The sequence below is a fragment of the Trichosurus vulpecula genome, chromosome 1, assembly GCF_011100635.1.
Source record: "Trichosurus vulpecula isolate mTriVul1 chromosome 1, mTriVul1.pri, whole genome shotgun sequence".
Taxonomy (NCBI): domain Eukaryota; kingdom Metazoa; phylum Chordata; class Mammalia; order Diprotodontia; family Phalangeridae; genus Trichosurus; species Trichosurus vulpecula.
In genome coordinates this window covers 168,659,289-168,784,262 of record NC_050573.1, presented here as the reverse complement: position 1 = coordinate 168,784,262, position 124,974 = coordinate 168,659,289, and the positions used below count along the sequence as shown (strand labels likewise).

The 124,974-nt window shown below is 37.4% G+C and overlaps 2 protein-coding genes across 10 annotated transcripts; one reads left to right on the top strand and one right to left on the bottom strand.

Annotated features, from left to right (window-relative positions):
• The first annotated feature begins 45,835 nt into the window (after positions 1–45,835).
• FAM217A (family with sequence similarity 217 member A) lies at positions 45,836–66,720 on the top strand. The gene is made up of 8 exons (XM_036742463.1): positions 45,836–46,011; positions 46,066–46,237; positions 48,257–48,289; positions 50,159–50,243; positions 50,358–50,371; positions 51,049–51,120; positions 51,213–51,283; positions 65,175–66,720. Exons 1-8 carry the CDS (start codon positions 45,836–45,838, stop codon positions 66,403–66,405), a joined length of 1,854 nt encoding a protein of 617 aa, XP_036598358.1. The 3' UTR covers positions 66,406–66,720.
• A 3,834-nt stretch (positions 66,721–70,554) lies between these two features.
• Positions 70,555–118,515, bottom strand: PRPF4B (pre-mRNA processing factor 4B). Of its 9 annotated transcripts, none has more exons than XM_036753143.1 (18): positions 118,326–118,515; positions 108,006–109,208; positions 96,567–96,743; positions 95,128–95,283; positions 92,073–92,154; positions 90,227–90,437; positions 89,181–89,254; positions 87,608–87,698; positions 86,822–86,969; positions 85,452–85,589; positions 83,451–83,604; positions 79,918–80,032; positions 79,123–79,274; positions 77,389–77,475; positions 74,453–76,354; positions 74,137–74,209; positions 73,673–73,717; positions 70,555–72,144 (listed from the first exon to the last, which is right to left on the bottom strand). In XM_036753143.1, exons 1-15 carry the CDS (start codon positions 118,448–118,450, stop codon positions 76,151–76,153), a joined length of 3,117 nt encoding a protein of 1,038 aa, XP_036609038.1. In that variant the 5' UTR covers positions 118,451–118,515; the 3' UTR covers positions 70,555–72,144; positions 73,673–73,717; positions 74,137–74,209; positions 74,453–76,150. The 9 variants fall into 9 exon arrangements, with proteins under 9 accessions (XP_036609038.1, XP_036609043.1, XP_036609034.1 ...); XM_036753148.1 differs by having other exon boundaries at positions 73,673–74,540; positions 75,050–75,095; positions 75,606–76,354; XM_036753139.1 differs by having other exon boundaries at positions 74,137–76,354.
• Between the last annotated feature and the right edge of the window lie 6,459 nt (positions 118,516–124,974).

Genomic DNA, 124,974 nt, shown 5'->3' with positions numbered 1-124,974 from the left:
GGCCAGTGGGTAATCTTCTTACCGTAGAGGGGAAGCATGTATACGATTTTGCCTTATGCCATCTCGCTTCTCTGTGGCCTCCTAGTTACTCTTGTGAGGCAGACTTATTGGGCCTGGAAGCTTTTGATCAAAATATCAAAATGGGGATGCTGGTTTGTGGGCCTGTTACTGTGGAGTATAAATACATGCTTTAGTTTTCCTGCCTTCTGCCTAGAGAATTCCTTATATCCTGCGGTTCCGAACCTTTCAGGCACATATGAGATTCTCTTTGAAATCATAAATTCTGCCTTCCTAATATAGTACCACACTGAAATAACAAAACACTCAATATTCCAAGAAAGCAGAAGGACCAAGATTACAAAAGCCAAGTTCAGACATTCTTCTCCCCGAGCCCTTTCCTAAAATAAGCCCTAACATAGAGTCTGAAGTTAGGAAGTAGTCTGAAAGAATGAACAAACAAACCAAAAAAGTATTATTTTGATGGGGATGTTCTAGACACAAATCCAGAAGAAAAGAATGACTTCAAAGCATCTACAAGCAAAGTCTCAGAAAAACACAATTTGGTCACAAATCTAACAAGAATTCCTTGAAGAGGCAAAGCAAGAATTGTTTTGTTTTTTTTTATGAGCCTAAAATGATTTTTTTGAAGGAAATAAGGAAAATGAGGAGGAAAAAATTGAGAAAATAAATTAGAGCTATGGAAGAAGATTTGAAAAGAGAATCAACAGCTTGTAACAAGAGGTACAAAACTTTGCCCAAAATACAAACTCCCTGAAAATTAGAATGAATCCAATAGACGCCAATGACTCCATGAGACACCAAGAAATACTAAAAGAAAGTCAAAAAACTGAAAAAATAAAATAGAAGAAAATAGAAGGTATCTCAAAGCAAAAACAAGTGACCTAGAAAAGAGAGCAAGAAGAAATCATTTAAAAATCATTGGATTGTGTGAAAGCTGTGACCAAAAAAGGAGCTTAGACATCAAGAAAAAAAAGCATTTAGATTTCAAGAAATCATAAAGCTTCTCAGATCTCTTAGAACCCAAAGGTAAATTAGAAATAGAAAGAAATGACCAGTCCCCTCCTGAAAGAAATGCCAAAATGAAAACTTCTAGAAATATTAGAGGCAAAATTCAGAGCTTCCAGGTTAAAGGAAAAATACTTCAAGCAGTAAGAAAGAAAGAATTCATAGTCTGAGAAGCCACAGTGAGGATCACACAGGATTTAGCAGTCACCACTATAAAGCAGCAGAAGTCTCAGACAGGGATGGGAAACCTGCAGCCTCCAGGCCATATGTGGCCTTCTAGGTCCTTGGCTGCGTTTTGACTGAGTCCAAGTTTTACAGAACAAATTCTTCTGTTAAGGGGATTTGTTCTATGAAGTTTGAATTCAGTCAAAGAGCCACACTTGAAGACCTAGAGGGCCGCATGTGGCCTTGAGGCTGCAGATTCCCCACCCCTGGTCTTAAAACATCATATTCAGGGCAGCTAGGTGGCGCAGTGAGTAGAGCACCGGCCCTGGAGTCAGGAGGACCTGAGTTCAAATGCAGCTTCAGACAGTTGACGCATGTACCAGCTGTGTGACCTTGGGCAAGTCACTTATCCCCAATTGCCCTGCCCCCCCCAAAAAAAACCACATCATATTCTAGAAGGCAAAAAATATACGCTTATAGTCAAGAATAACTTACCCAGAGAAGCTAAGTACAATCCTCCAAGACATAGGGGGCTTCCTTCCAAACATTTCTGATGATAAAACCAGAAATGTATAGAAACTTTGAAATGCAAACACAGGAGTCAAAAGAAATATAGGAAGATAAACATGAACGAGCAATCATATGGGACTAAATAAGTGATGAACCGTTCACATTCTAATATGCAGAATTGTTATATGTAGCCCGTCAAGGAGATTATGATAGAGGATATCGGAGAGGAAGTTTAATTAGAGGGTCTGGGAGTGGTTGTTTAATAATGTTTTGATGATCTTAAGAGAAGAATGGAAAGGGAGGGAAGGAGGAAGATAATAGGGAGGGTAAAGGGAGAGAAAAGATGGCAAAAATTATCTCACATAATTGGATACACAAATAGAATTCTATATAAACAAAGAGTTAGGGATGGGATGGAGTGGGTGACACTTATACCTCACTTTCACTTGAATTCACCTGGGAAACAGAGAAAGGGCAGAGATCAAAGCAGAGAATAAGAAACAGGGTCTATCAAGGGAGGTGTGGGGGGAGGGTGTTAGAGATAAAGAGTGGAATAAAGCAGCCAGAAGAGGCAGCATGAAGGACCAGAAAGCTTTTTGACTTCATTCATTGGCCATGTCGATTCAGGTGACCAAAGATGACATCTGGCCAAATTCCTTAATGTATTACTCAGTGTCTAGGACAGACAATGAAAGAAGGGGAAGGAGATGGGAAAAGGAACGAGAAGGAAAAGGAGGAAGGAGACTTTAGAGGTCACGGAGGAAGAAGGAGAAAGGTGAAGATGAAGGAAAAGAAGAGCACAGACGGATTCCAAGCATCCTTTTATCTTTTAAACTTTCTTCAGTCCCTGGGAACAAATTGCAGAGTTGTTTGTTTTGTTCTTGTCGCTCTTGTTCTCTTGTTGCTCAGTTGCTCTGTTATCTTGGGGTCTTTCACTCCTTCTTCTGCCATGTATCAAGTCAACAAACATGCCTTTTATGTGTCAAGAGCTATATTAAGTGCTGGGCATTTAAAGAAAGACAATCTCTGGTCTCGAGGAGTTCACAACCCAAAAGGGAAGGCAATATGTGAACAACTATGCACAAACAAGATACAGCTGGGGAAGTTAGAGTTGATTTCAAAGAGAAGCACTAGAATTAAAGAGGGCTAAGAAAGGCTTCTGTAGAAGGTGGGATTTTATGCTGAGATATAAAAGAAGTCAGGGAAGCCAAGAGTTGGGGGAAAAGGAGATAAAGAACACCAGGCATGAAGAACAGTGAAAATGTTGAGTCAAGGGATGGAGTGTGCTGTCTGAGGAATGGCAATGAGACCTATGTCATTGAATAGAACAGTGTGTGAAGGGGAATTAGGTGGTAAGAAAGTTGAAAAGATAGGAAAGGGCCACACTGTGGAGGGCTTTAAAAGCCAAACACAGGATCTCATTTTTTATTCTGGAGGCAAAAAGGAGAGACCAGATGTTACTGAAGAGGGGGTGGGGTTGATACAGTCAGACCTGCAAAGTCAGACTTTGGCAGCTGAGTAGATAATGGGCTGGAGTAGAGGAAGACTTGAATCAGGGAGACCAGTCAGAAGTCTATTGTAATAGTCCCGGTGTGAGGTGATGAGTACCAGGATGGTGGCAGTGTTAGAAGAGAGAAAGGGTCATATGCAAAAGATGTAGTGAAGGTAGAATTGACAATACCAGCTACCTGATTGGATATGGGAGGTGACAGGGATTGAAGAGTCAAGGGTGACACCTAGGTTATAAACCTAAGTCAGGGCTGTCCAAAATGCGGCCCACCTACGAGCATAGAAATTGACATAAATGCTTTAGTAAATAAAGCCGAGCTACCACAGACCTCTCACTAAAATGGCAAACCCAAATATATTGTCTATTGTTTCAATAAAACCTAAGGTTACTAGGAAGATGGTGGTACACTTGATAGTAATTGGAAAGTTAGGAAAAGGAGAAAGTTTTGAGGTGAAGATAAGTTCAGTTTTGAACATGCGGAGCATAAAATTTCTATGGGATATACAGTTTGAGATGTTTGATGGGCAGCTGGGGATGAGAGAAAGGAGGTCAGGAGAGAGGTTAGGGCTGGATAAATAAATCTGAGAATAATCTGCATAGAGATAATTGAATATATGATAGTTGATGAGATCATCAAATGAAAGTATAGAAGAAGAAGAGAAGGGAGCCCAGATTACCATAGAAAGTGGGTATGACCTGGAGGAAGATGCAGCCAAGGAGATTAAGGAATGGTCAGATAGCTAGAAGAACCAAGAGAGAAGAATGTCCCAACAACCTAGAGAGAAGAGAGCATTAAGGAGAAGACAGTGATTGACAGTGTCAAGAGCTGCAGAGTCTCAAGTAAAGAAGAATGAAGATTGAGAAACGGTCATTAAATTAGGCAATTAAGAGATCACTGGCAAACTTGGAGAGAGCAGTTTCAGGTAAATGATAAGACTGGATGCCACACTGTAGTAGAGTTGAGAAGAGAGTGAGATGAAAGGAAATGGAAACTCCGATAGTAGACAGACTTCACAAGGAATTTTGCCATGAAAGGGAGGAGATAAATATAGGTTGATAGCTGGTTCAGACACACTGATCAAATGAGTGTTTTTTGAGAATAGAGAAGACATTAGAGTGTTTGTAGCCAATATGGGAGCAGCCAGTGGACAGGGAGAGATTGAAGATTAATGAGAGAGTGGAGATGATAGAGAGGGCAATCTGGTGGAGAAAAAAAAGGAGGGGATAGGATCAAGAGCACAAATCAAGGGGACTGGCCTCGGCAAGAAGAGCTACCTCCTCATATGAGACAAGAGTAAAGGAGGAAATAGTAGCAGAAGACATCTGAGTGATATAAGGTAAGAAGGTGAGGATAAATAAGAGGGAGCTCTTAGAGAATGGCCATGATTTTTTTTAGTGAAATATCAGGCAAGATTCTCATCAGAAAATGTAGGGGAGGAAGAGTCATGGAATGTTTAAGGAGGAATTAAAAGGTCTTGGAAAAACTGCTGTGGTGAATGGGATAGTGAAAAGGGTAAAAGGATTGCTGCAGTGAGAAGCCAGTTGAGATTATGTAACATAAATTTGTAGTGGACTTAGTATGGTTTTGTGATTTTTTTTTTCCATCTTCATTTGCAGCATGTGAATAGGAGCAGAAGCAGCAGATAGTGGCAATAATATAAGGCTGGGGCTTGACAGGGCACGATCAGTAGTAGGATAAGGAGTCAAGGAACTTGAGAGAACAGAATCGTTGAACTGGTTCACCAAGAAGTCAAGGTTAGGAAGGGAAGACAGTGTAGCCAAGGCAAATGTGATGACCTAGAAAAGAATTGAAAAATAAAGGAATGTGAGGATAAAGAACAGGTTAGAGCTTGCAAGGCAGAGGTAAAGGTGGAATGACAATAGATTATGATCAGATGAAGGAATTTCAGTTCATGAACATGGAAATAGAACATTAGTAGGTGGTCAAACAGGTTACAAGCTCAAGGATATGACTGTCTCTATGTGTAACTGCAGTGGAGAAGTAGATCTTGGGAAAAGAGTGAATTGAACTGAAAAGTTGGGCTATTGGTTATTAAGTCATTTTTCAGTTGTGTCCAACTCTCTGTGACCCCATTTAGGATTTTCTTGGAAGAGATACTGGAATGGTTTGCTATTTCCTTCTCTAGCTCATTTTACAGATGAGGACACTGAGGCAAACAGGGTTAAGTGACTTGCTTAGGGTCACATAGCTAGTAAGTGTCTGAGACCAGATTTGAAATCACAAAGAAGAGTCTTCCTGACTCCAGGCCTGGTGTTCCATCCACTGTTGCTCCTAAGCTATTTAAAGGAGTATTAAAATGTATGTTGAAATATCCTAGCATGATGGCAGGAATTGAGGAAAGAAAGACTGTGAGCCAGTCACTAAAATAACAATTGACAATTTTTTTTCACAAAAAAATTCATCCCTGTGGGGGGAAAAGGACAAGGAACACCTTACAAAGAAAACAATGGGAAAACAATTGCTTCCAGTTTCTGTTCCAAATTCATTTTTATTCCTTCCTTTTATAAACTGTTTATGGAATCGACACACATTATAGCCTATGAGAAAAAAGGAAAAACCAGAAGGTTTTTCTCACACTACTGGAAAATGAAGAGTGCTAGTCTCCTGCATAGATGTATGTATAGAATTCTAGCTCCCCCGCCCCCCTTCCTTCTCTACATATTGGGCAATGAGAGTATATTGAAACTCTGTGAATAGTATGGTATGGTTGGTGTTTACTAACACATATCTGTCTACTTTCTTGATGGGGTGACAATGGGGTTAGCAGATCAGCCAGAATGGGATAGACATGTTTGGATTGATTAAGTGGGCATTTCACAACATGGCTTCTCCTTTGGCATGTTTGTTTGTGATGTTTAACAAACACCCTTTCAATTTAAAATGACAAGTTTTAAAGTAAAATTCTCTCCTAATAATGCCTTTGAGTCCTGCCACTTAGTGGAGAATAAGCAGAACTTGCAGGATCCTATTTTGGAGATGGTATGTAGTATTGTCATTTTTTCCCTCATTTATTTTGAAATTTCTCTTTTGTTTCACTGGAAGGATGCTTGGTTTTAAGTGTTTTGTATAAAAGTTATTTTTGTCTACACTTTGTTAAAAAACAAGCAACTGTGTTCCCCTCCCCCAAAAGCATGTGGTAGCAGACAACCAGATTGCTGCACCGATAACCATGAAATATTAAAATGACAGAGAAGAGCTTTCAGAACTTTGAATACCTCCTCCTAGAAGATCTATGGAAGAACATAAATAAGATTTGCATAGGATAGGAAAATGTGAAAGAGTTGCGGTCTGCACCAATGGAAAAACTACCTAGATCCATGAAGTCACAGATCTCTTGAAATGTGCTTAGTGTAGGGTTGAAATCGCTGCCTTTGTTGGCTTCAGTCTATTATAATAATACTATACCTTATGCTCTATACAGCCCTTTATAGTTATCAAGGAGACTTCACTCCATTATCTCAGCTGATCCTTGAAAAAAAAATTCTGTGAGGCCAAAAAGGAGAGTTATTAAACTCATTTTACACATGTAGGAAGAACTCAGGTCTGGAGAGATTCAGTGTGACAAAGTAGAAAGATTATTGAACTAAATTTCCACCAAGACCCCTGTGTTCTAGTATCAGCTCTATCATGAAATAGTTCAGGGTCTTTAACCAGGTTCCTTCACCTCTCTAGAACTCAACTCTGTTATCTGTAAGATATGGGAACTAGTCTGGATGGATCTCAAGGGTCCTATTTCTAAAATCTATTATTTATATAAGGTCACAAATCAAGTTAGCAACCAAGCCTTGACTTTAACCTAGGGCTGCAACTTACTGTTGTAGATGGTGAGAATGCCAGGTCAGAGACGACTGAAAAAGGGGCTGACTAAGCAAGACATTAGTGAATTAGGAAGGCTGAACTGCTCCCATTTAAAGGGGAGTATAAATTCCTTGTGGTCTGTCAGAGTAAATACTACTACTAGCCCCCTGGGATACTACAGTAGCCTCTTGGCTTCAGTCCCTGTCCCAGACTTTAGGAAATCAGTATTGCCAGATAAGAGTCACACAGTCTCAAGATAACTGGTCCAGGTCACCATGGGCCAAGAATAATGAGATTGGGTAGATAGGGTCTAAGTCAGGTAAAAGAGCAAGAGAAATGAGACATATTTTTCATCTCAGCATCCAAGGGTCTAAGACAGCATCTAGGGTATGTACAAGGCTGGGGCAGGGACTGAAGCCAAGAGGCTACTGTAGTATCCCTGAAGGGCTAGTAGTAGTATTTGCTCTGACAGACTACAAGGAGTTTCTACTCCCTTTTAAATGGGAGCAGTTCAGGCTTACTAATTCAGTAATGTCTTCCTTAGCCCCTTTGAAGTAACAGGGATTTCAGTAGTATCTGACCAGGATAGAGTAGAAAGATTAGAGCTAATATATACAGGGCATATATTGGCCAGGATTTGGGTTATTGGTCTTGGGATTTTATCCTCTGGAGTCTAAATAAATGTTATATTTCCTCTGCCTTCTACCTAGAGTTTTTTTCTTGCTTTGCAATTCCGAACCGTATAGGCATGTTCATGGTCATCCTCAAGGTCATGAATCTTGCCTTACTGATACAAGCATCTACCTCAAAGGGTTGTTATAAAGATTAAATAAGATAATATTTGTAAAGCACTTAGCCCAGTACCTACACATAGTAGGTGTTATATAAATGTTTATTCACTTCCCTTCCCCCTCTTTCATTGTATCATCTATGATGCCCTTCATCCACATTTATTTACTCTCATCAATATTTTTCCCAGCATTCACACAGCAAGCCAGACCTATGCCCGCCATCCCCACACCTGCTGAGGAATTTCTGGTGAAAGAAAACCATTACTCTTATAGATGATGGCAGGCATCTCCAAAACTTGTTGGGGCAAGAATACAAGAAAGGGGATGACCTAGTAACCAACTCTCCACCTTTATATCCCTGAATTGACGAAGGCTTTTCACCAATGTCAACCCACTGCCTTGATTGTAGGGGCTAGAAAGACAGCCTGGACTAGTGTTTCCCCATAATTTACACGCTAAGATAAAGATGGCACAAAGAGCCCTCCAGCTGACAGAGGTGTGAACAAATCCACTACTCTGTAGTTTCCGTGGAAGATAAATGAGGACAGTGATAGCACACTAATGCAAGTTAGGAGGGGAGGGTGGGGTTGGGAGAATGGAGGCCAGCTGCTACACAGATGGGTTTAAAACTCACATATGCTCTGAAATTTATGAAAAAATACATTCACATTCTTTATCTAGCTCTGGACCAAAATCTTGACTGTTTCGTGGTATCAGATCTTGCAGTCTGAAAATCAAACCTTGTTAGCTCCTTTCTTGAATCTTGTTGAAAATCTTTAGTTATGGCTCTGCTTCTGTTTTTGATAACACTTCCTGCCTCTAGCTTTTTCCAATTAAACAACAAGTCCATCTGGATCCTGGCATTGGAAGATTGTTCTCCATTCCTGAACTTCACTTGACCTGGTCACTTCACTTGAACTTGGGACAGGCCAGGACTCAGATCATGAATCCTTCCCAGCTATGATCTTTGACTGGTCTAGGATCCACTTAGGGACCAAACTTGTATGAGACAGTCCAATCATGTTTGATATAAATTTGAAAACAACAGCTTTTGAAGATGACTTTTCTCCTTTGTTTAAAAAACGTTTTCTTAATGACTTTTATTTTATATGATAGTCATTTCTGTACATATTGCCCTGCCCCCACAAAATTAACCCTTCCCATAGCAAGAAAAAATTAAACAAAAACAATTAGTAGCTATTGAATCTGAAAATACATATAGCTAATTCCCACTATGGTTCCCCACCACTCTCCCAGGAGGAGAGATGTTTACTTCATTATTTGTTCTTTGAAATAAATATTGATTTTTTACAACTCTTAGAATTTTGCTTCCTTTCAATATTCTTTTCATTTGTCTGTGTATGTTGTTCTCTTGGTTCTGCTTTCTTCCCTCTGCATCACTTCCCATGTTTTTTTTCAGAATTCCTCAAATTCATTTCTTTATGGCCCAGTAATATTGCATTACCTTCACATACCACAGTTTGTTCATCCATTTCCCAATTGATGTTCACGCACTGTTTTCATTTATTAGTTACACAAAAAGTTCTGCTATGAATTATTTGGCATTTATTGGACCTTTCTATTTTTCACCTCCATTGGATATATCCTATGGAGGGGGAATATGAGTTCAAAGAATATGAAGTGTTCAGTAAGTTTTCTGGCACAATTATAAATTGTTTCATTTTTAAAATATTTTATCATTATATTTTCTTATTTTGATTTTTTAAATTAATTTTTAAAATGTTTATTGCAATTGCTTCCCAATGGCTTTCTCCCCAATGACAGAACTCTTCCTTATAACAAGAAAGTACAATTATGTAGAAAAAAAAACCACACTGACTAAATCTGACAAGTTATACTTCATTATGCACCTATAATCTATCACCTCTCTAAGAAGAGGAAGATGGCATTTTTCACTATCAGTCCTCTGACATCACAACTGGTCACTGCATTGATCAGTGTTCTAAAGTCTTTCAGAGTTGTTTTCTTTTGCTTTATTGTGGTCATCATATAAATTCTTCTCCTGTTTATTTTACTCTGCATTAGTTCATCCAAGCCTTTTTGCTTCTCTGAATTCTTCATATCCATCACTTTTACAGCACAATAATATTCCATTTACATCTATATACCACAACCGTTCATCCATTCCCCAATTGGTGAGCACCCATTTTTATGCCATTTCTCTGCTACTCCAAAAAGTGCTGCTACAAATAAATGTGTATATATAAGACCACTTTTGAACTCCTTGGAGTATATACCTAGTAGTAATATTGCTAAGTCAAAACGTGTACAGTTTAGTGATTTTTCTAGTATAAGTCCAACTTGTTTTTCAGAACAATCGAACTACTTCACAGCTATAACAAAGGTACATTCTTATGCCTGTCTTCCCACAGTTCCAACATTTCCCATATTTGTCTTTGCTAATTTGTTGGGTATGAAGTGAAACTTCAGAGTTATTTTAATTTTTATTCCTTTCATTATTAGTGTTTTGACATTGTTGTTGATGGTTTATATTTATTCTTTTGAAAACTGTTCTTATCCTTCAACCATTTTTTATTGAGGAATAGCTCTTGTTCCTGTTTGTGTCAAATGCCTATATATCTTAGATGTCAGAATCAGAGATATTTGCTATGAAGCTTTTTCTCCACAATCAACAACTTTTCTTCTTACTCTGGTTGCCTTGAGTTTTTTTTCTGCAAAAGCTTTTAATGTAATTGAAATTGCCAACTTTGTCTTCTATGAACACTGCTTGCTACGAATCCTCTTCCTAGTCATAGTTGTGCAAGGTATTTCCTTTTATTTCTCTCTAAATTTTTTATGATGTGATCTTTTCTTTTTAGATTGACTGTAATTGGAGATTGTTGTGGCATATAATATGCTGATCTAAAAATGTTAATTTCTGGCAACTGCTTCCTTGTTTTCCAGCGATTCATGTCAAATAGGGAATAACCTTCATTCATTTATTTTCATGGGTTTATCCAACATTGGATTATTATTGTTTTCAATTACTTCTGATTTTTGCTTATTTAGTCTGTTCTAATCATCTACTTTTCTATTTTTTTAACCAGCACCAAATAGCTTTCATGCTTACTATCTTATAATTTGAGTTCTAATAATGATATGCCCCTTCATTTCTATTTTATCATAATTTCCTTTGAGATTCTAGACCATTTTGTTCCTTTGAATGAATTGCTAATCTTTCATCCAGTTATGTAAAGTGTCCTTTTAGTATTTTGATTAGTATGAGTTGAATATATAAATTAATTTATGTAGTATCATAATTATTACATTGGCAGGGTCCATTAGCACTCAGTAGCTCTTAAAATAGTTTCTGTGAAGTGTTTTGCAGTCATATTTATATAAATCCTATATGTATCTTGGGTGGGGCAATTAGGTAGTGGAATGGATAGAGCATCTGGGCCTGGGGTCAGGAAAGACTCATTCTCACCAGTTCAAATCTGTCCTTAAACACTTATTAGCTGTGTGACCCTGGGCAAGTCACTCAACCCTGTTTGCCTCAGTTCCTCATCTGTAAAATGAGCTGGAGAAGAAAATAGCAAATCATTCCACTACCACTGCCAAGAAAACCCCAGATGGGGTCACAAAGAGTCAGACACAGCTGAAAATGGACTGAACAGCAAGATGTATCTTGGTGGGTGAATTTTCAATTATTTTTATCCATTTTACAGTCATTTTAATGGAATTTTTCTTGTATTTCCTTCTGGTTTTGTTATTACTATGTAAAAATGTAATGATTTTATGGATTTATTTTGTATTTCCACCTTACTCAAGCTACTAGTTATCTCTAATTTCTTCACTTTGGGATTTTGTAAGTAAACCATCATGTCCTCAGCGAATAGGGATAATCTTGTCTCCTCCTTGTCAAGTTTTGTCCCTTTACTCTCACTCTCTTTTCTTATTCATCTAGCATTTCTAAAACAAGTCAAATTATAGTGAGGAAAGACTGTATCTTTGCTTTGTCCCTACTTATACTGAGGAATCTTCTGGTTTTTTTTCCAGTACCAATAATGTTCTCATTTTATTTTTGCCTATGTTTTTATTATATTTAAAAGATAGATAAGAGCTAGAGAAACCTTTCCATGTCTATAATGTTTATGGTTTTTGACATGATATTTTTTTCAAAGTCTTTCATCAGTGATTTTCTATGGCAGGCTATAACTTGAGTCACTCAGTTAACTGAGAAGCATAGAGAATACTGGATCCTACCATATTTGTTAATTACAAAAACAAAACAAAACCTTTGACTCATCAGAGCAAAATACATCCTCAAGAGTTCTCTTCTAACAAGGGGTCTCCTGTGCATATGTTAAGATCATACAAATGTACTTGATAGGAGGAAAAAATGGAAACAACACTATTCAGTGACCCTTTGAGTATTAACACCAAGTAAAATAAAAATCAGGGAGAGACATCCTTGTTGAAGTTATTTGTCCTTAAAACAAAGGATGTCTTGCTCCAGGACCAAATGGAAAAGAGCTTCCATATGGATGGTGAGGTTCTCCAGATTCCTTTTCTTGGGTGATACTGTGTTGAATGCATTAGCCTCATAACACTGTGGATCTTCCTCAATGAGATTCATGGTCATGCAATAGAAATTGACAGAGCGATTCACGAAAACAAGATGAAGAATGCACAGTACCCAAATTATGATATGCAGTTAGATAGATGGCCCATTAAGTTAGTCCCTTAGTACATTTATCTTGAGGACAGATGCTGTGTAGAGATGACAAGCTTGGACCAGAAATGAAAATAAGAACAGGTTAGAGAGCATTTGGTAAATTATGGAGCACATTTCAATGATTCCAGGCTGCTCCCTACCACAAAACAAAAACAAAAAAACCTAACCAATGACTTTTAAACACCCACTCCTCTCGTTGTGACTATGAATCACAGGATATCATGTTGTAAGAAAAATCAAAATTGCATATGACTCAAAGGACAGTGGAAAGACATATTACCATTGTAGACAGGCTGTAGCTCATTACCAAAAATTCTCCATGGAAGATTTGTGAAAAAATGGTCAAGAACAGCACAAAGAAGAAAGCATGAATGAATTACAATCTGAACTGATAGAAAGAGTTCCTACATTGATGAGATCATGGGTAAGATCAGGTGTTCCTCTCCTTTCTGCCATTCATCTTCCTTGCCTTTCAAACATTCTTATATCTCTGTCAAATACAAAGCCCTTTATTCTTGATCCTTCTAGAATGAGCATTTCATAAACTCCTAAACTTCCACTTAATCTCTTTTTTCTACATCTACAGAAGCAAGTTATTCATTCTCCCATGACTAAAACATCATGTGGTGAGCTGAAGAATTGTCACATATAATTTCTCTGCCTGAGTGAAGTGAGAGTGGTGGTACCCTAACCACACTTCCTTCCTTTGCTCAAAATGATCTTAAGAGGTTAGAACATTGGGTCAGATTTGAAATAAAAGCTGATAGGGATAAATGTAAAGTCTTACATGGGTTCAAATAATTAATTTCACAAGTACAATATGGGAACAGCACAGCTAGAAACATGTTTGGCTAAAAAATATCCAAGGGCTTTAGAGATTTCACCCCATGATGTCATTGGTCCTCTTTGAAAATGAAGGACAAATAATATCCAAAGGTTTTGGTGAACTACAGTCTCTCTATGAATTAACAGAGCAACATGGTAACCAAAAGAGCTAACGTCAACTTAAGCTGTCCAAGACTAGGAAGTGACAAGTAGGACCCATGTGAAGTACTGTGCTCAATTCTGGACACACATTTTTGGAAGAATAGGGAATAGTTCTTTCCTCTATTTGGTAAGCTAGAAAGCAACCAGGATGGTAAAGGAACATTTGGAGAAGAGATGTCTCTGAATTCGTGCATCCCACATTTCTTTTGAGCTATTGCAATTCAGCTTTGCTAATAGAGGATAGGACCTTCTTTGTTGTGGACATGCCATGCTGTGCAGTCCTGTGCCAGCATCTCCCACGTCATGCAATTGATTCCAAAGTTCTTCAGAGAGATCTAGAGAGTGTCCTTGTATCACTTCTTCTGATTCCTATGTGAGCACCTGCCTTGAGTGAGTTCTCTGTAAAATAGTCTTGTAGGCAAGTGTATGTTTGGCATTCAAACAACATGGCCAGCCCATTAGAATTGTACTCTCTGCAATAGGGTTTGAATGCTTGGCAGTTTAGCTCAAGAAAGGATCTCAGTGTCTGGTACCTTATCTTGTCATGTGATCTTCAGAATCTTCCTAAGACAATTCAAATGGAACAGATTCAGTTTTCTGGCATAGCACTGGTAAGACTGTCCAGGTTTCATAGGCTTAGAATAATGAGATCAGCAAAATGGCTCTGTAGACCTTCAGTTTGGTGGGCAGTCTAATACCTCTTCTTTTCCACACTTTCTTTTGGAGCCTCCCAAACACTGAACTAGCTCTGGCAATGCATGTGTCAACCTCATTATCTATAGAAAGTATACTACCAAGGTAAGTGAACTTATCCACAGCAATCAAAACTTCTCTACTTGCTGTAACCAATGGTTTCATGTATGGATGGCGCGGTGCTGTCAGAGCAGCTGTGTGTTCTCAGTGTTAATTGTTAGGCCAAATTAGGATAAGCAGCAGAGAATCCACACTTTGTTTCATCTCAGCTTCAGGGGTTCCATTGACTGCACAATCATTTGCAAACAAAAAATCATGCACCAACTCTCTCCACTTCAGTCTTGGCTTATATATTTCTCAAGTTAAATAATTTACTATCAGTGCAGTAGCTGACCTTGATGTCATGTTCAACCTCATTGAAGGTATCTGACAACATTGATGAAAATGTCATGCTAAAAAAATGGGAGCAAGTATACAGCCTTGTTTCATTCCATTGGTGCCTGGGAAAGCACAAGAGCATCCTCCATTATCCAGAACCTGGGCAAACATGCCATCATGAAGTTGACATACAATACTGATGAATTTCTCTGGGCAACCAAATTTTGACATAATTTTCCATAAGCCCTCATGACTGATACTATCAAAGACCTTGGTCAGATCGACAAACCTTGTGTACAGATCTCTGTTCTGTCCCTAGCATTTCTTCTGGCATTGTTGGGCAGCAAACACCATACCAACCATTCCTTGGCCCTTCTGGAAGCCATGGTGGCTCTCAGATAGATGACCATTTTCCAGGCCTATTAAGGAGGACCCTGGCAAGAATCTTGCCAGCAATGACTTAAGAGAGGGACATGACCCTACCCCCACCTCATCCCATGATTGTTGTGGGACAATCTATTTCCTTTATATGACAGTGAAGATTTTTTTCAGGTATGGCTTGAACCAGATGGCCAAAGATGACCCTTTCCAACTCTCAGATTCTGCCTCTGTAACCTATGAGCCTCTGACGTCCCCTCGAATTTGGAGATTCTGTAATTTTGTTCTTGATGTTGCATACAGGTTGCCACAAATTATGGATGAGTAGGATCTGAATTATTAAAATGCTATTATACCATTTCAAAGTCTCCTTCTTATTTCTAACTACTGAGCTTCTGATAACAAAAGGATGTAGAATGGTAGCTTTGTATCTTTTGGCATATATGTTTTGCAAAATCAATATATGGAAAAATACCATATTAACTACAATGATGTCAAAATGCATTTGTGTGCTTTAAATATGTTATGTACGCAATGAGCAATTCCAAATATGATGAGTCAAAAGTTCTTGTGTACCTTCTATCAATATGATAGTACGTAGAAATAAAACACATCAACTATACTTACATAGTAATTCACATTTACCTAGTACTGTGAGGTTTATACAGCAATTTCTTCACAACCCCTTGAAGTAGGTACTATAGTAGTAGCAGTATTATTACACGGTAAGTTAGTTATTATATAGTAGGTAGCATAGTGGTAGTATTGTTATTGTCCCCGTTTTAGAGATGAGGAGGCTGAGATCCAGTCAGCAAGTAACTTACCCATAGTCAAGTAAATATAAAAACCAAGACTCAAATCCAAGTCTTGTGAAGGGAAGGATTGGGGGGGGGAGGGGGAGGCTGGAGAGGAAACAAGAATTTATTAAGTGCTGTTAAGCACTACACAAATACTATCCCATTTGATCCTCACAACAACCCTGTGAGGTAGGTGCTATTTTTACAGTCAAGTAAACTAAAGTCACACAGAGGTTAAGCAACTTGCCCAGGTTCATACGGCTAGTAGATGTTGAGGCTGAGGCTGGATTTGAACTTGGGTGATCCTAACACCAAGCCCAAGGCTCTATACACAGCTGCTTCCTGACTTGAAGTCTAGTGCTCTCTCTAGTACACTACATAGTCTTTCATGGTTCCTACCTGCTTCTAGACAAGTCGGTTCAATGCAGTTCAACAAATATTTATTAAGCTCTTACTATGCACTAGGTAGGCACTGTGTCAAGTGCTGAGGATACAAAGACAAAACTAGCCCTGCCCTCAAGGAGCGTACACTCTATTAGAGAAAACAACGTATACGGAGATAAGTAAAAATGAAGTATGTACAAAGTAATACACAATAAGTGGAGCTATTTGGAGATGAGGTGCACAGGGAATTTTATATATAATTATATTATATATAATTTATTTGTACAAATATTTAGAGTTTATCTCTAAATAGCATTTTGGTAATGAAAAAATTTTGAGGTAATGTGGCATAGTGGCCAGAGAGCAGCCCTCAGTTTCAGGAAGATATGGTTTCAAGTTCTGGCTCTGACACAGACTGGCTATGTGACCTCAGGCAAGTCACCTAATTTCTCAGTGTTCTAGTCAACTCTCTAAGTCAGTAAATTGCTGGTCAAGTGCTGACCTGCACTGGTAGGAGTTTTTTCATGTGGGAGTTCCTTACAGCGAATGAAATCACAGGTCCAGTCCAAAAAAAAAATTGAAAAATGAGGCAAGCTATACCTTGTAATTACAGCTGACATTAAAATCCCCTTAAGGTGTTTCTTCCCAAAGCTGTGTTCTCTACTGACTTCACACATTGTGTTGGAAATGGTTCTTTTCCAGAGGGCCACATGATTTGGTGCTGTTGCTGTATAGATCTCACTTGGCAGCTTCTTTACTTTTAAAATCTTTTCAAGTTTGGGGAATTCATAATCTATACTCAAAAACAGAAGAAGTATTAGTTCCACTCAAAGTCTCACTTTATCAATTCAATTTAGCAAACATTTAATAATCTCCTACTTTTAACAGTAGTCTCCTTCTATGAATGCTCCTACAAGGTAAGGTACTGTTAGTTGCTGTGGATACAAAATGAAACAGTTCCTGCCCTTGAAAAACTTACATTTTGCTATTTTAAGTCTACTAAGGAGCAAATGCCTCAGGCTACTTACCAGTCTGAGAAACATTGATAAATGATAATGGCACTAAATAATATTTGTGCTACTTAATAATTAATAATTTAATTACTTAATAATAATGAATAATTTGTCCATTTATTCAACAAGTATTATTGAGCATCAATTAGTATTTAGCCTGGTGTTTTACAAGTAGCTGATGGTGAGAAAATACTTTGGAATGTGTGGAAGCATGTTCAAACCTTAGTTCAACTTAAAATATTTGTGAATACTTCTCCAGTTTACAATTCTCTCCAGATTCACCTGAAAGAAGGAAATTTGATTGGTACCTAGTCAAACTTCCCAAGAAACACTGCCCACCCACCACTGAAATCCTTTCCCCCTTAAGTAATAAGTAATCATGGATCTCACTGAAGAAATCTGACAATGTTCAGAGGGGCTTTAAATAATCTGCAAAAGATTATTCCCCCCCCCAAAAAAGGAGCATCTGAATAACCTAATAATCATCTATAGGAATTTGTCTTCTATTTGACCTCTCTGTAGAGCATCTTACATGGCAGTAATGAACACCTTTGGTAAGCATTTCATGCTTTCATCAATATTAATAAACAGACAGTTATAATAACATGAGAGGGTTCTCTGGTTTCGTTTATCAAGGAATCTTGTGTGGTCTTAACACATGCATGAAACATTCCTAATTGAAATTAAAGTTTGTTCTAGCAAGTCAAATGTTTTAGGTTTTGGGGTTTTTTTGGTGATCGATAAATAATAAGTCCAATAGAAACTTTAAGTTATTCTCATCACTTTTCAATCAATTATGATATTTTCAATCAAATATGACAATAAAGCTGTGTTCCATCAGCAAACACAATTTACATTATTCCCTTCTCAAATTTTCATCAATGATATCCTCAAGGTAGGTGTAGATCCATGATTACTTAAAAGAGATTGACCAAACAATCCTTGCAGAAAAAAGCTAAATGGTTGAAAATTATCTATTATCTAGACCAGGGGTGGGGAACCTGTAGGCTTGAGGCTACATGTGGCCTTCTAGGTCCTTGGGTACAGCTTTTTGAATGAGTCCAAGTTTTATAGAACAAATCCTTTTATTAAGAGGATTTGTTCTGTGAAGTTTGGATTCAGTCAAAGGGACACACCTGAGGACCCAGAGAGCCACATGTGGCATTGAGGCAGCAAGGTCCCCACCCCTTGATCTAGACTAAGTCACATAATTGGGAAGCTAGCACCCTAGGTCAGTATATCAGTACACATATTTAGTATTGACATTACAGGGGAGGAATGAGTCAGGACCAGAGTAAAATAGAAGAGAATAGACTAGATTGAATTTGGGAAATTACTCTGTGCTTTTAACATTCCTTCCAAAAGTCCATCTTTTTTAACTCAAATGTTCTCCCAGGGATGCTGTCTGGATGTAAATCTTGTGATACCTCAATCTTCACCCATTCTAAGCTGCAGAGAACTCAAAGGTAACTAGAGACATAGATGCATGGTGGGCACAACTAAGCTGCAGGACATTTCCAGAAATGTATAACATTTCCAACGATATATAACATACCTGAATGATAACAACAGCCTGAACACTATGTTGGCACTCACAAAATGTAAAAATAGACCTAGAGGAAGCCCTCCAACAAATGAGTTAGATCTTCCAGAGGATCTCTGAAAGAATATAACAAGAATCCCATAAGATGAGGGGGCCTGGAGAGAAGTTATGTATTGTACCTTCAGGTTCACAAGCCATTTTCCTTACAAAAACCCTGTCACTAAGATAGTACAAGTATGCCAGTTTTAAGGAGAAGTAAAGTCATGTTCGGTGACACAGTCATGACAATACAGCTAGAAATGATCAGGTTTAGGATTTTAATTCTAGGCTCCTGACTTCAAGTCCACCATTTGTTTCACAATATCATGTGAAAATTAGGTTCATTACAAAAAGAATGAACATGCATGTAGAACCCAAAGAGTTCACAATTCATGTAGAAGATTGCATATTTATAACAGTGCAACAAAGGAAGAAGGAAACACAAAACTTCACCCAAAGTGTTGTGGCATGGGAAGGAGAAAGGTGGAAAAGGACAAAACTCCTCCCAAAAAGGAACAAAGTGATGGCAAAAGTGGCATTCTTTTCCCTTGCTAGACCAGGAGTAGGGAATCTGCAGCCTCAAAGCCACATGTGGCCCTCCAGGTCCTGAAGTGTGGTCCTTTGACTGAATCCAAACCTTATTGGACAAAGTTTGGATTCTAAGGACCATACTTGAGGACCTAAAGGGCCACATGTGGCCGAGAGGCTGCAGGTTCCCCTAGACCGTGAAGATATGATGGTCTGCTTATATACAAGGGTCCCAGCTGCCTAAGCAGTTTCTCAGCCTAATACAGACTGACTGGTGCCTGTCTTGAGTCCGAAGGACACATGGGGAGTCCAGCTTGGGATACAAACAACAAATTACATCAGTTCAGCGGGGCTTCATCCTTGATACATTCAGGGCCTCCTGTGTACTCTGGATCCTGTGTTTCTGGAAAATATAGCAACTCAAAAAGTCAAGCTCAGGGCACCCCTTAAAATTCCTGAACACGTGCTACTGTTTGTCATATCCATATCTGAGAAGCCCAAATTCCTCTATATTTACATATGCACAGTTGTCTCTAACCCAGTCCTTTATCAGAGGCACACAACCATATTGTTGATTCAAGATTAATCCATATCAGACTCAGGGTAGCATTGGTGCAAAGAATCATTTTTGCTCAGAAAGATCCTCTGAAATCCAGCTACAAAACAATCTAATAGCCAGAAACCCAAAATCTTGTACATGATCCCAATAAATTTCAGAGATTTGAAAGAATCCTCAGAGGCCATCTAGTTCAACCCATACTTACATAAGAATCTCCTCCTAACTGACAAGTGATCCTTCAACCTTTGCTTGAAGACCTGCAGTGAAGAGGAACTCATTATCTCCCCAGTCTGGTCATTACACTTTTGGCATAGCTGTAATCATTGGGACATATTCTGATGGATCAGACTTAAATTTGCCTCTTTGCAACACAACAACACATTTCTTTCGGCTCTGCCCTTCTCAGGCCAAGCAGAACAAGCCTTCATTTTTCTTCCTCCTAATAATAGCCTTCCAAATCTCACTTTCCTCCCTTCACATTCTTGGCCCCAGGCCAAGAGCTAACCAGTTCAATGACAACTTGACCTTTGAATCACTTGTCTGCTTGTCCCATTACCATTCATGCCTTCCTGAACCCTAATCTTGGATTATTCCCACTTTCTGCTTTTTCCGATACTACTTTCCAATACTACCTTGATGAAAGCCATTGAGGAAAGTTGCAACATCATACCAACTGGGATCCCTACAAATTTCTGTTATTCAATCATAAATAGTCCATCTCTGCTGTACTATGAACTTTTATTCCTCCCTAATAATCTATCCTATTCCATAAAATGTTATTCCAGACTTTCTCTTCTCTCTATATATTGATACAGATATATAGATATAGATATAAATAGATCTATAGATAGACATACCTGTAGATAGATAGATAGATAGATAGATAGATAGATAGATAGATAGATAGATAGATAGATCTCTAACTCTCTTCACTACTCCATTCCCCCCTCCCTCTAGCAGAGGGCCTTTCCTTAGTTGGTATCACTCACAACATTGCCTTAATGAACCATGTCTCATCGATTCAAGTAAAAGATAATTCTATAAATCTGCAACTTTACTTGTCGGTCCACTCTAAGTCATTTTGCCCAACATTTAAGTGAGTCTTGGGAATAGACCCTAGGTATTCTTATACTCAGCCCATGGATCTTTCAATGCTAGCTTATATATCTAGGCCTTCTAATTAGGTTACCATACATTTCACTAAACTCAGTGGTTGCCTAGAATGGGAAATGAATAAATGGATGAATTAGTAAAATAGTAAATTTTCTGCACAAATGCAATGACTATAAGCTTATTTAAAAGTATGCAATCCAACTACATATGCCAAGACTAAATCCTTAGAGTGTGCGTTGTATATTTAATTGGCCCTCAATAATTAGCCCAGCATGGAATATTTGTGAAGTAGAAAAGGAATTCTAGGTCTATGTTCTTAGTTTTAAAAAAAAAAAGTACTAGATGCTGAGGAATGCCTCAAGCAGTTTTTCTCATTTAAATTGTATTTGTTATAGATACATAGAAATTTTTAAATGTGCATTAAGCACCTGCTATACTCAAAAAGATTTAACACAAAAGCAGTCAAATCTAATGAGATGACACATGTCACATTACAAACCTTAAAGCAGTATTAAAATACTAGGTATCATTATTATTTTTACTATTTTTATTTTAAGAATCTGTCTTGGCGAATATAAACCTACTTAAATAGCTCTTCAAAATCTGGTTCCAACCTACCTTTCCATGCCGAATACATCTTATTACTCCCAACCTCCAAAATTTACTCTTTGTTCTAGCTTTCCTGACAAACTGACTTGCATGCTGTTCCCTACCAATGACATTTCACTCTTCTACACTGTCTTCACCCAGGCTTGCCCTCCATTCCTGGAATGCATTCCCTTCTCATCTCCACCTTCTGTTCTTAGCTCCTTTCCAAGGCTATGTTTATGTGCCTTCTAACAAGAGGCCTTTCCTGATTTCCCCAGTTCTTAGTGACCTCCAGCCCCCAACTACTTTATTTACTTTACTTGTACTTATGTTCATATTGCTTCCTTCCAGTATAATATAAAATCTTGGAAGGCATAGACTATACCTTTTGTTGTCTTTGCTATCCTAGCACCTAATACCGTACAGGATACAAGCTTGACTGATACGTATTGAGCTATATTAAATTGAAGAAAAAAAAGTCCTTTCAGAAATTATAAATGAGCAAACTCATATATGTGTAAAACCTAAATGGGCCATAAAGTTCTGAGAACATAGGCCTATAATAACATCATAGGTTGTGTTGACAGAATTCCAGGAGTGTCAAGAGTTGCCCGTACCGTGCCAAGGAAACAAAGATTGTTCACACAAAAAAATCTATAACCCACCCTAAGCTTACGTACTTTCTCGAAAGTCCTCTTCACTAATGAAGGAGCACAGCAAGTCCCTCAGAGGATCAGGGAGAAGCCGGTGAAGTTTAGAGAGTCTGTTAAAGGTGCTATAGATATCTTGAGTTTCATGAAAGGTTTTCCCCTTCTGATATACAGTCAAGGGTGGCAATTTCAGAGAGCCTCGGACATCCTCTGGTATTGACATGATGGCACATTTAGACACGGAATAAGGAAAGGGGAATTTGGATTCTATATAGAATAGTTCCTTTCCTGACCTTTCCTTTCTTCCTGTCTCTGGTAAAGCCAAAATGCAGCACTGGAACTCTCTCCTTTTATTTCCCTATGCTCTATGGATAATGGGCATTCTAAGAGTCATAAATGGCCTGGATATGGGATCAGAATTCTGAGCTCTCAGGCTATTTCTTCAAGGACTGGAGAAAGCAAGGAATTCTAAATAGCCTTCTCAAAAATTCTCAGTGACTCTGGACAGAGAAAGAAAACTCCAACTTGTGTATTTTCCTGAGGAAAAGAGTACATGCAGAGAGCTAACACACTGATTTTCTTCTCCATCCCTCAGAAAATACCTTGTACACTACACTGTAAATAATTAAAACTCCAAAGGCCTACCAGAGTCCCTAGGGAGCCATTGTTACATCAGCACTACCCTCTAGCAGGACTGAGGAAAGTGGATCATTACAAGTTGAAGAAATTACCAGACTAATACAGGTAAGAAACCAGGCAAATTATTTCTTGATCTCTTGTCTAAACCAATACTGAAAAATAATAAAGCTTTACCTGTAGAAGCAGCTAATTGCATGGCCTTGGACACATTAATTCACTTCTCTGGGTCTCAATTTCCCTCGCTATAAAATTGTTTTGGTAGTTTGGCTGATTATAGTTCATGCACTGGAAGTAGGGAATGGGGTGAGATGAGGGCTAAGTGGGAGAGTGGTTAGTAAAAAGAACAGTGTTGTGATAAGCGCATAGACATTTTTTTTACCCTAATAGTCCTATTCAGGCAAATACATATATTATAAACAAATAATTGAGTCAATACAGTGGATGACCATAAGAGGGAATATAAAATCTGATTCCTGTTTTTAATAGCAAATTTCTGCTCCTCTGTCCCCTGCCCTACCCTAACCAAAGAAACCAAACCCCGCCCCCAATATTTCTAAAACCACCTGAACAAAATACGGCTGTCATATTAAATATGCATCAGTTTCTTCCTCCATAGAAATATATTCAGGAAGTTTGTTTCACTCAATCTGCCATATAAATAGGAAAACATTTCCTACTATTCATGGTACTATACAGTATGACCAAATACTGGCTGTAAGCCATGCTGCTTTTTCCTACCCATTATAATAGTAAGTCATTTATATTCCAGGGATTTGTTGTATTTCAGGATTTTTCAGAATTTGTGTGAAATTGACATATATATCTTCAATCATTACTCTGAACAGCAAATAGTAGAATATTTAAGGTCACTATTTATTTATTGACAAATGTTGAAATCATATGCAGGCCACAAAAGAAATGTTTCATAAGTGATGAAATGTACATGATAGACATATCATTTTCAGTGATGGAAGGCTTCTGTGAAATTTATCTCATAAATTTTCCTCAAAACATGTTATAATGGAAACAAGCATTGAACTGAGAATCAGGAGGAATGGACCCTAGCCTATCTCTGCCTTAAATAGGTTATGTTGCTTTGGGCAAGTCATTTAACCTCTGTGGGTCTATATTTCCTAAGTTGTAAAATGAAAAAAGTTCCTTCTCAGCTCTAAAATTTCATGAATTCAATTGTCCCAACAAAGTTCTCAGATTGTGCCACTGTTTGCTTTTTCAAATTAAAAAATACAAGATAAAAATACTTTCACACAAAAACATATCAAACTGGGATTCTCGTATCTAAGAAAATTAAGAAGAAAATATTTGTTTATGTAACTATCAAAAATGTAAATGAAAATAGAGAAATTCAACCATTCAACCTGATAGTTCCACATAGCTGATATATAGGCAGTGCAGCATAGTGGACAGAGTCTTGTACTGGGACCTAGGAAGACCTGACTTTGTATCTTGTCTCAAATCATTTATTAGCCATGACAGTGAACAAATCATTGAACCTGAGCCTCAGTTTATTCATCTGTGAAGTGGGAATAATAACTAAAGTGTTGCTATAAGGATCAAGTGAAATAAAATTTGTGAAGTGCTCTGTGTGTGTGTGTGTGTGTGAGAGAGAGAGAGAGAGAGAGAGAGAGAGAGAGAAAGAGGGAGAGAGAGAGAGAGAGAGAGAGAGAGAGAGAGAGAGAGAGAGAGAGAGAGATACAGGGGAAAAGAGACAGAGGGAGAGGGGAAAGACAGGGAGGGAGGGGGGGAGGGAGAGAGAGAGAGAGAGAGAGAGAGAGAGAGAGAGAGAGAGAGAGAGAGAGAGCTGTAATTGTTTTGGTTGAATATTTGGTCTAGGAATAGGAAAACATCCAAAGGTTTAACTGAACACAGCATGTTTTCAGCATTATTTTAATATATCATAAGAGATTAAGGCTTTCCACAGTAATAACAATATTATTTTAAGAACAACTTTGAGCAAATAAGTCATTTTGACTATTATAAATACCCAAATTAACTACAAGAACATATGAAGACACTAACTGCATCTAGAGAAAGAACTGATAAATAGAAGTATATATAGAATGATTTTACATACAAACACCTACACATATTTGTGTCTAACGTTAACCATGGGGGAGGGGAAGGGGAAGAAATAAAGGGAAAAAAAGAAATTTACATGATAACTTTATTATATATTTAAAATAAATGGTGGGTTGTACATAATAGATTTACAGTTTCATATGCAATCATCTTTTTATTATACTATGTTATGGAAATGCTTGTTTTATTCTATAAATTAAAAATAAAATAAATAAAAATTTTTTAAAGATTGCTTAGCTGATATTATTATTATCAGTTAAAGAACTAATTGTATTTAATTAGCACAAGCAAACTAAAATTTTACAGTTGCTGGTGGGAATACTCATATCAAAGAGATCACAGATTCATCAAAATATTTCAGCTAGAATTTTAAAAAAAAACCCTTTCATGTTTTTGAAGAAGCAACATATGTAAATCATTAATGAAGAATAACTTAAAATTAATCACAAGGACAAAAGAGACAAGACCTGGACAGAAGTTTTTAAAGGGAAACTTTAAAAATGTAGATATTTTACATTAGTGGCATATTGAAACCTAGCCCCTCTTTTTTCAATGTCTTCTGTAGAAAAGCCATTTTCCAGACCTACAGACTTCCAGTAATTAAGAAAAAAACAGTAATATGTTCCTGAAGGCCTTATTTAAATACGAAATGTCATAAGAACGTCAGCAGTGCCCACAGCTTCTAACTTAGACTCTAAATAAGCAAGTCTGATTCTGTATTCTAAGTTTTAGAGCATAGAATCTCTCTTGCTCTCTCCTCCCTTCCTCCTTCCTCTAGGAGAATGGGTATGAAAAAAATCACTTCTGAACGTCGAGTATCCGTAATAGCTAGTTTTCATGGCAGTATTTGGAGGGATAATCATCACGGCTTAAAAGATTGATGATTCAATAAAGCCATGAAAAGCAGAGAGCAGGAAATTTCAATGAATCGGCTACCTCAAAACCATTGTTAAGCTCACAGGTCATGCTTCCAGTAGCATACTTTGATGATGCCAAGACTTCAGTTTGGGGGTCTCACTACTTATTTAACCAGTCCGATCCCTCAACAGCCAGTAGGCTGATTTTTTTTTTCTTTTCTTTTCTTCTCGACACTCATTAGCTTTACCTTGGGGTTAACTTCTCATAGACCTCTTATAAATAAGTAAACCTTCCTTTTCTTCTCTGCTTCCCAGATAAGTGCAGTAAGTGTTGCAAAGGAGCACCCTTACTGTTTTCCTGTGACGAGAAGCTGCTGTGTAACTCCAACCACCGCGCGGCAGCTACTCGCTGTTTCTCATTAACTAAATTGATCCCACAGCAATAGCTGCAAGCGGTGTTCCTTTTTTTTTTTTTTTTTTAATTTGGGACATGACTTTTAAGTGGACACCAATTCCTCATTTGATTTCAAGAACCGCTGTGACTCCGGCAGATTTAATCCTGACCACTTCTTACGGTGATCCATTCAAGCACAGCTGGGAATCAGAGGATAATTTATTTACTTGTATCCAAAGAGAGAAGATTATTTCCAAGTTAGTAAAGGAAAGTGTTCTGAAGCGTACTCCCCTTTCCGAGCACTGGATGTTCAGGGTCTCTGAACTAAAGCGAGAGGATTCAAATTGCAGCCTTCCTGGATCTGAAAAGTGAGTTTCTCTGATACTAAAAATGGCTGTGCTGGGTGTTTGTTTCAGATGAGAGTGAATTTTAATAGCTTAAACATAGGAAAACATAGGCAGAGCCTGACGGGATAGAACAACCATCGGTACTGTAGTAATACTGTAGTAAGAACATCTCCATTGCGTGGCAGATTGAAACAGATAAACTCTCTGGCCCCTTCCAACTCTTGTGATTCAAAAGAAGGCTGTAAGGCTTGTAATAACACAGATGGATCATACTTTCAAATCTAGGGAAATTAATGCCGATAGTAATTCTCAAAGAAAAGGAAAACCATTGGAGCAAACATATAGTTAAGAACGTATTTTAAAGTACTGGCTGAACCAATTGTAGCAAAAATTTAGTGAACTACATAGGCTTATTCTGCCTTATTTATTTGCCTTACAGAAATATAACCATGCGATAGTTTAGTAGATGATTTATTATGCCCAATTATAACCAGGTTTGGTTAATGTTGTTTTCATTTTTAATGTTCACTTCTTTTTGTAAGAAAATGACTGACTACCAAATAGGCGATCCTTGAGAGAGAAGCCTGTAAAGCAAATTTTTCACATGCTTCTATGTAAAGAAGTACCAACACACAAATGTTATTTTATTTAGTGTAAATATTCATGAGAATGAAATATTAAATTTAATTCAGGTAAACCAGAAGCAATGTTTTATTCAGCGATTGGCCATTTTTCAAAGAGCAAGCAGAGAATGAAGCTTAATATATTTTTAAAAAAATAATATTTTTAACCAAATAATCACTCTACAAATTATATACAAAATATCCAAAATTAAATTAAGGTGCTTTAAACCTACACAGTATCTTCCAAATTGGGGTCCATAATACATTTTACAAACCAGAAAAATATTATTGATAGCTATACTTAGAATTAAAAAGAATTAAATTGAGCATGGGAATTTCTGGGCTGATACAACAAAAGTTTTCTTAATTCATCTCAAATCATTGAAACAGTCTGAGAGGATAGAATTTCTCATGCTCTCTTCCCTCCCTTCTTTCTCTAGGAGAACAAGTATGAAAATATACTCCTAAACATTAAGTATCCAAATAGTCTTCATGGCAACAAGAGCTTCCCTGGCTTCCTTGAAGTCTCAGTTGATGCCCTACCTTCTACAAAAAGGCATTCCCAGTCCTTAAAATGAGAGAACTCCTTTCAACTTCTTTCATCAGTCTGTGTAAATCACAGAGCCCAGTGAAAAAGAAAGAGGCTGGTGACCTTTGTCTTACTTCCTTTCCCTGAACTCTCTACCAGTATTTTCAAGAATCTCCTTCTGAGATTACCCTCAGTTTGTCATTTGTATGTCTAGTTTACATATTGTCTCCTCTCACCACCACCACCACCACAACCATTATGAGTTCCTAGAGGCCAAAGACTGATTTTTTTTTGCCCTTATTTGCATCTCTTCTGCTTAGCATAGTACCTGGTATATAATACTAACTTAATAAATGTTAGTTGACCAACTGGGCAAAACACCTGATGGATTTTGCTCCTGGATTCTGATATGTCTGTTCTCCATAAACTGGACAGAAAGTAGTTACCATAAGCATAAAGCAAAGCAATCCAATGTAGAAAATCTGGAGGTTATGTCACGATATAGTTTCAGAATATTTAACCAGTCACCTTTCAGGTGGTAGCAAATACATATTTAGTATGAAAGGTATTGAAAGGAGAAAAAGAACCTTTCCTTCCAGAGTAATCAGATCATAAATAGTGACTATGACCAGTCATTTATATTTATATGCTATGTCTTAGAATGTTTAATTGAAGAAAAGCAAAATACTTTACAGGTATTATCTAGAGATAAATATTGGTCACATTTAACAGTTGAAAAAAATGAGGCGCAAGGAGGACTGTGGATTGGCCTTAAGTGGCTAGCCCCAGGTCATATAGCCAGAAAAACTTTGGAATTGATTGTATGACATGAGAGATGTGGGCAAAGGACAGCTTAGCACAGCGTGCCCTCATCAAAGAAGGTGCTGTGTTCTATGAGCAAAGCAGAATTGAAATAGCTCAAAAGAAATGCATGATACACAAATTTAGAGAATCCACCCCAAATGTTCACATGGACTATTTGTGTTCAACCCATGGTAGAACATTCCGAGCTCATGTTGGTCTGGTTAGCCATAGTTGGACACACTGCAAGTTGACTCTAGCATAGTGATGTTATTTTGGTCCTCTTTGAGAATGAAGGACAATAACTAAGGATCAGTAAGAACTTCCTTGAGTGCTCCCCATGGAACTCTAACATGATGTGGACAAGAACTGTTGTTTTTTAAAATCTTCTTATCCCCTCAGTGCCTAGCACATTATCTAATATGTAGAAGGCACCCAATATTTGATGAATAAATGATGCCAATCACTAACGAGGTAACAAAGAGTTAGAGAATACCTCTCTCACCCATGGGGTTAAGTTTATTTCCGGCTCAGCCATGAGGAATGGGGTAGGTACTGAATAAGGCAAGCCTGGGGCTTTAGTTGGGATACCTAATCCGACAGTTGGCTCTGGAACTGATCTATTTCCCAAGAAGGTAATGAGAGTTTCTCTTTAGCGATGGATTACTCAGAGCTAAATTAGATACATGGGGTTACTTTTGACAAGAACAAACTGGCCACTTCAACTCTAGATGTTTATTCTTTCCTTTCTCGTACTCCAGTTCAGGAGTACTGAGAAAATTGCATTTACCCTGCCATCACCTTGCATTTGAACAGGTGGCTTCTATATATTTTTATAGAATATAGATATACATTAACTTCCTACCCCTGCCCACCCATCCTATGAACATGAACTCTACACTAGACCTCCTCAGCCTACAATATTGTGGCAGCAAATGAACCCAAGTAGAAAGTATGCCAAGGAACTTTGGCCTGGCAAGAAGCCCATGTCCTCTTTATTGATTTGAAATGTACCCTGAGATGCAGGGTCGTTATCCTGTGCCTAGGTAGGGGTATACTCTTCCACAGATTACTACAATAGTAGTGGGGTAGAGAGAGTACATACACAGGGGACATGCGTGAAGCTTACAGTCACCTTCTCTAAACCACATTCATGACCAGGACATCTCACACCTTTCATGATTCAGAACTGCCCTCAATGTCTGGTGATAATGATGTCACTCTCTGTTGCTCTTTACAAGACATCTCTGCTCTAAGCTAGGCATCATCTCTGAGCAGCTGCTGGTCTCTGCTGGTCTTCTGCTAGAATATGCAAGTTTACAAGAAAAGCCCTTAGGGATGTGCCTGCCTTTTAAACTCCTTTTTTTTCCTGAGGTCAATGGGGAGAGGGAAGGGTTGTCTCAATCCAAACTCTTCTTTAATTTTAAAATGAGAGAATTCCTTTCAACTTCTTTCATCAGTCTGTGTAAAGCATAGAGTCCAGTGAAAAAGAAAGAGGCTGGTGACTTTTCCCTTTCCCTGAACTCTCTATCAGTATTTTCAAGAATCCCTTCTAACTAGGGTGGGGACAGGGTTGAAGTACTCTTAGATTTGGTTATATATTAAATCTCTAAAAGAATTCCTTTAGGTACTAGAAAGCAGTTCATATCCTTCAACAAAAAGGAAAGACAAAGTTAAACCAGGGAGAAAGCAGGCACTTATGCCAAGTACAGTACAGTGCCTGGCATATAGTTAATACTTAATAAATGTTAATTGATTGGTATATGATAGCATTTTATTCTCTCCAAAGTTTCTTCTTTTTCTGTCCCCAAACCTGGAGAAGAATTATGACTAGAGAAAAACATCACTATCAAACAATGCTTATTAAATAACCCCATCTACAGCACATGCTAGGTACCATACAAATAAAAATTAAACCAGTAGAACTTTCCTACCTAAAATAGCAACATTATTGTAGATAGATAAGGAAAATTCACAACAGTGAAAGCTGGACAAATTAAGATTAATTAAGGTTGCTGGGAGAAATATCAACAATCTCAAATATGTAGATGGTACTACTTTGATGGCAGAAAGTGAAGAATTAAGAGGCCTCTTGATGAAGGTGAAACAGGTGAATGTAAAAGCTGACTTGAACCTTAATATAAAAAAACTAAGACCATGGCAACTGGTCCCATTACTTCCTGGCAAATAGAGGGAAGAGAAATAGAAGCAGTGTCAGATTTTATATTCTTGGGCTCAAAGATCACTGCAAATGGCGACTACAGCCATAAAATTAAAAGACATTTGCTTCTTAGAAGGAAAGCTTTGGTAAATCTGGACAGCCTACTACAAAGCAGAGACATCACCTTGCTAACAAAGGTCAATATGGTCAAAGCTGTGGTTTTTCTAGTAGCAATGTATGGCTCAGAGTTGGACTATAAAGAAAGCTGAGTGCTGCAGAATCGACGCTCGATTTGTGTTGCTGGAGAAGACTTTTGAGACTCCCTTGGACAGCAAGGTCAAAAGGACAGCAAAGGTCACTTAAAGAAATTAATTCAGACAATTCATTGGAAAGAAAAATACTGAAGCTGATGCTCAAATACTTTGGCCACATAATGAGGAGACAGGACTTGGTGGAGAAGACCCTGATGTTGAGAAAGATTGAAGGCAATCTAACAAGCAAGTTAATACTAGGTGCAAATCCACTGTGCTTGGCAATAGAGAGACAAAGACAAAAGGAAGAATACTCCCTGCTCTCAAGGAGTTTATATTCCACTGGCATATTTATACCAATATGTAAACAGAAGATAATCTGAGGAGGGAGACAGCACTAACAACTGTGGGTCCAGACCTGCTCTGTTAGGAGGAAGCCCTATGCTAGAAGCCATTATCCAGGGAAGAGACCTCTGTGGATAAAAGGTCAGTCATTCCCACCAGTTATCCATCACCCACAAAGAAGGCAAGTCGGCTCATCTAAAATAGAAAGGCACTCTGAGAGACAAGAGGTGATATGGTCTGGGTGAGTCAAACAACTACCACTAGTTTGGCCACCACCCTTCCTCAGACCTTTATGAAGACTCCCCAGGACCCAGAGCCCAAGAGAGTTAGAAATAGCTCTACCTCTACACCACCAGTCTTACCTCCAGGCTGGTACCTATAGTTGTCATCAAGAAAAGCAACTTCTATGAAGAATGGAACCACCTATATGATTGTGATGGAATACTATTGTGCTATAAGAAAGGACAAACAGGATGATTCCAGAAAAACCTGGAAAGACTTACATGAACTGATGAAAAGTGAAGTGAACAGAACCAGAAGAGCACTATACAACAGCAGCAATATTGTACAATGAAGAACTGTGAACAACTTGGTTATTCTCAGTAATGCAACGATCCAAAACAATCCCAAAGAACTCTTAATGAAAAATAATGTCCTCCTCCAGAGAAAGAACTGATGTTGTCTGAATACAGACGGAAGCATACTTTTTCACTTTCTTTTTTTGTTTGAGTCTTCTTGTACAAAATGAATAATATGGAAATGTTTTACAGGATTGCACATATATCAGATTGTTTACCATCTAAGGGAGAGGAAAGAGGAGAGGAGAGAGGTATAGAATTTGGAGCTCAAAACTAAAAAAATGTTAAAGAAAACATTTAAACATGTAATTGGGGGGGGAATAAATTATTTAAAAACAAAAACAATGGAACCACCATCCTAGCCATTACTACCTTCAAACTGCTGACCAATTACCATCAATAGACAGGTAAGACCAAGAGCAACCCCTCAGATCACTGGCCTTGCTTATAGCCTATTACCAGTAGCCATCATTCAGGAAATAAACTCTGTGGGAAAGGGGTGATTTATCCCTACCAACTGCAACCCACAGAGTAGGCAAAGCCAGCCTGGCTGAAGCAACAAGGTACCCTTGAGGGAGAGACAGGAGGTATGGCATATGACATCTGATCAAACCACTGCCACTATTTTCGACTACCACCTCCCCTCAAATCTCAATGGAAATAGCTCAAGAATCCTGGGTCTAAGAACTCCCAAAGTACCAAGTTCACTTCAGACTTCCAGGCTGCTTCTATCCCAGCCCCCACAGCCATCATCCAAAGAATCAAACCTTGTGGAGATAGGACTTGACAACTATTTCTACAGATGCTGTGGTCTTTCCTTTAGCAACCACAGATACTGAAGACCTGGAAAAGAAAGTCCTTACCACCACATCCTTGGCACCATCAAATGATCCAACAATGGAAAGGATACAGTTTTATTCATGTAAATAACTTTGAAGAAGATGCATTACTGTCCACTTTGCTGCTGATTTCTAAAGCCCATGAGGCCTTTCCACTTAACTAGCAGATGAAACCTCCCATATGTATTGTGTCCTCCACAGGGACTGTCCTACTCTTCTATTTCCACCTTCAGTGCTTTGCACATAGTAAGTGCTTAATAAATGCTTTTTCATTCATTCATTCAATCAGAAAAGGAAAGATTTCTAAGAGGCAGGTAAGGAGGAAGTATATTCTGGGCTTGCAGGAAAGCCTGCACAAAAACATGTAGATAGGAGATGTAATGATGAGTTCAGGAAATAGCAAGTTTGGCTGTAACACACAGTACTGGTATATAAACACCAGTCTGAGACATTTGAATTTGATCCTAGAGACATTCAGCAGCCACTAGATACTCTTTAGCAGTGAACTGACCTGGTCAGAACTATGCTTTAGGAAGCTTATTTTGATAGTTGTGTTGATAGAGAGAGGGGAAGAAGCAAGAAGACCATTTAGGAGGAAGGACTTACCATCATATTAATTGATTTCCTATTCATCTTTTTTTACTTAGGTCTATTTTTGCTTTTGCTTTGTCTGAGATCATAATTGCTACCTCTGCCTTTTTGGATTCAGCTGAAGCATAATAGAGTCTGATCTAGTCCCTTTTTTAAACTATATGTATTTCTGTTTCAAGTGTTTCCTATAAACATATTGTTGGGTTCTGGTTTCTAATCCATTCTGCTATCTTCTTTCATCTTATTCACAATTCACACTCACAATTATGTTAACTATGTATTTACCTCCACTTCATTCTCTTATTCTTTTTTTTCTCTTTTATTCTTGCCCTCCCCCTTAAGTAATGTCTCCCTTAATTTACCCTCCTTCCTCTTCCTTTTCCATTAATTCCTTTCCCTCCTATTTTCCCATTGGACAAGAGTATTTTTGTTACCAGCTGAGTGTGTTGCCTTCCTTCCTTTAACCAGTTTAGATGAGACTCACTCCCTCATCAAGTATCATTTGCTCTCTCTGACTGCCCCCTTCTTGTTTTATAAGCTACTTGTACACTCCATTTATCTGAGATAATTTTTCCCTTTCTTCCTCTCCTTCCCCTCTCTTCCAGCATATTCCTCTTCCCTACCTTTTCCATTCTTCTTTTGAGAACATCAAAATCCTTCTGTCTAATTAGACTCTTGATGGTGATAGGATGATAGACTCCTGATGATGATAAAGTTCTGAAGGGCTACATGTATCATCTCCTTGTATAAGAAGGTAAACCCTTTAACCTTATTTATTCCCTTACAAGTATAGATTCATAGTTACCTTTTTAATGGTTTCTCTTGACTCCTGTGTTTTATGTCAAATTTTCTACTCAGCTCTGATCTTTTCATAAGGAATGTTTGAAAGTCCTCTATTCTATTAAATATTCCATTAAATTCTATTAAAATTCCATTTTCTACCCCATAATATTATACTCAATTTTTCTGGATGTATTATTCTTGGTAGTAAGCCTAGATTCTCTGGTTTCTTAAATATAGTCCAAGTTCTCTGCTCCTTTATAGTGCTAAATCATATGCGATTCTGACTGTGGCTCCTCGGTATTTGAAAAAAGAAATTTGGCTGCTTTCAGTATTTTTTTCCTGAACTTAGAATATCTAGATTTGGGCTAAATATTCCTGGGAATTTTTATTTGGGGGTTTCTTTCAGGAAGTGACAGGTATATTCTTTTAATTTCTACTTTGCCCTCTGGTTCTAAGATACTTGGGCAGTTTTCTTTTACGATCTCTTGAAATACGATATCTAGGTTCTTTTTTTTTGTTCATGGCATTAAAATAGTTTAATGATTCTTAAATGATCCCTCCTTGATTTGTTTTCCAGGTCTGTTGTTTATCTTTTGAGATAGCTCACATTTTCTTCTATTTTTTTCAAACTTTTGACATTTTTATTGTTTCTTGTTGTCTCATAGGATCATTAGCTTTCATTTGACCTGCTTTAATTTCAAGGAGTTACTTTCTTTGGTAAGGTTTTGTATCTCTTTTTCCAGGCTGTTAATCCTCTTTTAATATCTTTCTTCCCTAGCTCTTGTTTCTTTTCTCATTTTTTCTCTGACTTTCTCATTTGGTTTTTAAAGTAATTCTTTTACCTATTTTTAACTCTTGCATTAATGTTTCTAGGAATCCTTATTGGTTTTGTGTTCAGGCTGCATCTTGTGGGGCTTTGCTTGTAGATGTTTTTGAGTCATTTTCTTCTGTGTTTGTGGTTTATGCTTTCCTGTCACCACAATAGCTCTTTATAGTGATGGATGATTCTTTTTCATTTGTTTGCTCATTCATCCAGTCCACTTCTTGACTTTGGATTTTATTAGTGCTAGGTTTTACATTGTTCTAGGAGGATGTTTGGCTTGAGCTTCTGATTTCTTGTATCTTTCTCCTGCTTTCACAGCTCAGGCTGTGGGGGCCTATAAGCTTCAGACACTTGAAGCTTACTAGCTGTGTGACCTTGGGCAAGTCACTTAACCTTGATTACCTCACCTCCCTCCCAAAAAAAAATGATGTATGCAATGAATACATAGAAGCATGACGAGATCTATACGAACTAATATAGAATGAAGTAAGCAGAGCCAAAAAAAACCCACAATATACACAGTAACTACAGCAATGTAGATGGAAAAAACAATATACAAAATATCAAAAGTAAATCTAACAAAATTATAAAGATCAATCAGGATTCAAATGGAGACATATATAGAGGTAGGAGGTCCACAGATGTACACATTGCACATGTTTCCTCTCTAAAAACTATTATTTATTATATGAGATGAAGGGGAAGGGGAGACATATTGGAGATAACTATGGTGATATAGGAAGCAGAAGATTTCAATAAAAACATTTTTAAAAAAGAATCAAATTTTTAAAAAAATTTTTTAAAAAGAAAGTGTGTGTGCATGTGTGTGTGTGTGTGTGTGTGTGTGTGTGTGTAGATTATGAAGTGCTTTGAATACCAAACACGATCTTTTTTTTTTTTTGATAACGGAGGAGACATAGTCATGTTTATAGGCAGAAGGGAAGGAGCCAGTAGACAGGGAGGTATTGACAATAAGTGATAGAGTGGGAATGACATAGAGGACAACCTACCACAGGAGACATTATGGAATGGGATGGCTTAGAGGGGTGGGCCTTGGTAAAGAATAAGGGCACCTCTTTATATGAGAAGGGGGTAAAAGAGAGTAACAGAAGACATCTGTGTGATAGATGAGATTGTTCTTGTTATGTCTGATTCTTTGTGATCCCATTTGGGGTTTTTTTGGCAGATACTGGAGTGGTTTGCATTTCATTCTCCAGCTCATTTTACAGATAAGGAAACAGAGGCAAACAGGGTTAAGTAACTTGCCCAGGGTCATGCAGATAGTAAGCGCCTGAGGCCAGATTTGAGCTGCTAGACAGCACCTGTCCCTGTACTCAATACTAGTTCAAGGATTCCCTGGAATCTCTATTTTTTTTCAAATTTATTTTATTGTTAATTTATAGAATAAAACAAGCATTTCCATAACATGGTATAATAAAAATATGATTGTACATAAACTGCAATCTATTATATAAAACTTGCTATTCCTTTTTAAATATATAATAAAATTACCATGTAAATTTCTTTTTTTCCTTCCCCCCCACTAAAGATGGCTACCGTTGCACACAAATAGGTATATAAGTGTATATATGTGTATATATACATATGTAAAATTATTCTGTACAAACTTCAAACTTTTATTTATCAGTTCTTTCTCCATATGCCGACAATGTCTTTTTCTTATGTCCATTATAGTTAATTTGGATATTAATGACTTATTCACTCAAAGTCATCCTTAAAACAATGTTACTATAACTGTATACAACGTTCTCTTGGTTCTGCTCCTTTCACTCTTCAATATTTTGTCCAAGTCTTTCCATGTTTTTCTAAGATCATCGAGTTCATCATTTCTTATAGTACAGTAGTATTCTGTCACAATCATATGCCACAACTTGTTCACCCATTCTCCAATTGATAGGCATCCTTGCAATTTCTAGTTCTTTGCCACTACAAAGACAGTTGCTGTAAACATTTTAGAACACATAGGTTCTTTTCCTTTTTCCCTAATCATCTCTGGAAATAGACCTAGTAGTGGTATTGCTAGGTCAAGGGATATAGGTATCTTAGTAATAGTTTGGGCATAATTCCAGATTGCTCTCCAAAATGATTAGATCAGTTCACAATTCCGCTAACAATGAATTAGTGTCCCAATTTTTCCAAATCCCCTCCAATATTTGTTACTTTCTCCTTCACTTATTTCAGCCAATCTGGTATGTGTAAAATGATATCTCAGGATTGTTTTTTGCATTTCTCTTATTGATAATGATTTAGAGCATTTTTTTCATATGACCATAAATTGTTTTGATTTCTTTATCAGAAAACTCCCTATTCATATCCTTTGACCATTTACCAATTGGGGAATGACTCATATGTTTATAGACTTGACAAAGTTCTATATATATTTTAGATATGAGACTTTTATCTGAGAAACTGTCTACAATTTTTTCCTGATTTTCTGTTTTCCTTCTGATCTTGTGACATTTATTTGTATGAAACCTTTTTAATTTAATTGAAATTATCCATTTTACACCTAACTTTGCTTTCTTTTTCTTGTTTATTCATAAATTGTTCACCTATCCATAAGTCTGATAAGTAACATGTCCCATGTTCTTCTAATTTTCTTTTAAAATCTCTTTTTATATCTGGGTCATGTATCCTTTTTGACCTTATCTTGGTAAATGGTATAAGATATTAGTCTATGCCCAGTTTCTACCATACTGCTTCCCAGTTTTCCCAACAATTTTTGCCGAATAATGAATTCTTATCCCCAAAACTTAAGTCTTTACACTTGTCAAATACCTTATTTATTTGTTGCTGTAAATTGTATGTCTATTCTGTTGCACTGATCTACCTTTCTATTTCTTAGCTAATACCAAATAGTTTTGATAATTATTGCCTTATGATATAGTTTAAGATCTGGTACTGCTACACCTCCTTCCTTTATATTTTTTTGCATTAGTTCCTTTGATATTGACTTTTTGTTCTTCCAAATGAATTTTATCATTTTTTCTAATTCAGTAAAATAATTTTTGGATAATTTAATTGGGATGGCATTGAATATATAAAATAGTTAAGGTAAAATTGTTGTTTTTATTATGTTGCCCCTGTGTACCCATGAATGACTAATATTTCTCCAGTTATTTAAATATGATTGTATTTGTATAAAATATTTTTTGTTTATATAGTTCCTGGCATGTTTTGGAAGGTGTACTCCCAGGTATTTTTATTCTGTCTAGAGTTATTTTAAATAGGGTATCTTTTACTCTCTGTTCTTGCAGGTTTTTGTTAGTGATCTATAGGAGTGCTGAAAATTTATGTGAACTTACTTTATATCCTACTGCTTTACTAAAAATTGTTGTTTCAATTAACTTTTTAGTTGAATCTTTGGGATTTTCCAAGTATATTACCATATTGTCTGCAAAAAGAGATAGTTTTATTACCTCAATCCCTATTTTGATTCCTTCTATTTCTTTTTCTTCTCTAATTGCTATTGCTAGGATTTCCAATACAATATTGAATAATATTGGTGACAATGCACATCCTTGTTTCACACCTAACCTTCCTGGGAAGGTTTCTAGCTCATCCCCATTACAAATACTGCTTGCTGATGGTTTCAGATAAATGCTTTTTATCACTTTAAGGAAAAATCCATTTATACCTATACTTTCAAAAAAAATTTAATAGAAAGGAGTGCTGTACTTTATCAAAAATTCTCTTTCTGCCCCAGTGCTTCCTGCCTTGGTGCCTTCTTTCAGTCCCTAGGCACTGAAAATGCTCCATGTGCTCCATGCTCCATACTCCTAGAAAGACCCTAATCTCTCTCTCTAAGCTTCCCTGGGCTGCAAATGAGTCATTGTGACGTGTTTTGTTGTTGTTTGCGTGTGTGTGTGTGTGTGTGTCTGTGTGTCTGTGTGTCTGTGTGTGTGGCTTTCCAGTATTTGGTCTGGCATTTTCTAGATCTTTCTGAAGGAGGTGTAGTAAGAAGGTAGGCTTCACTGCTTCCTCTTACTATACTATCTTGATTCTGCCGTCTAACATAGATTTTTAAGGGATGAAAAAGCAATTTGGCTTTTAACAAAATTTTACCACCTTTTGACCATATCTGGCTATATATGCATTGTTTCAAACCAATAGCTTTTCCCCTCTACATAAAGGAGAGGGAATTGCATCTTGTGAGGTTTTCTCTGGAACCAAGGAGGATGATAACAATTATACAACATTCCGTTTCAAGTTTTGGTTTGATTGGTTCTTTCCATTTACATTGTTATCATTATGCATATTATTTTCCTTGTGCTGCTTACTTAACTCATGCTGCATTAACTCATAAAAACCTTCCCTTTCTTCTCTGAATTTTTCATATTAATCATTTTTTATAGTTCGGTAATATTGTTACATACATGTTCTGTTATAATTGGTTTAGCCATTTCCCAGTAGAAGGGTAAAGACTCAAAGAATGGCACAGATCTGACACAAGGTCTGCTGGAACTCCTGGAGAAAAAAATAGAGCAAGACTTAAAAAACAATATTACAAATAAAATACACACTCTAGTGGAAAATATGGAAAAGGAAAAAGAGCTCCTGAGGAAAGGATGGGAAGGAAAACAAACAGTTTAGCATAAGAGATGCGAAACTTGTTCAAACAACTTCTTAAAAGTAGTTCGGACTACACAACTCTATTTCTTTGATGCTCTAAAAAGTGCTGGTGAAGGTGCTGGTGCATATGAGGCCTTTAGACTTTCTTGGGTCATATCACTACCAGTAGAATCTCTGGCTCAGATAGATGGACATTTTAATTACCTTAAAAGAAAACATTCTTGAAATTACCATTCTTCAAACTTGTTTGCGGTTGTTGAATTCTCTATTGTGAACTGAATTTTGGGAGAAACCTAAATTTGTAGTACAATCTTTATATATGTGTGTGTGTGTGTATACATATACATACATATGTGTGTGTATCTGCATATACATATATATGTATTTTAATTTCCATGTTTAACAACACCAGCTCATACAAAGCCAAAAACTATTTTATTTATTCCAAATCTAATATGCAAGTAATTCACTTAGTAAAAAGAATGCTATCAATCAATAGGTGTTTTCTAATTGAGAACCACACAGGGGGATGGGAGAACTGGGTATTTAAGTGTGTAGACAGGCGCTGTGCTAAGTGTTTTACACATATCTCATTGACTCTGCATGCTATAATACCAGATGCTATGATTCTCCTTGAAAAAAAAAAACTGCATGATGATTTTTGGTTTGTCTTCTATTATATGTCAACATTTTGGAGTGGATGGTGTCAGTTCATATTTTTCCTGTAAAAAATTAGAGTTTTGTTTCAGAAAATGAGAAAAGGGAGTGGGAAAGAATAGCTAACAACACTGAGTGAAATAAACTTGTGCAGAAGCTTACCATAAAGAGGGAACAAAAGACCACCCCCCAAAAAAAACCTTAGCAAATACATGATATCTTTTCAATCGGAGAGTGGAAGAAATCATTGTTTTAGAAGGTAAACTTTGGTTTACCTATTTACCTATGGTAAATGGTAAAAGTGAATGGAATTAGAGCAATATAGTTCCATCACAACTCATCCAACAAGCATTGAAAGAGAGAAAACACTAGTCTGATTAGTGATCAAGAAACCTAAGGAGAACCTAAAAGTAGGGGCAGATTTTTCCAGCCCAGGTCCACATAAAAGAAGCTTTCAGTGTTTAGGAAGGGAGTCTAGCCAGAAAAGTCTGGACCAGAAATACAGCTCACAAAAGCCTAGCTCAGGGACCAGCAACAATAGTGAGTCTAAAGCCTGCAGCTATGTGCTAAGAGTGGGGAGATACAAGCCTGGGCCAGGGTCTACTCAGGGACCAGAACCTCCAGCTGTGTCATTATGACCCTGAACTTGAGCTTGGGAATCTCACTACAGGCCTTTGAGCAGGAGGGAATATCAGGGAATAGCTTAGAATAGCACAGCTCCGGAGGCAAGACCTTGAAATGTATAGAGGTCATTACTCAGACTCCAGATAGTACAAATTGTGACCAGATAAGGTCCTCCTATTCCTTCCAGAAGTAAAAAAAGGTTGTTCCTGACACAAAGTCCCAATTCAGGAAGTGAATTTCCAGGGTAGGGGAAGAGGGGAGAGAGTAAGCAAAAATAAAAAAAATTGAGGATAAAGAAATATTATGAAGCCAGGATGACCAAGACACAAACCCATGGGGCAGCTAGGTGGCACAGTGAGTAGACCACCAGCCCTGAAGTCAGGAGGACCTGAGTTCAAATCCGGCCTCAGACACTTGACACATTCACTAGCTGTGTAACCTTGGGCAAGTTACTTAACCCCAATTGCCCTGCCAAAACTAAAAAAAAAAAAAGACACAAACCCAGAAGAGAATAATTCTACATCATCTAGAAGCAAAGACTCAAAGAACAGCACAAATTTAACAGAAGAATCTGGCAAGAGTTAAACAACAATATTATAAATAAAATAAAAACTTTACTGGAAGATACGGGAAAGCAAAGAGAGCTGCTCAGAAAAGAATTGGAAGGAGAATAAGCAGCCTAGCACAGGAGATGCAGAACCTTATTCGAGCAACAGACTCTCTGAAATGTGTTTGGACTAGACATAGATCAATGATTCCCTGAGACAACAAGAAATAGTAGAACAACATAAATTAAAATCCTAAAGGAATATTAGAAGAATATACGTTATCTCCTATTAAAAACAACTGAGAATCTAAGAATCATTAGACTACCTCAACAATTAAAACAACAAATAAACCCCAGATGCCATATTTCAGGAAATCAGGAATGAAAACTGCCCAGACCTATTAGAAGGTAAAAATGGAATCTAGTGATTAATCACCTCATGAAAGAAACACCAAAATGAAAAGTCCACGAATGTCATAGCTTAAATACAGAATTTTCAGGTCAAAGAAAAAGGATTTTAAGCATTCAACAAGAAAGAATTCATGCACCAAGGAACCACAGTTAGGATCACAGAAGACTTAATATTGTAAAGGGGAGGGGACATTACTCCAGAAGATAAAGACTTAAGAGTAAGAATAATTTACACAGTAAAACTGAGTATAATCTTACAAAAGGGGAAAAAAATAGAGTTTTAGTGAAAAAGAAGACTTCTAAGCTTTCAGCTTGAAGAATACAGAGCTGAATGTATGCATTGGAATGTAAACACAGGAATCAAGAACATAAAAAAGTAAACACATTTGAGCAATTAACTATATGATGATGATGTTTGTATTCTAATGAGGGAAGAACAAGTGTCTTGTTAAAACTATTATATTTTCAAGGATCATAGAGGAAGTAAATAAAACAAAGCCTGGGAGCAATTTTATTATATTTTGATGATCTTAAGAGAAAAAAGAAAAGAGAAGGAAAAAGTAGTATGGGGGGGGGGGGAATAAGGGAAGAGCAGTAGAACTAATTATCTCCCATAAGCATAGAGCCACACATCAAAAACACTGCATATTATGACCAAATAATAATTTATGCCAAGAATGCAAAATTGTTTCAATTATTAGGAAAATGTTAAATATGATAGATCATGTTAATAACAAAAAAATAATCAGAATTGAATTACTAATAAATGCAATATTTTTTTACAAAATACAACACTCATTTCTGTTTAAAAAACAAACAACACCAGAAAGCATAGGAATAAGTGGATCTTTAATACAGTACACAGTACTGTTACCTAAAACCAAGAGCCAGACTTGTATCTAAGATAGATCTACTACCAAGGCCTTTCCAACAAGACTATTAGAACCAACTGTCCATTATTACCACCATATTTGACATAGTACTATGTGCTAACCACAGCAATGAGACAAGATCTCAAAATTGAGGGAATAAGTATAGGAAAAAGAAAACTAAATTATTTCCTTTTGCAGGTGATATTATTGTTAAAGAACCAAAGAGATTTAATTTAAAATTAATTGAAATAATAGCTTCAGCAAAATATCAGGTTATAAAATGAGCACACAAATCATCAGCCTTTCTATATATTACCAACAAAACCCAATAGGAGGAGAAAGAAAAATGACATTTGAAATCACTAGAGAATGTATAACATTTAGGAATCCATTTACTGAGACTGGTGGAGGTATGGACTGGTTAAGCCATCCTAAAAAGTAGTTTGGAAGTTAGTTACCAAAGTGTGTTTTTCCTTTAACCCTGCGATATCATTATTAGACCCACAGCCGAAGGGATCAAAGAAAGGGAAAGGGTCCGTATGTACAAGAATATTTATAGCAATTCTTTTCGAGGTTGCAAAGAACTGGAGACTAAGAGAAATGGTTGTTATTGTTGCTGTTTGCCTGTTTTCAAAGAGGACCGATGACATCATGGGGCGATGTCTTGACTCGTGCATGAATTGAATCTAAGTGAGGCAGTGTTACACAAAGTTGTCAGCCTCCCTTTCTCTTCTAGAGTCATCAAAGTCCAGTGGCAAGACCAAAGTCCAGATGGCCCAGGTGGTGGCCCAGGATGCAATGGATGAATTTAGCATCTTTGATGTCTGACCAAGCTCTGAGTGCTCCACAGCGCATGCTTCAGCCACCTTCATGGCCACTGGAACAAATTGTTCTCAGTTTCCCATTCTGCCAGGGGAAGTCTTTACATGCTTGGGGCAGATACTGCCCCCCCCATCTCATTGATCGGTTTGAGGCCTATCAGATACCTTTAACCTGGTTTGGCCTGACTACCAAGAAGATTTACTGGGGTGTGGTCACTGTACACACTATAGCCTTCTTAGAGCCACAGGTGAGAGTTGTGCCAGCTAGGCACCAAAGATGGATGAGGAGCCCTGAAAAGGGCTCGGCAAGCCCTCATGCCAAAGGTGTTAGTCCTCCTTGAGCACCCCATGAAATATTATTGTTTGATTAATAGTTTAAAACGATCAAAGGACCCTTTCAGAGAAACCTAGGAAGATTTATATGAACTGATACAGAGTGAATTGAGCAGAAGCAGGAGAATAATTTGTATAATAACAACATTGTAAAGAAGAAAAATTTTGAAAGACTTCAGAACTATGATGAGTACAATGACCGACCATGACTCAAGAAGACAAAAGATGAAGCATGCTACACATTTCTGACATATGATGGACTCAAAGTATAGAATGAAACATCTTTGGACATGTCAATCATGTGGATTTGTTTTGCTTGACTATGTTTATTTGTTACAAAGACCGTGTTTTATTTGTTTGGGGGTGGGAGATGGCTTTGGATGGGAGAGGGCATATAGAAATACTGTTGCCAAAATAAAAGAAGAAAGAAAACAGGGTCATTGAAGGTATTTAAAAATGGACAGAATAGAAAGAAGTCCAAAGAAACATAGGCAAACACGAGAGCTTCGAAAGTAACACGTTGAATTTATCATATACTTTTTAAAGCAAGCTGTATGTAATAGATTTGCAATTTCACATATAAAATCCTCTTTTTCTATTATACTTTGTATATAAAAATGTTCATTGTAGGGGCACTTGTTACGTTCAGAATAAAATATAAATAACATTCATTTACAAGCCTTTAAGTAATATAGATTCACACTGTCATATAACCCCTTTTCCTGTTCGTTTTTTTTTTTGAGGACATACTTTTTGTTGATGTTTTAAAAAGAATATAAAATTGTTTGATGCTAGAGGATGACGGGCAATTATTATCTCATAAAACATCAAGAAGCAGTGAAAGGAAAAGACAAGCTTAAAGAAAGCTTGGCAGAAAACTCAACTGGAGTAAAATCATCCTAAAACTTTTAGCAGTTAATGATGAAAGCAGAGGAAGTCCCTGGAAATACAAGCACTGAGAGGAGATGAGCTAGGAGCATTAGTACCTGGGGATTAGTCACTGGAAGGGTAGCAGTGCGGGCACACAGTGCTAGGGAGTACAATCTCTGAGAGCAGGGAGCATGGTATGAGAGGGAGATGCCATTAAGCTTAACGCCTAAGACTATTATTAGTGGGAGAAGTGGAAGCAGAGTGCTTATATTATACCGGCCGCTAGGGGGCGCAGTGGCTAGAGGGAGATGGTACTATGGGCTCCATTTAGAGTTGAGGAAACTGAGGCAGACAAGGTAAAGTCTTGCCAGGGGGAACAAGGCTAGCGGGTCTCTGCGCTGGATTTGAACTCGGTTCTGCCGAACCCCAGGCCCAGCCCCAGCCCCACAATAATGACAGCATCATACAGTTGGTTCACTGGGAGCTGGGAGCATCCAGTCGCTGAGGCTGCGTTATTGGAAGCAGGGAGTCCATAGTCTGGAGGTTGCTGTGAGCTGAGGGATAGGGGGCAGGCGGTGACTGGGGGAGCACGTGATAGGGGAGCAGTCAGTGACCCAGTAGAGGAAGGGGACCCCAGACCCGGGTCCGAAGTCACTGGGAGCTGGTCCTCGGGCCTTGGCAGCAGGGAGTAAAACCGGGAGCCCAAAGTGACGAGGAGCACGTGGTGCAGGGGCCCTCAGGGAATGGGAGCACGTGGTGATGGGGCACCCCGGGGCTTGACTGGGCATCCACAGACCGGTGGGACAGCCGGGGGACAGGCCGCTGGGGCTCAGCGCGGGGCCCTCGTTCACGCGGAACTGGCTCGGGCAGGGATCCCGGTGCCCATCCGCCTCCCTTAGAGGTGTGGGGCCTCGGCCGCCCCCGAGAGCCGGCGAGGCCGCTCTCCGGCCATGGCCCCACAGACTTGTACCAGGGATGGGAACCCGAGGCTCCTCCGGGCCCCAAGCCCGCCTCTGCCTCCTCGAGGCTTCGCCCGGCGCCCGAGGCAGTAGTGACGGCCCCGCGGGTCTTGAGGACCTGGAGCGGGCCCAGCGAATGCTCCCCGTGCCGGCGGAACGGGGCCCCTGAGGAGGAGGCCGTGGGCAATTGGGTTGCCTAGCAACCTGGGCCCAGGAAACCCCTCGGGAGCCGCCGCCGCCGCGTCACCGGCCAGGGGTCACCTCCCCAGGCCCGAGGTCCAGCCCGGCGCCTTCGACCGCGCCGGGCTGCGGGGCCCACATGTCCATCTATGGCGACGCGGCCCCGTGCACCTCCCCGCCGTGCCCCCTCAGGATGGCCGAGCCGGGCGTTTGTTCCCAGGCCTTCCTAGTGCACCTGGAGGGGGCCGGCGTCCAGGCTGGCGGAGGAGCAGCCGAGGACATCGGGGACGGCGCATGGGCCCAGGGCGCCGTGGGGTAAGAGGGGCTCGGGCCCCTGGGAAACCCCTTCTCCCCCCCCCCCCCGCCAAGCCATCCCCTTCCGGCCTTCGTGCCCCGCGGGGGCCTAGAGGGGCCTCCATTATTCCTGTCTCTGAGGCAGCCTCCTGCCCAAGGGCACCCACTTAGCCAGCCCCGGGAGTCACTGTCCACAAGGCCCGAACCAGGGACGAAGCTAGGCGGCGGGATGACCGTCTTTGGTGCTGTATCCTTGACCATGCCAAACCAATGTGGGTTCTCTGTCTCCCCCAGGACTGAACCCGGTTCTTGCCAGGGCCTTTTCCTATGGGCCTTTATCTTCTAACCCCACTGCCACTCCCTTCCCCACCCCCACCCGCAAGCCCTTGAGACTCAGAAGCTGCCGCACCCACCTTCCTCATCTTTGGTTTCCAGCTGTAGAAACCTGTCCCGTGGTCCACCCCAATGCACTGGGCCCTTCTGCTAGATGACATTAGTCACATACCTAATAGTTAATACAAAACTCCACATTTATCTTGTACCAGAATCCACTTATTTCGTGATTTCTGAAGGCCGTAGTTTAGCTTTTAGAAGTATGGCACTTAGAGTGTTTTAAAAGTAATTCTAAATCTATCCTAAACCCCAAATCTATCTAAATCTAAATATCTAAATCTATCTCAATTTGTAGGTGTGTTTATGAAAGAACCATTAAGGAAGGCTAGGAATTTTTGGCATGATGACAGGAGTTGGGGCAGGGAATTCTTTCATCCACAAACATTTATCCAGTGCCTCAGGTGTTCAGTCATTGTGCTAGGCACTGTACTAGGTGTGTTTGGAGGAATACAGTTAAGGAGGGCATGATTCCTTCCTGAGGGGTAGAGTAAAAAGTTGGGTCCTATAATACTGTGTGGGACAACAGACCACTGACTCAAATAAAAAAAACAGAGGTGTGTCGGCTTTCTCAAGGTAGAAACAAAACAGAAGCTTTATTTGATCAAGTCGAGTGAGAATTGGGCATCTCCCACTACTAGGGCGGAGATAGTAGTGAAGAGAGGCAAGGGGGAGAAGGCAAGCAAGGGGATATATGTATCCTTGTACAAACAATTCTAAGAAATCCCACCCCAGAGGCTGGACCTCTGTCCCCATTTGCGGGGACAGGTGGCCTCACAATCTAACCAAGAATAAGTTTTACCCAATACCAGCACAGAAACTACAGAATTACCTTATAGGGAAACTTTAATGTTAAGATGGCGGTTTGTGAGTAGGCTAGGGGAGGGGGAGAGGGGAGTATCACCTGATTTCCCCGAAATCATATGATTTACAGGAAAACGAAACTTAGGCCTAGTGAGGTCCACATCCTAACTAAATTTGTACTATTTGAGTATCACCTTGCCTGAGTTATTCATAGGGAAGCTTTCACAATCTTGTATTCCATTCACAGCTGAGGTGACATCTACAAATCTAAAGAAGAAGGGGGAGAAAGACATTCCTAAAGGCTAAATAATCAGATTCCCACAGACTCAAATTTATCCTATTTCCCTTTTCTCTAAATATTGATTCTCAAACATTAATAATACATATATACATATATATATATATATATATATATACACACACACACATATACCCTGTGAAGTCTTCACACTTTATTCTCTCACTACCTCACACAATACCAAAGTTGGATTCAGGAAACTTGAGTTAGTTCTTCCCCACTTACAAGCTATGTATACTTTGAACACTTACTTTCCCTCCTTGATCCTCAGCTTCCTTATCTATAAGATGAGCATAACAATGCTTTTATCAACTACCTCAAAGATAGGGAGTTTACAACCTGGAAGGTAACAAATTACCATAGTACAAAATAGATTATGATAATTGCATGAGAGGTATGAACAAAATTGCTTATTAGAATTCTGAAAGGGGAGAGATCTTTGTGTAAATGGGCCTTTAGTACCCCTCTTATTGCATTGAGTAGCTGGTGCCTGCCCTGTTTCTAATTCTATGACCTATGTAGATCGTAATGGACTTGAGGAAAACAAAGCCCTTGACTTATTCCAAATAATTCACCCTGTTGTTCCTCTTTCCAGAATTTATCTTCTCTCCCTTTCTCTTTTGATCTTTTGTCAGCCTGCCCTTTCCTATCTGCTTCTACCTGTCTTCAAAGTGTCTCCTTACTACTATTAATCTTTCACTGGCTGATTCCTTATGGTCTCAACTTGGCATCCTATCTGTTTTGCCTTCTTAATACTTCCTTATCCTCTTTTAGGCACAGAGTGAAGCCTATACTTTACTTTTATGGGTAAGACAACACTTACATAAATGTACCTGTCCTACGTTTGTATAGGAGGATTTTGGGAAAACAGAGAGGCAACTTCAGCCTAATGGGGAAAAGAAATTCGTTTGGTGGGATCTATGGCAGTCATCTTCCTATCTCAAACATCCCTCATGAGGTATGACATCATTTGTAACTTTGTAAGAATAACAACTCCTATTGCCAAGTGGAATTGAGTCATACTGTTAAGAATCCTTTTTTTATTTCATTCCTAGGTATAATCAAATTTCCATTTGGTGGATTTGTAAATCAAGTGAAATCAGTTTTTTCTTGTGATCTAAATATATTTCTAATTGTAATAAGACTTCACTAAAATGGTCAGGCAATGTTCTTTTTCTCGTTTTGCTCGTCACAACAAAGGACTTCAGTCAGCAAAAACAAAACAAAACAATTTTGAGCACCTATTGTCTGCAAGGTACCATGAGGGATACAAAAAAAAGTATAAGGCAATTCCTACCCTTAAGATCAAATTACCATAATACAATCTGGTTGATGTGATACACTATAGTACTATAGGATGTGATGGTTGCTTGATGAGTCAACCCTTCTGGCTGTTAGTAGAAGTCAAAACTGGGTTTTGTTGAAAAGGTTCCCATCTGATGTCAACAGCACAGTTCACAAACTTCCCTTTATATAAAAATTGCTGCACATGTTGGTAGTGTGTTAGAGTAGTAATAAAATCCCTAAGTTGAAAGTTACTTTGAAAAGTCATAGTCACAATCACATATCATCCCAAACAGAAACAAAGGTCCTAAGTCAGTCAAAGAGGAAGAGATTCTGTAGTCCTTTTAATATTCCATTCCATTTTTGAACAATTAACTCTTCTACCAGGACATTTTTTTCTTGTAATTAACCTGCTAAGTGTTTTAAAGCTGTTTTCATCCTTTCATATTCAGTGGAGGTAAAGGACAGTTGGTTCCAATTCTTAATAAAATAATTTGCGTGTTTTTTAAAATTATATTTCACTTCTCATTTCACTAGAATGAATCGTTCCACTTGTTTTTACTCTTTATCAAGGATTTTATTCTTTAATTTTCTAATCAATTTTATAATTCCTTTTTGAACTTTTCCTAAGTTTTCCTCAAGTTATGGAGCCCAATACTAGTAAGGGTGTGACCAGTGCTTCATATATTGGGAATAATGGGCTTAAATATGGTAAGGATTTTTTGGCATCTTAGTGGTCCTCAGATGCAGAGGATTTAGTGAACATGCAATTAAGTGCCAGGGTATTGAGGGAGATGAAACTGTTTGTGATACAGCTGTGATGATTAAAACATAAGCCCTTTAAAAACCTGTTTTCCTTTGGCTTAAAAGGAAGTGTGGCATAGTGGAGAAAGAGAGAGCTGGCTTCTGAACCAGGAAGACCTGGGTTCAAGTTCCACCTTTGACCTATTCTGGCTGTGTGACCCTGGGCAAGTAATTTACCCTCTCAGTGCTAGGCAACTATTTAAGACTATAAATTGCAGAGAAGGGACCAACTTGCGTTGTTAGAAAGAGTTTCTTCATCTGGAAGTTCTCTACATCAGTGAAATCACAGGTCCAGTCCTATCTCTTTCCTTTGAATTAAAAGCTTGCATCAAGTGTTTCAGGTTTGTATTGGGTCGATAACAATATTTGTCTGCTCCCCAGCCATAGTATACAGTATATAGTATTACATATATAACAATATATGTAATAACCGCAGGGCAAAGGAAGTATTGAAGCATTATTGCTTACTAGAGTATATAGTTTCTAAATTAGCATATTTAGTAAATAATAAAAATTGCATTAGGAAAATGTAGCGAAGCTTCTTTAGTACTTAGCATTAAGTCTATTCTAAAACAAATATTGTTATAGAATTTACCTCACTGGAATTTGGAATCAGATGTCTTCACTCCTGAAAGTAAAAACCTCCCACCTGGAAGGGAGAGTGCAGCAGGTGGTAAGCAATCCTAGATGTGCATACTTCTCTTGGAAAATAAAGGGGGTTTATTTTTAGTGTATCACCAAACTTATATAAAGACTAACTGTCATTTTCTCATACATGTTCTTTCAGGTAAGCTGAAAAAGGTAAGGATAAATAAGTTTGATTTTTAAATAACATACAAATTGTATTTTAATAAATAATATATTGTCTCTTAAGACATCTGTTTACCTGAATATATTAAGTTTTTAATTTCAGTTCTTCAGAATTCTTACATGTTAGAACCATTGGTAGACTTAATGAGACTGCAAAATAGTCATTGTAACTAATGTTTGATTGATATGTTAAAATTTTCTTAGGCACAACAATCCCATAAGAGGAAGTTTAGCATTAATAATAAAACGAGTACATTTTCTAGTTATTTTCAAAAGAGTAAATAGGGTTGTAAATTCTGTGAAAATTTGAGATTATTGTCAATAATTCATTATGAGGTTGTAAAAATACTTTATCCTTTTAATTTTGATTAGAATATTAAAAGCTAAAATGTTATTAAAATGAGGGCAAACTTTAGATCTGTTTATTAGAGCTCATCAGTTAATATTTCATTGATGCTTTTATGCAAAAGTTTAAAGACAACAAACAGATCTAATTCTCTTTTCAGCATATATTGATTATTTCTGCTAGAATTAGCAGGAATTTTTCTGTGTATGTAAGAAAGTCCTTTTCTTAGGGTTTTACTGTGTATTCCTTGAAATAGAACATGAGTAGGGATCTGAGATGCGATTTATTATTCTTTTTTTAAAAATGTCCTTCTGCTTTATAGAGTCATTTGGAAATTCCAGTAGAACAACTAATAGAACTTAGTTTGTCAGAGAACTCACAGAAAAAATCACTGGTGAGATATATTCAACATAAACTAAAGAACATGATTTAATATTGTTTTGTATTTTAGCTCTTTGTAAAATACTAATTTTTCTTGGTTATCAGAACAATAGCAAACCAGGGATGTTTCAATTCTGGAGCTACCCTCATAATGATGCAATAACTGTGGAGAATAGGTAAGAAAATTTTTATTATTCAAAGCTAAATCAAATGAAGCAACATTACTTTTTAGATGAACTAGCTAATTAAATATGAAATCTTCAAGATCAGTAATGTTTCGGTGCTTTCTAGTGATTACTAAGTTTTGAACTGGAGGAGGAAAGCATATTGGCATGGATAAAAATAATAGCTCATATTTATAAGGCATTTTAAGGTACACAGAGAATATTTTCCAAAATAATACTGTGAAGTAGATGCCGTCCCCATTTTACAGATGAGAAAACTGAGGCTCAGAGAGGTTGTGACTTTCTGGGACTGAAACTCAGATCTCCTGACTCAAGTCCAATGGGAAAGTCATGTAAATACTGCATGTCTGGATAATTAAGAATTGACAAGTATGTTTTCATGTGTGCTTGACTGGATTTGATTTACTGCACAGTTGTGCTCTGGTTCTTCTCTCTTTCACATTCTGACTAATCCATCTAGATAGGTCAGGTTATTCTTCTGACTGTGTCACTGACTAGTTGTGCTATTTCAGGATCCCTGTCTTACATTTTTCACCTTTTTGCCTCTTTTTGAATCTCAGCATTGCTGGATGAATTGTGTTCGCCTGATGTTTTGTTTATCTTTCTACTGTCAAAGCTAAGTGTAATGAAAGCTAAGAGAAATGAAAGACCTGTGAAATTCAAACCCTTTAAGAGCCCTGTCAAGACAGAAGTACTGTTTAAATGATGCCAAAATGAAAGTAATATTTAAATTTCTATTTCTAGAAATAGAAAACTTAACACAACTCATGAGTTGGCTTCTTCATGGTGGATACTAATCTTGTCTTCTTTCACTTATACACATATAAGCATACATACATACATATATATATACACATACATATGTGTTTGTAGAGAGGAGAAGATACTATCATTTTAAGAGGAATATTTTAGGTGAAAAGGGTTTATTTCAGAATTTTCATTGGCTTTGAAAAAGTGACATCTCTGTAGTTAACAGCTGTCTAATTTATCTTCCTTTGTGGCCAACGGATGGCATTGGAACTACCAGAAAAAAAGGTAATCTGTAGTTAAGTATTCTATTGTTGTCACCTCAGAACTTGTGGTGACAATTAAAAGTAGTTTGGTGGTATGTGTGCTCAAGAAGTAGAGATCTTGTTAGGGGACAGGAAGGACTACTTCTAAGGCAGTGGGGCATATCGATGGATGAGAATTTTCATTGTCAAGAGGTTTAAGTGCCCTATGATGAAATGTTCCAAAATTTTCACTTTATTCTGGGAATAGAGAAGTGTCATTTATTATCTTTGGTGGTAGAAAGGAGGAGATGTGATATTACAGAAAGGCAAGTTTCATTGCAAGGATCAGTATTTAAGAAATTTTTCCTCTTCCTACCACTCCCCACCTAATAGCAGTGGACAAACTTAATAGAATATTTAAAATGACTCTTCAGTACTTGTTTTTCTGTAACTAGACCAAGATAGCAACTGACCTATGTGTCCAAAGAAATACTTTTTTTCCCTTTTTAATAGAAAAATGGTATTTTAAAAAATTTCAGACAGGTCTGCTGTAGATGTGTTATGTTAGGTTTGGAGAAGCTGGATTGATAAGCAGCAAAAAAAATGCTATCCTTGCATACTGATAGATGAAGAATATATCTAATATCAGTATTTCTAACTAGCTTGGTAAATAGAAAAGCCAAAGTGACCATACTCATTCCCCACATTAATCTCAAGATTCTGTCACACAGTCTTTGTTGCTTTCATTTTATTATTATCCCTAGCAATGTTACTTTAAAAATGAAATTACAGAAACTAGCTAGTAGGTGGTTGATTATTCCTGAAAACATTTTTGATGGGTAGAGGCTGTGTATTTTGTTTTGAATTTTTCTATAAACTTTTGACTTCTTTTTAAACTTCCTAATGTTTGTCAGAATAATTTTTAAAATCTCATATTGGCGTAACTGGAAACATGATTAAATGATCTCAACTACTTCTTATAAGAGCTTCTTTGTCTTTGATTCTGGACAAATAAGGTAAAATTTTCAGTGTGGCTTCAATTTGAACTAGTTCTTTTCAGATATAATAGTTGAAATATTGTGTTTATATATGGTGATGGGGGAGGGAAGTGAGTATAATTAGCTGCTTTTGTTCTAATGGCAAATTATTCCTGTAATTACCTACATTAAGGCACTTTGAGTTTGCACCAATTAACATTTTGTTCATAAATCGTTTATTTGCAGATAAGACAATATTGAGTATCATTAGAAGCTTTTAATATCAAACAATTCATAAGAGTATATTTTAGTTCTGGAAGGACATACAAGAGAGCCTTTATCATTAAGTTGTGATAATCAGCTTGTAATAATTCTTGTTGTTATGTGTCAGTAGTGATTTTCAAATATTTGCTTTAGAGAAAGAATTAAAATAATAAAGGTTTATACCATTAGAAAGATAAGTAAAACCTAGGCTTTCCACTACTGTTGTCTTTAATCGTTTGTAAAAGATGCATTCTTAGCTGTAAAGTAAATCCTTCCTGTACATTGACTTCCATTTTAAAATAAAGGCATGCTCCCATAGAATTAATCTCCCAATAAATTGAGGTGAAAAGTTTTGGCAAAAAAAAAGTTAAGATGTTATCCACCTTCATAGCATGTTGATTCTACTTTCAAAACAACTTAAGGAATGTTTTATCACCACCCTTTATTTAGACTCTTGCCCTTCATTTTAGACCCTGTGATTTCCTTCCATGGCTAAGAATCTCTTTACTTTTGGAATGTAACATCCTTTCTGTTTGACTAGACTGATATATCTCATCAGAAGAGATTTCTCATATAATAGGAATTTTACCAACCCCCAAATTTATTAATAATAACTCATATTTATAGAGTTCTTTACTACTTGCAGAGTGTTTTCTGCATGACAACCTCATATAGCAGCATGTGTTATTTTTACAGATGAGGAAAAACTTGAGGTGTGAGAAATTAAGTGACTTGACTATTTGTCACATAACTTATAAATATCTGAGGCAAGATTTGAATTTTTGTCTCTTTCTAGTCTAGCATTCTTTCTGTTATGCCATGTTAGTTAATTAGGTTTTGAGTTTTGTAAAATAAATTCCCTACTTCACATGCTTGTTAACTCAAAAATTCTATAAAGCAGACTTATTTAAAACAAATAATACCAGTACCAAACTCTTGGCTACTTGGTTATTTTGTGGAATGTTCATTTTGTAGCAAAGTCAGGCTGTTTGAATTAAGACTTAGCCATTTTGGGTTTTTTTTTCCAAAGACCAAGTAGAAGTGAAGATTTGATCTAGTGATTAGAAGTTATTTCTGTGGTTGCTGCTGCACTTTTTAGCCGAGGAATTAGCCTGCTCTGGGAAGGTAACTTTAGTCATTTAAGTTTGAGTAACTAGATTCTAGATTGTTCATATTGATGTTCCCTAAAATATTCTGACCTTCACGTTCATCAACCCCTAACCATCTTTCCACCTCATTCATGCACAGGAATAGTCTACTTCCGTGATTAAGAACTCTGAATTTTCTCTATCTGACCATACCCTCCTAACCTTCTATCTGTCCCATTGCTTTACTCTTAAACTTATTCTTCATCCTCAATGTGACTTAGTCCCCTCATCTCTTATTACTCTTCCAGATTATCACTCTGTTCTGGTTTTAATTTCTTTCCTCTCTAATTTCCTCTTTTATTAATTAGCTTAATGTAACATTGTCCTCTACTCTTGAATCCCTTGTTCCCTCTATCATTTGTTCATGCTTTGCCAGATCCAAACCCTTGACTCCTCTCACCACTTGTGTGTCTCCCCTCACCCCCACCTCCCCTACCTTATACCCTTTTTCCTCCCTCTGCTTCTATTCATGTGATATTTGGTTGGAAAATGTCATACAATAATCCTTTCTGGGCCCGTTGTAAATTTACATTACTTAACCTCAGATGGGGCGTCATTCCCGTAATTTGGGGGTGGGGCCACATGTGGTACTCTAGATCCTCAAGTGCAGCCCTGTGACTGATTCCATACTTCACAGAACAATTTGTTCAGGTTCCCCACCCTTGCAGCCTAACTGAATCTATCCCACGCTGCACAGTAGTTGTTCCAAACTTCCTTGTGTCTCCTGAAGACACCTATACTACTTGCTATCTCCTTCAGCTGAGCTGAGGACCTTGCTGCATACTTTACTGAGAAAACACAGGGCATTCGCTATAAGCTCACTCTTCCCTATTCTCCATCTCAGTACCCTTTAATATTAACCTCTATCCTCTCTTTACTCAAGTCTCTGAGCAAGAGGTGACTCTTCTTCCCAACAAAGTCATCCAATATACTTGCTCTCTTGTCTCTACCCACTTTGGCAGTCATTCCATTCCCTTTCTCTAATTTCTCCTTGGAAAGATCCTTCCCTGTTGCCTACAAACATACCAATGTCTCTCCTGAAAAAAATCTTTACTTGAATCTACTTTCCCCTCAAGCTGTTGTCTCCTCTCTTTCTAAATTTGTAGTCAAAGTTATCTTACTGTAACAACAACGCTACTTGCCACTACTGTGGCTAAGACCAATAACACTCGCACACAGGAGGGCTGCTAGCACAGATTCTTTGATATGCTTTTCTAAGGAAAGCAACTTTAAGGGGTTTACAATCTTACTTTAATTAAACATACATATATCATTCACTTAGTTCAGGGAGGAAAAGTCAGCACCCTGAACTTCAGAGAAAACACAAACAGAAATTACAAGCAGAAATTATATAAACAGAGCAAAATAACACAAATCAGACAGGCTTCTAGACTCTGTCCAAGACATTACATACATAATTTCCAGAGAGAGAAGCACCAATATCTGGGTTTTTCAAAGCCAGAGTGCTCCTTAATGGCTACCCAGAGTCTCGTCTGTTCAATTTACACGACCCTTCCAGTAAGTGAGGCCCAAGCAAAATGCTAACCTCAGAGTATATATATACTTCTTCAAGGTCAGAGGGTGTCACAGCCATGCTACTCAAACTCATGTGACCTAAGCCTTCTCCTGACTTAAGCAGGTCATCAAAGACTCCTGGTTCAATCAAAGACTCTTGATTGAAACAAAGGCAAGACTCAAAGGCATTTGATTGCCTTAGTGCTGAGAAGCACTCCAAAAGAAAAGACAACAAAAAGTCCCACTTTACTTGCCATTACACTTACACTTGTTACTCCCATTTCCTTTCTTTACATTCATTTCTCAACCTCTTACAATCTGACATATGACCTCATCACTTGACTGAAACGACTTTCTTCGAAATTACCCGATGACTTTTTTTCATCTGCCTTTGAAAAGTAGCAGGGATCCCAGAAATCCCTTGGGGCATGTTCTCAGACTGGTAGAAAACCTACTTGGGGATGATCCCAGATAGGGATCATCTTTTGCTAGGGTACTATCTGCTGAAATCCAAAACTGAAAACTGCTGGCTGCCTATCAGATTGTCCAGGCATCTTGGATTGGCATGACATGCAAATTCACTTTTCTCTTATTCAAAGTTTAGTAGTTCACAAAAAAAAAAAAATCAATCTTCTACATGCTGCCACCATGGGTGATAGTGATTGCAGGACTTCATGAGTGTGGCTGACTTTAGTTGGTTCCTGGGGTCTTCTGTCATCTCAGAAGATCAGTTTTACAAGTCCACTCTTGGAAAGGTTGGGAATCATTGATGTAGATTGTGCACATTGCTCCATGGACATATCCCATATTTCATTAATATGGTGAAAACATAACAGCACTCATACTCAGTTTCTTCCTCAGATCTTCTTTTCTTTAGCCACTGGAGAATTCCCCAGAACAGATTTTTCTGGATCCATAATGGGGCTGAAGGGTTCAGTGTTTCTTTGATGGTCTTATCTAATACCATATTCTAGCACAAGAGCCATGAACTGTCAGGTTGCTCATATGCTGAGCTTCTTTCATCACCTCAAGTTCTTGGCTAGGACTTGGAAATAGACTGGAGCTGGTTCCAGTTAACACTGAGACTCCTGGGATGTTTTATGGGTCTAGGCCAGAGTCATGGTATCCATGTCCTAACTGAAACCTAGGATTTCTTTAGGGATTTTTAAGTTTGCTGTGTCCTTAACATAAGTAGTCCTTTTCACTCTGTCTGCAGAGGTCTAGTCACTATATAGGCTGTTATAAAGTATCCTTCATAAAATTAAATTGATACTTGTAATAGCAAGCACCCTAGCATACCCAGGATGGCTTGCTAGCACAGATTCTTTGATCTGCTTTTAAAAGAAAACTAGCTTTTAAAGGGGTCAGCAGTCTTACTTTAATTACATTCACTAGTTCAGGAAAAAGATCAGTACCCTGAATGTGGTGAAAATACAAGAAGAGAAATTAGCACAAAAGACCAACAGACAGGGCTCTAACTGCCTGATCAAAGCAATATTGCTGTACACTTTACATACATCACTAGATTGAGAGAGCCTTTACATCTGAGTACTTGGGGAGCTCTGAACACACGGCTACTCAGAGGCTCGACCAGGAAATCAAAAGATTGTTCTCATAAGTGAACCCCCAAAGCAAAATACCAACTCAGAGTATACATACACTTCTCAGAGCCAGAAAGCATCACAGTCCTTGTGACTCAGTGCCTCATCAACTTAGTACCAAGAAGTGTGAAAGCCTTCCTACAAGCAAGCCTCCCCTAAGCAAACTTCCCCTTTAAGCAAGGTCCTGCTTAGGCAAGTTCCTCCCCCAATGGGCTCTGTGTGACTCAGGATATATCACAGCTGTGAGCTGGGCTAGAGCTCAAAGTGGGTCACATAGGCCTATTAATGGATGAGGAAGATCTTCCTATTCCACTAACATTATAACACTTAAGATCTGCTAGATACTCAGTATCTTCAACCTTTCACCAGCATTACTCTACAGGTCCTATAACTCTAGTGGGAAGAACCTAGGAAAAGTTTCTAAGATTGAGGTTATTTGTCTTTAGGGCCTAGTGTCTAGGGCCTTGTCTGTTTCCCAGTGTAGACCAGTAGAATTCAGCTTCTGATAAACTAGTTGCATTTTCCTCTTTCACTTGTATCCATGCTGCATGTACTCACAGTTAAACCAGAAGGCAGTTTAGCTTCTTTGGCTGTGTTCTGTTGGTTCACCTTGACCTCTAGCTCAAAGCCCCTAGGAGGGGTGGCTTTGCTCGGGGTGGGGGGGGGTCGTCTTCTTACAGCAATCTTGGCCTGAGCTCCTTCAGTAACTAATAGAACACAAGTGGCCTCTTTTTTGTAGCATACACTTGCAGCCATTTTCCGGTTGCATATGGGGGCACTTTTTTCTTCATTTCTGCCACTTTCTGTGACCACATCCTTGCCTCTGTACTCCTGATGAGGTTTATCAGCTCTAAATAACTCACTGGCATTCATCAATAGGTGCAACCAAAATGGGATTCATCGTATACCAATCCCCTGGTCTTTTCAATCAATCTAACATTGTTTATCAGTTTTGTAGGCAGTGCCCCAATAATTATCACGCCCCAGAGCAGTTTCTTTCCAACTATAACGGAGCTAAAGGTCTTTTCTTCCTTCTATTGCATGGTAATTAGAACTTGATATAGTTTCCCAGTACTCACTCTAAGCATGCATTCCAGCATCACAACCTCCGAGCTATGCATTTTGAAGGAATACACAGTATGCAGTCAAAAGCAGGTCCCCTAAATACATTAGTCTCCTCTATTTCTTTTATCAGCCTCCTGATACTCCTGCACTATTCCTAGCCTAGTGTAACTTTCTATATTGAATTCCTTGTAACAGTACCAGTAGATGGTGTCATTCAGTACCAAGTCTACTAATGCCTGCTATGCCACTATGTTATTAGCTACCAAAAAAGTATGGGTCTCTGCGGAGTCAGTATTGCCTCCACCTCAGCAGGACTTTAAAGTCATCCTCACTCCGCACTTTTTTTCAGCTTTTAACTTGTTCATCAGCTCTCATTCATTAGTAAGGCGGTTAGTAACTGGTTAGCGATGGTTGTCCTTTGTTCTCGAAGAGGACCAAAATGACATCACTGTGCTAGAGTCAAGTTGCAGTGTGTCTGACTATGGCCATTCAGACCAATACAAACTTGGAATGCTTTACCACAGATCAGACACAAATAGTCTGTGTGAACATTTGGGGTGTTTAAATTTGTGCATCTTGTGTTTCCTTTGAGCTGTTTCAATTCTGCTTTGATCTTAGAGCACAGCACCATCTCTGATGTGGGCATGTCATGCTAGGCAGTCCTGTGCCAGTGTCTCCCATGTCACACAATCAATTCCAGAGTTCTTGAGAGAGACCTTGAGAGTGTCCTTGTATCGCTTCTTCTGACCACCATGTGAACGCTTGCCCTATGTGAGTTCTCCATGTCTTTTTGGCAAGTGTACATTTTGACCAGCCCATCAGAGTTGCTCTCTCAGAAACAGAGTTTGAATGCTTGGCGGTTCAGTTTGAGAAGGTATCTTATCTTGCCGCCAGCGGCTGTGGTGCCGAAATGGCCGGAGATGGCCGAATGCCGTGGAGAGTGAAAAGAACAACACGGGCCAGGCGTTTATTAAACTGAGGGACAGGGCTTAGGTACCTTTTAGGCAAGCAGAATCAACAAATCCATGTGGGAGGCGTTTGCATAATGCATGACTTCTTCCTTCTTTTGTTCCCCTTTTGCCGTAAACAATATTGTGTTACTAGCCCACAGTTGGTGTTTAGCAGTGTGTGCCATGGGGGTATTGGAGAGAGCACGTGTATGCTGAGGAGACTTGAAGAGCTTTCATCTTGAGCAGCACATGTGTGTATGCCGAGGGAGGGATGGAGAGCCCACATGTGGAGTTACCAGCTCAAGGGAAAGAACAGGCCTCTGGCCTGTATCTTATCCCAGAATGGACTTTCTCAGAGCTGGCCCTCTACATTATCCTGCCATGTAATCTTCAGAATCTTCCTAAGACAATTCAAATGGAAGTGATTCAGTTTCCTGGCATGGCGCTAATATACTGTCCAGGTTTCCCAGGTATACGACAATGAGGTCAGCATAAGGGTGAACTCCTTGATAGTATTTCTTTAGTTGTCCCACAGTTTCAGACAGCTCACACAACTCAGTTGCCAGTTTGTCTTCCTTCCTTTATACCCTAGTCAGTACTTGGGATTTCCTCAAAGTGTACACAGGATAGTATAAAGTTGTTTCAGTATCATTATCTTAGTCAATAGTCTTAGATGAGGGTCAAGTCCTGCTCCAAAATAAGAATTTGGGGTTATCTCTTGTTTTTATATCACGTATTTTGTATATTCTTCTCTACATTATATATTCTACTCTCTGCTCCTCTACCCAATGGGCAATCCCTTATTTTTAAAAAGCAATTCAGCAAAACTAGTCAATGCGTCAGTTATTTTTCTTCCATTAAAATATGTTGATGTTCATAAATCATGCTTCTTAGTGATGGCTAACAACTTAAAATTTTAGGTGCAACATCACTACTTGACTGGGACAACTCATTCATTGAAGAACCATGTGAATGGTTCTTATTCCTGGATATCATAGAGTCAAGCTTGACAAAGAAGGACATCTCAGTACTTCATTGTTCTATTTTCATCAGTTGTTCAATCAATAAACATTCATTTAACGCTGCTTGCTATGTGTCAAGCATTCTTCTAAGAGCTGGATTTTAGCAAAATTGAATTTCGATGGGCTCTTATAGGTTGATTCTTTCAGCTCACATGTTTAAAAAGCAAGACTTCCATGATTTTTCAAGCTAGGAAACAATACATAGGGACTGATTATCAAACAATGCTAAATAAATTCTACATGAAGACTGCTTCTTTTTTGTTTTAATCATTCTGAATTGTGAATTTCAAAATGGTGAGAAAACATAGACTGTGATTTCTGACAGTATTTTCAGTATTCCACACCAGTAGTACTCCACCTCTGCAAAGTAGTTTTCACAGTCTTTCAAAGGTCATTGCTAGAAAGCACAGGCTGTGTGGTATGGCATAGAGAATGCTGGATTTTGAGTCAACAGACTTGGGTTCAAATCCTGCTTTTTCCATTCTGTGACCATGAGCAAATCACTTAACCTCTCTGTACTTCAGTTCTTTATCTATAAAGTGAGAGGACTAGACTAGATGGACTTTGAGATGTCTTCCAGTTTTAAATCTGTGATATGCTATAAAGCCACAGTGGAAACAAGGAACGCTGACAGTGACTCAGCAAACACATTTGCCAGGTCTTTCAACATATATTTTAGTTCATTGGGGCCTGGTGACTTGAACTCATTGAAGATTGCTAGGTCACTCTTATCATCTCACTTATCATGGGGTTTCAACTTTCTGGAAACCATTTTTATTCTTTTTCTTTGGCAGTAAAAATAAGAGTCTTCTCTCACCACTGTCTGTCATTGACCTACCCACTCATTTGTAGTCCTAGCTTTTCTTTGATCTTCTGTTAGTCTCCAATATAACTTTTAAAACCCTTTTATTGATCTTAGTCTTCCTCACTAGCCTCAATTTATTCTGCGACTTAGTACTCCAGATACTATTTTTATGGGGCCTTGCCATATTTTTGTACTCAGTTCCTTTACCTGCCCCTGCTACTGTTTTCTATATGTCTTTTTTAAAATATAAGTTGATTGATGAACTTTTTATACATGCACATTTATCTCTTTAGATAGCTGTCCCTTCTTCCCCTCAGAATCATTTGTTGCATAAACATTTAATTCTTGAGTTTCTCATCCTTGGACTGATGTGATATTAGACTGTGGGATCTTACCTATCTTTTCTCTGAACTCTTTTAGATCTGCTGTTCCATAAATCTGTAGTGCATGTAGGACTATGTCTAGCTGTCCTCTTCTTCATCACTGTTTCTAAGATGGAGTGGTCAACTTCCTTTGAAAGTTACCATAATTTTAATATCAGTAATCAGTTCTTCTCAGATTCAGCATTGTAACTTCTCTTATTCCTTCCTCTACATTTTGAAGAATTAAATTACCATTAAGTTTCTGCTTTTTGTGAAGTGATTGCTCTAGCAGATGTATAATTAAGGTTTTCCTTCACTAAGATATGCCAGCTCACTACAGGTTTGTGATGTTTCCTGAATTCCTAGTCTGTTTCTTTTTTCCCAAGGAATCTATAATATACTCCTACAACAGTATTATTTCTGTTCCTTTCTCTATTGATCTTTCCCACCTTATCTCTTTTTTCTAGTTCCTGGATTTCCTCACTTGCATTTGTTTCCTCATTATGCAGTGCTACTTTATGGTTCCTTTTGTTTTATTCCTTTTGAATTAGATATTCAATTCATTAGTGCCCACAATGTGCAAAGCACTGTGGTAGGGTCTGGATATATGGCTACAGAAGAATTTATCTTCCATAGTCACATTACAGTAATAAATCTAATTCCATACAGTAATAAGTCTAATTAAGGATAGCCTGTGTATGTTTGAATTTGTCTCCATCATGGTTTCCAGTTCACACCCTGTTAATTACCTGTATTTTTTGCATTCACTTATAAATAGCTGAGGCTATGGGTTTCATTGTCAATTCTTTTCTTGGATATAAATTCCTTTGAATATTGGGCCTCTCTAATATTCTTATTCCAGTATTGTATATGCTGCTTTCTGGCTCCCTACTGCTTTTTCAGTTTAATGCCATTCAAATAAGGGAAAATATGTAATTTATTGGTGTTTATTGACCCATTTTAAGTATTTTAAGTCATGTTCCAGAACTCTGTATCCTGTTCTCAGACAGTTTTCTCAAGAAGCTTTTCATTTCCTGCATCTGCCTTTCTTCTGAAGCCTCTACTTTTAGTTGGCAGTAGTGATGTAATACCATTTTTACCAAGAAATTTTTTAATGCAGTATCCTACTTCTTTAAGTTGTGGTTGTATAATACATTACTTTTGTTCCTCTCTTCTTGATGTTTTATAAAACCTACCCTTATACTTTTTCTGGAATTAGTAAAGCAGCTGCATCCATAAATATAGGATAGTATATTTTTAAAATCCGTGATCTGAGTTGTAGTTTTGGCTCTGGGACTAACATGCTGTATAACTTTGGGCAGGTCACCCATGTCTTCCTTTCCTCATCTGTGTGTGAGAGGGTTGGACTAATAATAATTCATGCTTGTCTACTGCTTTATGGTTTGCAAAACACTTTACTCATAACAGCTCTATGGAGTAGATAGTATAGGAATTATCCCCATTTCACAGATGAGGGAATTGAGGCTTCAGTTGAGGGAAAGTTGAGTGAGTTTCTCATGATCATGTAGCTAGTAGATGTCAGTTAGGACTTGAATGAATCTGTTATTATTCCAAGTCCAATACTGTTTCTTTACTAGATGCTGCTTAGGCTTACTAAAGTGCTTTCCAGCTCTAAATTATGTGATTTACATATTAAAGCTGAAGTGGAAATTAAGTACATGGGGAGGTGTGTGTGTGTATGCATAAATACATAAAAGTGCATGCACAGAGGAAAGACTTAAAAATACTTTAAAAGCATCATATTCTACTTTGATTTGGTGAGGTATATTTAATAAATTGTACTTTAGTGGTGAGCATATGCAGCACACATGAGTGATTGAAATAAGACAAGATTAGTTAGGAAATACCTTCTAGAAAACTAGTTGATCTAGATTTTGGAAGATGGAGACAGAGAAGTAATAGCTTGTGCAGAGGACCAGATGTGAGACTCTGCTGTGTTCCAGAGAGGGTTATAGCCCTGATGAGACCACACCTATAGGAGTTTCATTCTGGTTGTCACATTTTGGCAGGACTTTCCCAAAGACATTAAAGAAGAGTGAGCAGGATGAGGATATATTCAAAACCATGTCATATGGATGTCATTTGAAAGAACTGGGAATGTTAAGCCTAGTGGAAAGATTCAGGTATTAGAAAGACTTGCAGAAGAATTAGACTTGTGTTATGCAGCCCCAGAATGCAGAACAAGAATCAGTAGGTGAAAGTTAGACAAGTTCCTGCTCAATACATGGAAAATCTTCAGAACAACCAGAGCTATCTAAAAGTGGAATGACCTGCTTTGGAAGGAAATCTTTAAGCCCAAGTTACTTGACCGGGTTATTGTATGGAGATTCCTGTATTAGTTATTAGGGAATGTACTACATGACCTCTGATATACCTTCCAAGCTCATATAACATTCTGTGATTCTAGGGCAGCTGCAAATGTGAATGAGTGTAATGGACACCCCTTCTAATAAATAATAGCTGACATTTATGTAGCAATTTATAAAGGCAGCTTTGGTGTTGTGAAAAAGATACTAGTTTTGGAATCAGAAGACCTGGGATTTTTAGTTCCAGTTATGACACTTACTAGCGATGTGAAGCTGGGCAAGCCACTTCTCTGAGGTTTAGTGTACTCATTTGGAAAATGGGGATAATAATAGTTATATCCCCTACCTCATGGGATTTGTAGATCTTAGAGCACTATATAAATGTGAGCTATTGTTACTATGTGCAAACATTATCAATAGATAGGATGCTATGTCTGGTTATGGTGCTTCCAGGGTATATAGACTTTGGGTATCTCTAATCTGTTCTAATCTAGGATGTACTTAAATTTATTAATTTAAAAATAATTTATGGTGCCTTGAATTAGTTATAATTGAAAATAATAATTTTACTTTACATATTTATGCAAAATAATAGAATCCTGGCCTTTAAATAAAAAATATGGCTGTAATACTGCTTGGTTGGCAAGATCAACCAGAATACTTGGTTATTTAGTTCACAGACAATTATTAAGGATTCTGAAAGTTGACATTTCTCTATAGTTCTGTGTCTATGCAACATTCAGAATTGATATTTGTCAGTCTTTAACTTTGGTTATCTACCCATATTACTGTGTTCATTTCTAAAACATTCTAACTCTAGTAAATAAATCTAACATTAATTAATTTTTTTAAAGGGATTTCCAAAAATCTTCATTGGAAACTGGCTTTAATGTAAATAATAATCCTTTAAGGCTCTTCACTCTGAACCACTCACTAACGAGTGCTTCATTTGATAAACAAGCTGGTTCTTACCCTGGATTGCAACAACAGATGCCATTAAGTCTCTGCTGGCCATATGCTGATGGAGACTTTTGTAAAGATAGAAGTGAGCCTCAGAGTAACTCATATTCAGCTATAGAAAGCAACAATGGTGAAACTTTATCTCCTTCAAGTTGGAATATGAAATGTGGGAACAGCAGTATTGAAGAAAATCTTACTGATGAAAGTGATTTATCAGAAAATGAAAAAGTAAATGATACATTACTCACTTACTTTAAAAAAATGGACTTGAACTTAAAGCCAGAAGTAATAGAAGACTTTGAAGAATCTTTCTTGGAACAGCCAAGCGAAGTATTTTCATATCCTGATTTTCTCCCTCCACCTTTTAATACTCTTGACTTGCACAAACTGGCCTTCTCAAAATCTGAAAATTGGAAAGTGGCATTAGATCCTATAGAAAGCTCCATTGAGCAGTTGATAGGTCGGTTATTGGAGATGGAAAGAATACAACATCTGACTATACAAAAGGAAAGGCCAAAGATACCAATCAACTGCTCGACTCAAGTCATTACTGAACGGCCCAGTTCGTCCAAAGGCTCATCCAAACAGAAGCCATCAAGATATCCTGAATCTCTGCTCCTTCAGACAACGTGTGTAGATAAAAGTAGAGAAAAAAGAAAAAACAACTCTAATTCTTGCAAACTTGAGCAGAATACTTCAAAATGCAGTTGGGATAATGCTGGTAAATATAAGTGGAATTCCAGACCACCATCTATCAGAAGCTCTTCTACCACAAAACAAATCATTGCTACTTATGACGACTTTAAAATGTCCAAAGGTTCCTCTTTAAGTCCATGCCAAGAAGTTTTATCCAGACCTACTTCAAGCCATTCCATTGCTCAAACAACTCATCCATTGGTTAAAATGGTTTCAACAAGATGCCTACAGCCAAAGGCTCCAATATCTGTATCATCTCTATCTCTTTGTTTGCCTGAGGCACAAGAAAGCAAACCATCAAGAAGTAAAAAGAAACTTTATCGGAAAAATATAGCTGTAAATAGACCACTCCACGTTCAGAAGAGGCATTGTTTATCTCCTTCATTCACAGCTAAATGTGAGAAGTGCTCACACATAGACCAAAAATAACTTTTTTTCCCTGTCTTAATTCTCATTGGGAATAAACCTAGCCCACCAAACCAGTTGAAATCTGATTTATCACTCCCAGTTACAGATATTTCAAAACAAAACAACCCAAAGATTACTTGAAGTAAATCTTGTGAAAATTCCCACTTTGTACTAAATATAAGTCTGGGAGTTTTTATGATGATGACAGATTTGATAAATCTTTTGTGTCTTGTCACCAAGAAACGTTTTCACTGAGTAAACCAAATTCTAAAGACTGTCCTCTTGTTGTGACTGTTTTCCAACGTAATTACATCAAACATCAATAAATTGGATAATTGACTTTAATTTTGTAGTTTTTAATTTCATTGAGATATTCATTTGCTTTATAATTGAGAAAGAATATTATATGCAATATATAGAGGTTATAATTGCAGTTTTTGGTGGCACTCTGCCATTACCCTTGACTGCATCTTCTATTTTTTTTTGCCTCCTTCCTTATTCCAGTTATCTTTTTTTCACTTAACCCTTTTTATCCTCCCTTCTCCCATACCTTTGTTTTGTCTATGCATTAATGGAGTTCAAGTGGTTACTAACTCATGGGCTAAATTAATAAAATCTCTACTTCTTAGGCCCTTTTGAAAACTATTTCCTTGTGCCTTGTCAGGTGTTTTAAAAAAGGATGCTAGATAATGAATCAAAAAGATCTGAGATTAGGTCCACTTGTTTCATAGAGACATTAGGAATAAGAAACTTTCTGTGACTTAGTCATTATAGGAAACTATCCCTTTCATTCCTTCACCAGTGCTATTCAGTAACTTTGTAGTAAGTCCTGAGAGTTGACTAAAGCACAAAGAGGTTGAGTGATTTGCCTAGTGTCACCAGCTAGTAATTCTCAGAGGCAGGATTTCCACTACCCTTGGTTGCCTCTTAAAGAAGATTGAAGTATGAAATAATAATGTGACACTGGCCATTTTCCCACACAAGTGAAACTCAAGTATATGCAGCCACTACTTGCTTTACATGGCAATGTAATGGTTTGTAAATGTCAAGTGTAGAGCAAGATGTACTAAGTAAAATTCCACTTTGCCAAATTAAATAGAACAACCAGTCCTCCTTTCTCCACAACTTTGCACCCTCTATAGTAGGATTGTTCAGGTGAATACTTTACTTTATACATTGCTAGAAATATATTTCCATTCTATAGAAGCCAAGAGTGGAACATCTAAAGCTCTTCTCTGTAATAAATTAGTGATTAATGGGTGCAAAAAAGAAAGAGCCTAAATGGGGAAAATTTGAGTCATCATGCATTTATCCATGCTTTTTGGACATCTTTTTGTCTTCTATATGCTTTGGTTTCTAGGGACAGCTGGAGAATTCAAATAGTTGTAATATTTGAGAAGAGGGTGACGGGTGCTGACTACTGCATGATGTCAGAAAAAAAATGCAGAAAGTCTAGCTATAACATAGCACCCCTTTTTCTCTCTCCCTTCAGTGCAAAAAGCACTCAGTTCTTTGTTGTGGACAAGGGATCTAATGTGTCACTGAGATACAACATAAGGGACATTGTATTCCTTCACGGTTTCTGCTCTTAACCTGGCCATCCATCTCTGCCTTCCTGTTCTCCTCCCAGGCAAACTTCATTTAGTTCATCATCCAGTAATCTCCATTTCCATACTTCCTTCATCCTTATTCTGACCACCCTATCCTATTTTTCCTTGATAATATGCTTGCACTTGGCATAGTGTCTTGCACATAGGTGGTGCTCAAGCAATACTGTTCTCCCTACCCCAAACTATAGCCTGGTTATTTCTGATGTTCCTCCCATTTATCTTGCTGCACGTACAACTCTTATATCTACCAGATCACTTGTGAATTTACATGTTAAACCTCAGCAAATTAGATTTTAGTTTTTTCAGTACTTGAAACTATCACATTGAAACAGAGAACAAATTTGTGCTAGGTTGTTCCAAACTATAGAACTAAGACCCAAAGGGTACAAAGTATAAGGAGACAGATTTTGAAACAATGTAATATAGAATGATATTCAGAATTATACAACAGTGCCTCCAAAGGGGATGCCTTCAAAGGGTATTGTTTTTATCAAAATAAGTATATGAGATTGAATGGCCATCTTTGATGCAGAGGAGGGATGATGTAGCTGGCCTTCTTGCCATATGGCCTCAAAGGCCTTTTCCAGTCTTAAAATGCTATGATCCAGCAAAAGTGACGAGTCCTTATTCTTGTATGAAGTGATGACAGTTATTAGCTTTTATAGCTCCTTCATTTGGAATATCATACCAACCTTAAAAAATTATTAAAACAATTTGTAAAATATTTTAGCAATTGACATTCAAAATTGCCTTAAGCAATTTTAATTTGAAAAACTATACTGTCTTGACTATAAGGAGTATAGATACCATTAGGCAATGCAATACAAGAGACTCCACTGAGTAAGATTTTGTAATTAAAAGAATAAAATCTTTCTGAAATTTTCTTGGTGAAGCTGATTTCCTAAAGTAAATTGTGGTAACTTTGGATAAAAACTGCAAACATGGGAATTTCTCTTTCATACATGGGGAGAGAAGGGAAAAGTTTTCTAACAAAACATCATTTTGTAATTAAACATTTTCACCTATCATTTTCAAAAGCCAAACGTATAAAATGATTTGTACTATAGAGGCAAAGTTACGATTTTCATAACCTATCTGCATTCTAAAATGTGACTTGTGATGTGATAATAATCTTCCCCAATAGCATACGTCATAGCCCCTCTGTATACCTAATTGGACTGTTAAAGTTGCTCTGGCCAACACACTGATGTGAACCTCAAGGTCTAGGCACTGTCAGTTTATCTAGGTCCCGTTTAGCCTTTCCAACTAGGCTAAGACCTGTTGGAGCCTTCAAGAAACCAGGGTTACTTTTCACGCAACAATGAGACTTTGGATTAGGATTTTAGGTGATCTTGTCTTGACCTATAATTTCATGGCTTCGAACTCCCCAAGTGGAATCCCTCAGCTAAAGTACATTAGCAATTCACTTAAGTCTTAGTTGCCTGGGGCTGGCTGATAAGTTAGGACTGCTGTCACAGGCAGTACCAGCTGGGACTAGCAACCTGATCTTCTAGGCTGCACTACTTCATGCCACCCTCTCTTTTATTTACATGTGAAAATCAAATGGGGCCTGATGGCATATGCCTTTAATCCCTACTATCAAGGAGTCTGAGGCTAGCAGATCTCAAGGTCTGAGATTCTACAGGGCTTAATCTAATCGATTGCTTGGGTGTCCACACCAATGGAGGTATTAGTAATGGCAAGTCCCCAGAAGTGGATTCACTAGGTTGCCTGGGGTGGGACAAACTGGCCCAGGTGAAAGGAATAAGTGAGAACTCCTGTGGCAATCAGAATGGGAATGGGCCCTGTTAGCAATATTTATGTAGCCCTTTAATGTTTGCGAAGCCTTTCGTAAATATTCAGTTGTTTGAGGATAGAATATAACAAATCTTGACTCCCCAGGTATGGCACTACTTAGTTGCTACCTAGCTGCTTAATAAATGCTTGCTGACTGTGTGTTGTTGGTCAAGTCATATCCTTATATTCTGACATTATTATTCCTCTGAAAGTAACTTTCTTAGATGATAATAGTTTAGATTCATGTAAACAATATAAACATTAAGTAGTGCTCATAATGTCCCAGATGTCTGTTGAACCCTCTTCAGTTTTCCATCAAGGCCTAATTTAAAAGTCTTCTCAGACATCCTGCCCCCCCACCCCCCCTTGCAGTGTGGATGTCACTTCTTTTTCCAAGTATAAGCTTTTTGTATGTCCAGTACTTAACACAAATAAGCACTTGATGTCTAATTGATACTCTCCTCATAAATGGATGCCTGCTATCCTGTGCTTCAGGACTTCTCTCTATGGAAAGCAAACTTCAAACAGCTGCATAGGTGGATCAGTCTAATTATTTAAAATTCTGAAATCATTTTACATTCGGCTCCCTTCCCTACACATTCTTCCAACCCCACTCTGCATAATTAGAAGTCGGCAACAGAAAAGGGTAAAAAAGATAGTAAAATTTAAGACCAATAACTTCACAGCCCATTTGGTTCAACCTCAAGAAACAAACCCCAGCCATCATCAACCCCACCCCTTATAAAAACAAACAAGCCACATATTCAGGGAGAAGAATATTTATTTAGAGTTGGATTCAGAAACTCTTACCATGTTACACAATTCAAACTGATATAAGCAAAAATCTCAAATTTGTACTGTCTGGTACCAAAGAACTTACATTTCATATCCTTCAAATTTTAAAAAGTTCAGTTATGTTTTTTTGTTGACACCCTTCCTTGTAAATATAAAATTTTGCTAAATGACTCAAAAATTAAAATTATCTTTGCATGAAAGCTAATTCCTTCCAATACAAGTACAGTATATATAATGCTTTTACACTGTGAGCTCTCCATAGGCCCTTCACCTGATTAGCTATACAGCAGCAAATAAGCATAATGACCCTAGAAAATAAAGACTGGATATCTCTCTTTCAAAAAATCAAGACTAAATAGAAAGAACCTTGAGAGGCTCCAATTAGTGGGTCTTCATAAGTGTCCTGTCTCCTTTCCCATCTGATATTCTACATTATCTGCCTCACATCTTACTGTATATAAGCAGTTGCTTTTTTCCATTCATTTCAGTGGCATACAAACAACTAGAAATATATCCTTCTGAAGTAGACATCTTAGGACCTTAACTTTAAAACGTACAGGCTATGAAATATACAAGACTAAATGCTCTAAACATATGGCAAATTTGACACAACCATAATGCAGTTTTACAGTAGCCCAGTATATTTAAGTATTTGGAAAACAGAACAAATAATTCTAAATTAAGAGGTGGTAGGTGAATTCTAACTCGATTGAGGGTGTATATAAAAGTCTCAAACATTTATGAGAAATTTGTTCTTTCTAGTTTTGGAGTGGAAGGCAGGAAATTGTGGATTAAGTTCCCTTTCCAATCCCCAAACTTTTGTGTAACGGGCCTTTTTTGTGCAAGCATTGCAGTAAGCAGCCCATTTCTAATTTCTAAAGGAACAATTATTACCATTTTCTCTGGCACTCCTAGTATTTAAGATTAGTCAGGAAAAGAATTAACACATCAACCTCAAGAAAAGTTAGTGTAAAAGCAAAAGCATGCTGAAATCAGTCTCCTTTCTCTTGCCAAATTAGTGTCCTTTAATGGAAGAAATGTACATTACTTTTGTATTTGATATTTATACTGTATTTTCCTCCATGCTAAAAGAATTTTAATGATCTGATTTAGGTCTGTTAAAGGAATAGTAAAAGCTAAACAGTAATATTTTAACACCTAAATATTTTTATTAATAATTTTAAGGTTACAGCATGTGTTTTTGCTACTGTGGGAAACAAGTATTTTAACAGCATATCTAAAGGAATAAAAAACATACAACAAATACTTAAAATGATGTCTTGCCACTTTGGAAATGTTTTTGAAGATCATTGTTCTAAAAGTGAAGGCATACAAAATACCAAACTTAAATGAAGGAGAAAAAAAGACTACAGAGTAAAAGAGGCACATTTCATTAAGTGATCAATAAGTAAGCCAAGAAAATGTGCTCCTTAATGCTTATTCCAGTTCAACATGTCATTGAAATAGTTAAGGATGTATCTTCAACACTGCAGAGAACAGGCTCCCATATCTTGACCATTTAAATGCAAAAGGTTCTTCTGAAGAATAGTCACTTACCCTATACACGGAGGGAAAAGAGAGATTAAGAAAGGGATAGCATGCTGTTTTACCTACAAAAATGACTGCAGAGTACTCATAAATCAACTTAAGAATACATTATGACACAGTAAACACAAATGAACTTGGTGACTATTCCAATAAAATAGTACATTCCATCCGGGAGAAGTAAAAGTTTAAAAATCATGCCTTTGGCATGAGGAGAGTATGGTTAGGCACTTGGTATGATGTAGTAGTGTACATATCTCTAATTTCATATGATACGCCTCAAAAAAGGAAGCAGCTATACTTCTTCACCAACAACGAAAAGGACAGTATATTTCTTGTCCTAAATTTGTATTATGCAAAGGATTGTTTTTATGACAGAAATTTCACTGTTAGCCTACACAGCCACAGTGCTTCTGATCAAGTACTCTGAAAATAAAGCACAGGTAAAGCAGAGTATGGGGAAAGCAAATGTTGGAATGAAATAGAACAAAATTTCCTCTATGTGACATTTCAACAGGTTAATTTATCAGTACTACAATATGGTCCCAGGTTCAAAGACTATTTACTAAAATCACCAAGAACCTGAACTCTACTTAATTGTAAGGAACATGTAATATCTATTACATCATTTTCTAAAATCTGGGATTTTAAAAATTAGCCTGAATAAATGGGTCATTAGGATACTTGGAAGTCAGCATAGCCATAATTGAAGATATAAATTAAAGATAACTACAGGGATTGGCAGGAGCTTGAACTGGACAAGATCTTCATAAATAGAGGCTTCAATATTTTTATTAGTTTAAATCCCTCTGTCAACACTAAATTTGGGACCTGAGGGAAATAAAAAAAGCTTAAGATGCCCATCATCCCGAGCTCTTCACACCTAGTATTACTTATCATCACTTAGAATTTATAGTTGTGAAGAAACAGAACAATAACCCTTAAAAATCTTGTCTGTGTGAAAATTTCAAGACCATTAATAAGAGTACTTTTTTAAAATAAAAGTACTAAAGTATTACTAGGAGGTAAAGTTGTCTCCTGGTCTGCTAATCTTCCTTGCACCTAAAGCTTAACTATTCAACAAAAGTTAAGACTGAAGAAAAGACTAGTTGAAGAAATGATAGATTCTGGTAACTTGATTCTCCCTTCCCTCTCCCCCAATAATTCTTAGAAAATAATTTTTAAGTTACTACTATTTTAAAATATATAATTTACACAAGTAATTTCATTACTGGTTGCCTTTTAAAAGCAAAAAAAAAAATACATGACTTTAAATGAAAAAATTCAAATGACAGTATTATATATTTTGAACTGGACCTTAGGGGTCACAATTCTGCTCCATTTTATGCTCTTCCTTCATTCCAAACAAAAAGCACAACCATCAAACAAGAACACCTTACAGATGAATGTCACAATAGTAGTACTATTCTAGGAATCATCAAGAATACAAAAACATGAAACCTAAATCGGAATGCTGAAAACTAAAAAATTAGACAAAACTAAATGGAGAGTATTTTTTTTATCTTTTATAGGACAGAAACCTTAGCTCATGTCTTCTGGTTGTCATCATCTTCCTTGAGCTGCACCTACAACACAAAGAACAAGTAAACAAGCAACTTTGTTTTTAAGGAATAGTTAATATGCTTTGAAGGTATAAGGTGAAGTGTTTCTAGTGGATGTTAACACATTTTATTACTAAATAATGATGTAAAATGGTGCTATGAAATCAGCAGAAGCATCAAATTATATCTGAAGGGAATTGTTATGAAAGATTCAAACGTGCAGCACGTTATTACCTATGTAAAATAAAGGACACACTACAGCTAGTAGTCCATGATATTTTAAAAAGCTGCATTTTTGGTCTTAAAAAGACATAATATAAAAAAATTGATATTGTTTTTAAGGACTATACTATGAAGAGACAGGTTGTAGGTTCAAATAGCTATGTTACATCACCCATCACCTGCCTGTTGTAGTTTCATGTCCTTAATGGGGCACAACCCACCAGCAGAATGCCTGCTATTCTGATTTTCCATCCTTGAATGCACCAAATGTGCATGTTTGTTGTAATTACGTGCCTAGGTGAACAAAAAAAAAAAAACCCATTTACTATTTCTTAAACTATTTTCAACTCTAAAAAAGTTGATTTTTCCATACTTGTTAGGTAAACAAGTAATTATTTTTATTGCTCAACAAATACAAGAGACTATACTTGAGTTTTACTAAGTTCTTGTTTCTTGGTATTGTAAAGCCAAACTGATTTAAATGATTTTCTTTTAACTTTTTGCTAATGTTTATCTACACATGCTGTCAGAAATAACCTTGTTAAGAAGGTGAAGTTGGAGTCTCAGCAAATCAGGCCCCCTGGAGAAGGCGTTGAATGGCCTGTGCCCCGCTTTCTTTTTTTCTCTTTCAGCACCATCAAAAGGAAAAGTGAGAAAACAGCAGAAACATTAGTTATATCCTGAATTAAACCCCAGAACCTACAGGAAAAAATGCACTACAACGAAAGCTCACAGTATTGGTAGGATTTTATGAAAATAATTAGGATTCTAATTATTTGCCTCACATGAATTTGGCAAGATTCACATCTTTACTAATCCCTTTAGATAAAGGATTCTATATAGAAAAATGGAAGGTTGCTTTCAACTTTTACAGATTATCTGACTTACCAGCAGTGAAGACAAAAACTTTTAAAAATGGCTACAAATGCCTTGTTCACAAAAGACTTTATTATCTAATGATGCATACTGAAAACATACAGAAATCTGCATGGTCCACTTTACATGCAGCAGAACAATCTTCACTTTACAATAAGTGAGTGTCAACTGTTTTATGTAATAGACAACACTTTAAAGTCACATTTCTTAAAGAAAAGCTTCATTTACAAAAGAAATAAAAGGTAAAGAAGCAATTACCGCTTTTAAAAAGCAGCTGCTTTGTTCAAGAGTGGAAGGTTTATGCCTGTATTGAAAGACAACATGATCACAAATAATGAAAACAATGAACAAATGAAACACTTTTACCATAAAGCAGTACACTTTCAAAATGACATACAAATAGTTAAAAATTTCATTATGTTGTCTATCTAACTTTTAAATGAGGACTTTCAGAATTAGACCCCAACATTTATAATTAGTAAATGAAAACTGTAAGTATTGGTACTCTATGTCATTGGGAACTGTATTTAACAAAATGTATACAAAGTCTATAGCAAGTTGATTTAGAAAATTAAAGCAATAAGAAACAGTACACTGAAGGCGCTTTACCCATCAAGCGCGTACTCTCCAAATTTTAAATGTGATGAACAGAACAGAAGTTGTAACTATGCCACAGTTGCGATGCCAAAAAATAAAACAAGATCAATTATTGAACATGCAGGGAATTCTGCCACAAAGCTACTGTCCCTCATTTGCCAGTTTTTCCAGTAAAATAACATCTTAAAACACCAGTGATGTTGATGGTTTAGCTTACCTTCAGTGTACTGAAAGTTGTACACAACCTGCTTTAAAAGAGGAGACCATCCCTGCAGGCAGGCTCAAGAAGGAACAGACCCCTTTCGGCACTGACTACACCAAGGGCATGCTGCTGTGGCCTGCACACACACACCTAGGAAAACGTGAATATAAACAGCATTTATGCTGGCCTTTTTTTTTTTTTAAGACAAAAATGAAGCCAAGTCTGCTAAAAAACCAATCATCCACCCAGTATTACTGTTCATTTTATAACAGATTTTTTTCTTTTTGATGTGAACTGCAACCATTTACATTAGCACTGTACTTGTGTGCAGTCTCAGCAATTAAAACAGTTCTACAGTGAAAATTTTCACATAAGACACAAACAGATTTACTCTAACATTTCTAAAAGAAATATCAGCCTTGGTGTTAATTCAAATATATCATGCTTCCTCAATTTGCGGGGGAAATATTTATAAGTTTATATACATTAATAAACTGCTGTGAAATTTCTTCAGTCTTTGTATTTTAATTACTCAAACCCTTTGAGCTTCTTCATCTCATTTAAATTTTTTCCTGGATGAAGGCATGCTGTAGAGCCTGGTTGATGCTAATTCGTTTAGCTGGGTCCAACATTAAGATCTGGTCCAACAAGTCCTTTAGCTGGTGTACTTTTTTGCGTTGGTCTTCAGGAAGTCGCTGGCACCCAATCAAATCAGCCAAGAGGTCCTTGGTAGGATTAATGGTGCTCATGACAGTAACTTTCTCCTAAAAATAGTTAAATTTACAATTATATCAAACTTATTGAAAAAATTCTGTACTGAAATGCAGACTATTTCACAGTCAAAATATTAAAAAAAAAACCTATACTGTCCTTCAGCTTACCCCTTCTCATTAATTACTCTTTTAAAAAGGCAATATGAAGAACTAAAACTATTTAAATGGGAAAGTTCAAGTGAGTAGAGTTAATATTCTAAATGTACAACAGTAAGAATTCCTTTAAAAAAGGAAATATTCCCTTAAAAAAGTTTATTTTATAACCACTAGATTTATACGGTGTTTAAGAGGAGTTACCATGTTACTCATCTTTACATGTAACCCTAAACACCTGGTTCCACTCACTATATGTTTATTCAATTATTATTTCAAATATTAGAACATCAAAGGAATATTCTATAATATCCACTGACTAGAAAGAGGTAAAAAACCAATAAATATTACTTACTGTTGAATTATGCTATCAAAAAGCAGGTATGTTGGTAATAGCCAATCTAATAAAAGTCCTCACTCTTAGCTTCAAACTGACTTAGAATATACCTATAACACTTAGAATATACCTATGATCATGGACAAATCACTTAAAACTCTCTGAGCCTCAACTTTCTCATCTGCAAAATGAGGACAATATACATAATGATCACTTCCATATGGCTATTTGTTGTGAAACAAATGAACAAGGTATGTCAAGTAATCTGTAAATCTTAAAGCACTATATGTCAGCAATGATATCAGATATATAAGAAAGGTTGAATGTATATAGCCTGTGGTTAAAAAGAAAATTATTCTAGAAAGCCACAGACAGCTTCCTAGTGTTTCAGCACTATGTGGGGGTGGGTGGGTGGGGGTGTGTGTGTGTGATGACTGATGTGGAATCAAGCCCAACTGCAAATATAATTACTGTATGTGGCAAAAATGGAATTTTTCAGTTGCTTTTAGTCATAATTCCTGCAATTCAGTTTCACATACAAGTAATAATATTTAGAAATGATTATTGCTTAGCATAGTACATTTAAAATACTTACCCTTTCTGTTACTTTATCTACTTCTATATACATGAAGTTGAGATTTTGATCAAAGTGTTGATCTTTGAACACACCTTTTCTTATCATCTGAAAGAAAAAATTACATTTAGACTATTATGAGATAAAGATCTACTACTTTAACCTTTTACAAGTCATTGATCGCCATTACTTTAATGCTGAGCTTATTCACTCATCTGTAAAACGAGTAGGGTTGGATTATCAGTGCCTCTTAAACTGTAGATTTAAGCCCACAGTTTAAGAAGCACTGAAGGGGTCATGAGTGGAAAAAAGTTTAAGCCTTGGATTACATAATCTTTAGGTTCTAAATTCTAATCTCTAGTTCTAAGATATTTAATGTGACGTCTGAAAAACTAATTATAAACTCTATAATCTAAACCAAATGGACACAAAAAAATTCCATTAACTTGACGTGTATTTTCTTAGTTTCCCAAGATCAAGTTGGTTCCTACTAATATATTTTTAATCATCCAATTGTTTAAAGAAAATATTATTTAATTTATTCACATATCATAGCTTTGAATCTTTCTAAATTATTCTCTAACATCTTTCATGATATATGCCAAGTCTCACTGCAGCAAACACCACTAAAGTTACTTTTGGGATTAAAAATACCAGGTCTATTCAGAGGCCCATTTATTTCAAGCAATCCCTGCTAAAACAGAAAAATAAGTATAGTCTCTTAGAGCTTGTTATAGTTCAGAGGATGAAGGAATGGGAAGGAGCCATTTTAAAATCTTTTTGAATCAAGTTGTTTTCATAACAATTTCACCCTTATTCACAGAACCTTAGAACTGGATGAAAATGGGCATCACCTAGCTAAGTTTCACCTACACATGAATGTGAGGACTCCCTGCTACACCACCACTGGCAACTAAGTAGCTTTCAACCAGATGCTGCGTGAAGACCTCTAGTGATAGTGAACCATTACCTCCCAAGTCAGCCACCTCCAGTTTTGAAGTTTTTCCTTCTATCAAGGCAAAATCTGCCTCTCAGCATCCTCTGCCCATTCCTCCTTAACCAAAAATTTTTTGGTGTTACCTTTCAAAATTAAATAATTTCCATCTCTTGAATAAATTCAATTATGTTCTTTCTAGACACATCCACCAATTCCTTCTTACATTTCCACTGTATTATTAATACAGATCACCAAGGAACAATTTAAAGGAAAAGGGAGAGACAAACAGGAAACAAATTTTGAAATATTTTACCATTAGTAGTAACCATATTCAGCTCCAAATACAATTGATGCTACCCTTTCTCCCCAATGCCCAAATCATTCCAAACCCTGGGTCAAAGTCCTTTCACTTCTTACTGCTCGTGATCCCAGCCTATCACATGTTTTGCCAGTTCTTTTTTTCAGCTGAAATCCAGAGGAAGGGGACATACATGCCAATTAAAAAGTAGAGAGACAGAAAAGGGAGGTGTGGGGATAATTAGAAATAAACTTGTTGACTGTATATAGCTACACTAACATTAATAGCCATCTCATCCTTGCTCATTAGACTAAAATTACTACTTAAAAATAAAAAAGGAAAAAGAGAGGAGGGGAAAGGGAACAGCAGAAAAGAAATATGATTTATCTCTTAACTTGTTCAACCTAAATTTTGCTATAGCTATGGTAGGTCTTTCTCCATGAGCAAGCTAAAGTTATTATTACTAAGGACCATTTAAGGAAGTAGGGGAGAAGAAAGAATACATCTGCTAACTTCTTACCTTATTTGGCATTTTTCCTTTGAGGTCCATAGCAAGTTTCAACATATGATTATTGGTTTTACCAGGAAATAATATTTTTCCAGTATAAAGTTCATATAATGTGCAGCCTACAGACCACATATCTATACCATAGTCATAACTTTTTCCTATAACTGAAACAGAAAGAAATTTTAATAAAATTAAGTTTAAAAATCAATGAGGTAGTGGTTGTAATAGTAATTATAATGAAATACAACTCAATCATTCATATCAATCAGGGGTTGAGGTTAGCCTGGGAAAATAAGACATAACTCCCAAAACTCATTTTAATAATTTGATTGAACTTCTCTCCCACCAAATCTTTTTAAGAGAACCTAAAAAAAAACCAAAAAAACAAACAAACAAAAAAAACAAAACCCAGCAAAAATATGTTTTCACCTCCTTTTCCATTCCCACCTCTGGCAGAGGTGCTAATGAACAGTAAAGTCAGAATACAGGCCAACAGGAGGGAGGAGAAAAAGCAAAGGTCCCAGATAATCCACAAATTTGATAATCAGACCTTGAATAATCAAGAGCAGTCTTCTAAAGTCGAGGATTTTCCACAATTGTTTTGCTACTCTTGCCCGACATGATCAAGACTCCTGTCACAACTACCATCATTCCAACTGAGGAGGTTGAACTTGCTACGGTTCCCTTCCTCATGAATGAGCTCGAGCAGCTGCTGAAGTACGATGGAAAACAGTACTTAGAAATTAAATATGCTGTTTCCACAGCATGTGATGGCCCCAGAGCAAAAGGATATTATGAGAAACTTACTAATTTCAGGAGCCCGATAAAATCTACTGACGAGATAGGGTGTAATATCATTATCTGCAACATGTGAAGCCGATCCAAAATCACAAAGCTTTAGAATGGTTTTTGATTCATTAACCTGCAAAACATTATCAAAATATGTTGCTAGATCCATGGATAACCAAAACAAAACAAGACACATGAGCACTGGGAAGTTAGAATGACACATTCATAGAGTTTCATTTTAAACTAAGTTTGTATTTGCTGCTATAGGATAATCTAAAAAGAAACAAACATTTATCACTTGATTACATTTTAGTAAGAGAGGTTTTTTTCAGTGATGATATGCTGGGCAAAGTTATTTAATTCCATTTTTCTAAATACTGTAAAATACAAGAAAGAAGGAACCCAGAGACTAATGTCTTTAAATTTTCCCTGAATTAGCAGCTGCTACATATTAAATGGATAAGAAATTAATTATTGATGTAACTTCAATGAAAGTAAAGGCAGAATCATTACACCATGTCAAAATGTATTCTTCATCCAAAGGTGCTGGAATATTCAAATTAGAGAAATTACTTGGGAAAAGATGGAAAAAATTTGAAAAAACATCCTCCCCCCATATATTAGTCAAGAAGATAGCAAACATTTAGGAATATAAATATGAATTTTATATTAGTCATTTGTTTTCTTCCCTTTTCAAATATTTCAACATACACAGTAACAGTGACATCTGCTGAGAAAGGCTGGAAGTTGCTCCCATGACTGCTGCCACTCATGAGTCAGAAGCATGATCAGGATTAACAAGTGAAGATAATTCACATTCCAGAGTCCCTTCCCCCCTTTAAAAAAGACACACACAAATTCTGAGTTGGGACTTGAACTCAGGCTACTTTCCCCACCCCAAAGACATACAAATATAATGCCCAATTATTCACCAGCATATAGTTGTTCAAGAAATGATGCCAGAGCAAACTCACTTAAGAGACTACCAATTTGATTACTGGCAAAGTATAAATAACCCTTCCAAAATGGGAAGCCACTGAAAGCCAAGGGGTATTTTTGAGCATCAATTTTATTTGACTTCTAGGAGATGATATAATATGGCAATGTCAGTGGCTTAAAATGAATTTCTAAAAAGAATTTTCAAATCAATCTGTCATCAGTGAATTGCTTGGAATCACTAAGACTTCTTGAAATAAATGCATACGATGTATATATTAGATAGTACCACATGGCATTTGATACCATTAAAGTCAAGGTATATGCTATAATTTCCCTTTCTGTATATATTACTCATTCCCCAAAACGACAAACCTTTTGCTGAACTCACTGCCTTACTATAATCCTCATTTACTAAGGCCCAGATTTCTTTCTTGGGAGTAGTGAAGGGAAAATAAACAAAGGGGACCACCCCAAATGAAGTCCATATTTGACATTATCCCATTATGAAAGCTTGAAAGGTAGGACTCATGCTGATCTCCCAAAACAGATGATCACAAAAAACAATCTGCAGAACAGGACTGAAGTTGACTAAGCAAATCTTTTTAATCTTAAAAAAAAAAGCCTAGTACTGCAGCACTTTATTTTACTTTTCATTGTTAATATTCATCACAGTAAAAAGATTTTGTAGAAAAAAAGAAATCTTGTCTTCACTATACGTTTTCCCAAGTATCTTAATATTTAAGGAAGAAGCTTTTCCTTTATTAAACTGATAGCAACTAACATTTGTATGGAATTACATTTAATTATAAATGAGTTTATTTTATTACTTTGATCTAAGTAAGATATAAGCAATGTCTTTTGATTTCAATTCTAAATAAATATTAGGGTGCCTACCAGCTTACTTTATCACAGTCAAAACTGGTCACAAAATAGCTTTAAAATACTGCTTCCCTTAGGGATCATGAAAATGGAATGGTAGGCATAGTAAGGTACGTATTTAAAGACAAAGATATAGGACACAGAATTTGTACTGCGGACACAAAGGCAACCTTTTAAACAAAGTAGGGAAGACATCTCCAAATTGTGGGAATTGTCCCCACAGCATTAGAAATTAGGAAGCTACTACCCCAGGCCCTTGAGGAACAGGATTCTTTGAGAAACAAATCTGTAGGGCAAGTAGTAATGTAAGGCTACTAAATCAATTCTGACACTGAAATAAAAGAAAAAGAAAATCAGCAAGACAAATCTTCGCAGGCTAACAGATTTAATGAGTTGCAAGAGGTCTTGTAGTCCAAATCCCTCACTTTACAGATGAGGTAACTAAAGCCTAAATAATTGAAAACATTTGCTCATAGGTCCAAAGGAACTGATTCCTTTCAAATGCAATGTTTAATTTAAAAACGAAAAGTTTACCAGCAACAGTGGAGCTGCTAAGGAATATTCCTGGGAAACACTAACTTTCTAACATAACAAAAAATGGTTTCTAAGTTCCTCTTGCTCATCAGGTTATTCTGAATTAAATTAACACAAAGCAACTATGGTGTGGGACAGAGCTCATGGATAAGGATTTTGATGTTACTTGTTCTACCTATGAGTCACGTCAGTTGAAATTTATCTATTATTACCTTAAAAAAAGTCACAAATTGTATTTTGGGAAGCCAGATGTACACAACAGCTATAATGTAGCCTAAGTAGAGGTAGTTAGGTGGGGCAGTGGATAGAATACTGAGCCTGGAGTCAAGAAGATCTGAGTTCAAACCCATCTTTAGAAACTCACCAGCTGTGACTCTGGGCAAATCACCTATTTGCCTCAGTTTTCTGAACTGTGAAATAGGAGAATAACCTACCTCCCAGGGTTGCTGTGAAAATCATGTAAGAATTTTCTAAAAGACTAAGCACAGTGCCTGGCACATAGCAGGCACTATTTAAATGGTAGCTATTGTTATATATGCTTGAGGTCTGTGGCTAATTCCAGATACTTCATTACATCATTATGACTACTCCCTTCTACTGACAACCCACATTTACACATCTGCAGAAAGCCATCATGGCTGCTTTTACTGATGAATCTCTCTGCATTTAGCTATGATGATAGTCTCTGGATCTGTATGAAGCTTTCCCAGTAAAACCTGCTAGGTGGATGTATTACACAAGCATAGATTTTCTGAACTCATGATCACCCCCATGCCAAGATGAGGCATAATAGATGCCACTTTAAATTCATATACGGGAAAAAGGGAAGGAATAACGTCGTCATGTTCTTTTATCTAATTATGCAAATAGGATAGAATATCTGTTCATTATAATTTAAAAGTTAATTTTGAATTTCTACTCCTCTGAAAAATCCATTCTTACTGAGCGAGATTTTATTTTTACTCTTTCACATAACGTACTTTTTGAGAATATTTGCATTGGTCAGAAAATATATGCCTAAAATCCAAATGCAGCTTATAATGAGTATTACTTTTCAGTATTTATCTATACTTTTTTCTTTCAAAAAGGGATTATTTTAGATATTTTGCTCAATACAAAAAAGAATTATATGTTCAAGAATAAGTTGTATTATGAAAACAGTAAATCCATTTAAATGAAATATAAGTCATTTCACTTACCAAGATATTGTCTGGCTTGATATCAGCATGTAGGATGTTACACCTTTTAAGAAGTTTCAATGCCAAGAACAACTGCTGACTATAGGATCTTACAGCCTTAATATGGAGACCAACATCCTTTCCATACTTTTTCAATACCTCTCGTAAATTCATACTTTTTACAACAAAAGGGGAGAAAAAGCAGGTTATAAAGTGTGATGAAAAGAAAAACCTAAAGTAAACATTTTCAAAATTACAATGGCAATATTGGATTAAAATGAAAATACTTCTATTCAATGAACAGAAGGGGATAATTGAACCATTTGTTTACAAAAAATATAGCTTTTGTCCATTCCGAAAAATATGCATTGGCTTCCTCTCCCCTATGTTTACCAAGTCCTTTCATAGTCAAAAGTATTACCCAACATCACAAAGGTTTTTTTTTTTTTAAATCATTTCAGGTACAGGAGATTGCTTACATAAATATACTAAGGCATGAGAGGGCAGGTTAAGATGGAGGAATATTTTGGTCAGAACACAGAAATAAGGCTGGAAAAGTGGACTCAAGTCTGACTGAGAAAGGTGTTTGCATTTTAAAAGTAATAGCTACTGAAAAGTTTTCATCAGGGGAGTGGCCTGGTCAGACCTGGGCAAAAGACAGATGGATTTTAGTAGCTTGTAAGAAGGACAGACTGGAGAGGGAGAGAGAAGTCAGGCGTACCCATTGGATTGCTGCTATATGACAGCACAAGCAGGCAGTGTTAACAACCCTCCACAAGGCAGGGCTAAGCAGAGAAAAGAGTCATATGAGAAAATTGTGAAGAACTAACAAATATTTGGAAGTGACAACACAGGAAAGTGAAGGATGAGGGGAGAATTCCAAGCCTGAGCAACTGAGAAGATGGTGGGGTCAACAAAAGTAGGAGTGACTATGGGAAGAGAAGCAGGTTTAGAAGATGACTTGGATTTGGTCTGACATCTAGGTGGAGGTAGGCAAAAATTAGTGGGTGATATAGACTGAAACTAAAGTAGAAAGAGTAGGGCTCCACTTAAAATATATCTGGCAGGCATACGCACAAAGTGAAAACTGAGATTTTAACAGAAGAGACTGTCGAGGAAGGGTTTAGAGAATAAACCAGGGCAATAACAAGGTAGGAAAAGTAGGCAAACCATTGGGGATGTAAAATGAGAGTAAGCCAAGGGATTTAGCAGCATTAAGGAGAAAGAGTGGGCAGTATGAAAGGTGAAGACTGGCCCCTTTTCTGCAGCTCTAAGGCTTAACAAAGGGCAGACAGGACAGAAACCCAGGGTTTGAGAAGCCAAGTAGTAGGTGATGGTGATAGAGTCAAGAGAAGGTTATATTGACATAAGCTCTACAGTACACTGAGGCCACTTAAATGGCTGCAATCATGGGAATTAATACCCATTTTATTGAATTTTTTTTAAATGGTGACAGTGGAATAGAGATACTATTAAACCAGGAAGTAAATTACCCTGGCTCTCTTGTGTGACTAGGGGCAAATGACATTTGTTTTTGAATTTCACCTCTCCTGAAAATGACCATTTAGGGTACCCTAAAATTCTTAGTAAAGCTTTAAGCTAAAGTTTTTGGGACATCCTATATAAAGATATAACAAGCAGAGACAGTCTAAGTACCCCTGCCAGGTATATCACAAATCCTTTGAAAAAGTATATGAACTTCAGAATAACAAAATCACATTTTAAAGACCTGACTCAGAAGAAAACGTTTTCCTATCTTGTTCCTAGCTCTTATTCTTTCTGGCTTAAATATTTTCTAGAAGTTAGTTAAATATTTTGGTTTCAAAGGATCACTTAACCAGACTGTGGGCTCTTAATTAAGGAAAATTAAGAGCTGACCATAAATGTAAACCGCTTAGATTAAGGAAGGAAATTTCACTACTGTGTTAAGTATGCTAAAAAACAAAACAAAAAGTCTTGCCCAATAAAAGACGCTAACAAACATATAAATTTCTATCTAATTTACACATTTTGACATTTTACCTTAGAGGCTCAAATACAAGGCAGAGATGTTGTTTGTGGTAAAAGTGTCGGAAGAGCCGTAAACAATGAAATTTATCATCAGGATCAGCATCATTAAGCTTTTTTAAAAATTCCAGTTCTTTTAAACCTGTTTTTTGCCTAAAAACAAAATATGAAGTAGCATGTTTAGTGGAACATATTTAGTAAACAAAAAAACTCCTGTTTCAACTGTGTTATGTCTTACAGATGTTATTTTTATGTATGTGAAGAAATTACTGAGGGTGTCTATCAGACTTGACAGGAAAAACAATGCATTATTCACTTTATAATTTTTTTAGAAGTTGGATTAGAAGATGAAAAGGCACCAAAAAACTTATTAGAAGAGAAAAACGTATTTCTGCCATCTTTTTAGAATCAGACTTCTTCCATAATAACAATTAAAACCACTCTTATAACTATCCTACTCGGCTCTGATCTGTCACTGAATATAAGCTTTTTAATGTCAATGAGTATTCATGATTTATCTAACACTTTGCTATTTTTATACATGTTATATTATTACACATAGTTAACAACAATATTTTGTCCTTCGAAAAAGTTCACCTAAAATGCTCACTCAAAATGTTAGGTAAGAAGTTAGTTTTGTCTACTTACTTTCTCAATGAATTACAATTTTCTATCAAGTTACCTGTGTTTCCCTTACCTCACGTCTCTCCTGCTACCAGTTTTCTTTCTTTTCACTGTTGCTTGTACTATCTGTTAATAGCTCAGCTTGTTATTTGCAGGTAATATATTAAAAGAGAGTAGCTAATTCAATCATTTGCAATATTGGTGGAAAGGTTATGTATGTTAAAAAAAAATACAATGAATCCTCCAAACCTGATCATTCAACTTTAATGACTAACAGATAAAATCTTAGTTTCAATCAATGCCTTTTCTCAACACTACTGATTGTTAGGAATAGCAAAACAGGCAAAATATAGACAAAACCTGCAAGTAGTCATTATATAATCAAGGTGGGTGTTTCTCCATTCAGGATAGGACTAAAGTATCAGGTCCAACCTTAGAATTCAGTAAGATGTATCTTCTCTTACATTATATTATCATTATTTATTTTTTCTGCTCTAGTTTACCAGGCTAAGCTTTGAAATCCCAAACTATGTCTATACATCTTGTACACCCCAAAGTGCCTTGCACACAGTAGTTTCTTAATAAATAAAATGAACCAATTCCTTGAGCCAGAAAAGGAAAGTGGATTTAATTTTTCAGCCAAATCCTATAAGTTTAGCGGAATCTGAATCAAAAGCTAAAACTGATTAATGGAGGATAAGCAGTTTCCATGAGTATTTTTATTGTCACATGTCATAATGTAAATTTATAAAATAACTTACATAAGTTCATTGTTCCTGATGATTTTCACTGCCACTTCCTGGTTTGCTCTTGCCATATCTCTGGCTCTCACTACATTACTGAAGACACCCTGGCCAGTATAGCCATACACATTGTAACGTTTATCAAGGACTTCACCTATATTAACACCTGAAAGACAGAATATTCATAAACAAGTAAGCAGAAGAAAACAGTTCTGTCACTTAAAAATTGTGTCAAATCTCTGCTACACACTAGGAACAGTAAGAACTAAAACTGTGCTGCCACTGCTCACACACTCATGAGGTTAGATGTTGCATGCCCACATCAGTCCATTCCATGAAAATGTTCTAACAACTGTCGATGACTCTGTATACTGTGAGTAGTGAAGAAATGTGGTCACTGAAGTGGTTACAAGGGTAGTCTTGTATGGCAAACACTGCATGACTGGCACCCAACTTCCATACATGTTGCATTTCTTAGTTTCAGATCAAGACAAGCATGTGGCTATATCCTTTCCATCTGGAGGTAGATCTTATGGCTGAAAATATCTTTGGATAGATTTTAAATTTCATATTAAGTGTCTAAATTCATTTCAATTTGTGACACACCTCTGGGCAGCTTAATTGAATACATAGTTTGGGTTCAGGTAGCTGCTGGATATACTACACTTTTTAAGTGATGGCACTTTTTAAGTGATGGTACTCTTCATAGACTTCAAAAAATGCTTTTAGCATACAACAACACACATGCTTTCAAAAGTGGCAAAAATCTTACATACAACTCTAAAGTAAGAAATACACACTTACGATAATAGCCTTCTGCATCAGTCCAATTATCCCTGAGATTGGGATTCTCTTTGAAATCTTTTCCAATGCCAGCAGCCCTAAGACGAGCACTCTGAAAGAACAGGCAACAATGAGCTATCTAACTCATTTCTGAGTAAGTAAAGGAGTCATAGAAGTCTTCCTAAATAAAACCATTTTAGCATTTTCATTAAGAAAGCCATGAAATAAGATGGACCTTGATTTTTACTCAGTGACAGTTTTCAAAGTAATGCTAAAATTAACTTGGTATTTGTGGTAGGTATGGACCATGAACCATGAATTAATATTGTAGATATTTATAGGAAAAATTTCCCCTAGCAAAACACTACAGTTAAACTAAGGGACAATTTAAATATCTTCAAAAACAATTAACAGATGATGACAGTAAAGGGGACTGTACAGATAACTATACTGTGTGACTGATAGACTTCTTGATAGGCATACATGACAGGTTTATTAAAACTAAAAGCGACCTTAGTTATCTAATTAGCTTTTCTACACTATTAAGACTCTTCAATAAAAGAATAGGAAAAAAAAATCAATCAATATTTATTAAATGCCTACTGTGTGCCAGACATCATACTGGATAAAATAGTGCTGGTTAATATAAGTAAAGATTTGATATGAAGGATATTCTCTCGATTTCAAATTTCATACTTCTTGGGAAGCAAGCAAACAAGCACACAAGCACACACGCATGCACACGCACATACACACACACACGTGCCTCAACACCAGGATTCAAATCCTAGCCATTCCACTTGTGCTCATGGGAAAGTATGTCATTTAACCTCGAAGCACCTCAATTTCCTCATCTTAAAACAGAGCTAATGTTTATCCTTCCTCCCTTAAAGAGAAATTGTGAGAATTAAATGAGATTAATGTATGGAAAGTACTTTGTAAATTGTGGCATTATTTATTACCCTTTATTCCAACAATTCCCTTTCACATGTGTTATAAGCCACACTGATTATATCTGCCTTAGGGTAAAAAAAAAATGGAAGATGACAAGTTTTTACTCTTCAACCACAGTCACCCAGCAACAACAATCTAAATTAATAATAGGTGACAGGCATTTGTTACCTCTATCATTTAACCTTTATTCAACCTATTTTTATAATATGTAGGTACCACTTTCAAAAAAATTTTAAAGTGACAAATTATTTCAGCTATTTACTGTTTGATACTTTTGTAAGGTACTCTTATTTTACTGTTCCTGATTTTATAATATAGTTAAGCATTTTAAAGTTTCTTTAAATTGTCATGTCCTGCATCCAAGTATGAGAGGCAAAAATTGAACTCTTTTTAAAATAGAGGTCCAAGCCAAATGTTGACCACACTGCTTTACAAACCTCCACTACATTTTGAGATCCCAGACTTGTACTTTTTAATATTATTACTATTACACTACTAATTTTCATGTGGTGATAAAACTACCACAACTTTTTCTTGCAGACATATCAATCAATATTCATTAGTCTATATATCAACTATATAAACTGGATCAATCTCTCTATATAAGCTGGAAAACAAAATTAATTCTAAAATTACCTACATCAAAATATGCAGCAAACATATCATCTGATTCGGTGAACATATCAGGAGCCAACAGCTTCTTCTGAGATGAACCTTAAGGGAAATTCATATCAATCATTTGGACTATCATGAACAGATAATAAAAGGAAAACACCCACAGAACAATTCAATAGTAATTGTCCTAAAGGTAATAAAAAATGTATTCCACTTAATAAACTTTCCACTATAAGCAGTTCTGAAATCCTTTTAAATGCTTATACGGATATATCATGTATTTCACAAAACCCTAATGAATAGAGGCCCATTATGTTCATAACCCAGGTTTCCCCTAGTAATTTCCCTTGAAAGGTCTCTACTATCATCATTTTCTTGTTTAAAATAGCAAATATGCTAGATACTAAATAAGTAACATTTTTAATAGAACAAAGTTTCTTTTCTTAAAATTACATTGAATAAGAAGTGACTAAAATGTTCATACCCTTTGACCCAGAGATTCCACTGCTAGATATATGCCCTAAGGAGGTCAAAGACAAAAAGACAGTCCCATATATACCAAAATATCCATAGCAGTACTGTTTTGTGGGAGCAAAGATATCAATGACTGGGCAAAGGAATAAAAAAATGTGGCACATGATTATTATGCTTGAGATGAAGCTTGAGATGAATACGATACAATGTGAAGTAGAACCAGGACAGTTAAAGGAATGAGAAAATGCACCTCACTCTTTGCAGAGGTGAGGGACCTATGTGTGTGGAACATATACTGCCAGACTGGGTTGATATGTTGGTGAGTTCTGATAAACTTCTTTTTCTTTCTTTTTAAATCTTTGTTATAAGGGAGGGCTTGCACTAGACAGTACAGGGTGAAATGAAGGTGAATATAAATAAAACAAAACACTTTTTTAAAAAAATGTCCACAGTAATGCAATGTAACATTTTATTGAAAAAGAAATGTCAAAACTTGTTTTTGCACATCCATAAGCCCTACAATGAATCTTTTCTCATGACTAAATTATGGTACTTATATTCAATTATATGATAAAAAGCACCACTTTATTTACTTACCATTATTTTGTTCAACTGTCATAAGATTGTGTTTGGCTTTTACAGAAGCCTCAAATGTATCAACATTTTCCCTTTCGTATTCTTTAACATCAGCAGCAACTCGTTCTAAAATGTCATCAGGGGAGGGTGAACGTGTTCGAGTGCTACTCTGAGGGCTGCTTGGCTCAGATGGCATAGACATATTGCTATCCTCAGCAAGGTATTTATACTTCTGCAATAAGAATTCAATGTGTTATTTTCAGTAAAACGTATGCTTGCTATTGAACATATTAAGCTTTCTTTCTTACAACTCCAAACCTAAAAAATTAGTTAGGCCAGTAAGTCTTAAATGAAGTTAGAAAGGTCTCTGCTATTATTTGTAGAGCTACGACTATGGCTAATGCAGACAAAAGAAGATACCAGTTATCACAAACACTGTACCAGGTATTATGTTAGTAAAACAAGTTTCTTCCATGATTGTAATTCCTGCCCTATACAGACACACCAGATTCTTCCTTTGCCAGCGTGTCCCTCTAAGTCTTCCACCACAAATTCTCAGCATGACCCCCACCCCAACCCCAACTTTAAATCAATAACCCAACCCTAGCCTGGGTCAGGTGTGGGTGACCCTGTGATAGTTGAATTGCCATTACTACTCTGAACTTTCTTCTTTCAATTCTATTTTTTACTTTAGTGTATGTCTTCTTAAAAAGCCCACCCTTCATCCACATGCCCTCTGTCATGTCTGCTAGACACTACATACCAGGAAGCCTCAAGAAAAGGCATTTTCACATTTTATAAAGGACACTCCAGAAGTCAGCATCAACAGGGATTTTCTACAAGCCATGGCATTCTTGTGGGGATTACTATTTCATAACTAGCTATGATTAGGAATTTATTTCAATATAGTACTTGGCAAAGTGTGACTAATGAAGGCATCAAACCCTTGTAGGTCACAGCATAACTGTGAAATACAGAGACACACACAATTTTCTCAGTAATATAAGAAATTATAATGCTTTACTGGTCTGATTATAGTTTATATTCTAAAAGACTGGCTCTTTCAGAAAGGAAGAACAACTGCATACTAATAACTGTATTTAAATGTGGCTTTTAAAACTTGTTCAGTTTTCTTTTTCAATTCAAATAAGTAAGTTTTATTAACTGTTATCATGAAAACCTCTACCAATTTCATTCTTATTTTCTTCTCTACCTCTGGCTGTACTCAGCCTTTATACACTCTAGATTAAGTGTGGCCTATATTTGGACCAAAGTCCTAAGAGTTCTTGAGATATTCCACTTTGAGACAGCAAAGGTTATAAGACAACTTAAACTTTTCTAAAATATTTTTAATTTAACTAAACTGCAAACTTTTCATAACTTTCTCATTATAGTAGGTAGACATTTTCTTTGTTAAATTACCAGTTTTGAGTAAATAGCTTATTTTATTTTGTGAGACTCTTGGCGGGCAATTTAAAATACAATTAGAATAGCTCCTCCAGCTTATGTAATTTTCTAGAGAGAATCAGCTCTTTAAGTAATTCATTGGGGAGAAGATGGATTAGATTAGAATTGAATAAATCTGAAGGAAAAAAATCCCAACATTATAGAAAGACCTGGTGAAATCATTATAACTCTAATATATTTTAAAATGTCAGTTTCTCCACTCAAAGTCCTGCCCATACACTGCTCCTAGATTAGTGCTTTGTCAAAGTAAAGATTTTCAGTATCTTAGGGTAGTGATGATGTCAAATATGTTGAAGCTTATATCTAAAAGATACTAGGTACTTTAAAAAGGTTTATTTACTTGAATTTCTGAAAAGACCTGGGCTTCTTTATATATACCATTTTATTCATAAGCACATACCTGAACAATTGCCTGTCTTTGGATTCTTCTCTGCTCTATTAGGGCTTCTTCATCTTCTTCTTCAACATCAAAGTCTTCTAGGCTAAAAGAATAAATTTTATAATTTTGTGTCTCATTAACTATTTTTAAAGTGTAGTCTTCAAAAATCTTGGAAAAACTAAGAAAGCGTATTTCTTTGGGGGTAGGGGGCAGATATAGAAAGAAGAAATATATAACACAAACACAAATAAGTAAATATATGATAATTTGGAGAAATTTTCCCAAGTTGGCATCCTAGCTGAGCTTTGAAAGAAACCAAATATTCTAAGAGATGGCGGTTAGGAAGGGAGTACATGGGAAAGAACCAGGGCAAGGGCCTTGGCTTTGCATAGATGGGGGAGGAAAATATATGCAAGTGTGCCAGTTTAGCTTTGGTATAGAGTGAAAAATAAGTCTGGAAAGATCATCTAGAGACAGACTGTAGAAGGTTTTAAATGCCAATGATAAGGAGTTTTTATTTTGTCCTACAGGCAAGAGAAAGAATATTTCTTAGCAGAGAAATGACATGGTCAGACCTATATCTTAAGATTTATGAATAACAGACTGTAATGGAGAGAGACTAGAACAAGTAGGCCACTCAGGAAGCTATTTCAATAGTTCAAGAAAGAGGGGCAATGAGGGCCTAGACCAGGGTAGAGGATATGAACAGAAAGAGTGGAAGATCTTAGGAGATATTATGGAAAGAGAAGGCCAACTCTTCTTCAAAGGAAGCAAAGGATGAATGACTGGGGATGAGATGTAGAGTATAGAAGAGGAAACTCATGACAAATAGTTTACATTTTCTTATCACCAAAATGAGGTAATTACAAAACTAAGAGAGCTGAAAAAAGTTCCTATTCTTAGGGATCTCAGCTTTGTAGGACTTTTGTGGCCAGAGGGCTTCAGTGGCCTTTTGGTTTGGGCTGGCTACAAGACCCAGTATGAGGCCCAAGGAAAAAGAGGTAGGTGGCTTTTTAAATTTGTTTTAGACTTAAGGGAGAAGTAAAGAGAAACCTTTACATTTCCATCTTTGAATCCCTATCTCCTTTCCTATGCCATTGTCCTGGAATAAAGCTCTAGAGGTTTCTTACTCTCCTGTTCCCCACACAGAAATTATCATTCCTTATTTCTGGCCTTATATATATGCTCAATTAAATATATAGATAGGCTAATATTGGAAAAACAATGGAGTTAAAGTAACAAGGCTGGGTTCAAATTCTTGTTCTGCAAATTACTACCTGAGAGACCTAAGGGAAAGTCATTTAACTTCTCTGGGCCTCACTTCATTCACCTGTAAAAGTCAGGACTAGATGATCTTCCAGCTCTCAAGTCTATAATCCTATAAACATTTTAGGAAATGATTCTTAGGTATAACATTTTAATCTACAGCTTATATGCAAACATGCTGGTTTAAATAATTTTAACATATGTCAGTCAGTATTAATTTCACTTGGAAATAATTGGTTTTACTGTTAGCCAGATTTCTAGTCAGGATTTAGCAAGCTGTATCAAAGAAAACAGTTTTTCTACATGTTCATTTGATCACACATATTTTACTTAAAAACACCTCATATTTCCCACCTTTGCTGCATGATCATTTAAATCTTTCCCAATAAATTAAATAAAAGATGAAAAGTCAGAAGAAAAGTGTCCAAAAATAAAGGTTTAACACCTTTATATAGTAAGAATAACTTTAGGAACTATTTAGATAGCACATCATTACTTTACTATTCATGTAAGGGACAGAATATGTGCCCCTTGATCCAGCATGTCAAATTTAAATGAATTACTTTCTTAAGTAGTAATCATAGCAGATAGAATGCTAAAGAAAAGTGTCCCTAATAATATTTAAAAGAACAGAAGGAACATACTAATCTGCTTACCCTCAATTTATAGGCCAGTTTCTTGCTCTAAGCCCCTAAAAGTCAATGGAGGTGACCCACAGTCACACAATTTACAGGTTGTCTTGACTCTGAGGCCTTCTCTCTAGTAATTATATCAGAATGCCTCTGTGATAAAATGTCCATAGCACTAATAATTAGAGAAACACAAATTAAAGCACAGAGCTTCTACCTTACAGCCACCACACTGACAAATTTGGGAAGGAGAAGGGAAAATGACAAATGTTGCAGCACCTGTGGGAAAACAGGCACCTTAATGTACTGTTGTTGGAGATGTGAACTGATCCAGCCATTCTAGAAATCAATTTGGAACTATGCCCCCAAAGTTACTAAACTGTGCATACCTTTTGATCTAGTGATACCACTAAGAAGAACATAGATGTGCATACATCTATTTGCAGCAGTAGCAAAGAACAAGAACCAAGTGGGTGATCATCAATTGGGAAGTAGCTGAACAAATTACGGTATATGAATGTAATAGAACACAACTGTGCCGCAAAAAATCATCAGTGATTTTTTCACATAAACCAGGGAAGATTCGTATGAACTGTTATAAAGTTAAATGAGAAGAACCAGAAGAAGAACTTATACAACATTGTTTTAAAAAGACAAACATGGAAAGACTTAAGAATTATAATTAATGCAATGACCAATCTCTAGACAGCAGAGGACTGAAGATGAAGAATGCTAACCACTACCTGACAGAGGACTCAGGCTGCAGAAATGAGATGTATATTTTTGGGACATGATCAATAAAATGTTACAAGCGTTTTGTTTTTCTTCACAATGGGGGTGGGGGGGTGAGGGTGGAAGGGGAGGTAGGTGAAGAAACTTATTTTTTGTCAACTAAGAAAAAAAAAATTAATTAAAGGCAATCCCCCCCCCCACTATCACAATGACATTAACAGAAGGAAATAAAAAAGTCTATGTTTATTAAATGTTGAAAAGGCTAATTTTGAAGTTGAGCCAAAAAAAAGAACCCAACCCAAACAAACCCAAAAACCAAAACCTCACAGAACAAGATCATGACAGATGTTCAGCTAGCAAAAATAATTGCTAAGAAATTTGTGTGCCAAGCAGTATTTCCTTTAAACTCTGATTAAAAAAAGGTAATTCCAAAAGAGTTCTATTCTTACTTATCATCAGATGATGACTCCTGTTCAACTTTCATTCCTTCAGAAAGGCTTCCTTTAAATTTATCCTCCTTTACTTTGCTTCTGCTTCTGCGCCTACGACCACCCCGAGATCGAGACCTCCGTCGAAGTCGAGATCTACTCCGCCTACCTCTATCTCTGTTGAGGAAAAAAATAATTAAAGAAAATACAGGCAATTTATCATTTGAAATTAAGTACAATGTGGCACTTCATGATTCTGTTGTCTAGTTGTTTCAAATGTGTCTCAACTTGACAGTAAACTCTTTGTGTCCAACATTCTTCTATTACACCTAAATTGTATAACAGTATAGCTACTTAACAAATGCTGATTAATTCATCGTTGATTCTTTAATGACTGAAGATCTTGCAGAATCATAAGGTTTTCATTCTAAACATCATTACTATAGTACTGTAAATGCCAGTGATATTAAGAACTAATACTTAAATACTACTTTAAAAGTTCATAATGTTCTTTATATATATGTCATCTCATTTGAACCTCAGCATTGCAAGCAGGGCTATTCGTCCCCTCTGAGAGATGAGGAAACTAAGACTTAAAGAGGTAAAATGATTTGATTAGGGTGAGACAGACGTATTGCCTCAATGCCTGACTCAGTAACATATCTTAAAATATAGTGAAGGGGAAAAAACTGCTTGTTTAAAGTTTTTAATCAATCATGCTTTACTGCATAACTGAGTGATAGATTAATTTTAATTTTTTCAAGACGATCTCCCTGTCTTGCCCACAAAAGTTCAGGAGCTAGTAGTGAGTTTGATTCCATTAATGATGGGTACGGGAGCTTTGACCTGTTCTGCTTTGATCCTTTTAAGACAACCTGGTGGCTCCCTACTCCTGGGAACTCACCATATTAACAGTCAACATTTATAAAGTGTTTTACAAATTTCCTTTTTTATCTTCACAACAACCCCAAGAGGTAGGTGCTAATCCTTATTTTGCAGAAGAAAAAACTAAGAGAGGGGGAGGTTAAGTGATTTGCCCAGGGTCACACAGTTAATAAGTTTATGAAGTCAAATTTGGACTGAGGTTTTCCTAACTCCAGATGTAGCATTCTATCCACAGGGGAACTTAGCTGCCTATATTATTTCCAAACTTAGTGCACACCCAATCTGCATAGCCACTGCAACTCAGTACTCCCAAGCTCAAGAGATGCATCATCTTCAGCCTACCTAGTAGCTGGGATTGGATTTGTGCTATCATACCTAAGTACCCTGAAATAATTTTTAAAATTAAATTAACACAAAACAAGGAATACTCATGAAAAGAATGACAGTAACTGTTACAATCTTTCAATAGGAAACATCCCACAAAGATTATACTAAGTAAAAATTTATCCATTCCTATATATGGTTAGCATGCTACCATTTCCAGTGAAAGAAATGATTCTGAACTGAATTTTTACCTTCTTCTTGGAGACCTGCTTCTCCTCCTTGGAGTTCTGCTTCGCCTGAGTGGTGAACGAGATCTCCTACGGATAGGAGACCTACTTGATCTTCTTCTAGTTGGAGACCATCTGCTAATAGGACTGACATCTTTTGACCTCTCACGTCTGCTAAGGATATCATCTCTAGGACGTGTTCTTGAAAGGGCAAAAAAAGAAAAGTTGGTAGAAAATGAAATTACTTAAACTCCTTCAGTTATCTCAAATACTAGGAAAAGACCAAGAAAAAAAATCTTAAGCATTAAAAAAAACAGTCCACAACTCCCCCCCCCCCCACACACATTTGCCTAATGATATAAAGGGAATATTGAAATAGAGCCTCAAGCTTCCATATAGGGGTATTTCTCACACACCCACACCCACCCACCCACATACATGCACTTTAATGTTATGGTCCACTTGCAGAAGCCTAGACACCCCTCTGCCCTGGCTTCACAGATAAACATTTTTAAAATTTATTTTTAAAAAGTTACTTTATATTAGACTTGTTGGCTCTGACTTGATAAACAGGATTGAAGAAAAAAAAAAAAGCAATTCCCAAGTAAGAACCAGATTCTCTCCCTTTTCGTTTATAAGTATATGCATCTTTGGCATCCCCAGAGCCTAGCATAGTGGCCTGGCACATAGCAAGAGCTTAACAAATAAATGCTTGTGAATCAATTTATTATTTAAAGCCAAGATTTAATCATTTCTGGTGTTGATTTTTGTGCTTATTACTAGTAACAAGCACATGTGTACCACTAATAAAACTTTAAAGAATGTATTCAAATCGACAGGATTTTAGATAAAATTTTCACAAGATTACAATCATAATTCAGAAAATAAAAACAAAATAATTCATTATAATCAAGATGGAATCATACCAGCAATTCACAGATGATTCAACATCAGGAAAATAATTAGAATTAACTGATATTTAAAGTGCTAAAATACATAGGCAGGAAGAGCCCTTATTTAATATGATAAAAGGAATACATTTAAAACCAAGAACTAGCACCACTGTTTGCAGTTGAGAAACACTGGAGACTTTTCCAGTACAAACAGTAATAAAGCAAGGAAGCACCCTCCTCCCACTATTATTTGACATAGTTCCTGGAATGCTAACTACAGCAACAAGATAACAAAATTAAAAGTATAAGCAACAACAGAAAGACATAAATATCTTTTATTTGCAAATGGCATGATGGTGTACTTAGAAAATCAGCAAATAAACTAATTTAAAGAATGTTATAATAAAATAATAAAAATAAAGTAACTTAAGGTAATTGAATGAAAAACAGATCTGTAAAAATCACCAGCATTTCTGTATAAAACCTAGGAATAAGAGAAATTTCACTTAAAAAAAAACAAACCAAAAGTTATAAAACATGAAATGTGTAGGAAATAACCTTCTAAGAAAGATGTAAAATTTACATAAATAAAACAAAGAATACAATTTATAGAAATTCAGGAAGACTACATAATTTGAGAGATACTGACCCATTAGAACTGGGCCATACTACCATAGTGAAAATGAACTGGTTATCTAAATTGTCATATAGCATTAGTGTATTCAGTTACCAAAGGGAAACTTTTGAGAACTTGACAATGAACAAAAAATCTAGAATCTCAAAGGAAATAATGAGAAAATTATAAAGCAGTAAAAAAGTAACAATAACCTAAAATCTGATTTACCCCAAAACATGAATTATTGAGGGAACTATTCCCATTCTGACAGTAACTGGCAGAAAAAATTAGATAGCAATTCGGCAGAGAGTAGGTGTAGTCCAACATCTTGTACTGTTAACATAGTATGATCAATATGGATCTTCAACATGAACACAAAAGGTCACAACCTAAAATTTCGAAGAGAACAAGATTAGGTACGTTACACAGCTACAGCAAAGTGCAGAACTCCTAACAAAGGATGGAAAAGATCTCAAGGGAAGATGACTGTAATAAAAGCTTTTGCATAAGATCAAGGAAGGTAAAATTAGAAGAGAAACTGTAGAACGAAAAATTCTTTAAACCAAACATCCATATTGAAATCTCCAAAACAAAAAGCACCAAGAACTATTCCCTAATACAAAACTGGCCAAAGGATATGATCAGTTCTCAAAAGAACTGTAAACTAGCCCACACCAAAGAAGTCAAAGACAGAAAGAAAGGTCCCTTATATACCAACATTTACAACAGCACTTTTTGTGGTAGCAAAGAAATGTAAATGAAGTAAATACCTACTGACTGGGAAGAATGGCTAAACAAAATGAGGTACATTGAAGGAATGGATTATTATTATGCTATATCAAACAATAAATATTAAGAATTCAGAGAAGCATGAGAAAATTGGTATGGACTAATGGAGAACAAAAAAAAACAAACTAAGAAGATGATATACACAATGATTACAATATAAATGAAGTTTACCAAAATAATCATAGGACAAAGTGGGTGTCCACTGATTAAGGAATGCCTAAAAAAAACTATGGTGTATAAATGAAATAGACTATTATTCTTCAGAAAGAAATGGTGAATATGAAAAATTCTGAGAATCCTTTGTACAAGATGATGGAGAATGAAATAAATAGGAGAATATAATATACATAATGAATGACTACAAGTAAATTAAAAGTTCACAAAAAAAGTCATTCCCATAGAACAGGTAATGGAACATATCTTTGCCCTTGTGGTAAAGACAGGACTACTAGGGCAAATATTAGATACACTGTCAAATGTGGTTATTGTTTGAGATGTTTTCGTTTAAAACTGTTTTTCTTTGACATAAAGGGAGTATTCAATCTAGAGAAGCAAGAATGAAATGATTGATGTAAAGACAAATGATATCAATTATACACATTTTAAATGGGGGAATAAAAGGGAGGGAAAAGTTTCAAAAAAATTCCCAGTCATTTTAGCAGATAAGTCTGCTCATACAATGAGATGAATACTAGCCCCACAATATAACTTTTTTTTTTAAAAAACAAAGAAAAGATTTAGAATACAGCCTACCTTACAGTACTTTAAGTGGAGCTCATCCTTACTTTGGTAGGAGTCCCTATCTAAAGCTCAAAGCTTAGGCAGGTAGGTGCTAGCTCCAATTCTGTGCTGCCTGACACCCTAGCTCTGTTGGAGATACTTCAAAATCTGGGTGTTCAGGAAACAGAAAGACAATACTTAAAAAAATCAGTCAATAATTAAGTGCCTACTATGTATCAGGCACTGTGCTAATGGTGGGAGATATAAAAAAAGGTAAAAAGATAGTCCCTACCTTCAAGAAGCTCACAGTCTAATGACAGCATGCAAAAACAAAACAAAAAACCAATCCTATGTAAAACAAAAATTGGGAGATGATAGAAGGAAGGCACTAACATGAACAGGAATCAAGAAAGGCTTCCCAGAGAAGATGGGATTTTAGCTGATACTTGAAGGCACAGAAAAGTAGGAATAGTATTTCAGCCATGGGAAATAGCTAGTGAAATCCCCAGACTCTGGTGATGGAATTGTCTTGTGCTAGCAACAAGAGCAAGGAGGCTAGTGTCACTGGGTCACAAAGTATACCTGGAGGGAAAAAAGTACAAGAAGAGTAAAGAGGTAGGAGAGTACCAGGCTGGAGAGCTCTGAATGTCAAAAAGGATTTTATTTTTTATCCTGGAGGTGAAAGTAATTATCCACAGGAGTTTACTGAACAAGGGTCATAAAGGAATGGGGTAGTAGGAGAAGGTGGAAGTTTCTCAATGAAACTAATATTTGAAAACCCTGCTGATTATAGATCAGAAATGTCTTATTCTTGCATTTTACAAAACAAGTTATCGTACGCAAGTTAACTAGTTAAAGCTGTAAATGACAGAAAAGGAGGAGCTAAGACACAATTTATTTAAAACTACAAAAGTTAAGCTTCAGAAAACAAAGTTATGAAAGAGAAATGTTTTACTCACAATTTCATAGGAGAAAGGAACGTTTCATATGATCAAAATAAACTTTTACAATTTTAGACACTTTAAAGAGAATTGTCTTGAACTCTTAATCTTTTCAGTGACCTCTAGAATCTATGAATCTTGGTTCTCCTAGTGCACCACCCCTGCTCTGGTCTCCCTTCCCTGACTTAACAGTCCTGACCCTATTGCTGGCCAGATCAAGTGCATGCTATCAGTTGTCCCTGAATACCTTGTCCCCTGGTTCTATTGCCAGCTACAGCTTTTCAAATTCCAATCCTAGATGACCCCCACCGCCTAACTTCTTTGTTCCCATTCGTGTGCTGCTGTACACAGCTGAGGAAAGTAATATAACCAGGATCAATATATTCACTGAAAATTTATCCATCGAATCTCAATTTATGCTATCTAATCTATGGACCCTCCATGCTGCACAGAAATCTTTTTATCCTTCCCTGCACCTTATTATCAAGGGCAGCAAGATAGCTCAGTTGATAGAGTGCCAGGCCTGGAGTCAGGAAGGCTCATCTTCCTGAGTTCAAATATGGCCTCAAGACATTTACTTGCTATGTGACCCTGAGCAAGTCACTTAATCCTGTTTGCCTCAGTTTCCTGATCTGTAAAATGATCTGGAGATGGAAATGGTAAACCACTGCAGTTATCTGTGCCAAGAAAATCCCAAATGGGATCAGAGCTGGACACAACTGAAAAACAAACAGCACCTTATCATCCTCTTCATAACAGCTCTTTCAAGCATTCTTTCCATACATCCCATATCTCTTCATATTCTTTTAGTATGAAGAGGCCATTCTCTCTTTTTCCATTCGATACTTCAAAACCTTTCATTATCTCCCATTCCTACTCCTTTGTTAGTCTCTGATTAATAAGAGCTGGGTCTCTTGATGAAGATGAAAGAAGAGAGTGTAAAAAGTGGTTTGAAGCTTAATATCAAAAAACTAAGATCTTGGCAACTGGTCCTATCACTTCCTGGCAAATAAAAGAAGAAATAGAAGCAGTATCAGATTTTATATCCTTGGGCTCAAAGATCACTGCAGACAGTGACTGCAGCCATAAAATTCAAAGATACTTGCTCCTTGGAAGGAAAGCTATGGCAAATCAGGACAGTATACTAAAAAGCAGAGACAGCATTTGCTGACAAAGGTCCACATTGTCAGAGCTATGGTTTTTGTAATAGCAACGTATGGTTGTGAGAGGTGGACTATAAGGAAAGCTGAGCAACACAGAATCAATGCTATCAAATTATGATACCAGAGAAGACTTTTGAGAGTCACTTGGAAATCAAGGAGGTCAAATCAGCAATTCATAAAGAAATTAATTCAGGCTATTACTGGAAGGTCATATACTGAAGCTTAAATATTTTAGCCACATAATGAGAAAACGGGACTCAGTGGAAAAGACCCAGGGAAAATTGAAAGCAAAAGGAAAAGTGGATGGCAGAGGATAAGATGGATAGATAGTATCATGGAAATAAGGAACATGAACTTGTACAGACTCCAAGATAGTGGAGGATAGTTAGAAGGGCCTGGCATGTATACTCCACAGGGTCATGAAGAATGGTATACTATAACTGACTGAACAACTCCTTACCAAGGCTGACCACACTCCTCATTATCTTAAATCCATCCCCTTAGTTTCCTGTGGTGACTTGCTCCCCTAATCATTCTATTTCTCTTCTTTAATTTTTCCTCATCCACTAGTGTCAGGTCTAGTTTTCCCCCCATTCTTAAACATAAAACCCAAAAAACAAAACAACCTCATAACTACCATTCCCTTAAATTATCATTTTAAAAACTATTTCCCCCCTTTTACAGCAAAATTCCTATCAATTAACAAACATTCATCAAGGGCCTATGTACCAGGCACTGTTCCAGGAGCTGGAGATACGAAGACAAAAGCAAAACAGTTTATGTTCTCAACAAGCTTAAATTCTAATAAGGGAGATGATATGGATGGACACACACACACACACACACACACACACACACACATACACACACACACACTAAAAAAAAATGCAAACACAAAGAACAAAAGGTGCATATATATCAAAATAATCATAGTAAGACTTTTTGTAGTAGAGAACTAGAACAAAATGTGTCCACTGATTAAGGAATGAAAGAAAAAAAAACTATGGTATATAAATGCAATGGAACTTAGTATATTTCCACATTCCACATTTATACTTACTTCAAACTTTCCTTTATAATTGATGGCAACACCATCATTTAATTATCCAGATTTGTAACCTTCTAATCCTTGACTCTTTCTCAACCTCCATTATCTAATCAGTTACCAAGTAATATGTCCGGCATCCAATCCCTATTCTAGAAGCAGTAGTTTCCTAATTCATCCCCTTGCCTCCAATCTCTCCTATTTCCAATCCATCTTCTACATGGCTGCCAAAATGACATTTTACTCAAACTGGCATTTAAAGCCCTCTCTCAATTCGGCTCCTATCTTTCCAATTAACCTGATAACCTATTCCCTTTACACAAGATCCCACCTCCTGTATCGGTGGCATTGCATAAATGGTCTCCTGTGTCTGGAAGAGGCTTCTTTCTCATCTCATCAGAATCCCAAGCACAGTTTTGATGTCACTTCCTACCTGAAGCCTTCCTTCAAATTCCTCGCCTCCCCCCCCCCACACCCCAGTTGTTAGTACTCTCTTCCTCTGAAATTACTTTGTACATACTTTGTATTACTTACTTTTGAACATGTTATAACCTGCTTTGTAAAATGCATACGCCTTGAAGGAAACTGTTTCATTTTTGTCTTTGTATCTCCTACACATAGTAGACACTTGCTTAATAAACTGAACTGCTTTACATCTAAGGTCATCTATTAAGACCCAATATGATACACATACATATATACACTGGAAAATTTACAATTGCAAGGTCCCTAATTTAGAATTATACCAAGGCAAACAGGCAACTTCATAAAAAGAATATGCAATCTAATATAAACAGTATCTCCAGGAAAATGCTTACCAACCCCAAAAGCATTTTATTAAGTACCCACTAACTGCAACATGCAACAAGCAACATGCAAAAAACTAAGAATATATATGATTATTTAAGAAGAGTACACTATCAACTAGAGCAGGGCTTCTCAAACTTTTTCTACTTATGACCTCTCAGTGCTTCTTAAACTACGTGTCATGACCCCACAGTTGAAGAGGCACTGAACTTGAGGAACCTAGAAACATTTTCCTTAGGAGATGGTATGAATCTGAAGGAAGTTGGGAATTCTAAGGGGTGGAGGTGAGGATGAAGTGCACTTCAGATAGGGGTGCCAGTCTGTTCAAAGGCCAGTATAAAGGAGGGAGATGGCATGTTGAATTCTAGGCCCAGCAGGTCAGTTTGGTTAGAAGGTAGCATGCATGGGAAATAAGTCAACGGAGGTATGCTAAAAAGCTAAAAGGCAGATGACTTTAAATGTCTAACAGAAGTTTGCGTTATACCCTAGGGGCAACAGGGAGTTGTGGAAAATTCCTAAGAAAAGGAATCACATAATTGGACTTAAACTTTAGAAATATTTGGTAGTCAAAGGGAGGCTAGATTGGAAAGGGGAGAAACTAGAGACAGAAGACCATTAGAAGACTATTTCAATAGTCTAGATAAGAGGTGTTGTTGAGAAAGCCTAAAGTAGGTGAGGGCTGTGGAGACAGAATCTACATGATTGACTGGATGGGGAGAGAGGTGTTAATGAGAGGAAAGGGTCATGAATAATAGCAAAGTTAAAAGAACACGTTGCTTTCAGGAACTTTTGAAGCACATTAATGCATACAATCTAATTACAATGTAAAGACCAGTAATATTTATGGCACTGTTCTTGATACTTATAAATTATTCTTCATTCATTAAAATAGTATGTTTCCCATAGTGTTCAATTAGTAGTTCAATTAATTTAAGAATAAAAATTGTTAAATATTTTAATTCAGACATGACCCAAAGCATCATGTAAGCTATTTACATTAAAATGACACACTATAGGTAAAAGCTTTAAAAAGTCACCCAAACAGTAAATTACTTAATTAGAATAGCGAGCTGGCCATTGAGTCAGAAAGAGCTGGGTTTGAGTTCAGCCTTTGACACTTACTGGAAGAGAAGATTCTCGGCAAGTCACTTAACCTCTCAGTGCTCCCAGGCAACTCACTAATAAGATACTTAAGTTGCAGGAAAAAATGCTGTTCTGGACTGGTAGAAAAAGTCTCACAGAGTTCCCAATATTTGGATAAATCACTGTAAAACACTATAAATCCACTGGGCACCGGACTTACGGTCAGTAAGACCTGGATCCAAACCCTGCCTTTGACACTTAGTATGATCCTGGGCAAATGACTCAGTTTTCTCCCATGCAAAATGATGAGGCTGGAGTCAATGGCCTCTAAGGTCCCTTCCAGCTCTAAATCTACAGTCCCTTTAAAGGTGGATGTCTACCTATGCAGCAGTGCCTCCCTGCCATGGTAATTAGATATTCCAACAAAACAGAAATCAAAGATACCTTCTAATTAGTAGGCTGGCCTAAACTATAGCATGAAAAAAAAAACTTCTAAGAAAAACATTTCTCATATTACCTACCTCAAACTTTCAAAACATCATTTGCAATTGTCAATCAAGTAAACAGTGTTCTCCCCTAGATCAAAAAAGACCCAAGACTGTCACTCTAGTTCACAACACTGGATGGTAGCAGGGAAGGGGTGAATTTCGTCTGAGAGTTATTGTTTACTACAATGAAGAAAACATTCAGATCCCTCTAGAGGGGAGACAAGAGAGGTTTCTATCCTTAGCTCTTCCACACCTTTTGGGTGCTTCCATTTCCTTGTGAAAAGATGACGGGAGAAAAGTAGAGTTCTCAGTTCAGTCCTACTAGCTCCTCTCGTCACTTTCTGCACTAAAGAAAGACTCTTTTACCTTTCTTCTTTGTGATGGCGATAGGGAAAAGTTAAGGCACATAGTCATTTTTAGTATTAATTGTCATGTAGGTGAAAGTAAGGGATATATATATGCAGGAAAATTCAACTTAACTTTTAAAAGGAAGAAATAGAAAAAAACTTTCCAAATTTCTGCTTTTAGAATTAAGAATAAGGCACACAAAATCATTCAATAAATAAAACAGACAATAAAAATGAATATTCTTGTCTATCATATACTGTCAAAAGAAAGAATGAGAATACATAAAAAGAAAATACTCTTGTGGAATAAAACTCCATTTCTGCAATGGAAATGCCTTTAAAGACACTTAAGGTCCCGTTAAATTTTCACAACCCAAAGCACAAATATAGTTCTTTATATTTATTCCATGACCTTGATAAAATTGAGTCAAGGACTGGATCTCTGCTATCTTTGCCTAATAGATTAGAGCAACAGAAGCTGTCTGCATAAAATTGCTTTCTCTACCACTCAGGTAAGCTAGTTATATCTGACATGTGCGTGTCAAAGGATTTTTGAAAATATAATTTTAAAAACGGGAACATCTAAAAATTTAAAAGAAAACCCTATGTAGTTTTTCAAAAGTCTATGGTAGTTTAAATTTGAGCTACATTAAAACTCTGATGTCTATAAAAAATTTAATTTTTAAGGGTAGAGTATTAGGGATAACCCTAAATAACTTTTGATGAATTTTCTAAGTCTAAAATTCTATATTATGAACTCACTTTTATATTTAGAAAGAGTAAGTACAGAAATGTAGACCACACTAACCCCAATCCCAAAGTAAATGTTCACTCAGTTAAGAAGATCTCAGATATCTAATTATCTTCAGATGGAAATGATCATATTTTCTAACATAATTGCAAAATCAAATCCATCACTGAAAGTTTGTATCTTCAAATACTCATAACTGATCAACTCATACAAAGATCAGGATCACAGATTAGGTACTGGAGAGGCCCTTAAAGAGCCTAGACAAATAAAGTGATTTATAGAAGGTCATTCATATAAAAGGTGGCAAAGCCAGTAGAAGAACAAAGGTCCCTTCCAGATTCAGTATTCTTTGCACTGTACCACTAACTCCTCAAAAGGCAGCATGGCACAGCAGAATGTGGAACTTGCAATCAAGCAGACCTGGGTTCTGAATTTGGTTCTGCCATTTACTAGCTGTCTTGGCATGCGCAAGTCACAACCTTCCTGAGTCTCAGTCATAAGTTGATAGATGAGGAACTGAGGTCAAGAGAGGTTAAATGTCTTGCCTGTGCTAACACAAGGAGTGTAAACACAGATTTTCCCAATTCCAGCACTCTATCCCCTAAAGCAGGGGTGGGTAACCTGCAACCTCAAAGCTGGTTCCCCACTCCTGCTCTAGATCATGCTGTCTCTCTATATTAATCTCCAGAACAGTTTTACTAAGTCATAATTGGGCTGCACTGATAGATCCCTTGATGTACTGACCTTCTAAAAACCTTCTTTTAAAAGAATACTAAGAATATTTTTAGAAACAGTATAAAAATATTCTTTCACTAAAGTCCTAGTATGATAATCTTATCCTTTAGAAATATTCTAAATTAATTTTTCCATTCAAATCCTACTCTATGCATTATCATGTCAAAGAGGTTACAAATGGAAAGACTTCAAACATAGGACAGGGCTGTAAATATTGAGGTTACAGCAAGAAACATGCATTTACTCTAGAAATAATGTATTAGATCAAGCTTAGTATCATGGGATCATTGAATAAAAGCTAGAAGGGGCTTCTCAAAGGCCAAACCAGACCAACCCTCTTTTCATAGCTGTGGAAACTAAGATCTAGGTCCAAACGTAATCCTCAAGACTTTCGGAGGTAGAATGACACAGTGAAAAGCTTGCTGGTTCTGGAGTCTGAGGACTTGGATTCAAATTCTGACAATGCCATTTAATACCTCTGTGACCCTAGGCAAGTCACAACCTCCCTTGTACAAGAGGGTAGGATTAGATGACCTCTAAGGTCCTTGCCAGCTACAAATCTATGATCTTATGATCCCAACTAATGACCTAAGGCTAACTAATTATTAATACACTTCCCCACACTGCAAATAGGAAGGCATATTTTCAAGTTAGAATACAACTTATCTTAAACATCTTTCTATATGGTCGAATAAAGAAAAGTTTCTCCAGACTACAAAGCTTCTCCCCATAATTCATCAATCTTTTTATAACTGGGCTTATATTGGCTTCTGATACCAAATTAATCTTCTATAAACAAAGTGACTTACTAAATCAAACACAAGCCTAAATCAAGGATTTTTCAATTTGTAAAGCCAGTCAACAGCAGTCTCATGGTGAAGTTTCATTACTTAACCCATTTCCACTACTGTTTAAAAAATGAATATTCATTTACTATATGAATTTGATAGTTTGCACCTAGTCCTTTAACATATAGCTCAAAATATTAACTAAAATTATTTAGTAATTTTTTAAAACATAGGGTAAATTTTAGATACTGGTAAATTTATTACAAGGATTGAGCTTAAAAATTTTAACGAAATTACCTTGGAGAAGAAAGCCTTCTCCTTTCTGGTTCTCTTCGTTTTCTTTCCACTGATCGACTCTTTGCTCTTCTACCAGGAGACAGAGTCCGAGATGGTGATTTACTTTGTTTGGATCTCCGATCATTAAGTAGTGGGGACCTACTTCGTCTTGATTTATCACGCTGTTTTGGAGATAAGCTTTTTCCTTTAGGACTACGACCTGGTCTTCTACTTGGGGACCTATTTTCTTTCCCAGAGGAAGCATCTTTAGAGGGAGATTTAATTGGCTTCTTTTCTTTATCAGTCTCAGATCGTTTGGATTTTCTATCTTTGGATCGTGACCTTCTGTCTTTGGATTTGCTTCTTAGTTCTATTGGAGATTTGGATTTTTTCCCACGATCACGACTTTTGCTTTCATTTATAATTGGGGATTTCTTTCGATCTTTTGATTTACTTTTATCTTCTAATTTAATCTTATCCTCAATGGGGGATTTGGCCTTTCCAATTTTCTCCTGAGATCGCCTTTTAAGTGCTGGCGATTTTGATTTTCTTGCTTGATCTTGAGATTTGCTTCTTTTAGATGGACTTTTGGACTTTTTTCTTTCTTTAGACTTACTTCTGGTTGTTTTTTCTTTAACTCCTTCAACGCTTCCCTTGCTTTTCTTTTTATCAGATCTATGTCTAGTCCGTTCTTTTGATCTGCTTTTGCTTCGTTTCTTTGAACTATTTTTATTGTCTACAAGTTCAAGTTTCCCCTTAGTGTTCGATGATCTAGCACTTGATCTATTCCCATTTCTTGCCTTCTCGTGTATTTCCCCCTCTTCTTCTGAGCCAGACTCATACCCCTGTAAAATTAGCCCCATGCCAGATTGAACTTTTCCTTCCATCAGCTCATTATCAAGTTCAGCTTTAATCAAAGCTCTTTGTTTCTCCAAGTCTTCCAGCAAAGCTAAGTCATCAATTTTAGTTCTTTTTGCTGGAGATGCACCTTCTTTATCAGAGGCATCAATAACCTCTTTTCGTTTATGTTTCTTATGTTTATGCTTATGTTTATGTTTTTTGTCCTTGTCATCTTCTGAAGAATGTTTATGTTTCTTGTGTTTGTTTCTATGTTTGTGCTTCTTTTTTTTGTGTCGACTGTGCTTATTTTGAGATTGGTCCTCCTCTGACACTTCTCCATTTTCTTCATTTATGCTCTTTTCAGAATTATCTGCATCTTCCATCCTATAAATATATAAAATAAAAAGCTTAAAAATCATATCATGTAATTATACAAAATGACTCATTTTTAAATAATTTCTAGATATTACAGTTAAAAGCACTAAGAGATACCATCAAACCAAAGTATTAATGATTTAACATTCTTCTCAGAACATTATAATAGCTAGCATTTACATAGCACTTTAAAGTATGCTAAGTGCTTTACAAGTTATGATCTCATTTGATCCCCACAACAAACCTAGGAGGTAGGTGCTATTATTATCTCCATTTTACAGTTGAGGAAACTGGAGGCAGAGAGGGGTTAAATGACTTTCCCAGGGATTACAGAGCTAGAAGCATCTGAGGCCGAATCTGAACTCGGGTCTTCCTGACTCCAGGCCCAGTGCTCTATCCACTGCACCAGGGAGCTGCCATACATAAAGTTTTAGGGACAGATGAATTATATTTGAGAGTAAGGAAGATTGCAAATGTGATCACAAATCAGTCTCTTTAAAAAAAAAATGATCAGCTCTCCCCTTCTACCTTCCTGGAGAGGGTGAAGCAGATGTGCTTCTGTGAAGAGAAAGGATGCCTGCTACCTCCCCCTCACTCCACCCACTCCCATCCCAGCCTTCAATGGCTGCCTCATAGACATCCAGGGCAGTGGTAATTATCAAGATTTCCTGTAGAAGCACATGGTTGGTTCATAGCAAAGGCTGCTATGTGTGTGTGCCTCTTTGGCCTGGGTAATGGGAGTTCCTGAAAGTTGCCTGACAGAAAGGAAACAACTAGTAACAAGGAATTGGTATCTTGCTACCATTCTCCCACCCTACGCTATAATAAATTATTCAGACGATGGAGGTCTGAGGGGAGGTGGATCTTAGCTCCCAATTGTTTCCTTTCTAGCAGTAATCTGTTGCAGCAGTTTGTCCTTCAGTCTCAAAGACCAAGACATTAGGGAGGTGATGCTATGACTTGCAGGTGAATTGGACTGAAATGAGAGAGGGCAGTAATCTAAACAATAGGGGGAGGAGATAGAGGTGGGGGGTGGAGCACTCTAGGATGTCCTGTAAAATTAGGATTCACCAGAGTGAAGCATAAGGCAGTGTAGCCTTAATCCCTAGTCTTTCACTTACTCTCTGTTGTGAGTTGTTTTTTGCCATAAGTGAAAATATTCCTAGTTAATGCCCTGGTTTATAGGAACCCTTTCTTGTAAGCAAGTCTCACTCCAAACTTATGCAGGTTTATGGTACTACCAGCTCTTACTGGGAACAGGAGAGCACCCTTATTTTTTCTTCAATTGTCACTCTGCCTTCTATCTTGCCAAAGAAAACAGTACAGGTTCTCTTCATGGGACAGATCTTCATGCTCCAAGGGAGAGAGATTCATAGTCCCTGATAAATGTAAGGAGGATAGCTGGGAAACATTATGCAGTTATTGAAATAAACTCTTAACTAACTAGTGAGGAGGGGGGGAGGAGAAGAAAAATCTTAAAGAACAAAGGAGATGCCAGGAGACTAGAAATAAATGTTATCCTCTTTTTCAAAATGAGTAAAACTACAAACCACTGAGCCTGTTAATTTTTAACAGTTTATTAAAGTCATGAACATTAACGCAGGGTAAGAACAGATTCACCAAGCCCATACATAACACTGCAAACAAACCATTAATTTTTTGGATAGGATTACTACACTAGTAAGTAAAAAAAAAAAAAAATGCTATGCAGAGTGTATCCTGATTTCAATAAAGCATTCAGAAAAATCTCAAGGCATCCTTATAAACAAAATGAAGCTATGTGGACTGGATTATAGTACATTTAATTAAACAAATTTGTAGTTGGTTGAGCATCCATGACCGGAATATATTATAGCTCAATGGACTGATGTTGATCTAGAAGAATATCTCCAGTGGCACGAAAGGGCTCTATATACATAGTTCAACAATATCAGTGTAGGTATGATTTTCAAATCTGCCATGAACACAAAGGTGGGGCAGCTAAAACATTCAGTAAATCAAGATTCAAGATCTCACAGTGCTGTAACTCTAGACCAAACAAAATTAAATTTAATAGGGATAAAAGTATATGGCAAGATAAATAACTATGTAGTACCATGAAAAAACATAAATGGTTATCTGTCTCTGAGCCCTTTCTCATACCACAAGTTCCATAAGGGAAAGGACTATTTTATTTACTTCAGCACTTCTGTTGAGTTGAATACTTTTCTGATTAAAAAATCCGGGTTAAAAAAAATTCATCCAAAAAAGACCCAGAAACAATTTTAGGCCGTATTAACTGAAATACAGTATCCATGTATGGATGACAATAATTCACTGTATCCTGCACTGGTCAGACAAATGTTGTGTTCAGTTCTGGGTGCCCCATTTCAATAGGGACACTGACAAAAATATTTCAAGAGCTGTCATGTGGAAGAGAGAACAAACTTTTGTACTGACCAAAAGGGCAGAACTAACACAAATGGGCAGAAGTGAAACAGATTTCATCTTAATCTAAGAAAGAACTTTCCAGCCAGCTTAACTAGCTATTAAAAAAAATTAAAATATGCTACCTCCCACATTATCATCAAGGTAGGTATGCAAGCAGAGGCTGGATAAACTTTTTTCTTAAGAATGTCATCAAGATTCCTCACTAAGAAACTGGGCTAGATGACCTCTTTAAGTTGCCTTCCAAGGTTAACATTCTATAAGGTTGATGTATTTAAAATAGTAATACAGCTAATATGTTTGTTTCAGATAACTCTATAGCTGATAGTTATTTCAATATTTCAAGGATCTGTTATTATCCATGCAGATGTTCCACCCATAGAAATAATAACAATTAACAACTCCACTGAAACAAAAAATAGGTTAACAACTCTAAGGAGATGGTGTTTGTAAGGTGAAGAATCAGGAGGTAGCAGCAACCAGGGGCTTCAGGGGTGGGGAACCTGTGACCTCAAGGCCACTAGTGGCCCTCTAGGTCCTCAAATAGGCCCTTTGACTGAATCCAAACCCCTGGGCTATCCTATGATGACAATCTGTTGTTATGAATATACTTGCTCTATTAGCACTAACAGACCTTGAGGAGTATGGGGAGGGTGGGAATAAGGGAATCTGTTACCTGAGTACCATGACACTGCAGAGCAGGACTTCAGTGGAAGGTTTCTTTTTAAATAGACATATTAAGCCATCTGTGTTCTTCTCTATCACAGTCTGAATCTAACCCTATACACATTTTATTTCACTTTCAGAAAACACTATATAAATTTGTATTTTCACTGTAAGACCATTTGTTTAGTCTAGTCATGGAAGTCCAAACTCACAATAAGAACACAATAAGAACAAATATGAAAAACCTTGAAAAAACTGTTTCAAGTGGCCACCTTCCTAAAACATACAGATCCAATCAAATAACCCTTTTTTCAGTAAAGTCGTTTTAAGAGCTAGTAAAGTTGACAATTCACTTTACCTTTGCCCTCTATGCTGCTTAGAAAACCTGTTCTGCTCTTAAGGACACCCGTTTTCATTCCCTTTGGCTTCTTCTCTCTTCAAGCTTACGATGTCCCCAAGTCTCAGCTTTAAGCAAATGACTTAGCTTCCTTTATAACTGAAAGGTCAAGGTCTTTGGAATAAAGTTTCTTCAGTTGCCTCTTTCTAGTCAAAAGTTGTGCGCATCATCACTCATTCTTCTCTTTTTTCTTGTTTCAAAAAAGAGACTATGCTCAAATTAATTTTCTCTACCTGTGGCTTGACTGCACCCCCTATCACCAATTATACAACATTGCTCCAGTTATCAGAAAAAGCAAGGTTTTAAGAGAGAGGCTTACTTTTGTATATTTTGAGTTTGATGTACCGGTGAGGAATGAAGAATTTTTCCAGTGAATAAGCATACCAAGGGGCAATAATTATCCCTCTCTCCCTGAGAAAAAGAATCTAAAGTAAAATTACCTGTGTTTAATATAACTTACCTGGCTATCTGACTTTGTTAATAGGCAAAATTTTAATTTTGCACAGCATTGCTGATGCCTCTTAAACCTTGTGCTAGTAAGAGGCAAGGAACAGAAACTGAACTTGTTTATAAATTTTACTCCTAGTAAAGCAGTATCTACTCCAACTAAGAATGATCCATGCTGCACACAACAGCCCTCAATCACACCATAGCAACAAAGGGGTTTCCTTTTCTGACATGGGGATGCCTTGTCTGTACCTGTACCAGTTAGTGGTCCTAGTTTTTCTGGAAGTGGCAGGATTGCAAAAGTTTATATAAACTACAAAGGGCCTGCACGGGCTGAAAAACTAGTTCTAGGTTGCCTCTGATAAGGCAAAGGAGCTTTCTTTCTTCAGTGCTAGTAAGCCAAACCATATTCCTTTCTAGCCTCCTGAGTTTGTATGGACATGTTGAAAAGTTTCAACACTGGACTGGGAAGGCCAGATTCAGGCTTTGTCACTAATTAAGCCACTATAAAATCAGGGAGTTGGACTAAATGGTTGGTAAGGTTCAACTCAGCTATAAAAAATCCATTATTTCTGTGGTTACCAAATTGCTTTAGTGTCTGATATTTAAGAAAATAGGTACTTTATCTCTGACAGTGAGTTTTGCATTTGTTGCCTCCTAATCTGGTTTTTGTTGTTGGTGAGACATCCAGGTGATATTATATAAGACAAATGGAAATATAAGTAACTGACTCAAGATGCAGAATTAAAAAAGCATTCTTTTACATGGCTATGTTGGTTTGTTCTGCTGAATTATATACGTGTCACAAGTAAGGGCTTCTAATTGAGGAGGGGGGTATAGGAGGTACTAGGTTAGAGTTGTGATAAATACACTCCTGCAAAGTGTAATTAATAAAAAACATTATTAAAAGCAGAGAAAACAAAAAAAACTTCAAAGAGGAAAGAAACAAGTAGAGCAGGTTTATTACTACCCTGTTAAAGTACAGAATGTTTACATATGTCATACTTCTTTAAAAAACACACAATCAAGATTCAATGTTTCTTATGTAAGCAGCTTGTTCTTTTTTGTATATTGAATTATGTTTCTTTGTTGATGATTAAGTAACAGTGAAAAAGAAAATGAGTTTCATTGTGGATATGTCAAGTTAGAGATGAAAATAGGACACAAAGATGGAGATGTTCATCAAGAAATCAGTGACTAAATATCACTGTTCAAGGAAGACACTTGGGAGGGCAGAATGTTGCTATGTTTGTCTGATGTGGTCACTCTAGCCAGTTGTTTTTTTAAACTTTTTTCATTGTTACAAAGGAGCATTCAATTACAGGAAAGGTGGTCATATCATACAAATAACTGTAAAAAACCAAAGGATCAATAAAACTTTTTTTTAAAAAAATAATACAGGTATGGAGCTCAGAAGAGACAGGGGTAAAGCTCAGATAAAGAGCTGTAGCTAGCTCTTCTCTAGCTTTAATCTTCTACCTCTTCAGGGTTCTTCTCCATCTGTTTATAAATATGCTCAAGTCTCACAAATTCTTAAGGCTTCCCTTCATGGTCAAACTTCCTCATCATGAATAACCAAATCCAGTCTTTATTCTTCTTGGACTCTCTAGTATGTGACCCTGTGGACCATCTTCCCTATTACTTTGGCATCAAAGAGAATGCTCTCCTATTTCTCAAACGGAGCTTTCAATTTCCTTTACTTTCTAGTTCCTAGTTTTCTCCCAGACAACTTTTAAATATTCCTCCAAGGTACGTCCTTCACTATCTTTTCTCCATATAAATAATCATGTGGATCCTTCAGATAAAAGTGATTTTTGGACTCCCTTGAGGACTTCACTCCCAGGGCTTCAACTACTGCTTTTAGGCAGAAAATTGTCAGATCTGTATCTCTCCACCTGACCTCTCTTCTGAGCATTATAAGTACACTTCCAACTATGTATCTTTCTCACATTCATCCCCTTCCCTACATTTCCAAAACAACTATGCTGGTAGATGTTCTCATTGTGAATGACTATGAAAGTAGCCTCTAACAGGAGTCCCTGTATATAATCTTTCAACTTTCCATCACTCAAAAAATCCATCATACTGCTGTCATACATTGTGCAAAGAAAATCACGTAAGTTCTCTGTCTCAGATACTTCTTTGATTCCCACTGAGTTGAACTAAGGTTCAACTTGTTTAGCTTGTCATGCAACACAGAATCTGGGGCTACCTAGTTTTTTAGAGTTACTTCATATTAATCAACCCTTCATATTCTATGATCCACATAAACTGGACTACTTAACCATTCCTGTATATGTTCAATACTTTCTAGTTTCCATGCCTTACTGTGTTTCCTATGCCTAGTGTATTCTCATCATCCTTTCTACCTGAACTTCTACCCATTCATCTAAAGCAGGGCTTTTTAGCCATTTTCACATCACATTCCACTTCTCAGAATGTTTTATACATTCTCAGAATGTATAAAATATGTAAGATCATTAAGATAATCAATTAAATTTTGAAATGCAATTATCAAAATATTTTTCAAACAAACAAAAACAAGATCATGGATCTCCAGGTTAAGAACTCCTGTGTTAAAGCCTAACTCAGATATTATCTCCTTGAGGTCTTCCTTGAACTCCCTTCCCCATCAATGATTACTTTTCTACTCAGACCTTTTACACAACCTTTGCTCCCATCTCTTCTGGCATGTATGCAATTATTATTTTGATTTTTTTATGACCTAATTAAATATCCTTCTTATTTTTGTGTGCCCTATCACCCTATCACCTTTAAGTTCCAAGAGGGCAGGGGGCCTTGATCTTTTTATTTCCCTCTACGTTCAATAAAGCATTCTTTGCATTCCAATTTTAATAAATGTTTTAGTAAGTTTAAATGAATTTGTTGAAATTTAAAATTGTAGTTAACAGTTTTCAAACTACTCAATAATAAACATTACTGTTCCGAACCCAAGGATCATTAAAATGCAGGAATACTTAGAACATTATTTTTAAAATAGAAGCAGAGGAGAAAATAATCAGGCAGTGGGAAAACTAGGAAGTTGCTAAGATGTCAGACCTCAAGACACTAGAATGTATGAAAAGTCTTGTAGGAAAGATGAAAGACCATCAAAATAGAGTGGGTAAAGTGGTATTAGATACTGTTAATTTGTCCATAGCTTCTTGTAAACCTGAGAATAACTTCCTCTTTTATGTTTACATTCGGGATTCTATTTTGAGGAAAGTAATTCTCTATAAGAATTTAGTGGATAGAGTTTGTCTGAGTCAGAGGTTCTGCTGACACATATGCAATCCTCAGAATTTATTACTTGCTATAATACTACTACTTAATACTAAGACTAAATTAGATACTTTAAATATCTGATGGTTCACCAGTTAAAAATTTTCCCCTGAAAATCTTAAAGGACTCAAAGTAGGGCATAGGCTTTTGCCCTACTTTTATTTTATATTACGGTCCTAGAGGGCAAGCACAAAACTTACTTATCTTTGTATTGCCCCTATTACTCTCTACAGTACCTTGGTTCCTTTGTACTAGTTCCCCATGCATGGAATACACTCCCTTTTCACTACTGCCTCTAAGGTTCCCTAGATTCCTTCAAGACAGAAGTCTACCTTATGCCAAGTGGCCTTCCCCAGTCCAGATTACCTTCTCTATATAACTTGCATGTACCTAGTTATTACATATTGTAAATACCTAATACTCTTTAGAATGAGAGCTCCTTGAGGGCAAGAACTGTGTTGGACTTTCTTTGTACTCCTCAATCAGAGTTAAGCACTTAATAAATGCTTGTTAATTGGTATTCAAGTAATTGGTGAATGATTCAAACAGAATTCTTAACCCCTCAAAAACAGTCCGAATATCTCACAGTAGTTGCAAAACTGTTTCAGTATCCATTTCCTTAATTAGTGACTGGAAGCTTCTGCATTGGTTGATAGAAAAATTAACTTCTCCCAGACCAAAGCATTCTTCTAGTTCCAGTTGTGCCACCAGTTAAATAGGGTGGCATCAATTTGGAAAGCTGATTTTCTGTATCAGAGTAGAGACAATTTTAAAAGATTGCTAAAGATAAACTCTTTAATTTTAGAGCTAGGAAAAATAAAAAGTTTACTTCTAGGGACTCAGAACTGGGGTCGTAATGCAGAGGCAACTTCAGTTTCAGTCCTTTCAGCTGGAAAAACTTTTGTCTCTAACTTACAAATGTCCATGATACCAACTACGTTTTCCCCCCAAAGGAGGTTATATACCTTTCTTACTTGCAGCTTTGGAGGTGTGTGAGCCACAAACTAATTTTAGTCGATGGACAAAAACCAAAAGACATATTTGCACAGCACAGCAGTACTGTTTTTGCCACCGTTATCTCTTGTATTTCTTAAGTTACTAAGTACACTGGCTTTTTTTAAACTTTTGCAGATAACCCTTATTTTCATCAGATTAACTGCTGCTTCGTCCCATTCTTACAAAGGGTACAATCTGGAGCCAAACTTCGAGGCCTTGAAACGGCAGGATACCACTATCTTGCTACCTTAAGTTTACTTGTTGGTGATCAGAATGCCAATAAATGCCGGGAAACGTACTGGGTGGCACAAGGAGTTGGGTGGTCTTCCTCCCCGCCGCCATCTGCCAAAAAACAGTCTGTGATTTAAGTTTTAAACTGAGCAGTCTAAAAGTGCCCGCACTGCCCTCCCCTCCGGAGTCCTAAATCTCATTACACGGGGATAGGGTGACAAAACAGGGCAGAGCACACATGTGAACAGCCACACGTCCGCTCCTGGAACCCACTCCCAGCGCGAGGCCACAGCAGCTCTAGCTCCCCAGCCCGCTTCCGGAGGGGCGACGCAGGCGCCGGCCACGCGCCCCGGACCTGTAGAGGCCGCTCGCGCCTGCGCCTCCCGGGGCAACGACGCGCGTCAGGCCGCAGCCGCCTCGGGCTCTAACAGCCACGGCCGGAGCAAGAAGGCTGCAGAGCGAGGCTCGCGAGCCGCCCGCCAGCTCACCGCCGTCCTCCTGTAGCTGACACTGCGTCCTCCACTCCCCACAGCATAACAGAAAAAGAGAGGCAAAGTTTGGTTCTCGCTCTTAGGCCTCAACTTCCTTTCCCCCCCATGCAGTTCATCCATATCAGCCCTCTGGCTCTCCTCCCGGGCCTTGGCCTTCCTGCCCTTACGCTACCAAGAATTATCACTTACTCAGGCGCTTCCCGCGGCGGCTGAGACTCCACGGCGGCCATTTTGAACTTCCCGACTCCTTGGCGGCAGCGGCGGCGGCTGCCGGGACAGGGGAAGGTGGTAGTTGGAAGGGAATCGCCGCGCATGCGCTCCGCCCGGAGAAGAACGAAAGGAGGAATGAGTCCTCAATACCGATCCGGATATGAACCCCTCCATCCGGAGGGTGGAGCGTAAGGACGTCCACACGCACTTCCGGGAGGGTGCGGGGTCCGTGTTACGCTCCTTTATCTCCCAAGGAGCCTGCTGTTCCTAGTACTTATTTGGGGCAGTAATTAATTAGATTTAAGAAATAACTTTCTAAAGATTCTCTATGGTTACTTTTACAAATAAGTGTACAAAGAGGGCTGTTTGCATTTTTTGTCCTCCCTCTCCCCGCCCCTCTCCAATTTACAGTCTCCCAAAGCTGGAATTCACTTCCCATGTTTGGCGTAGATTTGAACAAGAATTTCAAAATGCTTCGATTCCAGGCACGTGTCAAGGACCTGTGATTTCGTAGGTGTGCTATGTGGTAACTTCAAAGATCTCAACCTATTTTTGTCACCAGTACTTTTAAAACTTGTGAGACAGTTTCCTGGGGCTCAGAAGATAAACTGACCACTCCAAAGCCACACAGTAGTAAGTTTCACTGGTAAAATTGACGCCTAGGTCTCTCAACCATGTAACAGCATCTCAACTCTAAGCTTATAAAGAAAATAATTTTCACTTTGGTTCATCGGTAATTTGTTATTGGGAGGCAAGGACAAAACCTTTTGGGGGAATTGTGTATACTATTGACTATCCAAGAAGGTAATAGATGCCTATAAAATGTTGGAAGGTGTGGGTAGGAAAAATGGCTTTTTTCACCAAATTCCAGAATAAAGAGATTGGGGGGGGGGGGAGGAAAAGCAATTCCTAAAACAAGCTCCTTATCACAAGTCATGCAAACTTAAATAAAGAAAAAAGCCAGAGAAAACTTTGGATAACTTTATAGATCCAAAAAGACATAAAGCAAAGTAGAGGTATTTAGAGTGCATCTCTGATTTTTTTTAGTTTGACAGTCACCGTGTCCTTCTAAGTTCCTTGGTATTTCTATCACATAAAGTATGAACTATTGAATAGGCCACTGATAGGACCTAGTTTGGTATTTCTTAGCTCTTAATCTTTGGATCAAACTAAAGAGGCACCTTTGTCTGGAAGAAGATAAAAAGGATGGCCTAGAGGAATTTGAGATATATTTCATGAAAAGCAAAAAAGGGGGTTTATACTCCTGGATTTCCACAACACTGATCTTTCTTGGTACTTCAACTTCCTCTCAGACTCTTCTTTGCAGGATCATTATCCAACTTCTCTACAACATTAGTATGGTTGTCTGCTAGGACTCTGTCCTGGGCTTTTAATGATCTCATCTGTTAATATGTATTCAAGTGTCATGTTTGATACTCCCAAACCTATATATCCAGATTTCATCAGTCCCCAGAGTTTGTCTCCCATCACTAACTATCTGCTGGATAGTCATTCAAGAAAAGTAGTCCTTGCTTACGTTTTAATGAGGGAAGACAACAATAAAAAAGGAGCTGAAAAAGGGTAGGAGGCATGGAATGAGGGGGCCTGGTAGAGAAAGTCGTAGAGAAAGTCCTTTGGAAAAGAGAGCAAAACAGCCTGGAAGAAAAACCACAACTTCATATGGTTAGATAGCTTTAATTAGATATCTAGATATATCTACCATATGGGATGTTCAGGAGGTCTAGCACTTCTGGTGGGAGGGCTTGCTGTGTTGGTAAGCAAAATGGCCTTTGTTTTCTTTGAGTAATCCTTACTAGGTGCTAAGCCCCAGGCCCAAACCCCCATTAGGTGTAAAACCTTAGTGGGTGTGGATTGGCAACTAAGGTGGGGCTAACTCCAGGGAGGGCCTAGTTTACATGTCTGGGACTGCAGAGGCTCTTAGACCACGTGGGTTTAAGTTGCCTCTTTGTGACGATTTTAGGTCACGATGCTGAAAAAGATATAAAAACCAGGGGTTGGCTGTCTGTTCCTTGGAGCTCTTTGCTGCAGCAATGTTGGCGAGTGACTCTGGGCCAGCCCTTGTTCTGAGCTCCCGGGCTGAGCCTAGACGTTGGTAACTATGAATTGTATTGGGTCTGTCTGTTTGTAATTTGTTTAAGGGCTCTCAAGATGGTGTTGATGAGGAGACTCCGGGCAGCTGTAGCTAAGGAGCCCTCCAGCTTGTAAACCCGGATGCTGAGACTTTGTTGAACTCTGGTAACTATGTATTGGGATTTGAATCAGACAAGGTCTGTCTGTTGATGTTTGTAATTTGTTTGTATTTTGTTCGGAAGTTCAGGGTGCTGGATTTTTCCTCTGAACTAAGTGAATGATATTCGTATGCTGAATTAAAGTAAGTTTGTCAACCCCTTCACCTTGCTTTCCTTAGTTAAGCAGATCAAAAGAACCTGTGCTGTTGGCAGCTTTCGGTGCTGGCTGTGGGTGGATCTTATACCCCCACAGAAGCTGCTAGTCGTATTGTTGAAACACTTGCCAAGCTCTTTTTGGATCTGCTCATCCATCTTTAGTATGTACCCGATTCACTCAATTCTCACATATGGTTCCAAGAAGCTGTAGCATACACAGCAGCCATACCCTGGTCAACCATCTTGGCAGATAGGCTAAACTAGGTTGAAGGTAACTGACAAACCTCAATCCTATAAGTAAGTTAGAGGGATGTCTGCCTCAAGCATGTGAAGACTTCCCCAGCAGACTGGGCAGATGAGAACAATTTGTTCCAATGGTCATCAAGGCAGTGCTGTGAAGTGCTTAGAGTTTGATTAGACATTGAAGATGCCAAGGTCATCCACTGCTTCCCAGGCTATGGCTAGCCGTCCAGATTTTTGTCTTGCCACTAGACTTCAGTGAGAGTGAGACTAACTTTGTAGCTCTGCTTCATGAAGGACAAACAATTTGCATTTACCACTTCAAATTATTTGTCTAAAATTGAACTTATTATCTTCCTCTCTAAACCTGTCCTTTTCACACTTAACTATTTCCATTGAAGGTATGGTCATTCTTTAAATTACCACTCTTTGGAGTCACTCTTCCGTCTAATCAGTTGCCAAGTCCTGTTGATTTTACCGACACAATGTCTCCTCTCTCTGTTTGTTTCTCTCCATTCACATGCCACCACCCTACTTTTCTTCTTGCTTAAACTATGGAATAATCTTCTACTTGGTCTCCTTGTTTCTAGTCTCTCCCTTTCCTAATCCATTCAGCTGGCAAAATAATATTACAAAAGCACAAATCTAGCCATGTTATACCAGATACTAAGGAGGAGCTTCCACTCTTAGCTTCCCCTTCTCTCCTTTCTCTATGCCTCCCAATGAGTGAGTGCCTCTCATCACTATTTCAAGAAAGCCCTGGGCAATGTTTCTTTTCGCTTCCTTTTCTCCTGGCATCTTTCATTGCATTCTTGGCTACTATATCACACTATTGTCTCATATTTGATACTGTAGTCCATTCAAAACCCCCAGATATTTTTCATTTGAAATTTCTATCTAGGCATGTTCCCCCACTTTCTTGTATTGATGGTGTTGATTGTTTGAATCCGTGTGTATGACTTTATATTTATTCCAATTCAGTCTTTTTTATGTGATCTTTTTATTTCTGAAATTAACAAAAGAATATTTTCATATACATAGTATAACAGGATTGTGCATGAAACAGTATTTCTTCTTGCTTTTCTTTTAAATAAATGTAATAATTCAACATATCAAGTCAATAAGCATTTATTAAATGCTTAATATGCAAACAGACAGTCCCTGCTACCCTCAAGGAGCTTACATTCTAAATCAGGAAAGCTGAAAGGGTACCTGTGGGGGGAGAGGAGGAGGTCTATGTTTCTTTCTGGCCTTCTTTGTTACAGTTAAAAAAATAGATGCTGCATTGAACCTTTTACTTCCTTTCTTTTTGTTTTGTTTTGTTTTTTTACTATGCTATTCCTAGGGCAGTGGATAGAGTTTTGGGCCTGTAGTCAAGAGGACCGAAGTTCAAATCAGATCTCAGAAACATTAGCTGTAAGATCCTTGGCAAATCATTTAACTCTGTTTACCTCAGTTTCCTCATCTGTCAAATAAAGTGAAGAAGGAATGAAATAGCAAACCATCAGCGTCTTTGCCAAGAAAACCCAAACAGGCCCAAAAAGAGTCAGTCATGACTGAACAACAATTTCTGTTCCTGTCCCCTTACTCTCCATTATACTTTCCTGTTGGGGGCAAAAATCTTTGTAAGGAACATTCATTGTTAAAATAAGTTCCAGTATTGACAATCTGATATGCTTTATTCTATATCCTAAGTACGTTACCATTATTGTCAGTTTTTCGAATATACGGGTTCATCATTACATTATTCAACGTCCTACTGTCTATCAAAGCCACCTTTCTTTATGTTAGTATAAATTGTTCTGCTTCTGCTTACTTCACAAGTCATAAGTAAGTCACATACAAGTCTTCCCAGATATGTCTGACTTTATCCTTTTGTCATATCTTACGGTGCAATCACATTCTATTACATTCATGTGCCCTAATTTGTTAAACCATCCCAATTAATGGATACCCCTTTTTTCTGCTAAAAAAGAGCAACTATATTTTCATATATAACCAACGGTATTCAATTAACATTGCTACCTAGTTGGCACACTTGTTAGGTGCCTACTAGGTGCCAGGCACTGAGCTAACTATGCACTGGGGATACAGAAAGAGGCAAAAGCAGCCCTTGTTCTCAAGGAGTATACAATAATCTAATGAGGGAGACAACATGCAACCAGTGTATACAAAACAAGCTATATATAGGAAAAGTAGGAATTCATTAACAGAGGGAAAGCACTGGACTTAAGAGGGGTTCCGGAAGGCTTCCAGTAAAAGAAGAGATTTTAGTTGGAACTTAAAGGAAACTAAAGAGATCAGCAGTTGGGGTGGAAGAGGGAGAACATTCTGGGTGTGGAGGACAGCCTGAGAAAATGCCAGAAATGGAAAGATCAAGTGAGGTCTGAGTCACTCGATGGAAGAGTACTAGTTAAGGAGTAAGAAATAAGACTGGAAAGGTTGGAGGTTATTAAATTATGATGGGCTTTGAACACAAAACAGAATTTTGCATATGATCCTTGGAGGTGTTAGGAAGCCAGTGGAGTTTACTAGGGGAGGGGGAGTGTTTGGAAAATCACTTCAGTGGCTAAGTGGAGCATGGATTGGGATGGGTAGAGACTTGAGGCAGGACCCACCAGCAGTAGTCAGATGTGAGGTGATGAGAGCCTGCACTTGAGTGTTGCCAATGTCAGAGGAGAAAAGAGGCATATTGGAGAAATGTTGTAACAGTGAAATCTACAGGCTTTGGAAACAGATTGGATATGGGGAAGGGGGGGGGGGCGGGGAGGAGAGATGAGGAACATAGGAAGACTTCTAGGTTGTGAGTGTGAAGGACTGGGAGGACGGAGTTGCCCTTTACGGTAATAGGGAAGTTGCGGGGGTAGAGGAAGGAGGGTTAGAGGGAAAAATAATACACGAGTACTTTTCTTCTTTGAGTCAAGCAAGACAAAACAGTCCAATATCAGAAGGAACTCAAAGTCTAATGAGGGAGACAGCATACAAACAACTATACACAAATAAGATATAGACTGCATCAACTGGAGATAATTTCAGAGGGAAGGCATTTTAAGATTAAGGAGGCCCCGAAAAGGCTCTCTGAAGGAGGCAAGGCTTTAGCTGAAATTTGAAAGAAGCCAGGAGGAGACATCCTCGGATTAGAGCAAGTACAGTTTCTTTCAATCGTAAATTGGAAATAGAGGTTTTTTTGTGTAACAGTTCGACTCGCTTCAGATCCTTGAAAGCTGTTGTTTAACTCTCCATTTCCACGCTGGGCTCTCGCTATTTTCCCACCTTTTTCCCCGTCCCCGGGTTTGGAAGGCCGCTTCTTTCTACACTCCTCTCGGCAGAGGTTTCACGGAGATGGGAGCGAGGGTTAAGCAGCAGATCGGAGCGCGCGCCGTAGTTCCCTCAAGGTCCCTCCCGCGAGGCCCCGGAAGTCCCGCAGTGGGAGACTGGGGGGGAGGGAGAGGGCGTGCGCCAGGAGAGATACGTTAGGGGGCGTGGCCGAGGGAAGGGGTGGGGAAGAGGGCGGGGCGTCCCGTACTGTCCCGGAGGCGGGGCGGAGCTAGGAGAGCCACCAGCTCGGGAGGGAGTTGGGAGTCTGCCGCTGTCTCAGCAGCTTGGAGGCGCCGGCCTAATCGCGCACGTGGGGGCGGGCCGGAGAGGCCGCGCAGAAGGAAGGAACAGGTGGACGAGCGGACCGGGAAGCGGCAGCCGGGCTAGCCTCAAAAGGGGAGCCGCGCAGCCCCAGCCTTGCTCCGCCTTGGGTCTCCCGGAATCGGCCAGGCTCGGCTCTCTCCAGCTGAGGCCGGCGGAGAGACTCTCCGCCGCAGCCGCCGGCCCCTGCGGGAGCCCTAGCTGCGCGCCCCGCGCGGACCCCGTGGCGGGTGTTACCGTTAACGGCCGGTGGCGCCGCCCGCCTCGCCGGCCCGGCCGATCTGCTAGGTGAGTTTGGCTTGGGCTCCGGTGCCTACAGGTGGGGAGCCCGGGGCCCGGAGCGG

What these genes read in the sequence shown, in the direction of transcription:
- PRPF4B (XM_036753116.1), bottom strand. Translation starts at nt 118,450, where the DNA reads ATGCGCGGCGATTCCCTTCCAACTACCACCTTCCCCTGTCCCGGCAGC. An exon ending in ATCAGGAACAATGAACTTAT is followed by an intron (nt 85,590 to 86,821) that starts GTAAGTTATTTT and finishes TTTTGTTTTTAG; the next exon opens with GCAAAAAACAGGTTTAAAAG. An exon ending in CTTGTATTTGAGCCTCTAAG is followed by an intron (nt 83,605 to 85,451) that starts GTAAAATGTCAA and finishes TGTTGTAAAAAG; the next exon opens with TATGAATTTACGAGAGGTAT.
- FAM217A (XM_036742463.1), top strand. Translation starts at nt 45,836, where the DNA reads ATGTCCATCTATGGCGACGCGGCCCCGTGCACCTCCCCGCCGTGCCCC. An exon ending in CCTATACTTTACTTTTATGG is followed by an intron (nt 48,290 to 50,158) that starts GTAAGACAACAC and finishes ATATTGTTATAG; the next exon opens with AATTTACCTCACTGGAATTT. An exon ending in GCAATAACTGTGGAGAATAG is followed by an intron (nt 51,284 to 65,174) that starts GTAAGAAAATTT and finishes ATTTTTTTAAAG; the next exon opens with GGATTTCCAAAAATCTTCAT.